A 144,179-nucleotide genomic window follows, 5' to 3' on the forward strand; every position below is an offset into this window, starting at 1 on the left:
AGCAGCGACGTGTTCGGCTGAAACTCGCCTGCTGCGCAGTAGTGGGATGTACCATGCGCTTTAATATAGCAATAACCTCTCTCAAAGCGGAAAGGCTGTGTCAAACTGTGCATTGATTTCTCGCCATCATACAAAGGTCCGTATGTATGTAAAGCAACGGAAGAGGATCCGTCAACATTGTCTTCAAATGAATATCTACATTTTAACCATACAAACCAGGGTCCAAGGTCCCAACACAAACACTACTTCGTACTGTTGAACTGTCCAAGTTTCTTTCCACTTTCAGGAATAAAATGTTTTCAATTGCACAAATCCTGATATATACGCGAAGAAAAGCAATTATACCCGTTCACTCGGTCAGCAGTAGTGGCTGTCACTGGTGCTACTCTACACAAAGAATTGCATCGATCGTTTCAGTTGAATGCAATATAAAAAGTAATCCTGTTAACAATCACTACATATATGAGTCTCGTCTTTCTGTGGCTAATCTGTTTCCACATGCTCCCAAGGCTCGCTATACGACCAGCCTACTCCATAGTATGTACCGTACTCCCACAAGCCGTCTTGCTGTGAACATCCCAGCCAGGATGTGGGAGTTTTCCCGCTGTGATGTAACAAACTATATTCGCGACCTTTTTCTATCACTGCAATAATAACTGTCAGATATTGCATCTGAGAGAAAACCCTATTTCACGATAGTGTTCCTGTCTCATCTCCTTCAGTGGAAGAACGGGTGTCCCAGTCATCTGAGGCGCCCTAATGTGTTGTGTCGGGCTGCGTCACTTAGGCATGCCAGAAACATATGATCGAGGGTTCAAATCCCATGTCCGATTATGTTTCTTGGTTTGTCAGCACCATACCCTTGCTTGTGGGGTTCCCCAAAGTGGTAGACATCTAAGACCTGCATCACTTCATGCTTTCCTCCCACATCAAGCTGACACGCCGTGATATAATGCAATACTGTGTTAAACTCACTCACTCGTCACTCAGTAGTCCCAGGTCGGTACAAGCCACAGTCATGTATAGAGTGTCGACGGCGAAATGAGCGGAAACAATACGTCTCTGAGGTTGTACGGCAACCACGCCATCTCAGTTGATTGTGCATCTAGGGAGGAGACTGGCGTATCTTATACTAGGTAGGCGATAATCTCACAGAACAAGCAGTAATATACTGCTGAAAGTCCGGAGACTCTTTTATAAGACTCCGATCTAAACGCCCGACCCGCTCATGGCTAGTGTCCGTTCATAGGCGGATCCAGAGGGGGTGGTGGTTGGGGGGTGGTGTCTAGGGGTTCTGGAACCCCCCTCCCCAATCCCCTTTTGAAAACCAAATGTAGTAGGTTGTAGGCAGGAATATGATCTGAGAGAGGATTTTACATATTTTGGCTGGATCCGCCCTTGCCGTTTATGCTTAATCTTTCTATTTGGAGAGCGCGCGAGTGTTGTACGCCGTTTTTGGGCAATATTTCATCACAGCCCAGGAACCCAAGTATGTGCTTTAAACAATCTTCTCATGTAGGGAATTGAACCCTAGACTAAGGCATGACGAGTCAACGCTTTAAGCACTGGGCTAGCCCGTGCTTCATTCAATCATGTGAGCAATTACATAATACTAAAACAGCATATGGGACATGAATTTGTGGTTACTATGAACCCGACACAGAGACGTCGGCGATAGATGGAATGATCCCATGAACATGACCCAATGACGTACATGGGAGATTGCTGTTTATAATATGGTCGGTGGGGTAGACTAATGGTTAAAGCCGTCGCGCCGTAGATCCGGGCTCGATTTCCCACATGTGCAAAGTTTGTGAAGCCCCTTTTCTGGTGCCCCCCGCCGTGATATTGCTGGAATATAGCCCAAACGGCGTAAAACCATACTCACTCACTCTCTGTTGACAGTATAACTCACCCCTTGGATGTTCACTCGACTGGACTCATCTTGTAGACCTCGGCCAGAATTGGCGGGAATCCATACTCGAACTAGCTTCTTGTGCGTGACATTCACATGACACAACACACCACGACATCTATCGTGAACCTAGAAATTAAAATGTATGCACAATTTTCATTATGCAGAGAATAACCTGTTTTACAGAAACATTCTATACGAACTACATGCGGCGGGATCTTGCATAACACGGTTGACGGTGAACTCGTGCAATATCACTACGCCACTGCTGCCTGAGATATCCTGTCGGAAGCGAAATAAGCCGAGCGCACCGGATATTATTTTCATTTTGACAGAAAGGTCCAGTGTCGCCATTGGGAGGAATGGGTGGACAACATGTCCTTGGAAATAAGAGATGTTAAATTGACAAACACGACAAACCGTTCGATGTGTAGAAGATAATGACACTTAATAATAAAACCTGGCCACACAATTCCCGAAGATGGCCTTCATCGTGGAAGGGATGCTTATTTTCTCTGGTACTTTTTTCTGTTATTCCTGAAAATTGCATATCTAAAGACGACGCCAGGCAATACAGTGTAGCTGCAAACTGCAGCTTATCGTATTTTTCATATGTCACCATGGCAGATATATTTATCAAAAGAAGAATATAGACGTTTTTCATCCAGCACTTGGGGCGCCTCATATATCGCTGTCGTTGTGTCTGTTTTTAACCGGGTTACTTCAATTGTACTTCTTGTTGTAAGTTTACATGGCGATACCTCGTAAATAATTAACCCTTTCGTCTCCTCGTCGCTTCATCTCAACATCCTAGTAAGCTAAGGCTTTGCTTAGTGGACGGCCACATTGTATCCGTGTTGTATTGTAGGCGCATGATACAACGGCGTTGATGGGAGCTGGAGACTTTGGTCAACATTCATGTGTTTAACATACCTAACTGCTGTACGCTGAACGTAAGTCAATACCCAAAGTCTGGTAACATAAACAGATTAAAGTAAAATGGCACACGTCTTCACCATGATCGTGCTAAAAAAAAATTACAAAATCTTTCTTCTGCAGGAGTCTCGAGGTGGTGAGATCCACATCTAAAGCGGTCCATGGTGCTTCCAGATATATTGCATGATAACATTGTGATGTGAAAGGCTTGCTGATACAAGGGTGATACTGACATCCAATACTTAGTCTCATGACAAATTTTTCGCTTAACTTTGGGATACTTTGAATATACGGCGCGGCCCTGATTGAAAGGCGGAACCTTTTCTTACGATAGTGCTACACATGCTTAGCTTATTAGATTGGATATGCGCGCATGCGTCTATGTGTGCATGCGTTCGTGCGTGTATGTGCATGCGTGTGTATGTGTTGAATGTGTGTGTGTGTGTGTGTGTGTGTGTGTGTGTGTGTGTGCGTGCGCGCGTGCGTGAGCTTGCGTGCGAATGAGTTGAATTTATGTATGCGTGCACCTGTGTGTGCACGCTTCCGGACGTGAGTGCATGTGCGTGTGTGTATGTGTGTGTGTGTGTGTGTGTGTGTGTGTGTGTGTGTGTGTGTGTGTGTGTGTGTGTGTGTGTGTGTGCTTTGAATGTGTGTGTGCTTTGAATGTGTGTGTGTGTGTGTGCGCGCGCGCGGGGGGGTGTGCGCGTGTGAGTTCCGACTTCATTGTGTACTAAGTGTACATCCACGCTTGTCAGTCTGTTGTTGTTATACAATATCAAAGTACACGTCGACAGCTGCAAGTGACGTTGAGGACACAGTTCATGGTGGCGTATTGCATGTCCAGGCCCCGCTCTACAAAGCCGTATCAATGCCAAGTGAAGTAGTTACGACCTGCCTAGTGAGCCGTACTGTGTAACGGGCCCAGGACTGGACCCATAATGTCGAGACAGACGGAGGAGGAGCATCACATTTGTCTTTCTCACAGGATGTGAGCGCTGTCCATGCTGAACCGGTAGCAACTACAATTTTCTCACTGAACCGTGAAAAAATGTAATTTCACCTGAACACATGAAGCGTGTTTAGGCAAGTGTTTAGTCCTTTAAATAATATTTTGAACTACATCTGACATATAACATACACCATGGATCGTCCGGACGAGATTAATGAAGGTATTTATATATAACACTCAATAATCAGTTTCTTATGTTTAATTTACTTTTCATATCATTTGGTGCGATAGCGACGAGTCGAAATTAAGGTGTTTTCAGCGTGAATACGACATTATTAATTCATACTCGCGTACTATGAAGTGCTAATTATAGCTGTATTAGGATATTATTTCATTTATATCAATGAAAAACTCTGTGATAAGTATATCCTGAGATAGTTAACCAAAACGATTGTGTTATGTCTTGTTTCTGTCTTTCAAATTGCCGAAAAGCAAAAAACCGAGGTCATTAGCCTTCTAGGAATGATTAGTGCCATTGTACATTGCTATTACTGATAGCAGTGAATGCCTTTAGATTTGTACGTCTTCAGACGTGATTCCCATATTAAACCATGTTTCCTTTTGGCGTAAGGAACTGGCGTAAATTAACACACATGACTAATTATTTGCCTCCATGTTCTGAAAAAAACGAACAACCCCACATTGGTGTTGAAGACGCATAAAAGAACCAGGTATGTGTGACCTATGAAATACCACATACCAGGGAAAAGCCAGTATGTTAACTGAGGAAGAAATCTGCCCAAACCATGCATCGGTACTACCAGTTTCTACTACTACTACTACTACTACTACTACTACTACTACTGGATTCCAAAGTTCCACAAACATTCGTACAAAGAGAGGTGGAGTCACGTTTGAGGTATAATCGAGCTTGCTCTTCCTGCAAAGAATGGATGGAGCGTCTCACGACTCTTGCTCAAACGTTTTTTCATCAAGTTTAAGACATGCGGAGGGCATTTCATAATTTGACGCATCACTAACAAAAATTATGTCTGATGCAATTCCCCATTTTTACTTGTACCATGTTCCCGTGTTTGTTTTCATGTTTGCCTTTGCATGTGTTTGTGACGGGTGTCAACGTTGGGGCAGGATACGCTCACCTTTCCGCGAACACCTGGTATCATCACTTTATGATAGTGATTCGAAATACATGCGTAAAATATTGTCGGCATTGCACAATGGATCCTGCTTTTATAAGAGATTTGATGGTGATGGACATGGGTATTCAACAAGAGAGTTAAAACCTTATTTCGCAACGCCACGTGAGTAAGTTTGCAGCTATTTGCGTCCAAAACAAGGTAGTTGAAATAACGTTCTAAAATGTCTTCAACAAGAAAAGTTTTAATCAATATCACTGCTGTGTAATCTGTTCAAATAAGTATGACATTCTTATACCAACTACCCAGACAATATTATTCCAACAACCTTGAGAGTACATTTGTTCATACAGCTGACTACCAGCAACTCTTACAGATTTTGGTTTGCTAAATATCTCGATATATATTCATCACACAAAGGTTACACATTGATACAAAAGCTAAAATAGCCTTATAAAGCTAAAAGTGACACGAAAGTAGGCTGGTATGAATTAATAATGCTTTCACGCGGCCAAGCACTTATTTTTCGATTCGTCGCTCTCGTGCCAAATGACATTATTTTTTTATTGAGTGTTGTATATAACGATTGTGGTCGTCCGCCCCTTGGTGCTTGATACATGCTAGATTTAGTTTAACAGTTTAATTGAAAGGGCGAAAAACTTGTCAAAATCATACTTCATGTGCTCGAGTGAAATCAGATTATTTACTGTCAAGCGAGGAAATGGTAGTAGCTACATATCGACTTCCGGTTTGGTACTATTGTGTATAGTCTATACCAGGTGTGTTACTAAATAAGTTTATACTCGTGTGTTACTCTACACAGTCTATACTCGTGTGTTACTCTACATGGTCTATACTCGCATGTTACTCTACATAGTCTATACTCGCGTGTTACTCTACATAGTATTTACCTGGGCCCCGTTCCACAAAGCGAACTTAGCGCAGAGGTAATCGTAACTCACATACTCTAACATAGGCTTCCGATCATCGTAGTGCTAAGATCGCTTTGTGAAACGGGGTCCAGGTGTGTTACTAAATAGTCTATACTCTTGTGTTACTCTACACAGTCTATACTCGTGTGTTACTCTACGTGGTCTATACTCGCGTGCTACTCTACATAGTCTATACTTGCGTGTGTTACACTACATTGTCTATAAACGCATGTTACACGACAGTCTATACTCGTGTGTTACTCTACATGGTCTATACTCGCGTGTTACTCTACATAGTCTATACCAGGTGTGTTACTAAATAGTCTATACTCGTGTTTTACTCTACAAGTCTATACTCGTGTTTTACTCTACATAGTCTATATTCACGTGTTACTCAACATAGTCTTTACTTGCGTGTGTTACTCTACATGGTCTATACTCGCATGTTACTCTACATAGTCTATACTCGCGTGTTACTCTACATAGTATTTACCTGGGCCCCGTTCCACAAAGCGAACTTAGCGCAGAGGTAATCGTAACTCACATACTCTACATAGTCTATACCAGGTGGGTTACTAAATAGTCTATACTCGTGTGTTACTCTACAAGTCTATACTCGTGTTTTACTCTACATAGTCTATATTCACGTGTTACTCTACATAGTCTATACTCGCGTGTGTTGCTTTACATAGTTTATACTCGCATGTTACTCTACATAATCTTTACACCCGTGCGTTACTCCACATAGTCTTTACGCTCGTGTGTTACTCCTCACCCGTGAAGAATAGGCCTTCAGCAACCTACGCTTGTCGTAAAAGGCGACTAACGGGATCGGGTGGTCAGGCTCGCTGACTTGGTTGGTGTATGTCGTCGTATTCAAATTGCGTGGATCGATGTTCATGATATCAATCACTGGATTGTCTATGTGCGCCATGTAGCTGGGATATTGCCGAGTGCGGCGTTTAACAACAAACAAAGCGTATCTATGCCCTCGCGTGTTTGTCAACATGGCCTATATACTCGCGTGTTACTCCACATGGTCTATACCCTTCGCGTGTTACACTACATAGTCAATTCCCTTCGTGTGTTACACTACATAGTCAATTCCCTCGTGTGACTACAATTGTCAAACAGTCATATTCATGTCTTTACTTTCTTTATTAGTTGGTTAGTTATGGCACATTGATGGAAGACAAGGGGAGATGGGCCTGTATAGCACACCAAGGGCGATAGTCCTCCGTCGACAAACGCAAACTAGAATACGTGACACAGTGACTGCCAGGTTGCTGTCAATGCATCTCGACTGGGCACTTACTGACACAGATAAATAGCTATGTGTGTCATATTGTACATGTAGCTGTAACACAACGTATCACACGACTTGAATTGTTTCCGTGTTGTGTCTCTGCCTGTCATAGCCGACCGTTTGCCTGGTTATACATGTACTTGTCCGAAAAAATAATTAATACATCGGTCTTAATTAATTTTCAAAAATGTAAAATAATGACCTACAATTTACTTTTGGTGCACAATATTTTCAGGAACAATGTAACACTAACTGTATCAGCAGAGTTCAGTGTTTTTCCGAAAAATATTTTCCACAACTTTATCCGATAAGTACATGAGTACTTGTCATCTTGTTGAGTCATGTTGTAAATATACCTTTAAGAATTGTATTGCGCGTGTAGCAGAGCTGGTGGCCACCTAGGGTGAGTATAAGCTTGTTGTTGATAACGCTGCCATTAATATTTCCGTTATCGGAAGCTTTTTATTTCTTCTGATGAATATATTCATCATGTATAACAAAAAAAACCACAAATATACATAAAATGTTACTGTTCTAGTGCGGTTGGCTTTAAATGCAATATTGTAGACTTGATCATTCCTGTAAATATAAGTATTCCGTGAATAAGATATGTATGTGAAACACCAGCACAGTCCACGGTACGTAGGCCGAGTCCCATTGTATTAATAATATAGTAATGTGAATCATTTATTTGCGATGAATCATCGACACATATGGAACATATTTCTTGTTTCATATTTACTCATACCACATCGATATTCTTTTCAGTAATTTCCATTTATCTATGATAATTGATTATATCGAATGGCATAAGGATTTATCTGGATCTAGATACGGGACTGCCTTTGTTAGAGCGTCACAGGGAGATCGTATTGCTGTCTTAGTCATAATGAGAGAACGACGAGAAGCCAAACAAAGACTCGCGAAATGTACTGCCAGTGATAGTTTTGAGGTACTTTTGACAACTATCAACATCTGACCGTGGCTTTCATTTCATCCAGTTCTAATTACATATTTCAGATAAGCACGTGGGTCAGAAAATGTTATTGACAGATGTTAATTTCAAAATGATGTTGTTCCTCAAACAATGCACTAGGTTTATTGACCGGGTGCGTGTAATGAAGCTACGCTCGGGCATTGTTAGCTCTAAAGTGATCAACTCCATTTTAGGGCATTGGACTAAATTGATTCATTTATGAAAATTAAGTAACTTTAAAAGTTTCGGGATCTCTCTTGGCGTGGAGCGTGGAGTGGTTGTTTCCCATTCATCTTGCGGGACAATGACAGCGAATTGCGAATGCTGGTTTCTGATTGGTCAGAGGCGTGTCAATTTCATCTGACTCATCAATAACAGAGCCACGTGCTCGCGCTCGGCAGAACAGCTCAGAGAGAGTGTATTCGCGACGGGCGAAGTTCTGCGCTACTACAGGGGTCGTGAGCGAAAGCTGGGATTTGAGCTATGCGCCGGATTAGGGTACCCGCATTCTGTCAACGCAGATCCATTGACCAATCCAGCTCGGACTAAACTTACAAGAGGCGATTAATACTCTGTTTGAGTTGTCGACAACACTATGCACCTGTCTCGCTGAAACGAAAAGCATTGTCCCGACACCCCTTTCTCAGGAGTAGACTCGCCTGCCCGACAGTTCGAGCGATTATACATCGCCGCATGTGGTACAATCCCATTTGAGTTTTTCGCCGATGCGAGGAATACTGTTTTAGCGAGCGTGGAACTATACGGCAGTATCGCACCGTTAACGGACTGGGCCGACGGCTAGGAACACAGATTCAAAGGGAAAAAAGTGGAATATTTCATTTTATCAGTTTGACGAGATTTCGGTCTGTGTTGAGCTTGGATGTGCTCCAGCAGTGGCCGATATGTAACCGACGCTGTGTCATTCCATGGAGCACCAAGGAAGCGACGTTTTAACCAAAATGTTGGAACTAAGCTGGAAGAGATTCCTGGCTTATTGAGAAGGCAATAAGCTCTACAGGAGCAATCAATAGTCCTCGCGGTTCCTACCATCGGATTAACATAGTCGTAGTAATTGGAAGTTTTAATATACCAGTGCCATTTCTGTGAAAATGTTGGAAGAACTAAGGCTGTTGTTTCACCTCTTCTTCGTCGTGGTCGTCACAGGTAAGTACTGCATGTCTAATGGGGACTGTCATGGGTACATGTGTAACGAGCTGGTGGTTGGACACACTTTATCCTGGTGTGGTCAGGTACACAACGCTCGTGGCTCAACATGCATATATGTATATAGACACAGCAGTTGCTAACTTGTGCATACTTACTTGTCGTTGTTGGGGATATCAGATTGTTGTCCGCATTGTGTGATGCAGTCATTCTGTGTTGCGTGAAATAAACAGCCGCTTTCTCTGAATGTTAGCACATGTTATTTAGCAACGTAGGAATTTCATATCAACCAAGTGGCTGTGACTTACTTGTGGAAGTCCTGTCGGTAGAAAAAAACAGCTGTCAGTACGTAATTCTAGTTGTGACGACTAGAGACCAGATGATAGTACCTGACATTGGCAGCACCCATTGTGTAACACCCACACCCCACACACCCGTTTGTTTCGTGTGTACCCTCTGTGTATTGTTGTAGTCAAGTAGGATATGTTTCATCGGACATTAGGGGTGGAGTGGATATGCGAATACCATCTGACATAACGGGTGGATTGGGTGCGTTTTGTTACACAGTGCATGAGGAACAAAGGGTGGATTCGGCATGTGGCCAGTGGTTGAAGTGGGATGTCGGGTATGTCGGGTGGATTAGGTTTGAAGTCGAGCTCTGTGGAGAACGGGTAGATTGGTTCTGTAGTTAGAACTTTGAAGGTAGATGGGTTATGTGGGGTAGCACTGTGCAGGACAGGTGGAATGCGGGTGTGTAGACGTAACCAGGGATTAAGCAGACCGAGAACTGCCATGTTCTCTAGACACAGAGGATCGGTGGTTTTTTTCTCTCAAATTATCAGCGAGGTTATTTTTTAGCCTTCATAATAATCCTCAGTATTAGTATCTTCAACTGTGAGAACATTGACTGTTGTAACATACACGCATGCGGATGTGCTCAAAACCAGACATGCCTGTGTATTCGTTGTATTAAAAAAACAATTCGCCCACTTTAAACATTTACAGTTTTTCTTCAGTATTTTATGGGCGGCTCCGTCCATGCCCACTAGTTTTTACAAGGTGGATAACTTCAGAAATGATTTTAGAATGAAAATTACGAGACAAAAAAAAAGTATAATTTAATTGTTAATTTTATTTTTAACCGGGAGTATCTGTTTATCATTCGCTCTTATGTAAAAAGATATTGGTTCTTGTCTGTAGGTCGCTACTAATCGTAAGTTCCCCGCGAACGCCGTGTACGGATTGTGTACGGATTGTGTACGGTGTGTATACGTCGTGTGTACGGCGTGTTACATCACGCTGGGGTTTCGGCATTATATACTCCCCACACTATACAGTAAATCTCGTAAGATGCGTGGCAGCTTATTGTCTGAATCTGGGGATGACAAATAAATTGATTTGACCCAAACTCACGACGGGAGAGATTACAGGACCCAGTACCAAGGCAATAAGCATCACTTGTGTTAGAAGACATATTGGTGTGATGGTTTCTATATAATATACATGAGGGGGTTGTATTGAACAACCGACAGAGAATGGAGTCCCAAATAGAAGCACAATTGTATTATTTACCCATCAATTGTGAAGCAATGCCCCATGCTTCAGAAGTCAGGGCATGAAATATACATTTATACACAATGTAGATTTCGGTAATTGACAGACTTATTACCAATCGATAACAGATAAAAGGTTTTCTACGCAGAGAAATTGTGACATTTGACAGTCCGTTAGACATTTCTAGCCGTCCGCAATACAACCTTTAAAACGAAAGATAAAAAGACAAGGATTGTGTTTATAATGTTTAATCTCTTCCTGGGTTTACGATATGTGAAGGTTGTCTGCCAACCATCTTATAAATTGTTAAATTCTCGAGGTGTTGATATCCAGATTCGGCGATCAAATATTTTGAGTAATCACGGGAGTAAGTGTCTATCTCTGAGTACTTTCTAACAATAGGCGGCGACAGATGACCCCCACCTCCCCCTTGCCCCAGCCCCCCTGTCTGTTTCCAGTAATCATACCTACCTATCCCAACCTCGTAGATTGGTCCCAAACTTAACACTGAGGCCGGTGCTATATATTACGCTTTTCCCCCTTAATCAAAGTTTGGTCACCTATGGTGATTCTATTAGACTGTCGCCGCTGTTTAATCAGATGTCTCGAGTTGGCAGGGAGCGTCCACCGTGTAGGGCTGGTGAGAAGTGTTAACCCCCGGTCAAAAACTTACTTAGCCAGCAGTCGGAATCTAACCGTACCATGTCATAACAATTACACGACTCTTCGTTGGATTATTCGACATATATATCTAAATTTTATTAGCAAATAGAGTTTCATGTCTTCGACAGCTCGAAATAACATTGGTTGATTAATGTTTGTATTACAGCGTAGACCAGTTTGTACTCTGGGATGTGGTTATTTGATGTGAGGGTCGGGCGACGGACACACCCCCCCCCCCCCCATTCGGTTGCCTTACGATCAAATACTTACTTGAAGAAATGGCCCCTATGTGAATGACTAATTAACGCTGCTCATTACTGGTGAAAATGTCGCGGGATCATTAGACGTGTGATTGATGTACTGTTTACGACATTCATTTGGACTTTATCTTTGTTAAGCTTTATTAGTTGTATTTTCATATGCGTTATTAAAACGTGGATATATACGATCGATAGATCTTCCAACTTTCAACGAGGTTCTTAAAGAGCAAACTTATGGATTACGTGTAAGGTAATTGGTGTTTGGGGATGATTTAGCCAGCACAATCGCCTGTTTTAAATCAAATTGATTAGTTTTTAATTAAGTTGGGGTCTGCTCTGTATTGATTGTAGCTAGAATGTCACTCAGTTTAGGGAATCTATTTGTACGCAGTAAAGAGCAAATACTAGACTAACACGATCACCAAGGCACGGTTTACGATAGAAAACACATATATCACGCAATATTTGAATCAACGCGAAATTTATTTGCCATAAAAATATTTTGAATCAGCAGTAAATTTAGTAATCTTTTAACTCCCTGGTTTATAGTATTAATACTTTAAGAAAAATAAGGTTATGTTATTATTGTATGGTTTCAACCAAAGTTTTTTTTGACCCGTGTGAATTTTGACAGGGTGACTCGACTGCTATCTGTTCCGAACTGCATGTAGGACGGCGGGTTTTCTTATGCACGACAGCTGTGTGAAGTTAACCCGAGATATAGTTACTGTTCCGGAAAATGTATGTGATAGTTTAAGGACGCAAGGTTATTAGCAGCGTGTAGTGAACATTCCCGCGCCACCACGCATCGCGGTATCCATGCTGAGAGTGCACAAGATCTTGGGTGTTGGAAAATCACTGACAGCGTTAGATTAACCAACGTAGCAGAACAGAACGTCATATTTTGTTATTTTCCGATCACAATCTGTTTCATTTGAATGTCAATGCAACTTTACAGAGCATGACGTGAAACGACATAGTCATATTATTATATATTTTGTTAATAGTACAAGTGTTATTATTATAGATTTTGTTAATGGTACAAGTCATATTATTATATATTTTGTTAAGAGTACAAGTCATATTATTATATATTTTGTTAATAGAACAAGTCATATTGTTATATATTTTGTTAATAGTACAAGTCATATCATTATATAGTTTGTGAATAGTACAAGTCATATTATTATATATTTTGTTAATAGTACAAGTCATATTGTTATATATTTTGTTAATAGTACATATGACACTTACATAGAGGGCCTGTATGTTTTTTTCTATTATCAATAATTGAGCGGAATATACTAAATTCTCACAGATCACTTTCATTATTGAACAAGCCACTTTAATATATTTGACTTATTTTCTTTACAGAACTTCGGTAAAAATTATTTCCTGTCCTACATGTTCAGATTTAATATTCCCATTTCGAGAAGTGTCGAATTTCATATCTGTAAGAACTGTTCCCATATAGTCTACCCGCCACTACTAACTCATGCGAAGGGCGACTATATGCGACAATCTGCTGATAGTGCTATCCCCTGCCGTCGAGGAATTTAGCCGTCTCACCTGCCATGCAGTGAAAGTTTATTGCCACAATCGTAGCATATGTTTGACATGTTTTATGTGAATAAACTTTTTCGGCAAATTCAATTTCGTTAAAAAGGAATTCAAACAGCTAGGCTGTTTACACCTGATTAATTGTATCTACACTCTACTCATCAGAGGCCTGATTAATTGTATCTACTATCTACTCACCAGACGCCAGATTAATTGCATCTACTGTCTACTCACCAGGCCAACGGCTGAAGGATTTTGGGGAGAGAGAAAGAAAGAAAGAGACAAATATTTTATTCAGATGTCTAGCGTGTATATATTTAAAAAAGTAACATCATAAAAACATATCACATTGTTATACGACCCCCGGTCAGTTAGGGCCTATTAGGCACCAGTTACCGTTAAACGGTAAATAATAATAAAGCAGTAATAATGCTAAAATAATACAAATACCCTATGTTTATAGCTTTGGGTAATGACAGAGCAAGGGGAAACAACTATGATCTGTTGTTTTGTCAACGCCTTCAACGTTCTGTAGCTGAGTGGGGAAACTGACTTGTTCGTTTATTTGCCGGTCGTTGGACGCCGCACGCAGTAATATTCCAGCTATACGACGGCGGTCTGTAAATAATCGAGTCTGGACCAGACAATCCAGTGATTTACATCATGAGCATCGATCCACAATTCGGATACGATGACATGTATCAACCAAGTCATCGAGCCTGACCACCCGATCCTGTTAGTCGCCGAATCTTTACGGGTCGGATACCGGATAGTGTCATTCTTGCCGTCATGTATACATGATATTGTTCTTGACCACCAAGCCGGATGATTGTTTCTACAAGTAACCATGGTAACGGAGCAACTGTAGATTATGATCAACTGTAGAATATACATTCATACATATATATTTCAAATAAAACTGTTTTCTATAAAAATCCCTCGCCCCCCGGCTGGCTACGGCACTGGTGTGTGTGTGTGTGTGTGTGTGTGTGTGTGTGTGTGTGACTACCCAATATGTATTATCAGACCAATATAGCCTTTGGTATTATCGTTAAATTTATGGTACGTGATAATGCCGTTGTGACGTTAAACCTTTGACTCAACACTGTGATGCTGAATATTTAAGTTGTGATATTGATCTATTGATGTTCCGTTACGTTGTACATGTGTATTGTCGTGACTTACCGTTGACTCTCTGACCTGTAACATAAAAGGATAACATAGTATAAAAATATACGTCGAACCTTCTACCGTCAACAAATGAAATCGAATATGAATTCGTTATGCTATTAACTACTTGTGGTAATGTTGATGTAAAGCGAACAGCTTGTAGCAGATAATTTCATGCATGGAGAACCACAGGTTTGTCGGAACGACCTTGGATGTAACAGCAGGACGCCCTTGCCATCACCCTCCCGATCGCCACCATTGACCGTTGCCTCCACCTCATCAATTAAATAGTAGAGAAAATACTAATTTAACGTTAACGCTATGCCTTTAACATTACCTCGCGTGGCCTCGCGCCTTCCCTTGCCCTGTTGTGTTACTGACCTGGCGATGTAAACCCTTTGTGTGGACACAGGCTTTAGATTCCACTAGAATATCACATTTGCCCTTACGTTGAGGTTTAATTGAGCTATTTCACCCATAAATCAGACACTTTGGGTTTTATTGATTTCTTGGCTGGGATTAAGTAGTTCAGTTTTGTATAAAAACTATTTCCGACTGTACCTCAAATCCGACTTTATGTGCTAAGTGACAACGCGCTTTAGGTTTATCACCACCCCACCCACAAAACATGGGCCACTGGCATAGTTTCTGTGTTGCATGCAGGCGAAATAGTGTTTTGAGAGAGCTGTGTTGAAATCTGTTTGGTAGCGGCATCTCGGGAAAGCACTCAAACATGTTTCCTTGCCTGCAAATGTGTGAAAGTTACGTATTTGGCTTATGTACATTGAATATAACTGCTTGAGAGCATAGGTAATCTTACTTACTCGGGGTTGGGATGGCGCACCCCTCGAGGTAGTAGAAGGGCTCGTCTCTCAACGTCAACATAACGTCTACACAAAACGTTACCTCTACGCGTGACGTCTACACGTTACGGCTACACGTGACTATGTGGTCTGTGTCTAGGACGTATATATTGGGGAGATGGTCTGTCTAGAACGTACATATTGGGGAGATGGTCTGTCTAGAACGTACATATTGGGTAGATGGTCTATATAGAACGTACATATTGGGTAGATGGTCTGTCTAGGAAATACATATTGGGTAGATGGTCTGTCTAGAACGTACATGATGGGAAGATGGTCTGTGTCTAGAACGTACATATTGGGTAGATGGTCTGTCTAGGAAATACATATTGGGTAGATGGTCTATAAAGAATGTACATATTGGGTAGATGGTCTGTCTAGGAAATACATATTGGGTAGATGGTCTGTCTAGAACGTACATGATGGGAAGATGGTCTGTGTCTAGAACGTACATATTGGGTAGATGGTCTGTCTAGGAAATACATATTGGGTAGATGGTCTATATAGAACGTACATATTGGGAAGATGGTCTGTGTCTAGAACGTACATATTGGGTAGATGGTCTGTCTAGGAAATACATATTGGGTAGATGGTCTATATAGAACGTACATATTGGGTAGATGGTCTGTCTAGGAAATACATATTGGGTAGATGGTCTGTCTAGGAAATACATATTGGGTAGATGGTCTGTCTAGGAAATACATATTGGGTAGATGGTCTGTCTAGAACGCACATATTGGGTAGATGGTCTGTCTAGAACGCACATATTGGGTAGATGGTCTGTCTAGAACGCACATATTGGGTAGATGGTCTGTCTAGGAAATACATATTGGGTAGATGGTCTGTCTAGAACGTACATATTGGGTAGATGGTCTGTCTAGAACGCACACATTGGGTAGATGGTCTGTCTAGAACGCACACATTGGGTAGATGGTCTGTCTAGAACGCACACATTGGGTAGATGGTCTGTCTAGAACGCACACATTGGGTAGATGGTCTGTCTAGAACGCACACATTGGGTAGATGGTCTGTCTAGAACGCACACATTGGGTAGATGGTCTGTCTAGAACGTACATATTGGGTAGATGGTCTGTCTAGAACGCACACATTGGGTAGATGGTCTGTCTAGAACGCACACATTGGGTAGATGGTCTGTCTAGAACGTACATATTGGGTAGATGGTCTGTCTAGAACGTACATATTGGGTAGATGGTCTGTCTAGAACGCACACATTGGGTAGATGGTCTGTCTAGAACGCACACATTGGGTAGATGGTCTGTCTAGAACGCACACATTGGGTAGATGGTCTGTCTAGAACGTACATATTGGGTAGATGGTCTGTCTAGAACGTACATATTGGGTAGATGGTCTGTCTAGAACGCACACATTGGGTAGATGGTCTGTCTAGAACGCACACATTGGGTAGATGGTCTGTCTAGAACGCACACATTGGGTAGATGGTCTGTCTAGAATGCACATGATGGGTAGGTGGTCTGTGTCCAGGAATTACATTTGGTTGGTGGTCATACGCACACGGATTCAGATGGGGTACCCTTAAAAGCGTATTTCACGTTAATGTGGATTTACAGATGGATCCTTTAAGCCCAAATTTGATGATTAAATGAAAAGGAATGTTAAGTTGCTTGTTCGTAACTATTACCATGAACCGCTAGTGAGCGTATCAACCATAGTGAATAGTCGCCTTCATCGCCTTATCGCTTATCTGTAAGTACGTTATGTTCTCACGACAAAGTCGCTTATGATGTAATCGCTTGGCATATTACGTATTCAAACTGATATTATCCTATTTACGTGTCCTTATTTACACGTTCACTTATCTGCGTACACAGTGACAGACATAAGAACGCCATGGGGTTTCCCGGTGAGAAATAATTAGTCCCTCTGCTGGTCGTAAGAAGCGAATTCCTGATACGGGTGGTGGTCAGCTGCGGTCATTTGGTTGATGGTGTCAACGCACCCCGACTGCGATTCTTTGACTTGATTATTTACAAGCCGCCGTCTAGACTAACACTATGAAAACATTTCTTTATAATGAATGTATTTTTCTTTACAAAACACCCTTTACTCTTCTGCTGAATATACATTATATATATTCAGCATACTTGGCGCAGGACCAGCCGCCGTCATATAGCTGGAATGTTGCTAAGAAACAACTCAAAATCACTCACTCAAAATGGCACACTCACACATTATAACACATTCAAGGTATTACTGGCTATTCGTTAATGACATGACACTTGATACGCATCGCAGGACGAGTGACAGTCACATGCGCGGCTTAGTAACTCTTGTTCACAACAGCAGTGAACATCTCTGTGCATATCAATGACGAAATACGAGACCCTAATGAATATCTAGTTTTGTTACGAAGCTGTTACATTGCTATGAATATTTCCATATTGTCTCTCTCTCTGAGTTTTGATAATTTGTTTAGAAGAATTCAAATGTCATTAAAACATTCTTACAATTGTTGGTATTTCTGTACGCATGGAGTATCAGCGTGAATCATTGAATTACATCGCATCATTGCAGTAAATATTAATATTGTATTATTATGGTATAATGTTACAATAATGAACTTGTCGAGTCCAGGCACGTGTTGTTTGTGCGTGAACGGGATAGACGATAAGCTCCGTTCAGCGACGAGGAAGATAAACTCCGTACATCGCGGAGGGTGCACGACTTTAGCGTTATCTGTGAGTCGGAAGCAAGAATCTGCCATCGCGGCTTCACACAGGCACGGACTATAGGTTGAATCCCCTTTAATATAGCACCCCTCCACTGGGGTACATGGAGATGTGAAGCTTGCTAAGTGTCAGCGGAGACTTATACGAAGCTAATCGTAATGGGTTGATAGTATACGTGAGTTACTGTTGCCATGGTGACGTTAAGTCTGACCTGACACTATGATGGGGCCGAGAAGGGGGATGGGGGATGTGAGTTTGATACGACCTGGTTGGTATGTAATTGTCACAGCGAAACCGATTAGAATGACCGTTGGGTCACAGATAGGTTTCATTCCAAATGACTGGTCTATCGGTCCTCCATCTTAATTCAACATTATATTAGTAATGGCGGATCAAAACTCGAGGCCCAGCATTATACTCTGTTTGGCCAGATTCATTACAGTTAATTTAGCAGCGTAAGTTTGTAAACAATTGGCTTATTTATTCATTAATTTATCTCTAAAGGTTTTGTACCTGGAAATACAGGTAAGAAATGGTTATTCGTCATCAACATCAAAAATATATTTACTTTTATAATTACAAAATCTTTACGCACTTTTCATTCTGTCTTAAGGACTTGTTTCAATACGTTTTGACTCTTCATTCTATTCACATGAAAACTTAAGTAAACAGTTCGATGTGTCTGGTTTGAACCAGTAACGTATTACATTTCTAGAAATGAACAACGGATGTCGACCAAGTTCACCATAAACTGCAGCAGTACAGGACCAATGGTTGACATTGAGAACATATTTACAATCTGGGTACACGTTCAAGTTCTAACACGTGAACCGCTCCGATGTTTCGCAACTATAGTGCATAGTGGGTGTAACAATAGAATGAAATAACTGGCAACACTGTCTAGTGTAAAATCACATTTCTGTATATTATGTAAGAGGTTGTTCATAGCTTTCAATGCCTTTCCCGCAAATGTGCTACCTTACATTTTCCAAAACAAGAAATTATTGTAGATTAGTAATTAAGTGCGTCAACTGTCTGCGACACCAGCGGCAGCGAACAGTGCTGCAGGACAAGGTAACCATTGCTAATCATGAAGAGAGACTGACAAGGACATGATTAGGCAAGGAGAAGACTGTAGCCCAGTCTGCGCACTGGAAATGAACAAGTCCCGTTCTGTGTTGCTCTTTATACCGCCACACCACGACAAGAAGGCCGACTGAGGCCTATCAAAGGGTATGCAGTCATCTGGCACGACTGTGGTGCAATACGCAGTCTTTTGTCCATTTCCCCACCGTAATTGGGCAGCCAAAAGGAAAGTCTGAATAATATTTTTGGACAGTTCATCGGTTTTTGTGGTGGCAATATCCTCGCATGTGTATTTCCTTCGTCATCCCGGCTACTTACAAAGACAGGGTATTAATATCTCGTGGCAGGTATTAACGGGATATGAGATTGATACACGAATTATTCACACATCGTCAGTCCTATTGACCAGACTCAACATCAATATCGTCAGTTTACGGTCAGATGTCAACAGGGACTTGACAAAGGCATTTATCGTCTCTTACAACACGAGAGAACATCCACTCTCGGAACTAGACTTGTACAAGTCTCAAAGCCAATAATTATTAGTTTAAATCACAATTTCTAGATTATGTAAATAATAAGAACAAGTTATCCCTATGAAAGACTGGAGTCCTAAGACTGCCCACGTATGTAGACTTGCCTATTAGGAGGATAGAATTATTACACATCTATAGACCTTTCCTCAGTACAGCCTTGGAGCAAGTCTAGTGGTAGGACTCCGCTGTCTGATAAGGGTACACATTATTCCTTGTTAGCCACTAGACCTTGAGCACGGACTGTTGGTTCCGACTAATATCTTACCATAACACCCAGCCGGCCTGAACAGACAGTTTCATCACCAATGTTCACTGTCACGTGATCTGAGGGAGAAGACTCCGGAAGAGAACAAATTGCTTGAAAGTTCTGACCAGATCCGACAACGATACACTGAACATCAGCGAAGGATGTAGGTTGGGGGGAATAGCGAGAGCTAAGGACTTGGATAACGGAACCATCGTCGAAATATTTTTAAAACGTGAAATAAAGTTACATTATACTTTAAATCGATTTATGAAGGAAGAAGCTCTTTGAGGTATTTCCAGCGATCCATGCAAATTATTTCACTCTTACGATCATAATTGTGAGGCATCATTTCTATAAGGACACTCGGTATTATTATTTAGAAAGAAAACTACCGTAAATAAAGACATAACGGCATTCTAGGTAGGTTGCAAGCACGCACTGAGGAGCAGTGTCAGAGACATGTAGCTGTTGGATGCTTGGCAATAAGTGCCAGGCGGGTCATGCCCCGGACATGCCGGCTAGATTAAGGTTCGATTCCATATATTGCAACTGATTCCCACAAACTGTGTTTGTGTGTCCCTCTCGTGATGTGGTTTCACAGCTGCTGTGTAGGGCTAAGGCAATATCCATCGACCATCAAATCCCCTCAATATGAAGGACACCCTTTCACACCAAGGCACAATTAGACACCCCCTTCTATCCCCGTCAATCGGAGGGACCCCTTTCATATCCTTCTGTCTCCGTCAATCGGAGGGACACCCTTTCACACCAAGCACAATTAGACACCCCCTTCTATCCCCGTCAATCGGAGGGACACCCTTTTACATCCTTCTGTCTCCGTCAATCGGAGGGACACCCTTTCACACCAAGGCACAATCAGACACCCCCTTCTATCCCCGTCAATCGGAGGGACACCCTTTCACATCCTTCTGTCTCCGTCAATCGGAGGGACACCTATTTACACCGAGGTACAATTAGACACCCCCTTAAATCCCCGTCAAGGGGGCACGGGTGGCCAAGTGGTCGCTGTGGAGAGTTGCGTCCCTTGGTCACACCATAAACCTATGATTGTGGGATCGAATCCCGGTTCGCCCTGATTATCTTTCTAGGTTTGTCAGCACCATACCCGTGCTCGTGGGTTTCACCGAAGTGGTAAACGTCTTAGACCTGCATCACTTCGGGCTTTCCTCCCACATTAAGCTGACACGCCGCGATATAACTGGAAAACTGTTAAAAGCGGCGTTAAATCCAACTCACTCACTCACTATCCTCGTCAATCGGAGGGACACTCCTTCACACCAAGGCACAATCAAACACCCCTTCTATCCCCGTCAATCGGACTGACACCCTTTCACACCCTTCTGGCCCCGTCAATCCGAGTGACACCCATTCACATCAAAGCACAACCAGACACCACCCCTAGGAACACACGTAGACGCACATCAACACCCCGGACACGCCCTACGTAACCCCGGGCGCCTATGCAATCAGCCCATTAATGGTCACCAGAAAGATAAAGTCCCTCTGACCTTAGCTTTTATTGTGAACCCTCTAGCCAATGCCTTCAGTGAGGTATTAACCGCCGACCTCAGTTTCATGTCTTATTCATCAGCTGGTTGTTGCAATTATCGGCAAGTGTTACAACGGCGGTGACGAGCTGAGAATTTCGTAGTTCACCATGTACTTCGATGTTCAGTGTCTAAACCAGTAACACACATCAGTATGCCGACATCTGTTCACCTATACATCCTATGCAAATGGCTTCTTTGTTAATTTCGTATAGAATGATGAGGCAATTACATACAATGAAGCAGACATCAAATAAGAAGTGTGATGCGATATGCACTTGTTGCTGTATGTTGTCCACACGCCTTCAGGCAATGCATTACTTATAGGTAAATTGTAGTAATTGGAAAGACTTGAAAAGGTTACGGAACACTTAGTGAGCTCCGTGGTCTAAAAGCCACTTCAGAATCCTTATTGTACTTGTACTTTTAGTTTTGGCGCAAGGCTGAATCCACTTGGCGTAGACAACGTACTCGCGAAGATGTTGACGCAGTCGAATATGTCGCGTCGATTTGTCTAAACGTTAGACTTTTATGTTAACGTTTTCAACAACGATGGGAGGACATTTTTTTTGGAAAGGAGTGGGTTGGTGAGTGCACAACTTTTTGGAAAGGAGTGAGTCGATTGGAGTACAGCTTTTTGGAAACGGGTGGGTCGGTGGGTGTACAGCTTCTTAGAAAGGAGTTGGTCGGTGGGTGTACAGCTTCTTGGAAAGGAGTTGGTCGGTGGGTGTACAGCTTCTTGGAAAGGAGTTGGTCGGTGGGTGCACAGCTTCTTGGAAAGGAGTTGGTCGGTGGGTGTACAGCTTCTTGGAAAGGAGTTGGTCGGTGGGTGCACAGCTTTTTGGAAAGGAGTTGGTCGGTGGGAGCACAGCTTTTTGGAAAGGGGTTGGTCGGCTGGTGCACAGCTATTGGGAAAGGAGTTGGTCGGTGGGTGTACAGCTTCTTCGAAAGGAGTTGGTCGGTGGGTGTACAGCTTTTGGGAAAGGTGTTGGTCGGTGGGTGCACAGCCTTTTGGAAAAGGGGAGGATGCACTCAAAAGAGAATAAAAATGCTACATAGTAATACTTGTTGTTCGTGTAATTGCCAGCATGTCACCAAATGATTATATGTTATTTATACTTTAACAGTGTCAGTTACAAGGAAATAGGGCGTGGCGTGTGCCAAAGCAGCCCACCCCAAGGTCAACGTGTTTCTGTAAAACGAGTGAATGAGTTGTATTTTAAGTCGCTATTAACAGTACTTCCGGTTGTATTTCGGCATAAGCTGATGTGTAGTGGCGTGCTGTCGGGGCGATGGGAGGTAGTGTGTTGTGGAGTGAAATGAGTGAATGTTGTTTTATGTCCAGTAAGCTGTACTCAAATAGCCTGAAAATAATCGGGCCACACAGACCAGTGGCAGGGGCCATGAACATCGATCCACCCTGTCGGGGTATGCTCCCATACAGTCATCCGGATCACATGTGACCACGTGGTCATCCCCGATCTGCTGTTGCGATGGGATGAAGGGTCTGGTGCGTTGCCCAGCACAGGGTTCCGCTGTGATGTCGGGTGGATTGTGGATTGTGATTTATTGTAGTGTTGTCGTATGTACAGCACAGATGGGTTGAGTCGTTTGCTAGGCATGGGCACGGAGGCCACATGCATATTTAGATTGTCACTGGCGGATCCCGAAACAAGACCACCCGGCGCAGACACAGAGTTACAGCTGTAACTTGTTAGAACCCCATTTACCTTCAGCAACCAGTCTGATGTCACAACTCCTACTATCGGGGAGACCTGTTGACATGTACTCTCATACAGCCCTTTGTATACCGTGACGCCGGCTTTTGTAGATCGAAACACCGTCTGATTTAAGGTTACCGCAGTTCAGAGGAGTAGTATTATTTTCAGGCAGCAGGTACACAGATAAGGCCAAATACCACCGTCTCAGCGTGCCCCACCTGCACTAACACAATGTTCATGATCAACACTGGGTAGGAGTCTATCATTTCCTCATGAAACGCCCTCGTGTAGACGTGTGATGGACGTACTCACACAGCGTTTAGTGACCTGCTGTTCATGCTGAAGGCAACGTGAAGTAAACACTACATTCTACTGGCAGTAGTGTGGCGTGTACCACTGCATTCTACTGGCAGTAGTGTGGCGTGTACCACTGCATTCTACTGGCAGTAGTGTGGCGTGTACCACTGCATTCTAGTGGCAGTAGTGTGGCGTGTACCACTGCATTCTACTGGCAGTAGTGTGGCGTGTACCACTGCATTCTACTGGCAGTAGTGTGGCGTGTACCACTGCATTCTAGTGGCAGTAGTGTGGCGTGTACCACTGCATTCTACTGGCAGTAGTGTGGCGTGTACCACTGCATTCTACTGGCAGTAGACTGGCGTGTACCACTGCATTCTACTGGCGGCAAAACGCGACGTGTACACTATATTTTACTGAAGGCAGCATGACGTGACACAATAATCTACTTACGTACCGTGACACACTCTTTGCGCCATGGACGAGTAGCACAGGTTGTCTCTGGGTCGGGAGGATCGGAGGCTGAAGTATAATTACATCCTTTGATAAATGACAAACATAATTGACGAATGTTCATTTTCCGTAAAAAAATCCAATTAAAGTAGAACTAAGTGATTGTGTTTTTTGTGATGTTTGCAGCGCTAGTCTTTGACCAGGAATAGAGAAACGAGGTTGGAGCTCGTGCTCATTAATTATTGAGATTAGTTTTCGTCATCGCTTAATGGGCTAATGTCACTTGTTGGGGACGTTGCCAGGCTGCTCCAGGTTGCTGCAGGGTTGATACTTGGCGAAGGAATATGTTACTAAGTTCTTCATAGATGATGATTTGGATGCTTATGATGATCACGATGAAACCACTTGTGGAGATATTGATGATGATACTCTTGATGGTGTTTGACACTTTGGTGAACCCATTAACCCTGTTCAGACAGACAATGATAATCAGGGAGAATCTGGAATCAACGGATCCTGCCACAACTAAGATACGCAACTCCTGGCACCAAATGTCACCGATTCATTCGTGCGATCGATGACGACGTTGATGATTATGATGACAATTTGACAATATTATGGTGATGAAAATATCAGATGAAGATGACACTTTGGAAACCAAATTACGATTGTGATGATGATGGTGTTTATGGCACATGCCACTTTAGTGATAATGCTGCTGTTACTGAACGATGATTACCTGAATATTTAATATAGGATGCTATTTGCGTTTATGATGACATTATCTAGAGAGATATCATTACAATTCTGACGCTGTTATTTTATGTAGAAGATCCGTAAACCTTAACACTGAAACAGCAGGTATGTGATTCCACGCACGGAAAGGTAAGAAACTGGTCCAGGTAATGGCGCCCTAATCCACTCTTCCCAAGCTTGGCTAAGACAAGATGAAGTCAAGTGAAAGTCATCCCAAAGTTCAAAGCCTAGTCCGTCCGTCCCAAAGGCATAAACGTAATCACATAAGACATCCATATTTACCAGTGAAATGTGTGCATGTTACACACGTGTGAAGATCGCAGCTCCAGTGTATTCATTATACGGGGCAATACCGTGTAATCATTCCATCAGGGTTCGATCCTGGAATTAACTGGTCGTTATCGCCTCTTTACGGTCGTTCAGACGGGTAAACAGATGCGTGTAATCGCCTCCATATTGTGAGAATACGCACAGATTATCTTAATAATGCTTTAATGAGTAGGGGGTCGTGGTCCGAGGACAGCAGGAGCGTTTGACTGTAGTTATTCACTTGTGTTCAATGTTATTTCTGTAGATCAAATACGCGATTACCATGATTCGTGACATTCCTGTAATTTTGTCTCGCCCTGCACGGAGCCGACGTGGCCCGTGGTGGCAGCAGCTGCGAGGCACAGTTCCTAACGACTCTATACCACCCGATATTACATGTGGTAAGCTACTTTGCCATTGTGTTGGAGCGAGACCGCGGACCAAGTTCAGACCATTGCACAACTGTAGTAGGTGTATATTGAGTGGAAGGTTTATGCTAATGCAAGGCGGAAAGAGTCTGTGGTACGATGACTGGAGGAATGAATGTTGCTGCGTTGCTGATGTTTAGAGTGACCTGCATTCGGACTGTATTCTCTGTTCCAAGGACGTCACAGATCTAATATAGCATGTATAGAATAATATGCGGAATTATCATATCATTGTTCATCTGCAAGTCAGAAGTTTCCCATAAGTCATCAAGCCTCTGGATGGTGTGGCAGCTATGAAGTGAATTATTTTCTTTCGAGGACGGTTTGTGATCACTAAAGACAGCCAAGCGATTGAATAGCAATAATGTAATCTAAAACTAACTCAACCATCTGAACATCTACTGCGAGCCTGCCAGACAATTACAGAAAAATAAACGTAAAATCTATGACAGCTCTAGAATGGCCTTATACGGCGAAACAAGAGACACAAAGCGGCAGCGTATAAAAAATTCCTATAGATTCTGAATAAAAATACCGAGACAACTTTATTCTCGATGTAGTTGTGTCGAACCAATGACGCTAAGTGCAGCTGTTAGTTTGCCGCCATGTATACCGGTGTAATATGACCATGCCTGATCGGAACATCAGTATACAAATGGGCCGAGAATGATAATGCGATAAAATACGTTAATGTAATCAATTTATACGTAAGCTTAAAACCTGGCAATGGATAGGTTAGTGATGATTGTTCAGATTGTCCAAATGCATTAGCAATTGAGATGGTAATGTTTAAAAAATTATTTTTGTTTTCACATAATTTGAATGTAGTTCGATGATATACCGCTGTGGAGAAAAACGAAAACTCAGAAATGTGAATATTGTGTTGGTGTAATCACTTATATTCCCAATATCAACTGCATTTGTTTCCATATCTATCATTTCAAACAATAAATATCCCTTCATAATCAACCGTTGACATTTTATGTATAATAATATCATTAAATATGTAATATTGATTGTTTTGTTTTGTATTCGTCTACAGGAATGTAAATTATGTATGTCTATACATATGTATATATGAATCATAATGTCTTGTCTTTTAAAATTGCATCTGTCCCGTAATGGAACGTTTCTGCAATAAATATTATCTTATCTTATCTTATCTTATCTACAATGCATACAATGCAGGTTAGCATTTACGCTCAGCTGTTCTTTCGATATTGCAAATATGAATAAACACTTTCAAAACAGCATGCTTCAAGATCTGTTGACAGATGGATATATCGTCTTGTCTTGTCACCAAGGACGGACTGCTGGGTAGGGGAGGAGGAGGGAGGAGGAGGGAGGGTACGGAAGAGGAGGCTCTGCGTCAGATCCAGCACGCATGGGTAATGGGCTGACATTTGTGTGGGGGTTCGTGTCGGCCAGGCGTCGACAAGCCGACCCCACTACATGCCGGGCGTTGTTAGGTTGACCGTGTCAAGTCTATTTGTAGGTGATGACAGCAGATTTAGCTGGCATTTAACAGTGTCGAGTTCAATAATGATTTATTCACAAACCATCTTGATGCAGGTCCTGGTGTATTTTGTAAATTCGGTTTGATGGCTGTGTTTGTGGGGAAGTGTAGATGTGGCACTTTAGGACACTTTGGAACTTGGCTGTGTTGACAGGCGTCGTCTTGGCCATCATTGCAACCGACACCAACGTCATTGCAGCCGCCACCAACGCCCACCACGAAACCCTTTAGGTGTGGGTGTGGTTTAGTGTGATGGCCAACACAGTGTGTGTGCACAACGAAGGAAATAGACTTGCATAAGTCTCTAAGACAATAATTATTAGTTTAAATCATAAGTTCTAGATTATGTAAAAGATAAGAACATGTTGTCCCTATAAAAGACTAGGTGTACTGTCAACATATCTAGTCTAGGAGCATAGAATTACTACACATCCATGTACTTTTCTTTGAGTACAACATTGGAGCAAGGCTAGTATGAAAATTTGTTTGTTTGTTTGTTGTTTAACGATGTATTGTGGCCTCTTTTTACGATAACCCGACAACCCCTCTTGGAGACCCAATAGCGGGACAGCGAGGTCTCCAGATTCAATGCTTGTCGCAAGAGTCGGCTAAAACGTGTACTGGAGGATTTTGACTTTGCGTATAAGGAACGCATAAGAAAAATCCCGACCACGAGGCTTTGAATATGATTGTCATGGTTGTCTCCACTACCCCCGACACTGTCCTTTGGTTAGCCGATCTGATACAGACATTGGTAGGGTACGTCATAGGGTAACTGTACTCATTCAAATGTCAAATACTGAAACTAACACTGTCAGGCTCATATAATGAATGACCTTAAGCTAACGGTATCGAGGATGCAGCATCTTCACGAAAGAATAACCCAAATCCGAAACAATAATATTTCTCATAATAGTGTATATGAAATTATCAATCGTAGAGTCATTTCATAAATATTTTGAGATGAAAAACACATTTTCATAATGTCAGTGTTACTATCGAAGGTATAAGCAATCAGACACCCGTGAAGCGCCTCTGTTAGTCCAATCTATGAGATCTACTTATATAGTAGATATCTATCTACAAGCTATACTAGAGTGCTAGAGCGATATTGTGGCATCTACAAGATGTAATTGATAGTTTTAACTCGATGTCTAACTATCAACTACTTTATTACCTAACAGTGCTAATGTCATATCTTAAGATGTAGCAGATCGTTTTAACTCGACAGCTGTCAACCATCGTACAATATTGCAGTGATAATTCCGAATCTGTTAGATGTAACAAATGGTTTATATTCAATATCTGGCTATTAACGATCCTATAGTATTACAGTGATGATGTCGAATCTAGCTATAAGATGAAACAGATAGTTTGAACTCGATATTTAGCTATTAACTATCCTATAGTATTACCGTGCTATCGTGGCATCCGAGGACAATCTGACGTTTGGGTACACTACCTTGCGCAATACGCCGACATTGATGGATGGACGTGTTACAGTCGACTATCAGATCAACGGAATGCGATCAGCTGTTTCAGACACTGGTCTATCTAGTTTGTAATTGCGTGTGTCGATTCAACGATAACGTATGCCGCAGTGACTGGCATCGAGCGGGACAGGTTAATGTCTCCCCATGACCTGTGTATATTACATAGATTTCCCCGCACTTCCTCGTCGCCAGGTCATGTGGAACAACATTGCACGCCACTGTTAGAATGTAGTACTTTTGTCTGCAAATCGTTTGGACTTAATCCCATTCAGACATTAGCGATTTCTTTTATGTGCTTTTGTTTTTGATTACATTTCGACATGTTTTTCCTTTTAGAGTAGGTGGAATTCACATTCCAAAATAAAGCATCTATTTTGGTATATTGAACGCAAGCTTATAACGAACAAATCACCAACCGCTGCTGTATGTACGGAAACATTACCCTGCATGGCGTGACCGGGACTATTTCCTACCCCAACCCGACACGCTCATCTCCCTCCCAGGCTTTGTCACGAGGTACACAAATTAATTTTCAATTTTTTATTTGCTGCGAAGTGTAAAAGATTTTCCTGACGCCTTTAGCAGCGTTGTACAGACACACACTTAACTTGCGGCCCGGCCGAAGTGCGTTTTTATTGACAACTTTCAAAATCCAGTTACCATTTGACAGATTCCGGCGTCAGAATATTATTAATAGGTCTTTTACAAGATAAATGGTTATTAATCCTCGATGGACTAAACCACAAGGCTAGCTATTGGCTTCAAGTCTACTCGCGCAGTCTTTGTCTCAATGGGTTATTTATATGATTAAATGATATAAACTAACTCTAATTGTCCCTTGTTTATACTGGCTAGTACACTCTGGTGCATTTGTGATTAAGTTGTCACTGCGGGAAGAATTGATTGGTAGACTATGAGGTGTCAAGTGTAACGGATAGGTGTCTGTTTCACTGTATCTCACTAAGAGTACAGATATTTCAAATTTGAAACTGGATTCATCATAAATACCTCACTCACATCTAACTGATTTTCAATTGTACAATCCAATGGGGCTTATCAAGAGATTCTCAGTAGCCGATATTCGTTCCCAGGGCTGGTGTTATAATGGCTTTCCATTGCATTGAATGCAATTTTAAAATGCCTCTGAATTTAGACCAATCAATAGTCCCAATCAAAAATCCCAATTTTGGACACAGTAATTCTATTTGATTCCACCGGTCACTTTACTTTGCGATCCTAGATCAATCCGTGCCTAATTATTTGAAATCCATGATACAATAGGTTAACTCTTAATATCCTAGCACCTCGCGTCTAATAGGTGATCAGGCTCACTGACTTGGTTGATGCATGTCATTTGATCCCAATTGCGTGAATCGATGCTCATGATGTCAATCACTGTATTGTTTGGTCCAGACTCGATTATTTGCAGACCGCAATGATATAGCTGGAATATTGCTGAGTGCTCCGAGAAAGGCGCCAGTCGGGTCACCTTTTCCTCCGAAGACCCTGGCAGTCGTTGAATTAGGTTGGTGTGAACAGGTAGGGTTCAACCCCGTACCGTTTGGGTTCTACCTACCCAGCTAACAATTTCACGTTGTGACAACGTCGTGACAACGTTGTGTTTACGTTGTGGCAACGTTGCGGATGTTACGTCCATATAACGTTATTCTGTGGACTCCCATTTATGTTGTCACAACGTCATGGCCTAACGTTGTGTTACGTCATCACAACGTTGTGATGACGTTGTATTTTACGTTGTGGGAACGTTGTGATAACGTTGTGTTTACGTTGTGGTAACGTTGCGGATGTGACGTCCATATAACGTTATTCTGTGGACTCCCATTTATGTTGTCACAACGTCATGGCCTAACGTTGTGTTACGTCATATTCACGTCGTCACAACGTTGTGATGACGTTGTATTTTACGTTGTGGAAACGTTGTATTTTTACGTTGTGGTTATGTTGTATTTTACGTTGTGGCAATGTTATAATAATGCGTCCCTACAACGTTATTCTGTGTACTATCATAGACGTTGTCACAAGGACATGAAATAACTTTGTGTTACAAGGATGAAATACGGTTGTGACCATTCCACAATAAAATGTTGTAAAAACAACCCCAAAACTTGTTCCGGAAATGTTTTAAAATATGCTTTAGTCACGTGAATGTGTACGATTCGAAATACCTTTTACCAATATTTTAAAACCAGGGCGTCGAATAGCCCGGTTAACAGTGAGTTAGATCGTGTTTTGCTAACAATGTTCAAAATGTAAAAACACCACTGAGCTGTTACCTAGATACATGATTTGACTATAACAAAGTCAGACACCATTACCCTTTAGGCTTGTACTGAAAGAAACAAATAAAAGAATGGCAGACATTGTAAGGGGTTGACCATGTGATATTTTCTGGGGAGGGTCGGGTCCTGGAATATTATCGAAAAAATACATTGTGACCGAAAATTCTTGACAAAAATAATTACGGTTCAGACTGGTGAAAAAAATGACATAGATCTAGATGCAAGGTGCTTATCTTCAGGCTCATAGAGTTAAAGAAAATCATATATCTGCTTTTGTAGCTGTGACCGAAAACATATGTAATCTCCACAGAAAAGTTCCAGGTCCCCACCTCCTTGAATATTAAATGGTCGGTCGCTAATCAAGTCCATATAGTATACTTCAACTTTCAGTCATGCGAAGTCACCATTCAACAAAGAACTCCAAGACACATTTGCGTTGACATTTTATTATTTTTAGATTATAGAAAATTTATACACTATTCGAAATTATTGAATGCCAGAATCTTCTTTCTTTGGTGTTCACTTCCACTTCCCTGAAATACAAACAGCTTAATAAATCTCGAGCAGGTATATGAAATATTTCATATGACGAGAAACATTCATTTGGAGATAAGGTTTTATCAATATTCAAACAATAATGTATAATTCAAGTGACTGATTGAAACAAATTTTAACTTTCATTCAGAGACATCAAGAATCAGGTTGAATACAAAACGTGGTACGAGCATAGATTTATATAAATAGATCTACCTTCTTAGCATTCATTTCAAGCAAAAATACACACCAATTAACATGGATATAGACAATGGAATGTAACTGTAAACAATTGTACTTACGTTAACATAATTCACAGCCCAGGGTTTAATTGGTGTGTTCCTCAATGATTCAACATTCTTGATTTTATCTCCTGGAATGGTCGTGTAACATTTTCCCCCTTGCTGCAACGACAACATATTCAAAAAGTCAAAACTAAAACTATAGTCAATAAGCATAGATTTAGATCTGTAGTCTAAACAAAAAGATAACATACATTGTATAATTGCCTAAAATTTAGGAAAACTGTAAATCTAAAGTCTTCATGTATAAGGTCCGATCGGAAATAAACTCAGACTACAGATATAAGTAACAAAATTATGAGTACCATCATAAAAAAAACCCACCTAATGTAATTTGGTTTTACATATACACCGGTCTGACAAACCGGTCAGGCAAACCAGTGATTATTATAGTGAGCCACGTCTCACAACCTCTGTCAGAGTACAATGACACACAATCATGTTAGTACAAACATGGTTTGTTGGGGACCTTTTCCAAACGGGAACAGATATATTAGACTGGCATTGTAGCTAATTACGACTCACATCTTCATCGCAGCGCTGTTTATATAGATCTAGCTGCAGTACGATTTCGTAGCGAGCACTGGAACTTACTCGTTCAGTTTTCGATCACCATTTTATTCTCTCTCATTGCCAAAAAGATCCAGAGAACCAAGTATCATATACTTACACTACGTTTATTAACATAATACAGTTCAATATCGTTAAATATAATTCTGTAGTATGGTAGCCTACCTGGCAACATACGGAGATCGAAAACCGAACGAATATGGTTGCTATCAATTCCATTGTATTTTTCATTGGTGCACATTGACTAGATCGACACCTATTTCACCTTAATAATCAACAAACGATGACCAAATCACTGACAATGTATGGTGATATTTAACTTTTGACTATCGACTAGCTTATCATCACCAGCGAGAACAATACCGCAAACACCCCGTTATTGCGCGCGACGAGACTCGTTTTACTATTGCTCGTTTTCATTAGAAGGGAGTCGGACATAGATCTAGTTATCGGAACATGATGAATTGATTCTTTTTTTTGGAAAAATTAAAAATACACATGATAATGGCCTTGCTCAAATAAACTTTATAGACAGCACCAACAACCATATGATCCACATTTAGGCTACTTCAGTCAGTGCTGATTGGGCCTTTTCGGGAACAACAAGTATGTTTCTGTCTCTTCCCGAAAATACAATTTTTCATAACATCATTGAGCCCTTTAGACTAGGGCTATAACTAGCAGCCTACAGAGAGTCGATCTGAAAATACTTCCATTGTTTTGATTTCCTCTCTTCGCTGTATAAGAGAAATCTACTCAACCTTTCACCATGGCCTGAATGAGCCACATTGTTTCACAAAAATCAAAGTCAGAATTTTAGTACATGTAAACTTACAGATTTCAGAAATAACACGGAAGAAATGGCGATAACTGTCAGTGGTCAGTAGGCGATGCATACGTTAGGCCTATTTACAGACCTTATACGCTTACGATCGAAACCCGAACATAATATGACGACCACAAAACGCCGCCAGACTGAATTCTGGTCAAACATATACTGCTTGCCCTTGGTAATTACCCTTGGTATCCATAAAATAATACTATGGAAAAAAGTCATGGGCTTCCTTCACCTCTATATACATCACGTTCTGTGTATCAAATATTACTATCAACACTGACGCTCAGCTCAGTGAAAGTGACCGGCAAACTGCATTCTAAACCCCGCCACTTCTGAATAATACGATACATTTAAATCATTTGACTATCTGCATGATCTGCATGTACAGAAACATATCAACAAGCGGAGACTGCTTTTGAAAAATAACTTACCTTATCCGAATTCACAGATCATCTGTCCAGTTCCCGTTGCTGCACAATCACTTGGTTGTAATATATCCAGATTGTGCTTGAACTAAGATGGCTGGTGACAACAAATCTTCCGCGACAATGTGACGTCATTTTGACGTCACTTCACGAGGCAACAGGCTAAACTTTTCAGCAGTCGCTCTCACGCCGCAACAAATGCGCGCCAATGTGTTTTTAACTGTAATTTTGCTTGTGACAACATTTAGTAGACAGATAACAGCGTTCATAGATAAATATGTTTTAAAAAAATAAAACTACGAGATGGTAGATCTACAAGTGGTTTCCTAAACATCATTTACAAAAAAGAGTTGTAATGTCCAAAGCATAACGTTATCACAACGTTAATTTGCAACGTTGTTGTTACGTTGTGGAATAACGTTACAATGTAACGTAATACTAACGTTGTAATAGAGATACGCAATAACGTTCTGAAAAATTTAGTATTAAGAGATGAAAATTCAAATGCCGAATAAACAGAAAGGTAATGCATTTCTGCCTTGGTATTCTGACAAATTCATGTTGATTTTTGATAAAGCAGTTCTATTCCTTTATGACTATCAAGAAGCAAACTTTATAACGTTTCACCGACGTTTCAGAAACGTAGTTACAAAACGTTGTGCGATGTCCGATGCACAACGTTTTCACAACGTGAACGTGCAACGTTGTTATAACGTTGTGAAATAACGTTGCACGTTGACGTTATAATAACGTTGTGACAACGTTATTTCACGACGTTACCAATCCACAACCTTTCCACAACGTTGTGACAACGTCGTGTGTTAGCTGGGTACCTACCTACCTACCTACCCACCCACCCACCCTCCTACCTACCTACTTACATGTGAGTGATTTAAAGAGCGCTTCAAGCGGAGGTAATTTCGCCATCGGTATCGCCTCTATAGACTGCCATTAAGTCGTACCCCATGTTGGTGAAGTGGGTGAATGTCCGGAGGGATTAACAGGCACTCGGATGCTTGTTGAGCCCTTCATCTTGGCATTCGTGGTCACTCGTGAACCTTCGATGTCCAGAACGCTGGTCAAGGATTAGTGTACCAAAATGACTTGCTGCATTTGTCACCGAGACTTTGGATGGCAGCGCCTCAGTCTTGGAGGAATTGTCTTGGAAGACAGCCTGGCAGATTCTTTCACATTGTGTTGACATCACCAGCTCCACGTCTACCGAACATCTAGAAACACCACACATCAATGAACACAACGTATCAATGTAATTTCCATTTACAGCTTCTGTGAAATTATCACTTGACGGACCGCGGCATATCTATAAAGAGAAGCGATTGGATGTCAATGTCAAGAGTTTCTTTACAGGAAAATAAGTTTTGTTGCCGCAGGGAATGTGTGTGCATGTGATGCTGCCTCTTGTCCTGACAGTTGATGTTGAATTTGTCGTACGATTCTCTTAGAGTGATGGCGGAATGTTTCTGTAAACGGGGTTCTCCTTATATAGTAAATAAAATATTCCTTTGGTGTTGGTATTTAGAGTATAAACCTTTATATATGCTTTTGTAGTTTTTAGTAACTTGGTATAGGGGTAGGTTGCTATTAAGTGATAATAAGTGCCGTGGTCATCTAGCCTGGTATTGGCTGTGTGACACTTGGAAACGTGGTATGTGTTAATGGGCTCATGGGTAACATGCTGTTTGGCTATGTGATGTTAGGGAACTCAGTAAATGGTATCGTGGTTTTGGTAACATGGTATGATGATGAGGTGGTGTTTTGAACCGCTGAATGAGGGTAAAGTGGTGTTTTGTACCGCTGTATGATGGTAAGGTGGTGTTTTGTACCGCTGTATGAGGGTAAAGTGGTGTTTTGTACCGCTTTATGAGGGTAAAGTGGTGTTTTGTACCGCTGTATGAGGGTAAAGTGGTGTTTTGTATCGCTGTATGAGGGTAAAGTGGTGTTTTGTACCGCTGTATGAGGGTAAAGTGGTGATTTGTACCGCCGTATGAGGGTAAAGTGGTGTTTTGTACCGCTGTATGAGGGTAAAGTGGTGTTTTGTACCGCTGTATGAGGGTAAAGTGGTGGTTTGTACTGCTGAATGAGGGTAAAGTGGTGATTTGTACCGCCGTATGAGGGTAAAGTGGTGTTTTGTACCGCTGTATGAGGGTAAAGTGGTGGTTTGTACTGCTGTATGAGGGTAAAGTGGTGTTTTGTACCGCTGAATGAGGGTAAAGTGGTGTTTTGTACCGCTGAATGAGGGTAAAGTGGTGTTTTGTACCGCTGAATAAAGATAACGTAATGTCTGGTAACGTGATGTTAGGGAAAGTGGTATCTACTACCGTGGTATTTGGGTTTTACTTAGACTGTTATGTAGTGCTGTAGTGATGTTAGGTAACCGTCGTGATTGTGCTGACATCAGCGACTGCAGGCGGACGAGTAATGAATGGATGGTGATTATGTCGTTGTGCAGGAATGATAATGTTTAGATAACAAGACACAACTTATGACACACCCGCTATTTACATAAGGGCAGGAGACAATATAACAGACAAATATTCAAATATTCCTTAGTTTGAAATCCTTCAACTGAATTGGAATTCCCTTCAAGGTATTTGTGTAAAGTTCAAAACCGTCTTTCGGGTTCTACCAAACACGGCTGTACGTATATCTGCAAACTGTTTACCACCGTGAGCATGGTGAGTCATGTGATATATGAAACACAGAGGGCCCAAGTTCACAAATCCACATTAATATTAAGACTTTATAACTCATGTCAAGACGGATAAAAAAGTTTTTAACGGAGCCCCGCAGAGGATATGAAAGATAATCACCAGTAGTTCAAGAATGTGATGAAGGACAATCACCAGTAATTCATGAATGTGATGAAGGACAATCGATCACCAGTAATTCTTGAATGTGCTGAAGGACAATCACCAGTAATTCATGAATGTGCTGAAGGACAATCACCAGTAATTCATGAATGTGCTGAAGGACAATCACCAGTAATTCATGAATGTGATGAAGGACAATCACCAGTAACACATGAATGTGATGAAGGACAATCACCAGTAATTCATGAATGTGCTGAAGGACAATCACCAGTAATTCATGAATGTGATGAAGGACAATCACCAGTAATTCATGAATGTGCTGAAGGACAATCACCAGTAATTCATGAATGTGCTGAAGGACAATCACCAGTAGTTCAAGAATGCGATGAAGGACAATCACCAGTAATTCATGAATGTGATGAAGGACAATCACCAGTTATTCATGAATGTGCTGAAGGGCAATCACCAGTAGTTCAAGAATGCGATGAAGGACAATCACCAGTAGTTCAAGAATGCGATGAAGGACAATCGATCACCAGTAATTCATGAATGTGATGAAGGACAATCACCAGTAGTTCAAGAATGTGATGAAGGACAATCATCGGTACTCCAGGACTGTTGTGTAACCTGACGCTAACACCTGTACTCATGACAAACCAAACCTGCACTGACATTCCTGGTATGAAGCCTTGCATGGAATTTAGAATGCTTTAGAAACCGGCTTGGCGCCTTCGATCGCGTTTTGATAATACAGTAACTGAAGGACTTCCCGAAGGATAAAAGTTGTACATTCACAAAGCAGCCCCGCAGGACTGCAAATTGGACATTCATGAAAGGGAAAAACGAATCGGCCTAACGCGTTTCTTCTGCTATGTATCATCTTCAGAATTAGAATTGTTAAAGAATGTATGAGAGGCGGAAACGGCGTTTCATACCCGCCGTGTTTCTTGTCGAAACATTGATATTCTTCTGGTAGCATAATTAAGCAGGTATGCCCGTCATCAATCTGTTTTCAGTGTATGGACCGACTGAATTCATATTTATTAGGCCATGTGGGATATGGCCGCTGAATGCAATGGCATCCTGCTTGTCGGATCGCATATACATGCGGATCTTGACAGGAGTTCTCTTTAGTGATGGAAATCATGCAGAGATGCGTACAAGGTATATCATTATCATACTTTTATGTGACTTGGGCCTCTTTGGAATTCTATAATTAGCACAAGACGCAAGCAGTATCTCAGATGAACTGGAGATAAAATAAGTGCACTACATTTGTAGCCTTAGTCGGCGGAGAGCGATAACAACCTAAGGGGGTATATGCTCTCCTGTTATACCTTCGGAGTATTTTTGGTGTATCAGGCCAGATCATTCACCATTATCAACTGGGACATACATGTAAGAGGAGTCATCATCACTCTGATACTCACTTCAAGATAAGTGAGGTGTTGAAAACCCTACGAAGAACGCGGGGCAAGGATTCACCCGACAGCATTGTTGACGTAATCCATGTTGGCATTATTTAATAATTTGTTTTACGGCGCTGCAAACACTTTTTCTCGACTGCAGCTAATCATAAAGGGGCTGACATTAAACAGCATTTATTACACTTACGTGAGGATTCGAGATTAATGTTGGGAGACCTTTCAGATAGTGGAAGGCGAACGGCTGAAAGGCTGAATATGAACATTTCTCGTTTTGCATGCTGTGGACTTTTTTAAAGATGGAAATATGTTTCGAATGTAAAAAAATGATACTTGGATCAATTGTAACGCTCTTTGCGTACAAACTATTTACATGAATGCTTATACCAAAAGATTTATGTAATAATTTATCTATATATACTACAGTGTGTATTGTTCACAAAAGGGCAACATGCTTATTGGAATCTTCGTCGATGGATAATGAAGAAGTGGAAATAATGCTATTCAAATACTTCAAATGGATTCTGTTGCGGTGGATAATCAAGACTCGTTATTCTGTTGCATTGACGTTATATTATTGTTATATCTCTCCTAATCCCTATCCTTATCTTCATGTCCACATGCAAGTATATGTCAAGGGTCTTTGAAGTTTTCAATACTTCTAAGCTTTATTGAACATACTACATAAATAATCCGAGTAAGCATATACTCCGAAATGTGTTCCTCATAATAAAGAAGTTGACATCCATAAATTCTCTTTCTTATGAATAGTGTTATGTATAATTTCTCGTGCTTTCTAGCGTGCTTTCTCGCGTGCTTTCTAGGGCTTGACGTCAAACTGTACTTCAACATTTTGTGCACGTTCAAATTTTGATAAATTTATGGGACCAAGGTCCTACCTGGTTTTTTCCTGAAAAAATACACCTGGTGCAAGTTATATCAAGTTCCTTAAACCGATCTCTGTCTTTTGTCACTTATCCTACTGTGATCTTGCTAACTAACCACAGGGTTAGACATAACCGAGTTCACAAAAATCGTATGTACTAGTGCTAATATCACTCTCGCGCAGCAGGTTATTGTTTCCGACATTCGGACGGCATTGTTGACGTCATTCGAATTTAATCGTGACGTAAGGTCGGAATGACGTCATATAAGAAACGACGTCATAGCGGAAAATTGACGTCATTTGATGAATTGTGTTTTTCTTGGACAGCGGTGGTGATCAGTGCATTTTTCTTAAGGGGAGCTCAACAGGATTAGGAAAAAAGTGGTAATAAAGACATTACTACAATCACAGATGTGTCATACTAATTTTAAAACGTTTATGATTTTAAGGAATTCATGTATTATCCTCGCTCTCGTTCAAGAAATACAAGAATTCTGACACTAGTTTCGTAAAATGAGTATGACACACATGCTCGTATAATAATCTCTATTTATCATATGGCTTGTCATCGATTATAAACTTACCATCTTGCTACTTAAATCGGATGTGGAGAGAATTTCACACGAGTTTAATGTCTATCAACACGAGTCGAAAATAGAAGTCGAAGAAATGTTATATACACTAGATTTCATTTTGGGTTCTTCTAGGAATGTATTTTAAGTAACCTTGTTGACGAACATGATTATTTATAGAAGACATTTTTCTTCATTACAATTAACCAACAGTGATTATATTGCTTGTCACGTTATAGTGATTATATTGCTTGTCACGTTACCTCAACTGTGAACGACGTAAAGGTTAAACGCAGTTTTTAATTCTAGCATATGACAAATTATTTATTTGTGCATAGAGTAGCTTTTTCATAGTAGTACGACAGTGTCCACATACGGCCGACCAATCAGTGAAGCAACTGAAAAAAGTTTCTAAGAATGTAAGGACGTTCTTTCAATTACCACGGTTATATTAGTATTGCAGTCTAGACATGCACCAAATCAGTCAAACAAAAGAAAAAAACTGCTATGTTAGAAACGTGTTCAATTACCTTGTTAATATTAGTTTAACTTTATAGACATGCAGCGTATCACTGAACGAAAATAAAATAGTTTCTCAATACTAGTATAACATTGTAGACATGCAGCGTATCATTGAAAACAAATAAACTAGTTTCACAATACTAGTTTAACATTGTAGACATGCAGCGTATCATTGAAAACAAATAAATTAGTTTCACAAATACTAGTTTAACATTGTAGACATGCAGCGTATCATTGAAAACAAATATGATAGTTTCACAATATTAGTTTAACAATGTAGACATGCAGCGTATCAATGTAAACAAATATAATAGTTTCACAATGTTAGGTTAACATTGTAGACATGCAGCGTATCATTGAAAACAAATAAACTAGTTTCACAATATTAGTTTAACATTGTAGACATGCAGCGTATCATTGAAAACAAATAAACTAGTTTCACAATATTAGTTTAACATTGTAGACATGCAGCGTATCACTGAACGAAAATAAAATAGTTTCTCAATACTAGTGTAACATTGTAGACATGCAACGTATCATTGAAAACAAATAAACTAGTTTCACAATACTAGTTTAACATTGTAGACATGCAGCGTATCATTGAAAACAAATAAATTAGTTTCACAAATACTAGTTTAACATTGTAGACATGCAGCGTATCATTGAAAACAAATATAATAGTTTCACAATATTAGTTTAACATTGTAGACATGCAGCGTATCATTGTAAACAAATATAATAGTTTCACAATGTAAGGTTAACATTGCGGACATGCAGCGTATCATTGAAAACAAATAAACTAGTTTCACAATATTAGTTTAACATTGTAGACATGCAGCGTATCATTGAAAACAAATATAATAGTTTCACAATACTAGTTTAACATTGTAGACATGCAGCGTATCATTGAAAACAAATATAATAGTTTCACAATACTAGTTTAACATTGTAGATATGCAGCGTATCATTGAAAACAAATAAACTAGTTTCACAAAATTAGTTTAACATTGTAGATATGGAGCGTATCATTGAAAATAAATAAACTAGTTTTACAATATTAGTTTAACATTGTAACAAATGTTATATTTGGGATAACACTTTCTCAGTAAAGTACAGATTCTCGTACTTTTATTGGTTTGAGTCCCGTCCGGGATTCGAACCCACACTTGCCAGAGTGAGGCACCTAATCTCCAGCACTCAAAGTCAGCGATATAAAACACTCAGCCACCGAGGCTTCTACAAAAATGAAAGTCCGACCGACAACTGGTAGTCTAGATCACGTTTTTCTTTGAGTACCCCCCTGACAAGTGTAAATTGAAAGTGTTATCCCAAATATAACATTTGTTACATTTGAACACTTTCTAAATGGCATTGTGTATTTATAACATTGTAGACATGCTGCGTATCATTGAAAACAAATAAAATAGTTTCTCAATATGAGTATAACATTATGGAAATGCGGCGTATCACTGAAAACAAAAAAAATAGTTTCAGAATATTAGTATAACATTGTAGACATGCAGCGTATCAGAGAAAATGACTGAATATTACAAGCGTGCCTTGTCAATCCGTGGGTCACACGAAGTGGCGCAACTGTGTCGTAAGTGGGTCTATTTCTCACAAGGGCAAAGGGGCGCCGTTTAGGATTTGGGTGGGCATTTAGTTGACCACAAAGGTCACCTGCTTGTCTGTTTCAGGCAGTTAGACTGCAATAGGTAGTCTGTACTGTAATGTGAGATGACGGAGCTGTCTAGTCCTAGCCGGATAGAAGCAATTTGCTGACGTCATCATCTCCACGACCCTAGCACCTTATCGCACAGTACCGGCCGGGCCCAGGCGATCTGTCTGAACTTCGTGAAGGCCGAACACCATCTTCCAAACGGCAAAGCATACTAAACACGCAAGAGTGTTCTTTGAGGAAATGTAGTCATTTTATGTGTCTGGTCTTTTGGCAACGAATATTTCTGTTCGCGACCGATGCTTAAGTAGCGCAGTATCCGTACAATGACCATTAGGTCCGTCATAGTTTTTGTCATAAAAGTAGGTTTGAACCGCGATGTACTTGGGCTGGAAATGAATTATGCGACAATACCTTTTTCATAATCATACGAAATCTGTGCTAAAATCAAAGTCTATAGTACGATTCTGCCTATATCATGACAATGAATTATTATCAAATAGTAATGATTCTTTTTGTTCACGAAAAGATGAGTTATCTTGCCCAACCGGTCATAAACACATGCTCAGAAAAGTCAGTTGTTTACCGGAAAAACTCGGGAACATATGGTACAAGTGAAAATAGTGAATTGCATCTTCAATCACTTTGGTCAGTTTTGTAACCACGGTTAAGTAAGAGGAAGGGAGATAGCTTCATTTCATGTCAGATGTTGGGGAAACTCTCGAGATAGGTAGGAATGTTCAGACAGGTTACTCTCAAACACTAGCACGTTATTACCAACCAAGGATAAATCTGGCATTGGAACCCACGACCAACGGATGTTGTAAGGTAGATGTCAACGCTATTGCCCTTCACTGATTGAAGGTACATGGAACGTAGACAACACACATGATATTTAATGGTTTCATGTTTCCTCATCTCAACTACAAGGTTCATTGATGACAAAATGTGATCTTTTCTGACCGCAGACTCTCTTTATGTACTCGTATATAGGAAATCTATATCTCCTCTGACAGCGCTACAAAGATTCATTGTGTACATTTACTGGGTCTTATATCACAGCTCCCAGCTTCAGATGGGGCGCTGGAACCATTATCTAGAGGTCCCATCTTATCAACCATCGTGCCCTTTAGTAAGAAATCAATGTTTTAACAGGCTTTGCTATATCTAATGTGCCAGGGATTTCTCCTATAATGAGTGATGTTATGCAAGCACTTGAGTAATGCTGACACTCCTATCGCCTCACCTGTTGCCGCTTGTCTTGTGTATCTGCTAGTCCGCTAATTTTATAACGCAAGGTTGACGGTTGGGCGTATCTTGAAATATAGCCTGATTTTTTACACGATGAATATGATAATATTCCGTCACTATGTACTTTTCGCTAAATATCAACAGACTGTTCTTCTATCGGGTGAAATACACACACGGGAAATGACAGATACGTCCAAATATATATAGCAGAGCTAAAGATAGGGAAATGATGTTGAACCAAGCTTATCTGAAGTGGGGGAAACGGGCGGGAGGTGTGGGTAGTGATATTAGGTGGGGTATAGTCTCAATTGCCACCTTTCACTGAGCAATACCAGCTAGCTGTGGGTTCGCATCAATAGTTTTAACTGATTCCATGGTCTGTCAGTTCGACAGGTGATCGCTGGTTTCACCAAACTGGTACACGTATGAAACTATGCCCCGTTTGGCTTTCCTCCCATATTATGCCGACACGTCGTGATTAAACCCGAAATTCTGTTCCAAGGGGCGTTAACTCCAACACTCCATTCCCCTCTTTAGGAACCAATCACACACGTGAACATCTAGTGTCTGTAATCACTCGGCCAACAAGGTCGATGGTACGTTCACTCAAGTTCAGCTTCAAGTTCAGACACTTTACTTCTTGATGACCTCTGGAGTGCACCATTAATGATGAAATAGTCAGCATCAGATAGCATACTCCAGATTCACTTAAGGATTAAGAGGTGGCATGTCACCTTCAATGAAGTTCAATTTGTCTTGTGAGCGTGGACACCAAACAATATCCATCTTACAATCGATATTGTTGTACCAGCAGGGCGACAAGGTTTGGTCCGATAGCGTGATAACCAGCATGTCAGATAAAATTGTAAAGATAACGTGAGTGTGAATTATTTTTTCCCGAGTTGCTATTAATTCTGATTCATTCCAGATTGTCCGTCAAACCACTGCTGTTACATGGCCCGTCCTGGAGTGTTTGATAAAGTCAAAGCATGTATAAGTTAATGTCAGTCTGAAATGAAACTGGCTTGCCTGGATTACTTAAGACGATGGAACACACATGCAAACAGTTATTGACAGCAGTTCATACTACCCCTAATGAAATGAACATTCTTCTACTTGGGTATCTTTCATTGTTGACTTTTCCATTTTCATCTTATTATGGACCGTTGCATATGTATTCAAGTTGCACCGATGAACCATGGCAACAGAAGCTTTTACCGCAATACTCAAGGGACCTGAACACTTGACCTTGTATCTGGCATCTTAACTAATTCGATTATAATTGTATTCGTAAACAGTAGCGATATCGTGTAGGCAGCTCGGTTGTATGTAAATGCCGTGTGTGTGTTCTCTGTAGCGGCAGTTATTCTAGACATCAGACTGACGGCGGTAACTCAAGACGCTAGCAATCCTCAACGGCCCCAAGATTCACAACAGTGTTTAAATGAACATGATGTCTGATCAAAAGTCAAGTTTTATGTTTTTGAATGTTGATTAAATGTGACACGTTACAAGCGCAAGAACGAATCCAGTTCTTAGGAGATAAGACTTGCACAAGTGTCTAAGGCAATAATTGTTAGTTTACATCATAATTTGAGGATTATGTAACTTATACCAAGTTGTCCCTACAAGAGACTGGGTGTACTGTCCATCTATCTAGACTTGCCTATAAGGAGGATAGAATTACTACACATACATAGACTTTTCTTTCAGTACAGCCTTGCAGCAAGGCTATCTCAGATGGTCTCGACGTTGAAACACCTCCTAGTACTTAATACCTAAATAGTCTGCCGCTCCTAGGCATCAATCTAATACCAGGGACATGGTAGAAAACACGTGTCGAACCCATTGTAAACACAGTACATTGTAGACAGACACGGCCCCACAACAATATCTAAACTCTTATGTTGTTGTCGGCCTTTGTTGAAACAGTAACGGGATAGTTTGTCTTCATATTAATTAAACAGCCGAGCCTGAGCGATGTAATGTATGTGAGCGTGTGTACAGTGTAAGGTTCTCATGATGTCTGTACCCCGTCATCGATCTTCACGTCGAACATTCCTTCATCCGTTTCATTGGAACACAACACCCATATCGCCAGCTGTTTTCACATTTAGTGCTGATTTACTTAAATCCTTTATTCTGTTAATGATATCAGTATTTATTGAATGTTACCAGTAATGTTTTATTGAGAAGATTAATTCTTTAATGAATTAATATCAGTAAATGTTTGATGTTATCGTGAAATAAATTAATTATATGATAAAAATAATGATGGTATCTTGAAATGAAGTAATGATAATAGTTATTATTACTATACTTAAAATGAATAATGATATCGTTATACCAATTTCTGATATCATTTGTCCATATCGTTAATTGAAATATTAATTTCAATAACATATATTCTGATATCTGTACTTACCTACTTGCATCAAAACGAAAGATTTATTGATATCTGTTTTTGAAATTTTGATCGATGAATTATGGATATTACAAAAAATGGTTAGTCAGTAACGCCATAACCATTTACAATATCACTAATTGAATTCGTGATATGATTAAATCTATTATTGATATCATGAAAACAATTGATGACATCAGTAATCAAATAATGATGTCAGTAGTTATGTTTATGATATCAATAGTGATTAGTTTAATGATATAAGCACTGAGATAACTGACATCATGAATACTCGTCATGGTATCATTAAAAGAATTACTGTTATCATGGAAAAGATTACTGATTACGATTTGAACACATACTCGATTATGTGTTACTCGGTTGTTACATTTCATACGTGATCCAAGTGCTCGATATCACCTGCGCAGTTTTCGTAGTCATGCAAACACCTAGTCGCGTTGGTCTGTAGATCATATAAACCGGAGAAATCTAAGTTGGTTATAGAGTTTATTGTACTAATTATGTGATAATGTACTTGTTTGGGTTTGAGTTTGGGTCGTTTTTAGTGTTCGCGGAATGCAGGTACCCTTGTTGACGTAATATAGCTGTCATGGTATCACAGCCAATTGTTCATTCGTGTTGCACACATGCACGCGCACACAGAGACACACGCACACGAAGACACCGACACGCACATGCAAACAGACATACCCATTCACACAACACATACACACACGCACACATACATGTATCTAATTTGCTGAGCTGTTCTGGACCAAGTATTTCTTCTAATTTTGTTTCTTTAATATGCCACAACAAGAGAACCGTATTTGAGAAAAACTAGATAGATAGATTGCTCGGCCAAAATAAAGAAATAAATCTGATTCAGCGTCAAACCTAAGTTTCAAATCTAGACGACTTAGATTCCTTTATCGACCAGACAGCGCAAAAAATGAAATTATTTTTCTAAATGGACGCAGCGTATAGGCTATATGACAATTGGTCCACGGCCCAGGGGAGGGACTCCCGCCTACTTAGGTAGCTCCTGCCCCGGGGGAAGGTCGGTCGTCTTCCGCGGGGCTGGGGGAGAGCGGTGGTATAATTGTGTTACCTCCCTGCTTACAGGTATAGATACCAGGGCTTTGAAGTGGAAATAGCAGTGCCAAGACACTTTCATGATGCTATTATTTTCCGTAATGAATTTATGCTAGACTGCTTTCTGAGAGTTATTTAATTAACAGTTGGATAGGAAAGGTCTGTCTGGCTTAGTTATGGGAAATCATACAATATTGATTATTATGAAACTTAGAAGAGTTAGGCGTAGTCGTCATTCTAACTAGACAGGGGAACACGGCGCTTCTGGTTATCCGCGGCACCACACAGCTGCGCTCCAGACCAGTCATCGGTGTCATGTCCGGTCTGAAACTATTTTTTTTCATTTAACTAAATACATTTAAAATGGGATGGATGCATTGAGAATGAAAAGTACGATTTGCACGTGCACTGTATGTCATTACAGAAACGCTGCGTGGACTGTAAAGCTTGGTGTTGATGGAGCTGATCTTTCTAAGCCCAACGGCCGACATATCAGTTGAGCCTGGTGTTGATAGAACTGATCTGTTTGACCAAACCTCTGAAATTACCGCGTAGCCCGATATTGATAGAGCTGATCTGTTTGACCAAACCTCTGAAATTACCGCGTAGCCCGATATTGATAGAGCTGATCTGTCTGAACAAACCTCTGAGATGACGTATACTCTATAGTCCGATATTAATAGAGCTGATCTGTCTGAACAAACCTCTGAGATGACGTATACTCTATAGTCCGATATTGATAGAACTGATCTGTGCGACCAAACCTCTGAAATTACCGCGTAGCCCGATATTGATAGAGCTGATCTGTCTGAACAAACCTCTGAGATGACGTGTATTCTATAGTCCGACATTGATATAGCTGATCTGTCTGAACAAACCTCTGAGATGACGTATACTCTATAGTCCGATATTGATAGAACTGATCTGTCTGAACAAACCTCTGAGATGACGTATATTCTATAGTTCGACATTGATATAGCTGATCTGTCTGAATAAATCTCTGAGATGACGTATATTCTATAGTCCGATATTGATAGAGCTGATCTGTCTGAACAAACCTCTGAGATGACGTATACTCTATAGTCCGATATTGATAGAGCTGATCTGTCTGAACAAACCTCTGAGATGACGTATATTCTATAGTCCGACATTGATATAGCTGATCTGTCTGAACAAACCTCTGAGATGACGTATACTCTACTCTATATATGATGTCCTATGCAAATCCATATTTTGACTCGTACCATATGTTTCCGTGCTTATTTACCACATGAAAAATCGACTTGCCTTTGCATGTATTTGTGACGGGTGCCACCGGTGGGCAGGATACGATCACCTTTTTGCAAAGATCTGGTGTCATGACTGTTGGAAACTGATTCCATTTACACATGCTTATGATATAGTCGGAATCGTACACTGGAGGTTTCCTATGATTATGGAAAGGGTTCTGTCGCTTATAGTTGATGAGTATGTGTGATAGCAGTCGACGAGGCTCTTCCTTTGATATTGATTCCCATACAACGACCGACTCTTTGCGTCCTGAATTCTGTTTTCATCTCCATCCATCGTGAAATTGATTTGTGCTTCGTCCTATCATCCATCTTTTAGTTTACCTTCGAGACTATAAGTTAAGTGCAACAAAAGCATCCTTAATCTAGATCGAGTCCTCTGCTGAATCGCCATGTGTGGGTTCACAGAAGGCCAATGTCACTTTGAAGTGGCTATATTCTACCTAATCAGATGTATTGTATTTACGTATGATTGGTTTTGCTAAGAAACATCATTTTCTCAGAGTGAATCGTGTTACTATAGAAACCGTAATATGTTCAGGACGGTGCATATTTCCGATACCGATTCTATTACATTAGTGGACGTCCTATTATGTATGATCAGACATGCTATAAGGTAGGCACTATTAGATCTGACCGTTGTGATGCACGAGAAACTACCACAATGACAGACAATGACTGGTACACAATATGGTGGGTCTCTTATTGCTAAAATGGGAAACTTCTCATTGCCAAATCAGTTACGTTTGCATTTTTCCGGGGAAGCTAACGAGCGCGTATACCGAGCGCCGTTTATTCACCAAAACGAGGCGTACATTGTTGTGCAATTTTCAGCGTCCATGGGTTTTTCTACACGTTTGTCCAACTAGCTATACAGCGGGACGTGAAGCAAGGGAATTTAGTAGTGCTTCTAGGTCATTTCAGGATTTGCAGTTTTGGGGTATCACTCGATGGCTTTTTTAAGTGTATAGGATATTATCATCAGGCAAAGACTAAACACCAATTTAATGGTAGCAATTCCTACTGACTTTACAATGGCATTTTCTTTGAAGAACGAATAATTACTTTGTTATGGCTTTGTTTATCACCAGACAAATAATGACCATGTTCACGTCGTCCCTTGTGTCATAAGTTCCTGTGTGACAAAATGTATGTATGACACGTAGTGCGTTAGTGCTGATGGACGAGCTGTGGTTCTGTTCGGGACCACCGGTTACCGAGTAGTCGTAAATGACGCCGTCAAATGACTTTATCTTGGCAGTGTAGCTGTAACCAACACAGATATTTATCATTTTCCTCAAGTTCGAAACAGCACCGGGCAATCAGTGAGTCGGGAATCAGAGAGGGTCTTGTCCTCCGTATGGGTCAGTGTTGGAATCACTGTCGGAATCAGTGAAGGTCATGGGTCAGTGTTTAGCTGTGTTCTGTCGGAATCAGTGACGGTCATGGGTCAGTGTTCAGCTGTGTTCTGTCGGAATCAGTGACGGTCATGGGTCAGTGTTCAGCTGTGTTCTGTCGGAATCAGTGACGGTCATTGGTCAGTGTTCAGCTGTGTTCTGTCGGAATCAGTGACGGTCATGGGTCAGTGTTCAGCTGTGTTCTGTCGGAATCAGTGACGGTCATGGGTCAGTGTTCAGCTGTGTTCTGTCGGAATCAGTGACGGTCATGGGTCAGTGTTCAGCTGTGTTCTGTCGGAATCAGTGAAGGTCATGGGTCAGTGTTCAGCTGTGTTCTGTCGGAATCAGTGAAGGTCATTGGTCAGTGTTCAGCTGTGTTCTGTCGGAATCACTGACGGCCATGGGTCAGTGTTCAGCTGTGTTCTGTCGGAATCAGTGACGGTCATTGGCCAGTGTTCAGCTGTGTTCTGTCGGAATCAGTGACGGTCATTGGTCAGTGTTCAGCTGTGTATTGACACCCTCATGGGCCACCACAGATAAGGGCCCCATTTACCAGCTGTGGTTGGCGATTAATCTCCTCCACCACTATGTGAGGCATCATTAGATAGCCGCGCTCCTTCTGTGACCAGTGCCGGACATTCACAGCTGTCTATGACATCGACATCAACCATTATCCCACGATAGCTACTGAGTAGAGACATCGTCAGTCATGATCTTACTGTAGCTTTTATGAAGATTCATAAACTGAACCATAAACTTACTGTGGGACTTGAGTAGAGACCTACATCAATAGGGGGACGCCAAGCCTCTCGGGATATTTGTATCTCCGTAACAAGAAAACGGTCGCGAGTCAAACACACGGAGGCAAGGCTTGTGTTAAGGATCGCTGTCATAGCACTGCCGCCGTATGTACATCACTGCCATACTCTGTCATATAATGAGATGCTCTTTGTCTTCCTCGTCCTATACAAAAACAAGTCAAACTGTCATGTTTGCCTGGAGATGCACTTAATGAGGTATTTGCCGATTTGTAATCTTAGTAAATTAAAATGTGAGGGCCCTACCATTTGATTAATAGGATATAACAAAATTGTTCCAAATCATCCTGGAAAAAATGTCTCAGGTATTACGTAAAAAAATTGATGACTTGAATCCCCTATTCGCCCCGATCATGGTTCTTGGCTTCGTTCACCAAACTCCCCTCAAATGCTCTCTCTACACTTCTGTTAATTATCTCATAGCCAATATCTCCAATGCCGAAATTATCACTGCTTTTATATACCTACTGAATCCGTCCCGTGGAGATCCGGGGTAGAAGAGGTCTTCAGCAACCCATGTATGTCGTGAAGATCCGGGGTAGAAGAGGTCTTCAGCAACCCATGTATGTCGTGAAGATCCGGGGTAGAAGAGGTCTTCAGCAACCCATGTATGTCGTGAAGATCCGGGGTAGAAGAGGTCTTCAGCAACCCATGTTTGTCGTACAAGGCGACTACGCTTGTTGTAAGAGGCGACTGACGGGATTGGGTGGTCAGATTTGGTTGATCCACTTGGCATGTCTTCGTATCTCAATTGCGTGGATCGATGCTCATAATGTCAATCACCGGATTGTCTGGTCCAGACTCGATTATTTACAGACCGCCGTCATATAGGTGGAATGTTGTGCAACAAACAAATTAAACCTACTGAATCCATTCCCTGATTGTTCAGCCCTTATAGCTGGTTCAAATCACAGCATGTTTGAAGTGCTGCAGCAAGATGCCCTCACTGTGTAGGTTCGACCAGGGTGCTGCTTACTGTCCACGCTGACGTTTTGTGTTATCATCATCATCATTACCATCAATACGAATTTATAAGAAATGAATTTTATATTGTGTTGGTTTACTGGAGTATGAACGCTTCGAACCGTGCAAGTTAAAATCTTATGTAAAACACGATTTTAACTTGCACGATTCAAAACGTTCATGCTCCAGTTAATCAACACAATATGAAATTAATTTCTTTTAAATTCGGATTTTTAAGTTTAAGCTAGGAATGCAAATTTTACTTTGACGCACATTTTAGGCGAATTACGTCCCCGGTTACATTGGACAGCAGTGACCCAAGGTCTGGTATATTCTACTCGCGCAAAACAAAGTAGTTCCAATTCTATAAATGAAATAAAACACAACTCATTGTTAATCAACTGTTAATTTTATTAATTTTACATTATCAAATATGTACAAGAATGTTGACGTTTGACATCACAGCGGTAATCGACTTAAACAAAATGGCGTGTCCACTGACATCAGTTTGCGGGATTTTACGAATGATATTGTGCCATTGCTACACAGTGTAAAAATCTAAATTTTGCTTTGTTTACATTTCAAACAAGTGCAGTTTTCCGCGCACAGCGTTCGTTTTCACATCTAATTTAATTTCGCTTGAGTTTATCTGGACAGTTTGCATTGATGACAAAAGCCATATTTCATTAATTCTATCGCGACGTTTCAGAATGATCATTGGTGATTTGATAAAAAAACACCCTTGATCACTAATATGCTATTTTTGAAATTCAATTCTCCGAGTAAATATCAGATGTTTTGATTTCAAAACATACAGTAAAAAACGCCGTGAATGATGATTTAGTAATGTGTCAAAAATGGCAAGATTTACGACGTTCCTAATTTCAGAGGTCATTTTCAGTAATTTTTCTTTGCTTAAAACGACAGTGGATATCGCAGAATAGTGAATCTCCCACAGAATCGTTGAGCGTGTGACAGATCCACTAAGTGTTTTGAATTTGTACTCAACTTCAAAGTGAGGGTTGAAGAGGAGGGACAGAGGGTTGTCCTGTGGCATCGAGGGGATTGCGAATACATGTATGTAATCAAGTGTTTTAATGAAACCTTTTGTAAAAAAAATATTTTTTTTCTATTGTCATATCTTTCCGATCCTCAACTTCGTGGTAAGGAGGGGAGACAACAGAGAAGTGGTCAACTCGGGGATTCATCCGTGTTAGAAATAGGTCTTCAGCAGTCCATGCTTGCCGTAAAGACGACTATGCTTGTCGTAAGAGGCGGCTAAAGAGAACAGGTGGTTGGGCTCGCTGACTTGGTTGATGCATGTCCTCGTATCCCAATTGTGTAGATCGATGTTCATGATGTCAATCACTGGATTGTCTGGTCCAAGCTCGATTATTTACAGACTGCGTCATATAGCTGGAATATTGCGGAGTGCGGCGTTAAACAACAAGCAAACAACAACGTAATGCAAAATGTGTCTAATATGTTTTTGTAGCCGACCGCTAGTGGGTGTATGTGTACAATAACATTTATCTTATCTTCGGACTTTAACCTCGCTATAACCGAAACACGTTGCGTTGAACCCAACTCACTCCCTGACAGCGTGCGGCGTGTGATGTCGCTGTAGGTGATGAGGATGCTCAACGTCTTTATTGGCCCCTTGTTGTCTCGGGAGGAGTCAGGTGGCCAGGGAGTGTATGAGATTGTCATATCACAGTCGGTAGTTTGGTTCGCGGCTGGAGAGATATGGAAATGTAATTATTGCTTGTTTACTTTAGACTCCCAGTGATTAAACTGCGCCAGTCGGGTGAGTCGGAGAGAGTGGGGGGCTCTTGCCAAGTACACAACCAAGTGCTAATTAGTTTCAAAATAGCTGCACTGTAGTAGAAAACCACACCAAACTTGTGCTTCTTTCTTACATAATTAAAGCCGGGATTTGGAAAAGTCATTATTCTTATATTTCGTGAATGTATATCGACATATCCACAGCGAATCCCTGCAGGAATATTGCTTGTTTTTAGCACAGCGGAATGTATACGTATGTAAATTTACCGTCTGAGACAAGCATATGGAAACCTAGTATTAATAACACGCTAGTCAATGTTATTCAATGCACGACTTCTGAATAATGTTTTGTTGAAGAGCATGTTTCCTGTATCTAAATGCAACATCACGGAGGTCGAGTTAGCATCTGTTCCTGAAACCACCCCCCAGTGTTCCTGCATCAAATTCCTACTGGAATTATGGAGCAGCATCCGTGCTAGCTGCTTCTGCAACTATTGGACTGGTGGGAATTGCAACATATTGTATGGAAACATCCTTAGGCATAAATCCCAACCTCCTAGTCATAAGTGAAAATTAGCAGCTGACTGAATGAGGACATTTATAGAAGCTACCCACACGCAGTCGCATTTGATGTGGACACAAATCAGCACTGATTGGATAAAAGTCACAGCAGTTTGACATGATCTGTTTTATTAATTCTGTAGAGAGTATTCCCCCCTCCTCTGCCACACACGTAGTTACATAACAAGCCACATCACAGCAAAGGGCATGAACATAAATCTCACAAAAACAAATAAAGTCATCACACAAGTAATGATTTAATCTAAACTAATGTTTACTTTTGCCATTAGGAGACTTATAGTCTTAACAACACCGGGCCCTTAGGAAACTGGGAAACAATCTGATTTTGCAGTTGGGGATTGAAGATTGCCAAAATGATGCAAGTTATCGCCTTAAGCAAAGTCTTTAGCAATGCTTAGTGGTTTAGATAAAAAGAAGCAGAGGCTTTTTCTGTGACATTCAGCCTGTGGTTTTCTGTTTCTAGGCTAAAAATCAATAGAATGTTGTTATAGGCCAGGTTTTTGCACCAATTGTGGCCATTACTTGCTAGGTAATTGTTTTAGTTGTTGACTTATGGCGATAGGGTTATGAACATTGCCTCGTCGTATGAGTATTGAGACGCATGTTTAAATTCATTTGCTCCTGAATAGTGAGTGAATTCGTGTTTCTTGTAAGATTGGGTATTGAACCAGTGTGTGTTCCCACCAGGACATCCAGTATTCCTCGGCGTCAGTAGATCTTCCGTGGAAGGCTGAGTGAGTGGCACGGGTTCACATGCGGGCTTCACACACGTTGTGTTGGCCTCCACGTCTTCTTGGCCTGTGTGGCTCGACAAGGCTTCCTAGTCAGACCGAATTACTCCTGTGTCCGCTTACCCTACTTCTTCCTCTATATTTTCTAGTGTAGGTGCTGAGGACCTCTGACCTACCCTAGACAGTCGGTATATTCACTACTCTATGTGCCCACAGTCGGTAGACCCGTGAAGATCCGGGTTAGTATAGTCCTTCAACAACCCATCACGGCAAGTAGGAGGCGACTATGCTTGTAAGAGGCGACTGACGGGGTCGGGTGGTCAGGCTCTCTGACTTTGTTTAATGCCTGTCATCATATCCCAAATGCGTGGACCGATGTTCATGATGTCAGTTACTGTATTGTTTGGTCCAGACTCGATAATTTACGGACCGTCGTCATATAGCTGGAATAATGCTGAGGTCGGCTTAAACAACAAACAAACAAATAAACAAGTCGGTATGATGTCGGTGCTGAGAACATGGATCAACAAAATGTGAAGTCGTTTAAGACGCCGCTGTTGGCTGTGCAGAGTTGCTTCCCTTGTACGCGACAGAAGTTGCATCTCGAGGGCTGGAATCCCAGTGTACGATCCCCAGATATGGACATTTTGTTCCAATACTCAGCAATGCTACAAGTACCATCGTGACCTGCGCATGACCTGGCTTGGACAGCGACCTGTGTAAAGGACTTGACCACAGTGACACGCAGTATGCCACACCCAACTACAAATATGACCACGCTGTTGCACTTGTACCCCTCGGTACGACAATCAAGATGTTCTAGGGGATCTATTCTACCTGGAGTCTTACTGTGGGTGAGTGGATAACTGAATTAGTCTGGTTCTATGCTCCTTGTAGCGATATTCCAGTAATATCACAGCTTGGGGACACCAGATATGGACACTGTACCCATGTGAGGAATCGAACCCGGATTTTCTGCGTAAGTGAACGCTCGAACCTCTACGCTACATCGCACCCTGACACAATAATTGGCGTAGAGTTGTAAAATCGATTACATTCCAAGATAACATTCTATCAATACCCTGACCACGTTGCATTCACAAGGTGTGCGTGTGCCAGATCTGGCATTGACAGATAGTCCTTCATCTAGAATGGTTGCAGGAAGGCGGAAACAAAGGAGAGGGAAAAGAATTATATACTGTAGAGAGCGAATTCTATATCAGCAGCATTGACCACCCGTTAACAAACATTGGCGATTGTTGTCCGTCGACTGATGGGCCTTGGAAAACAGCGGCTCAATTACTGTAAATATCTCTGATATATTAGACGTGTCAATTATGATCCATTTCAATCTAATGTCCATAACACCAATTAAAGCCGCAAGGCAAATGTCCGGAACTGAACCCAACACGTACAATAGGGGACATTTACTTTGCCAGACAGCGGAACCGATTTGATCACGTGATCTGCCGCAAGTGAACTCGTTAATTGTCGTAATTAGTTCGGATTCGAGATATTTACGGTAGATCTGCTGTCAGCTTGCAGAACGATTGCCGATATTTCAAGTGAGAACGATTGGTTTCAGTCGTTGTGTTCCTGTCCTTGAGATGTCAACACGGCACAAAGGCATCTGCTGCCAACAGACGCGGTTAGCCGGTTTCCCTGTCGGTCATATATCCGCACTTCAGCGCCACCTGTGGCATAATCACAACCACAAACATAACAGTCGTAATGACAATAGCATGTGTATACGGATCCACTTATCATTTCTAGCAGATGGAAATCTCAAGAACAGGCAAGAAATCTGTAGTGCTAATATTAGAAGGATGTATTTTAACGCGGTATTTTGTCACTTGAGCGAACGTAAAACGGGCGTGATGTATCTTTATTGGAATGATATGCAGGCTTGTGCTACTTTATTAGGCTTCAAAGCGAAGGAGCTGTGCAGGAATGTGCTATCTCTCAGTTACATAGTCCGGATAGATATAAAGAGTACAGGAATGTGCTATCTCTCAGTTACATAGTCCGGATAGATATAAAGAGTACAGGAATGTGCTATCTCTCAGTTACATAGTCCGGATAGATATAAAGAGTACAGGAATGAGCTATCTCTCAGTTACATAGTCCGGATAGATATAAAGAGTACAGGAATGTGCTATCTCTCAGTTACATAGTCCGGATAGATATAAAGAGTACAGGAATGAGCTATCGTGTGGGCTAGGTTATGTGGGCAATGGTATGATACTAGAATGTGCTCTCATTTGGGTTAAGTAGTGTGGGCCATGGTATGATACTAGAATGTGCTCTCATTTGGGTTAAGTAGTGTGGGCCATGGTATGATACTAGAATGTGCTCTCATTTGGGTCAAGTAGTGTGGACCATGTCATTCTAGAATGTGCAATCTTTAGGGCGACGTAGTGTGGCTTCTTGGAAATGATATTTGCTATATTTTGGGCAAAGTATGATCTCAATTGTGGCTGCTCAATCGGGACTATGGTAGGTGTCAGCTGTTTAGAAATGTGTTATCTCTCGGCTACGTGATCAGAACCTTGATAGGGATGAAGCACTACAAGACAACTCCACGCTGACTTGCAACTGGTCACCTTCCGCAAGAGTCTACCAGACGTTGCACCACGATCACCCTGCGGAGGTTACCGCAACTGCTCAATCTTGCATTCATAGCAAACCTCCATGGCTGTCGCCTCCCCCTGTGCCTCTACCTGCCATTGCTGGCTCGCCTATTATCCCACTGTTAGTCAGTCACGTGACTATTTATTCTACATCACGCCAACTGCTAAATTTTAATGAGATTTCACCGAACTAATTAGTGGACGATGCGTGTGAGGAGTTCGTAATCAGGGTTTATGTGAAGGCGTGAAGGTTTAGGAGTTACTTGTACAGAACATTTCGATCTGAGAAAACGAATTAATTGTTGTAATAAAACTGCTGTTGTTTATCTTAGAAATGTTTTATCTTGGGTGTAAGGTGGGAACCACGTCTGCACTTGGTGTGCAGGTCAGGAACACGATAGTGCGTGTGGGGAATGCTAGAGCATCTGTGACGGAGCTCTGATCCACTGTGACGATGGATTTCGGTTGTTTGATGAAAAGGTACCCGTCTTAGATGCATTAAGTATATGCGTGTAAAATGATATACGAAATGGCAGATATATGCTTGAGAACCATAGGCACCATTCTTTTTTTTCCATCGCGAACTTTCTTGGATCTTATGGAAATAACTACGAATAGCAATGATGTCATTTTGATAAATGTCTGAGATACCACAGATGCCCACGTTTAGGGCGTTATCAGATCACTGTATGTTCTAGGTAGTGTTTTGAGTCGGATGATGCAGTTGAAAGGCTGGTCAAAGAAATGTCATTAGATCGTTGAATCTGGTTCTGTATTTCAGTATGTGACCTTGGAAACGAAAACAAATGTTTTTCGTCTGACAAATAAGAATACGTTTTTAAAAAACTGACTATGATAAAGATAAATATATAGCTCATGGTGCCTTACTTGTTTCCAGGTACTTAGTATGGACTAAGTTGGACTCCTGCTACTGGTACTAACACACCACGTACGCTTGCTTGACGTGTTTTACAGATTGTGGGTTTTGCACAACACGTTTCCTATGTGTTCCAAGTACTCAGAAAGTTTATAATATCCGTCAAAATACACTGTAAACATGGTTACTACCGTGAGGATGTAGAGGAGACAGTCAAGATGATGCAGAGAAGATGTGCTGTAGACGATATGAAACATTAACAGTCGCCATGTGATGCTACAATCATATAAAGCGCATTGTAATCTGCAGATACACAATTATTCTGGTCCACCGCAAAGAATGTTTCTTATCCACTCCCATAGAATATCCACAAAAGAAGGATCCTTTGATGCTTCTGGCTGCCACAAGGCAATTTGGCTGTAAACGGAAAGCCGCAAAAACGACAACCAAGGAAATGGTTTGGTTGTAACTGTTTCCAGCAACAAAACGAGCCTGTCAATTTCTGACAGAAGTCGGTAATATGTTTTTTGTCTGGTAGTGAAACATTTGCTTCTTATTGGAATGGAATCTATGTCTGCATATCATTGTCTAAGGACATATTGGACGTTCACGGTTGTCTTGTGTTTCGGAGAACGGTGGAAGGGGCTGATATATTACTGATTGAGGGGGCTCTGATGTATCAGGGGAATGTCCTGGGTATCAATGTGCACGGGTAGAGATGGTCTTCATGCATCCACCTTCACAGTAATACTGCTGCAAATTTAACGGAGACATGATGTATTGTAATAGTGATTCAGAGTGACAAGCTTGTTGCAGCAAACGTGGGGAAACGTCATCGACATGGCTAGTCAGCAAGTAACATACTGGAATTGCTTCATAAAAGATGCAAGTGACTGGATTAGCGGATAAGGAAATGAATTCAGCTATGTAATTGATGTGGGTTTTTGTTCCATGTACGGGTCTTACAAAGGGCATGTTGGGTTCAGTGGTAACATCTAATAAGAGCAATTGAAGTTTGAGAGAAAAATCTGTCGAAGTAAAATGTCACTTGAATAGAACTTCATGTATTGAAGCCATATTAGGAATTCCTAAGTTTAGTGGAGGAACTCTTGCTTTGTTAATTCATTACAGTAATGTGAACTTTACGTACAAAAGTACGCTTGATGTCTTCCCTGTGGTGTGAGGACATGCTTGACAAGGCAGGGATGTCTCGTTGTCTGTGGACTTGCTTGACGAGGGATGTCTCGTTGTCTGTGGACTTGCTTGACGAGGGATGTCTCGTTGTCTGTGGACTTGCTTGACGAGGGATGTATTGTTGTCTATGGACTTGCTTGACAAGGGATGTATTGTTGTTTGTGGACTTGCTTGACGAGGGATGTCTCGTTGTCTGTGGACTTGCTTGACAAGGGATGTATTGTTGTCTGTGGACTTGCTTGACGAGGGATGTCTCGTTGTCTGTGGACTTATTTCACCAGCAGTGTCTTGTGGTGTGTGGATCTGTTTAACTGTCGGTGTCTTGTGTGTGCACCAGTATAACCAGTGGTATCTTGTGTGTGGACTAGTTTAACCAATGGTATCTTGTGTGTGGACTTGTTTCACCAGCAGTGTCTTGTGTGTGGACTTGTTTGACCAGCAGTGTCTTGTGTGTGGACTTGTTTCACCAGCGGTGTCTTGTTGTCTTGTTGCGGTAGGATGATGACGGTGGGCTGAGACAGGTTACCATGCATGTAGTGTGGAAATGGTAAACAGAAATACCTGCCAGAAGGAAGTTCAAAGAAACTACAACTTAAACTTTTTTTGGTCTAGTCTAAAGTGTTAATGATTTCCTCCCATTACTTGTGGTAGGACTGACAAGCGAGGGTAGTGTTCTCTTTTGCAATTTTGACTAATTGAACAAGATTAGCCCGTGTGGCCCGTGGTTTTAAACAGAAATAGACCCATGTTTGCCTCTTGGAACAGGTTCCGAGTCTTTCACCTGTGGATTGATAGGCCCTGTTACTGCTTTTTCCGACCCATACACAAAAACTCTGACAGAAATCGCGTAAAATGTTTTCATGGGAATCTGACTCGAAGAGATCTTGTTTGGAAATTGTACTTTCAGTCAGAATTCCGATTTGGTGAGTTTCAACATCGCTGTCGACAGCTTCAGCAGCTCCGACATGCTTTACGCTCCTGGCTTGTAGGAAGGGTTACACCCCGGGAACCGCTGTCTTCGCTTCGCCCTAAAAAACTTCGCGTATTTTTTGGACCACTGAAATGTAGGTTTGAAAGGGCGCCCATGTCTGTTGTCTGGGGGAAACCTATAAAGAATTTGTGTTTAGAAAGGCTTATTCACATTTCTTTTTCCTTGACTTTTTCTTTGTGTTCAGTGCCTCAGATAGAACATGTGATTAGTGCATTTGAGCAGGCAAGTTCTTCAAATGGTATTCTAGGCAAATCCGACTCGTTAACTTTTTGTTGATACTGAGATAGAATGCGAGCTGTCGCCGCCTGAAAGCTGTGTCTAAATGGAGTCGTATTTCACGACTTTTGAATCGGATTGTGCGTTAAATTTGTTCAGCTTAGGTACAATTTCTTGCCAATCGACCTCGTGTGCCGTGTTAAGTTCAGAACTGGCTGATGCGCATGTTGCTCTGGAACTCGCTTAAGTAAACATGTTTCCAACTGAATTATTTATCGGAATATTTAAGCTGTATCCCACATGTGAATGTACGTTTGGAAATTACATACTTGTTTCACGGTACATATTTCAAATAATTTTTTATCATCGAGTTTGTGCAATGCAAATCAGTGGCTAAATGAAGCAGCAGCGATTAACGGGGTACGTGGACACACCATAACACGTTATGATCTTCCAGTCCTCATTAAGCGTCTCTCGGGAACCGTCCATTTGCTGCGAGGGTGGGGTGGTTGTTGATTTTCCCTCTTTTGTTTCCAAAAAGAATAACTAAGGGCTCATTCCCCACAACCCAACTCCTACCTCCAGAATATAAACTGGTGTCCAGATAGCAGGCAGGCCCACCATTAGTTGCACTGGTGGTCCACTAGTCCAGCCACGGCGTGTCCAGCTGATCTTTGATGGCGCAGTGCCATTACCACAAACGGTAGTAAGACAGTGGCCACTCGTGGCAAACCTCTACGTCATATACCTGGGGGGAGAGACCCGGGGTAGAATATGTCCCCACCACCCCATGGCTGGTCGTAATTGGATAAAGATTTGGGGTCGTATCCCTTACGTCATGTAGTCTTATTCTGCCGAGGGCACCCGATGGGAAGCAATTCTAAAACTAAACAGGAACATAGTGAGAAATACATGCATTGCAACAAAGTCATCATCCGTATTTGGTCGACAGTGGCAGTACTGCGAGACTGAGACGTATACACTATACAGCACACGCTGTCCCGTGGAGGTGTTACAGAAGATTGATTATATGGAAACAAAATCCAGTCATTGTAGTGTGAAAACAGCTGTTGTGTACATTTAGTTTGGGCTAATTGCTAACATATATCATTGACCGTTCATTAAAGAATCCGGAGTCCTATTCCCAGTGGTCATTCGTAGTGGTCGGCCTGTTGTGGTTAATGTATGAATGCTGGCGAACAGTTGATATCGACAACTGACGTTGCTAAACACACGATAGCTTGCTTTGAATACATGTTAAAAACTAACCACATAATAGATACAGATTGTGTTTGAGGTAGTTACACAGAACATCAAAGCTTGTACTATGTCTATCGGATCGTTTCTTGTGAAAGCAACCAGTTAATTCAACATTGTGGTTTCCCTAACAGCAATGAAAGGGTTGAAAGAGTCTTATTGTTCAATTAAAAATCACTTTAGATACTGTTGAAGCCGACAGATTCATCCTTCTGTGTTGGGATAAAGCCGCGACGTCATGGATACAGCATTGTATTGGCGTTTGATCACGTTGTAGTTAAACAGTTTCACGTTGCGTGTTTTGTCAAATCAGAACCTATGCCATACACAGAACGAATGAGACCCAAGCCATACACAGAGAAAAGGAGAACTATGCCAGACACAGGACAAATGAGAACCTATGCCATACACAGAACAAATGAGGCCCAAGCCATACACAGAACACATGGGACCCAAGCCATACACAGAGAAAAAGAGAACCATGCCAGACACAGGACAAATGAGAACCTATGCCATACACAGAACAAATGAGGCCCAAGCCATACACAGGACAAATGAAAACCCATGCTATACACCGGTCAAATGAGGCCCAAGCCATACACAGGATAAATGAGAACCTTTGCCATACACAGGGTAAATGAGAACCTTTGCCTTACACAGGACAAATGAGAACATTTGCCATACACAGGACAAATGAGAACCTATGCCATACACAGGACAAATGAGAACCTATGCCATACACAGGACAAATGAGAACCTATGCCATACACAGGACAAATGAGAACCTTTGCCATACACAGGACAAATGAGAACCTATGCCATACACAGGGGAAAGGAGAACTTATGCCATACAGCAAGTACTTATTTCGTTACAGGCTAACTGTTGCGATGTATTCACGCGCTGTGACGTCAGCCAGTAGTATGTGAATCATGTTGACATTTGGAGATATGTAATAACACAGTTGTTTGCAGTCTGAATGCCAGTAGTACTAGGGTCGGTCCAAGAGGTAATCATCCTAAACTTACATTCTCCCGAAATGGCCAGTAAATACCACAAGCGGAAAGCCATGTCAAGTAAGCATGATGTGCCCTCGTCTCCTTTAGGTTTCCGTACACCGTCTCCAGCTTCCTTCTTGCACCCCTGTGGATTTATGGAGATGAAGACGAAGATCTCAGAATGTTTCTCAAGCTATTTCCGTTCGTTTCAGATCATATGTTCAACTGACTTTGACATTTGTTATACGAAATTATCATCTCGTGGAAATGAACTGCTGAGCGAGAGACATTACGATCTGACCTATCGCGTGGGGCGTGCTAAAGTGCACGAGCTTAAAAACTCATATCTGCACGTGCCACTAATTTTCCAATCCCATTCAACCAGATGAAAAGGTGGCACTTTGATTGAACCCCTTTAGTTACTCTAGAGAGATCTTGCCTGGGAAACATCACGTATTACCCGTTTTAAGCGGAGGAGAATACAAAAAGTCTACACGTTATTACTCTGAGGTTGAACGTGCCTTTCTGGCGTATAAAGAACCTTTGTCTCTGGTGAGGAGTGTTCGGCAGATAGTTTGTTACCGATGTGGTGTTCTTCATTGACATACACTATGGACGCCACATGACGCCCAAGTATCAACTGGTTACCAAAGTGATGTTCTTCATTGACATAAACTATAGACGTCACATGATGCACGGCCCAAATATCACCTGGTTACTTAAGTACCATTCTTCATTGACATAAACTATGGACGTGACAATACCCTATACTCTGCGACAATACATCACAACTACTGCATCTGTACAAGCCTACGGCATAGTCAGTGTAAACATATGTGTTAACAGTGCTTAGGTCAACTCAACGGAGATAATAGGCGACTGCGTGGTGATACAATCTGACTGGTCCTTACCCAGATCACAGCCGTAATGGACGAGGGAGGCAGGGACATTAATAGAGGCAAGAGAGGTTCGACATTATAAGTGGTCAACGTACTACTCTCTCAGATAAAGAGGAGATGGTTGTTCAGTGCGTAAGTCATTTGTGTCAAGGGTGTCTCCAGATGTTATTATCTCTGAATTAATGTTGTAGGGGTTATACAGTAAATATTGAAGATATTGGACATTGGAATGTGAACCACGTTGAAATTTTGTTGCAAAAAGGAACAGAATGTACCTCTCTCACGAACAATGTCATCCACAATAACAAAATATTTATGAATCGCTCAGAAAGGCCCATGATTGTATGATGAATCTATGCAGATTGATTGTAAATAATACAATGGGTAGGAAGGAAGTGTTTGATGACCAGACTTTCCGCAGCTGCGTAAGTCAGTGTATTGTTTCGAGCCAACGGTTGACCACTGTCCATTCTCCGTCCAACCTCTGGCTTAGCATGACTTATGCGTGGTTAAACAAGCTGTCTCAAGCCGGACGCTGCCACGGTCTCCTCACGGATGTGAGTTAGTCCATACATTATAAGATTGATGCAGTCAATAGCTGTCACTTCAGCCCACTCTACGCTGAGATACACAAACATTTACATAGGGTCAGATCAGTCTCATCGGGCGAGGAGCCACGCCAAGAAAGAGCCGCAATGTTTACTGTTTTCGTGTACTCAGTACAGTCGTATATAACCTGATTTACTGTTCAATGCCTCGCTCCCCTTCTGCTGTGATATTGAGGTTACAATATATGTTATAACGCATTTAGTTGAATGCATCAAAACATAATTAATATAGCGAACATTGTATGACGATGAAGATGCTGTTATTCCTAGCATCGCATACCGTGCTGTACCTGCCGTTATCAGTCATCTTGTATTCAACAAATGATTATCTTTTTTAAGAGTGTTGTAAATGTATGTTCTAATGATGTTTTAATCAATGGAGCTATTCTTCTGGATACTATTGTGTAGTAACCAAGGTTCCAGAATAGAGCGCATTGCCGAGGAATGGTTGAGTAAGGTGAAAAACCCATAAGTACACGTTTAATAGCCCGAATAATTCATTAACCGATGTGGAATCTGTAAGATCTACTTGAACCGTTTCTGTTTCAGATTTGATGTTTATCACCGCCCGATAATCCTTTGAATTTTGCTGAAGGGCATTTTGTCAGCGTTTCTTTCATGTGAAGTATTTAATATGTCGTTGTTTTCTGTTTCAATAGAATAAAACAACGACTCGTCTTTGAAACTGTATTGCAAAAACTGATTAATTTGCTTGTTCTGGGCAGCTACTGTTGCCCGTGGATACGGCCATCTAGTGTGGTGGCAGTGCTCGGTCTGTGCAGTTCTTAGACGACAGGTAAAACATAAAGGCCTTGTCTCATTACCTTGAGACGTCATGTTGTTTTGGGGCGATGTCTGTCGTCTGGACATATTTTTAATGGCAATCCTAGCTTATGATGTATTGTCAATCGAAATCCAGGAGGTGGATGTACGTTTTCTGCCCAATATTAAGGTTGTCTAGTAAGGGAACCCCTTGGTGTCTTCTCTCGGAGGGATAATTGCATCAATGGGCGTCATGACGTGTGTGAGTACCGCGATGACCATGGAGTGTTAGTACATGTAACAAGGGTAGCTGTGCTCAATGCGTGATATTTCAACTTGAATGTCTCTTAATCAGCAGATCAAAGTCTTCATAGAGAGCATCGAATTTTGACTTGGAATAGTTATGCCAAAGATATGAGCTAATACATACGGTGTGTATGGTATTTAAAAAAATACTTTCACTTTGTGTGAGTTCAGTGGCGACTGCCAAACTGTATGTATGAACGGTTTGATATGCATATAGACAAATGACAAAGAGGAATGTATGTATGAACATCGGAGCTGGGAAGTTTTATATCCCTATGTTGTTCATGTAGTGTGCGTTGGCAACGAGATGGCAACATGTTCTACAAATCCATATTGGTTTGGTTACATCTAATAGGTTTAAGTGACATCATCATTGGATGAGAAATATCTGTTGGGATCATCCTTCAGGCCCTTGACAGCCACAGGGCGTTGTACTGCAAGTGCAGGATGTCAAAATGGCCGACACGTTGAACATGAGGAGTAAGGGGGACCCGTGGCAGTAGCTTGTCATCACTGATCAACTGGGCAGATCATTCAAAGATGATGAAAACGATGTGCCGAATAAATACCGAATAAATTCATAGATTTTTGTAATGTGCTGCCGATCGTGGCACGGTTCGAGTCGAAAGTTTGGGATGTGATGAATATGGTATATTCGGTATGGCTGGTATATGCGGTGTGTATATCTCTGTTGGGTGTGATAGTACATTTCTTGTATTATATACCCGGTGAGTATGGTATATTTGGCATGTATGGTATATGCCATGATTATGGTATATGTGGTATTCTAACTAGTAACAGAAGAGCAGACTCCTCATTTAAAAACCGGTTAAATATGCTTGACCATGACGCATGTCTCAAATGTTGAAATATTGGAAACATATTTGGACATGCTCATTTCATCATTCATCAAACAAATCAGTGGTTCTTGTGTGTTTGAGATTGAGGAGAACACCTATTTGTCCATCCTAGTCTAGACCCTCAATCTCACCTGTTCGTTTACACGCATGCCTTAAATCCCATGTCAGCATCCCTCTGTTCCTCGATTCAGTACGTCGTAGAATGTATTATCTGACTCGCTCCAACGAAGGTTACCACCAGGACGGGGCATGGATACATGCGTCAATTATTAATTTCCTGTACCAATATGCCACTGGCCTTTGTGTACAACATGTTTGAGTAAAGGCTAGTTTATAGTTTTAAAATTGTATTTCTTAGTTCATGTGAGCGTCTGCCCGGGGAGTTGAAGGTCGATCCACAAGACGTCAAGAGATGGCGCTTGTTACTCTGTCTAGCGCTCGGTGGCTCAAACAAAGACTGGTCGTCTCGGAGTCTTTGTGTATACTGTGTCTGAGCAGAGTATCCATGTTAAACTGCGGCAAGGTATCTCAGTGGACTTGCACTGAAAACTCCGGACTAAGACAACAGCAACGAACAACCTATATAAGTACATACTTGAACGCGGCGTTAAACCCCTTTAAACCCACCTCACGTTATTTCATGCGGATAATACAAAATTAATATTTCTCTACATTAGAGATATTTTTTTAATATGGCGATAATGAAAACATGACAAATTCATGGATGCTGGGTGTGGACAGTACAGCATCACTGTCGAGGGTGTAGAGTCGTCAGTGTGTTGCTTCTACAGTCTTCTGGCTCTGGCTGTCCTTGTGAGCTACGCAATAAGACCGAACGTTTATAATGGTTGCAAACTTGTGCAACTTAGGGTTGCCCCGACGTACGCCCGCCTCAGTTGTCGAATATGGACGTTGTCCAGTTATAACCTCTTCACTTTATGAGAGTGAAATCTGATAGATTGTTAAAAGTTTACTTATTTGATAGCAATTGAAAGTTCATTTTATACTTTATCATATTCCGTGCGTGGTGGGTGTCAATAGGGTGCTCTTTATTCATTATTTATGTAATTCCCGCACGTCGAGTGGGTGAACTATGAGTTAGTCCAGTGTAAGAAACATGTGTTGAACCAGAGATTTTAAACAGCAGACAAACACGGCTAATTTCGGGTTTTCCCTGACAGTTTCAATGACAGACGCGCGTTGCCTGTTTTCACTTTACCAAATAAATTATGCAAATATTTGCCCACTTTTCGTAATTGAAAAACTACAGACACCGGAGAAGTCATTTTGTCTGACGTTGTGGCTCTTATTCCTCGGGAACTGTGCATATACTGCTTTACATTCGCAACTGGATCTCAAACATTGATGTGAAATTGCTTCACTCTGGATTTATGATTTAATATTGGGGTATGAGGCTTAATAGTTGCACCGGATGTAACGCTAAATCCTTTGATAAGTAACGTGTTTTCGAGATTAATTCTAGTCCCATTCTTTCGTTTACTGCAAGGAAGAGGGGAATGTCTAGTGCTAGGTAGTCTCGTATTGTGGTACTGATCAGGTCTATGATTCATATAACCCATCCACATTCGTATTCTCTTATTTATTTTGTGTTTAGAAGAAAGAGTTTTAACGTGGGAAGTTCATGTCGACTTTGCAGAGACTAGATATACAATCTAGCCACAATAATAGACAGATAGATACAGAGAAAGATAGATAGATAATGATGGGCATTTCCAAGCTACTCAAATGGTCCAGATCGACAGTGAAGGTGAAATATAATTACACGTTTGTGACATTTCTATACATCATTACCCTTATTAATAAGACATTATAAGTCTTTACCGGGTGTAATAATATGTTTTAATATTCATAATGGAGCCTTGAATGAAAGCCATGCACTATCTTTAAGGATATTTCATTATATCTTTAAACATTTACGTTCTCCAGGAAGTCCATTTCACAAATTATTGGGTATTGGGCACAAATTCGCAGTCTGCTTTGGACACGAATTATATATTGACATGAAGGTATGAGGTAAGACTTGGCCATATTCGTTACTAATGTCTCCATACACGGAATGGGCATTAAAAAAAATACTACTTGACCAATACTGGGGCATATTCAGTGAGATAAATAGGAGTTGTACCTCCCAACTCCGCCCCCAACCTGCGGGGGTGTCCTTGACCGCCACCCCGCCCCGGAACTCTCTTGACTGCGCTGTCTTACAGTCAGACATGTTATAACTGTTTGAACTTGATTGTGCTTGAATCTAATAACTGGAACCAAAGTGACAATAGAGGTGTCTGGCGCTGAGACAATGTTGTGTCAGGTTAATTCCCTCGAGTGGAAGATGGCATTGCTTGTAGCAAGTTATTGCACCTCCCAACACACAGCCCGCCGGCATGGCGCATTCAACATATGAGGTCAGGCAGGCAGTGACGTCATATCCCCTTCTTGCGTACATGTATATGTTTACAGCAAGTTGGAATATATTTTTTGGAATGTTTTTCAGCATTTTCTGTCGTAATTATACATGTTTCGGCTCATGTCATGGAGGTCGGCTTATTGATAGTGTTCCCGCTGATTTTGCACGTGAAGCTATTTGGGGATCTAAATATTTTTCTTGTAACGAGTTCGCGCAGTGCTTTTTGATGCATGCTACTCCACGAAGGCTACAGGCCAAGCATTCTGCCACGCAATATTTAACGCTGAAGCTAGGGAGATGAGACGTCCGCGCTCACGTCATTACTACTTGTTGTTTTTGTCGTGTAAAAGTCATGCAACAGGTCACAAGAGCAGGGCTTAGTTACGTGTGGAGTTACACTAACATCGTTAGGCAGTGTAGAGGAGCTGCGCGGGGAACACAATCACGGCATCAGGGAGTCCGTTCTGTGTTGCTATGCATCTCCCTTGCCGTGAGCAAGGAGACAATAGGTGCACGTCATGACGACGTGTACACCACAAACAGCATACCAATATTCATCTCTTTCTTAACTTGCTCCACAGAGCCATCGATGTTTCCAGATTACTTTTACGCCTCACATGCATCCATTTCCAATATTTGGTTTGTTCAGCTTAACATTTTGTTTGATGGTCTCTGGAATATCGTTGGGTGCGGCTAAACATCAAATAGATTAAATTCGTCGAGACGTTTAACAACCAGTGTATTCCAATTCGTCGAGACGGCTTCTGAACATGAGGCTGTTTTTTTAAAATTGCCATTTCTTATTTGTGTAACATGAATGTGGAGTCTTTAAATCCTCGGTTATCTGATCTCTTGTCTATACCAGTGATCTGTGCGTACCGAAGTGTTCCAGCAGACGGTCTGCGGGTTCAGAGAGCTCCACCAGTTCTATATGAGCTATGTTGTTTACACTTACTTGGTACCTTGTAGCTCATCTGTATGCATCAAACAGTGCCTTTAATGTCAACGATTGGCAAACAAAAATGTAGCTCGTTGTTTTTAATCGAAATAACTTGAGGATGTACACATCAGGCATGTTTTCAGACGATTCCAATGATTTCATTCTAGGATCGATTTTGTTGTGAACGATTGTCTTTTTGGAGGTGAATGCAGGATATGTCAATATTGAATCTCATGCACTCTTCCTACTCGGAGTATAGATCCATCCACGTATACATATGTTTGAAGAAATATTCAGGATACATGTGGAAGTAGGCGAACCTATATTTAGTGAGGTGGTGGGTGAGATGAATATTTCAGCTTGATAAAGAATGAAGGCTCACAGTAACGCATGCGCAGTCAGACCCCTTGGATACCAGTTGGACCACGGTGCCTGGGATGCTTGACTCGAAATTAGTGTCTACTTTTAGGGATCCCGTTCAATTGCGTTCACAGATCCAATGGGTTCCTTTCTGTTCGAAACTTATCGCCAGGGTCCAATGAAAGTGCGCCATCAGTTCCGACCACGGTAGATTGTATCGATAACGCCATGAGTAGCGATTACTCTCCTAGAAGTTCAACGTCCTTCAACTTGTCCGTTACTCTCCAATTTGTAAAATCTCGCCAATATGTTCGATGAACATCAAGTCCACTTTTCGCCAAAAGGTCCATTACTCGCAAACAAGTTCAATACCTTTCAACAAATTAGTTACTCTCCAGTATGTCTAGTCTTTCACGCGAGGTTCGATAAACATCAAGTACATTCATTTTTCGCCAATAAGTTCATTAACCGTCAACAAGTCCATTATTCCCTAACAAGTCCATTACTCGCCAACAAGTCCATTACTCGTCAACAAGATCAATAACCGTCAACAAGTTCGATAACCGTCAACAAGTCCATTACTCGTCAACAAGATCAATAACCGTCAACAAGTTCGATAACCGTCAACAAGTCCATTTTTCGCCAACAAATTCAATACCGTTCAACAAGTTCGTTACTCTCCAATATGTATAGCCTTGCCAACACGTTCAATAATCAATAAGTCCATTATTAATTACTCTGTTCACTACTCGGTAACTAGCCGTCTATAAGATCAATAACCGTCAACAAGACCATTTGTCGCCAACAAGTGCAATACCCTTCAACAAATCCATTATTAGCCAACAAGATCAATAACCTTCAACAAGTCCATTATTCGCCAACATGTCCATTACTCGTCAACAAGTCAATTACCCGTCAACAAGATCAATAACCTTCAACAGGTCCATTATTCGCCAACAAGTCCATTACTCGCCAACAAGTCCATTACTCGTCAACAAGATCAATAACCTTTAAACAGGTCCATTATTCGCCAACAAGTCAATTACTCATCAACAAGATCGATAACCTTCAACAAGTCCATTATTCGACAACAAGTCCATTACTCGCCAAGTTCAATACCCTTCAACAAGTTCGTCAAGAACATTGTAAGGTCATGGTCAAAGTTATGGACACATGCGATTAGCATGGGTAAAACATAAATAAGTCTTTAATAAGGAAACAAAATTCTACTCATCTAAACATGCATAATCGACTGTACAGACAGCAGACTGGTGTGGTGTTTTCTGTAAAAATGCTAAATATTTACTATTTCTAAGCAAACAACACATCAACACGCACACACCACCACGCTGCTCTCGTTAATTTGCCAAGCTTAATTGGCAACTTACAACAGCTCCACGTATATTTTCCATCGCCATTTAATGATGTGTGTAAGGCAGATACGTATGTGAATCTGCACTATTTCAAAATGTCGCCTCAAGAGTTCTTCCCTTACTGTAAATCAATACATGATGTATATACTTTCTAGATATAATGCCAAGCTCGCGACCTGTTCCACGCAAGGGCTTTGACATTCGCAAATCATGATTTAACTTGTAATGCAGTGGAAATAAGTAATTATGATGTGTTGGTGATTATAGAAATATAAGCAATCGATTGAGGAATGATCAGAAAATTATCCCCTTTTCCCTTTTGAAGTGAGTCAGCCATGATACTGCGAGGTCTGTGTTGAAGGCAGATCCCCGTGGTGTGAAGCACGTCCGAGGCATATCGCCACTGATCAAAGTAGGGTTATGCATTACCTACAATAAATGAGCTTGGAGATCTGCTTTCAACTACGGAAAAATGGGTCGTCCATTTAAAAACGATTGCTTGTTGCTTAACGTCTACAGCTGGGTCCTGTGGGATGGTTGTTACAGAGATGGGCAAGTTTATTTCCTTATCGGCAAACTTCTCAGTTTTAATGTACAGCGTCTGAAAAGGGTTATTAGCGAACTTAAAACTTACCGTCTCAACATAAGCATTCATATCCAGCGCTTTGAACAATTCTTTGCTTCTTTTAAAAGAAATGTCAAGACGTTCTACATCGCCATGTTTTCCCTGTGCAGCGTGGACACAACAGACTAACAGTCCTAAAACGTTGCAGCGTGGACGATGGAATGACATCTTACTAACGTCTCACCAACGTTGACCACGGAATAATGTCCCACTATCTTCACGGGACGTGGACAACAGAATATCGTCTCAGTAACGTTGCTGCAACGTGAAACACGGAGTAAAATCCCAATGACGTTACAGCACCGTGGACAACGGAATAACGCCCCACCAACGTTACAGCAATTTGGACAATAGAATAACGTCCGCTAACGTTGATGCAACATGGACAACGGAATAAGATCCCACTAACGTTGCTGCAACGTGGACTAACGTTACAACACCGTGGACAACGGAATAACGTCCCACTAACGTTACAGCAACGTGGACAATTGAATAACGTCCACTGACGTTGCTGAAACTAGGAAAACGGAATATCGTCCCACTAACGTTACAGCACCGTGTACAACAGAATAACGTCCCACTAACGTTGCTGCAACGTGGACAACGTAATAACGCCCCTGTAACGATGTTGTTTGTTTATTGAGTAACGCCGCGCTCAGCAATATTACAGGGGTCTGTAAATAATCGAGTCTGGACCATATAATCCAGTAACTAGCATCAATAGTACCGTTTTAAGCAACAGGGATTACGTGCATCCACCAAGTCAGCGAGCCTGACCACCCTAACCCGTTAGACGCCTCTTTAGGACAAGCATGGGTTGCTGAAAACTGTTTTAATCCGGATGTTCACGCTGCTGTCAGTGTGGACGCCGAGTTTGGCGACGTTATTACTGTATACGTCGACGTGTTGACACCAACTCAGGCAGTAGAAAAAACACATGAAAGTTGCACTTCCTAATCACGCGTTTCATCTTTTAGCCATGTTCATCCATTGGGAATTGTAATATCCACGTTAACAAATGACTGTGACTCTGCAGTTGATGGGCTGACCAGCAGAGGTCGGTATCTCGTGAGACATCAAACGCCTTGGACCCATTGTTTGTACCACCGCTGGTCGTCCATGTTCCGTAATAACATATACAAGTCGACAGTGCAACATTGAAACTTTCAACAAATTCAACACTGTGTCACACAGCAGCGTTCGAAATCAACAGTGTAACAACAGAGTATTAGTCAATGACCTACATCAGAGCATCACATCGTGACGTGTTTCATGGCATCACACCGTGACGTACATCTGGGCACAACATGACGTACATCAGAGCATTACACCATGCCGTACATCAGAGCACGGCAGCATGACGTACATCAGAACATGACAACATGACGTACATCAGAGCGTCACACCATGACGTACATCAGAACATGACATGACGTACATCACAGCATCACACCGTGACGTACATCACAGCATCACACCGTGACGTACATCAAAGCGTCAGACCATGACGTATATCTGAGCATGACAACATGGCGTACATCAGAGCATCACACCAAGACGTATATCAGAGCATGACAACATGACCTACATGAGATCATGACACCGTGACGTACATCAGAGCGTCACAACATTACATACATTACAGCATAATATTATTATTAAGTACAACATACCATTACGTTGTGATAAGCACCAGAGACACACTCGGTTCCAACAACTCAACTGGGAGGTGATGAGAGCGATCCCTCGAGCAGTGTTTATTATCGCATGTTTTAGCAGCCCGAGACGAGAGATAATTATTAATAAGAATTTGAAAGCACATTATTGTCTTGAATGTTAACTTTTCGCTAAAGGCAAATATTTAATACCCCTTTAACTTAGGTTTCTGGCGCTCTGTGGTGGGTGCTGGCAGTTAGAACAACAAACAAACGAGAAGTCGATCGCCCATTTCTTCAACAGCCGTCGACTGGGCGACATGGAAGGAAATATTTTGGCTTTACAATGTTGAGACAGTAAGCTTGAGGCGTTCTGTCTTCCATCTCGGAATGCTGAGATGATGTATGGTTATTTAATGAGAACACTCAGCTCTTTCGAGATTCTCCACCTAGAGGTACAGAAATCAATCTATTATTATACAGAGTAAACACAGAAATAGCCTGACGTAACGCGCAGTGGCGATGGCTCACAGAACGGAAGGAACATGGCCGCTGTCATCAGCGCGTGGCTTCAATGTGCGATGTGTGACACGAGTCAGGACCGTGGAGGTATCTTGATATGATTAGATTGCCATTAACCAAGTGATATTATGGAGTCTAATATCACCTTTCAACGAATCTCAAGTTGTGTGGCTTCGACTACCGAGCAAGCCAAATTGCGCCTTGCTGGCGGTGGTCCCGAAAATCCGCCTTCCGGTGTTTTCGTTGCTCACTTCCGACTTGTGCCTGGAGTCAATATTTTTTCCCTTAAGTCAGCGTCTATAGCTACAGCTCAGTGCGGTAATTAGTACGAGGCCCCAAATTCTAAGCGTTTATGATTAACCTAGATCCTTGGGGAAATCCTCTCATATGGAGAAATACTTTCCAAAGAAATTTTCAGGATTTTATATAAGACTACCTCGATCCCATCTTCACGCCTGAAGGCGTCCCCGTCAAGTCGTGGTATGCTATGGAGCTACAAGGACGTCTGTGACGAAAGCGGGAGAGGCAATCGATTCCAACCAAACTTGCAACTTGTGCATTTGGAATGGTGTTATCTATATGTTGACTTCACTGATATATAACTTGACTACACTGATATATGACTTGACTTTACTGATATATGACTTGACCTCACTGATATATGACTTGACTACACTGATATATGACTTGACCTCACTGATATATGGCTTGACCTCACTGATATATGACTTGACTACACTGATATATGACTTGACTTTACTGATATATGACTTGACCTCACTGATATATGACTTGACCTCACTGATATATGACTTGACTACACTGATATAAGATTTGACCTCACTGATATATGACTTGACCTCACTGATATATGACTTGACTACACTGATATAAGATTTGACCTCACTGATATATGACTTGACCTCACTGATATATGACTTGACTACACTGATATATGACTTGACCTCACTGATATATGACTTGAATTCACTGATATATGACTTGACCTCACTGATGTATGAGTTGACTACACTGATATATGACTTGACCTCACTGATATATGGCTTGACCTCACTGATATATGACTTGAATTCACTGATATATGACTTGACTACACTGATACATGACTTGACCTCGCTGATATATGACTTGAATTCACTGATATGTGATGTAGTCTTCACTGTTTGTCTTTACCGAAATATTGCTGGTGTTTGTGTTCATTGACATAGGATTGTAGTCTTCACTGCTCTAGGCAATGTTATCAAACGTTTTAGTAGTTCATGACTCACTGAATCGGTCTACGTGAATCTATTGCCACACCCCAACCACCAGAATGGCTTTGCTCACCTGACAAAATATTTACCATCCTTATGTCGGGTATTAACTGAAGCATGTTCTGACTGAACTTCTGCAGCTTCACCCATCATCCAAGCTCGGCAACTCAACCCTTAAACGAATCTCGTCCTGTCTCCATCCCTCGTACACTCACGCTCTCACTCTATCTCGTCCTGCCTCGCTCACGCACTCACTCACGCTATCTCGTCCTGCCTCCTTCCCTCTTACACTCACGCTCTCACTCTATCTCGTCCTCACCCACTCACTCTATCTCGCCCTGCCTCCATCCCTCACTCCCTCACTCCCTTACCCACTCTATCTCGCCCTGCCTCCATCCCTCTCTTAAACTCACCCACTCACTCTATCTCACCCTGCCTCCATCCCTCTCTTCCACTTACTCACTCACCCACTCTTTCTCGTCCTGCCTCCATACATCTCATCCATTTATTCCTCCTCGTCCTGCCTCAGTTCCTATCATCCGCTCACTGATATTGTTGAAATATTGCTAAAGGTATTGTTAAACACGCTGATGTGAAATGAATGTAACCTACTCTTCTTGACGTGATGAACATGACATTGTCTCTCTTCCAGCGTATGACCGACCCTACGTCCAGACGCAGACCTGGGAGGTGAAGTCCCCGGTGTTCGCCCCCACCCCCGACAACTACACCTACGAAGCGGGGAAGCTGGCGCGGCTCAAGTGTGAAGTACAGAACTTGGGCAAGAAAAGGGTAAGTGCACTGTAACAGAGCGGATTGGCCGGTATTTAACATGCATGCAAGGTGCTCGCCACCTGCGGCACAAACATGTGTAGTATGTGTCTAGTAAGCAGCAGAGTAATCTGGTTGCACAACGTTAACATGTTATGCATTCATACAGATTAATGGCGGTTTAACGTTGTATGGTTTCACTATTATGGATTATGGGTCACTTTGGAAGGGTACCTCAGGGTACATCCTTGAAGTAGAGAATCTCTGGTTTAGGACATCCGTGGAGTAGGGATTCTCTGGAGTAGGACATCCATGGAGTAGGGATTCTCTGGTGTAGGACATCCGTGGAGTAGGGATTCTCTGGAGTAGGACATCCGTGGAGTAGGGATTCTCTGGAGTAGGACATCCGTGGAGTAGGGATTCTCTGGTATAGGACATCCGTGGAGTAGGGATTCTCTGGTATAGGACATCCGTGGAGTAGGGATTCTCTGGTGTAGGACATCCGTGGAGTAGGGATTCTCTGGTATAGGACATCCGTGGAGTAGGGATTCTCTGGTGTAGGACATCCGTGGAGTAGGGATTCTCTGGAGTATGACATCCTTGGAGTAGGGATTCTCTGGTATAGGACATCCGTGGAGTAGGGATTCTCTGGTATAGGACATCCGTGGAGTAGGGATTCTCTGGTGTAGGACATCCGTGGAGTAGGGATTCTCTGGTGTAGGACATCCGTGGAGTAGGGATTCTCTGGAGTAGCACATCCGTGGAGTAGGGATTCTCTGATGTAGGACATCCTTGGAGTAGGGATTCTCTGATGTATGACATCTGTTGAGTAGGGATTCTCTGATATAGGGCATCCTGAGAGTAGGGATTCTCTGATGTATGACATCCGTTGAGTAGGGATTCTCTGGTGTAGGACATCCTCGGAGTAGGGATTCTCTGGTGTAGGACATCCTTGGAGTAGGGATTCTCTGGTGTGGGACATCGTTGGAGTAGGGATTCTCTGGTGTAGGACATCCTTGGAGTAGGGATTCTCTGGTGTAGGACATCCTTGGAGTAGGGATTCTCTGGTGTAGGACATCCTTGGAGTAGGGATTCTCTGGTATAGGACATCCGTGGAGTAGGGATTCTCTGGAGTAGGACATCCGTGGAGTAGGGATTCTCTGGTGTAGGACATCCTTGGAGTAGGGATACTCTGATGTATGACATCCTTGGAGTGGGTATTCTCTGGAGTAGGACATCCGTTGAGTAGGGATTCTCTGAAGTAAGACATCCTTGGAGTAGGGATTCTTTGGTGTAGGACATCCTTGAAGTAGGGATTCTTTGATGTATGACATCCTTGGAGTAGGGATTCTCTGGAGTAGGACATCCGTGGAGTAGGGATTCTCTGAAGTAGGACATCCTTGGAGTAGGGATTCTTTGGTGTAGGACATCCTTGGAGTAGGGATTCTTTGATGTATGACATCCTTGGAGTAGGGATTCTCTGGAGTAGGACATCCGTGGAGTAGGGATTCTCTGAAGTAGGACATCCTTGGAGTAGGGATACTCTGGTGTAGGACATCCGTGGAGTAGAGAGTCTCTGGTATAGGACATCCTTGGAGTAGAAATTTTCTAGAGTGTATTTCGGGTTTAGGATACTTGTTTATCAATAATAGATTTCGAGAGTATGGTATCTAGTGAATCTCTCGGGAGGGGAGTGTCTCGGGAGGAAGGTGTCTCGGGAGAAGGATGTCTCGGGAGGAAGGTGTCTCGGGAGAAGGGTGTCTCGGGAGTAAGGTGTCCAACACCTGCTTTTGTCAGGAATACGTGTACGGGCGATAACCAGGGTTGTACCATGCACCTCTAGTATCTGATTCTCCAGCTACATAACAGCGTTACATGCACCAAGCGAAACAGAGCAGGATAACATCGACGTTTCTGGCCAAGGAATGTCTCACCGTGCTCCCCAGTAACATATCGGACGAAATCTACAACTAAAATCTTTGTAGCAGTCAGCTGTATCGCTGCTTTATGACACAGGTATGTGCATCGGGTCTGGACATCAGACAGTGAGTGGATGTGATGAAGCATCTCCACAGTTGGCGTGCAGTGTGCCACACTACATCGTCTTTGCCCTAACCCAGACGTGGCTCCACCGATCACCACTTTGCTTGCTCCATACACGAGGCCCTGTGGGGTTTCGGATTACAATTGGTCCCAAAAACCTATGCTGGTTGGAAAGACGACTTAATGCATCTGGTGGTCAGGTTGTGTGACTTGGTTGATAGAGTGTCATCGTATCCCGGCAGCCTGGATCCCAGCTTGTAACCTCAATGTTGCTGCTGAGTCCTTCTCGTTCTGCCTCCGTCGCGTTCATCAACTCACAGACTTGATAATTTGGTCCTGTGTTGATTATGTACATTCAGCAGCCATAGTCCTAGATTATTGTTGAAAGTAGCATTGAACAGTGAACGAACAAACAAACCATAAGATAAGATCAGATGATCTTATTTATTGCAAACAGAGATAGCGTTGTAGACAGACACACAATCGCTAAACGTAAACATACATGTAATATTTAAAACACAATTACAAAAGAAACAAGATGAAAAAATAAAAAGTGGATGTTAGATAAATAAATTGCAAACTTGGTGACAGATATTATTAATTGCGATGACATAATTTTTTTCTAAAACTAAAATAAACAATGATGTTCCTTAAAGGGGAAGTGTACACGCAAAAATCACTTTCTTTCTTTTTCTAAACAAAACGCAATTTTAGAATTAGTTAGTATCTGTGTTTGAAAATATACGCTCATTTTTTTTCACAGTGAAAGTAGGAAGCTCACAATAGTGTTAAAATGATATGTCGTTATGAGGCCTTCGTTTTACGAGCGAAATAGGCCTGAGTTATCCCCCTTAGATTATGACGTAATTGGTGCCAATTCAACTGGGTCCCTGTCTATTCTCAACGCAAAAGATATCAAGGACCAGTTTGCGGTAAAACAACATGGTCTACGACACACTCCGGCGTAGTGGTGACTCAGCATAACACAATTCTGGCTGGCATCTGAGACGCTAGAATCACAAAACTGTACCTACACCACGTGAAGCGGCTCTAACAAAGCATGATGACGTCATAATGTTTATCAATTGGCACCAATGACGTCATATTGCAAGGGGCATAAGCCATGGTGTTTTTGTTATGGAAATAGAACACTTGGTAAATGTGAAAAATATAAATCGTTTTAATGCAAAAAATATGTTAATTAAATATGATGTTTTTATATTTTTGTCTATGACACTTCTATGTTAACACTTTTAATGTGGAAAAAGTACAAGAAAAATTGGTTCATTTCCGTGTGAACTTGCCCTTTAAGTTGTAATAGACTAGTCTTTGGTTTGTACTTTGTAATATATAGTGTTTTTCATCTTCGATAAGTTAGAACAAAGTCTTTGAGTTAAAGTACTGGAACAATAGTCAACAAACGCAAGAAATCGCCAGGAGATATTGGACCTATTTCATCGAGCACCCCCATGGATATTCCTCATAGGAGAATCACGCATTAGCAATGTTCCAAAGTGCATGTGTGTGGACGAGGAGCTAGGATGAAGAACAAACACATTAGCATCCCCTGTGGACTGCCTGTCGCCAAGCCTATACAGCGACAGTGAAAACACGGACAAGGCTACTAATTCTCATAATGGACGAAACTGCTCATTACATGAGGAATGATATACCCCATTGGCATAGTTCGACTCAATTAAGGCTGCAGTACCATCTTAATTTGTGTTACTAGGTTACCTAGAGACGCCCCCCACGGGCTAAACACCCAGATACCCACAGGCGCGGGGATAATGTTCAGTTTGAGATCCGATTAATCGTCGCTCAGTCACAGCTGTTTTCCCGGAGTTTTTCGTTGGTTTGATTAGCTGAATCTTTCTCTTAGGCTAAATATTGATCCATTTAATTCAAACTGTATTCAGCTTTACATCTGTCTTGAATAGAACGTGTTGAATCATCCAACTAATGATTTAGGTCAGGGTTTTAACGCTGAGCTCGTTTTGTCTCGTTACGTTTATTTTTTCGTGTGTAAAAAGATATTAAGCAGTTGCTGAAAACTTGATAGCAAATTTCAGGAAAGTATCGCCACAGAATACGGCTCCATTTACTCTAACGATCTCTACAATTGCAATTTGTAATGAGTTCGTAATCGTGAGTGAGCGTTTTCTGAATCATTCAAAACATGTTGAAATGTGAGATCGGAATTCTTCAAAGGCATATGTATGACGAGAACATATCAATGCCACAGTCGGACGTGTAAGTACAGGGCTAATGAGGCCGATATGATCTTAAGTCTGTCAACACACACCCGTGCTCGTGGATTTCACCGAAGCTATAGACGCTGATTTGTGTGGTATCGGGCTTCCCTCGTTCATTAGGGCCGGGGTAGAACTGGTCGTCAGCATCCCACAGCGACCCATGCTTGTCCTAAGTGCCGACTATCAGGGCAGGCAAACTTGGTTGATGCATGTCATCGTATCCCAATTACGTAGCCAGCTCGTTATGTCAGTCACTGGAGCGTCTGGTCTGGACCGCCTGGACTATTGCTGAGTGCGGCGTGAAACTACGAACAAACATAAGGCTGACGTGTCCATATATATATGTATTCACGACCTTTGCCACTTATGAATGAATGGGTGAGCAGGTATGGTCTTCACAAAAAACAACAATAACAACAACAATACTACTACTACTTATACTACTACTAATAATAGGCCTTTTATATTGCGCATATTGCCACACCACTCAGGGGCATGCTCACAGCGCTATGATTACCAAGGTCACTGGATCAGTGTACACTGAAAAGCCATTCACAGCTCCCTGGGGAGTATACAACCCAAGCTGCCTAATGGCGCTAGGTGGTTAACTATCATCCTACCGGGATGTCATCCCATCCTACCGGGTACCCATTCACTGCTAGGTGAACAGAGGCACATTTCGAACAAAGTCACTTGCCCAAGGAGACGCCGCATGTGTTACATGTGCTTCAGGGTTGGGCTGGACCGAAGCCCTAGAAACTCTCAGGAGCCAAGGTGCCGAACACGGTCACCCATACAAGGACTCTCCGCGACCGACGTTTCGTAACTTCACCCGATGTGTGACCTGTACGCTGTGCACAGGACCACGTGCCTCATGAGCACCAAGAGCAGGCTTCACCCACTGTGTCCATGTGGTGTCGATAATGTGTCGTGGAACCGTTATACTGGCGCTGCTAACCCAGCTATTTGCACGAGTAGGAAAGCTTTACGCCTCTTTGATCAGTATTCAACACCAAGAATAGTCTTCACCAACTGCATCCATGTAGGGTATTGAGGCTGGGTCGACGGCGTGACGAGCAAACACTATAATGGCCCTGCCACCAAGCGTCCACTTACGCCTAGGTACATAACTTGATCGTTCCCTGGGGTGTAAGCTCACTGTTGACATCTAACACGGTGATAAGCCCTGGTCACCCTTCTCTGGCCGCCGCAATCACAGACGCCAGTTTTCTTTCTGTTTTGAATGAAAAGTTAAACATGCGTCTGAGACATCGTCTAAGATATAATTGGATTTATCTCTGACATCTATAAAGCCAGGGAAGAGGAAAGAACCAATATCATTGAGACGGGGGCTACCTCGTTAAAGTCTCTTTCTGTTACAGAGGTTGCGATTAGCACTGACAAAATGTCTGTAATCAGACGTGGGACTTTAGTTCAAAGGTATCGAGACGTCTAGCAAAGGGCGATATCAACGTCTTAATTTTGTTTAAACTGACCGCGTCCAGGGTAAAACCTATCGGTGACAGGGCAAACCAAATTGACCCCCTCCAACCAACCAGATTAAAACAACCTGATGACTGGAGCGAACGGCGCATCACGGCTTGGGTGATTCCTCGGAGAGAGAGGGGTGTGTGTGTCTCGGGACCTCCGTAATTAGGAAATAAAGTTCCAATCAGGACAAATGAAGACATTCTGCCTAAGATGTCCGCCTGTGGCATCTACACATCTGAGATCGTAATCCCATCTATCAAGAAGGATGCAAATCGATTGACATTTAATTTTATTTAGCGCCACGTTAGAGTGGAAAGCTGAAAAGATCAAAAAGCTTTTTAAGTGGGTCACATGACTACTGAAGACATCCAAAGTATGAACACCCTCCCATGATGTCTTCTGATTTGCAATTCTCGTATATTAAAAATCAATCTCCCTTGACCCTGATTCGATTTGTTGTAAAAGTTTTAATATCTAATAAATGCCGGGCCCTCAGAAGTACGAGGATGATGGCTTCAGAGTGGGACTCACGAGTCAGGTCTGATCGACCCTCTGAAGCTGTGGTGGCGGAACTGAATAGTTTATTGTTGACCCCCGTACGTCGGTGCTGTGTGCTTGTCACTGCCACCGTGACTACAGAACGTCATCTAGGTGTAATATACCTGACTACAGCTCACCGTGATAGGTGTAATATAGCTGACTACAGAACGCCGAGATATGTGTAATATAGTTGACTACAGAACGCCGAGATACGTGTAATATTGATGACTACAGAACGACGAGATATGTGTAATATAGCTGACTACAGAACGACGTGATATGTGTAATATTGATGACTACAGAACGCCGTGATATGTGTAATATAGCTGACTACAGAACGCCGAGATATGTGTAATATAGCTGACTACAGAACGCCGTGATATGTGTAATATAGCTGACTACAGAACGCCGTGATATGTGTAATATAGCTGACTACAGAACGCCGTGATATGTGTAATATAGCTGACTACAGAACGCCGAGATATGTGTAACATAGCTGACTACAGCTCACCGTGATAGGTGTAATATAGCTGACTACAGAACGCCGATATATGTGTAATATTGATGACTACAGAACGCCGTGATATGTGTAATATTGATGACTACAGAACGCTGTGATATGTGTAATATAGCTGACTACAGAACGCCGTGATATAGGTATAATATTGCTGATATCAAATCGCCATACAAATTGTATTACTGACAACATCTCGTCATATAGGTGATAGTGTTGACTACAGCTCGTCATAGAGGTAATAGTGTTGACTACAACTCGTCATATAGGTGATAGTGTTGGCTACAACTCGTCATAGAGGTAATAGTGTTGACTACAGCTCGTCATAGAGGTGATAGTGTTGGCTACAACTCGTCATAGAGGTAATAGTGTTGACTACAGCTCGTCATAGAGGTAATAGTGTTGGCTACAACTCGTCATAGAGGTAATAGTGTTGACTACAGCTCGTCATAGAGGTAATAGTGTTGACTACAGCTCGTCATAGAGGTAATAGTGTTGACTACAGCTCGTCATAGAGGTAATAGTGTTGACTACAGCTCGTCATAGAGGTAATAGTGTTGACTACAGCTCGTCATATAGGTAATTGTGTTTGCTACAGCTCGTCATAGAGGTAATAGTGTTGCAGCAGCTCGTGATATGTGATAGTGTTGACTAAAGACTAAAATTACCTGGTATATAGGCCATAAGTCCCGTGAAGATTCCGAGTAAGAATTGATCTTTAGCAACCCATGCTTGTAAGAGGCCACTAACGGGATCGGGTAGTCAGGCTCGCTGACTTGGTTGATGCTTGTCATCGTATCCCAATTGCGTGAACCGATGCACATGATTGTCTGGTTCAGATTCGATTATTTACAGACCGCCGTCATGTAGCTGCAATATTGCTCAGTGCGACGTTAAACAACAAACAAACAAACTTTGCTTCCTGTCTTGTGAAACAACATTCACTGACTACATGAATATCAATTATTCATTACGATAAATACGTCAACCATATATTATACTTGATCATCCAAAACTGGCCTCGACAGGACATATCGCTTTGTAGATATCGCTGCAATGAAACAACATCACAATGCTTTGCAGACCACTGTGACATCATTGATACCATGACGTCACAATCAAATGACATCACTAATGGTTCTGCTACTGAAGCTGTTAGCAGTACGCTTTACGCTTAAGACACTGCTAATTACTGTCTACAAATTGAAAACGTTGGAAGAATGTTTTTGGATGATAAATAAAATCTCACCCGAGTGTCTTTTGATGTCAAATAGATTAACAGTCGTTGATCTATTTGATATCAAAAGACCCGAGGGGTTAGATTCTCTATATGTATGACTACTGTGTCTATTATTGAATAGACCCGTGAAGATCCGGGGTAGAACAGGTCTTCAGCAACCCATACTTGCCGTATATGACATGCTTTTAATAAGAGGTGAGGTGAGGTGAAATGGGGTTTAACGTCGCGTCCAAGATTATTGCACTTATATAGCGATGCCATTAGATGTTAGAGGCGACTAACGGGATCGGGTGGACAGGCACGCTGACTTGGTTGATGCATGTCATCGTATCCCAATTGCGTGGATCGATGCTCATGATGTCAATCACTGGATTGTCTGGTCCAGACTCGATTATTTACAGACCGCCGTCATATAGCTTGAATATTGCGGCGTTAAACGACAAACAAACAAACAATTATCGAATAAGGTGGCATACTCGTGACGTCAGATGTAACCTGTCCAGGAGAAGCAAGTCGGAATACATTATGGCCTTATGTGCCGAGTCATCATCGGTCGGGATGGGCAGAGTGACTTACAAACTCTTTGGCTATTTGGCTTTAGTTTGAATTCTATTTCAGTGAACGACCACAATGTATTGGTGATATATTTATGTTCTCTTGGGAATGGACCGACCAGCATGTATTGGTAATATATTTATGTCCTCTTTGGTTTTGGGTCGACCGTTCATGAAGTCTCACAATGGATTAACATGGTCATGTGGTGAGGGAGGTTAGTTCCGCTGTAAGCTTTATGGCATACAAAGCAATCCCTTTCACCCAGAATACTTTGCCACAGCGTGACAGTCCCAACAAACAGGAAACCTCGGTACTAAAATAGTTCGATCAATTACAGAAACATAAGTCTTTAGTCTGTACAAAGCCATGCACCTAGTCAGCATCAGGCTGACCTATGTCTACTGCCTCCTCACGCCCTTCGTATTGCGCAACCACTATTGTACTGGGTCCCTCATTGATTTGCTTCTCTGCAGACCGAACCACACATACACGTGTTTATCTCCGTTAACTGAATAACCAGTGTTTGGTCACTCCTTGTCTTTCATGTGACAGCCGTAGTCATCAAAGTTGCAACCTGATTGACACTTCTGGCGTGTACGTACGCCGTTAATCCTGCCCCGGCCGGTACAGAAGGTGTGTGTTCTTGTCTTGCCTTCTTTATCACTAGAAACCATCTTGTACAGATACCGTTGTTTGGGTACTCCGCTCCGCGGGCCGTTGTTGCACACAAACCTTTAACACCTACTTGAGATATTCCTTGAATGTGGAGAGGATGGGTGGTGTTAATGAACGTGGCTCACGAAAGCAGTCAACTGTAGATAAAACGAATTCGGATATATGGAATTATTTGACATGAGGAAATCAATGATGATTCCCGACGCGGAAATGAACGTCAATATGGGTGTGAATGGCCACATTACTATCTGATTGTGAGGTTCCTTGGGTGCTGTACTTAAGTGTAATGCAAGTGTCATCGAAGACATAAAAGTTACACCTTATCAAATATGGCTCACTATGCCCACATCTAACCAGACTGGAATATATAATGCCCGCCGTCATATAGCTAGAATATTAATGTTGAGTGCTGCGCTAAACAACAGACAAACAAACAAACAAACCAAAGGAGTTCGAGACGATATATTTTTTCCCGCACATTATTTGTGCTGCGCTTAACAACAAACAAACAAACAACCAGAGTTCGAGACGAGATATATTTTCTTCGCACATTATCTTTGCTGCGCTTAACAAACAAACAAACAAACAAATAATCTAACAATCAAACGAGACGAGATATATTCTTCTCGCACAGTTTTTGTGCCACGCTTAATAAACAAGCAAGCAAACAAACAAACATACAAACGGAGTTCGAGACGAGATATTTTTTCCCGCACATTTTTGTTGTTGCGCTTAACAACAAACAAACAAACAAACAAACAAACAAACAAACGGAGTTCGAGACGAGATATATTTTTCCCGCACATTATTTTTAGGACGTTCTCAATTGTTTTGGTGTAAAACCCGAGAAAAAATGATTATTTGATATTTTTATTTTATGTTTTTCAAAACTGCCTTACGACAAAAGAAAGTGTTACATTGAACAAACAACATGAAAGACACCAATGATCCAAGTACAACAGTGAGATCAAACTTCTACTTCTTGGATACAGTAGTTGCAGGCATTCCCAACACAAACAGTTCAGACACATCAAACATTCTTGTATTAGAGTCACTAATCACGGTTTGTTCTGTTTCCCATCCGCGGACGTCGTCGTGTCAGATGTTGATGCCAAGAAGGCCGATGTAGCTGTCGTCCCCGTCCAACTCAGGCCTTGTCATTGACAGTGAGGTCGGCATGTGGGGCATAATGTGTTTCCCACTGGAAATGTTCAAAACAGACATTACCATCAAGGAAGATTTTTCTCCTTATATGGGCATTTGAAACATCACTTTTAAATGGAATCCGAGGGAATATAGGAACCACCAGTGTTTTGCCAACCCCAGAACCGATTACCATTTTCACGTCTCATCGGACACGTTATTGAACTGCGAATACCTAAACATTTTAAGGAGAGAATGCAATTAATCTTCCTCGGTGGTCGGCTAACAGACTGATTTTCGTGTAGGGACGAGTGAGATCGATTAGCTTAATGACATCTTTAGCTCATTAGGGCGAAGCTGTGACAGAAGAGGTCTGATGTTAAGACATCTTTGTGTTTAGTGGCATGAACTGGGATTTCCTACTTTGTGAGTTATCCCCCTTTGATGAATAGCCGCCATTTCGTATTCTACCTTATTTGTTTTGATTAGTGAACGTCACTTTGAAGGTGATGGGTACTCCCTTCATGAGATTGCATATCAAAAGCAATGCACAATCTATCTTGCTGATCTAGGACGAAGTTCATCCCATCTAAAGCCACCGGTTCATTTATGAATGATGAATGGGACAATGATATCTATATAATTCCCCGTATAGAGTTTAAGGACATTGCCAGCACACGTTTTGTTCACGCTCACACAAATCATTTTTTAAGTGATGAGTTGAGTAAGAAAGCTGAAACTATATCTATATCTATCAATATTTTTGATGACATTTCTTGAAATCTAATCTTGTCAAGCAGTATGGGTTAAAGGGATATTTATGAAAACTAAATGTTTATAAGTGAGAACATGAAACTGTGTTCGTTTTTCTGCTGTTGAAGAGGCTGATGTATTGGAGAGGAAACTGACTGATGAGTTTCCGATCCGGTGATCTCCGTTGTTTATAGGTAACATGATCGATGCAACACTGTGCATCACCTGCTACCACCGACATAGACCTTGATTACCGTTACTCGAGCAAAGACATTCGTGTTTGGACCAAGGCTAATGGATCCTGGCCTGGTCGGGAACCTTGTGGATCTGGAGATATGGTATTGGTGAACTGACAGTATTTATCTGTGTCAGAACGACGCCCCAAAGACTACAGTTCGTACTGGCACAGACCTGCACAAGCTCCTGCACAAGCTACACTCATATGTCAGTACGATCGCAGTAACAGAGGCAGGTATTTCATGTAGTGTCTTCTGTCGAGTGAGATCACTGCTGATAAGGAAACTTTGTAACACATCAATACTTTCCTGGAATATATTCTTCATCATGATGTAGAACTTGACTATTTCTAATTTGAGCTTTCGTGCAACATTTTAAGAAAATAATAAGAAGTAGTTCCGGTGACATGGTGGCGGTCGGGATCATTCCCTAATTAAGGGACGAATGCAACTAATTACGGAAACCCGAGGAAGTCCGGCAATTTGTGCCTGGTCACGTGCGAACATGGTGGTCGCCCTCCCACACCTGGTGGAGCACGGCCAGTATGTGGCAACTGCATCAGCCTCGCTCTTTGACAGGGTGAAACAGGGAAATTACAGTGTCATCCATGACCTTCTTGGCCTATTAGTCTAAAAGTGCTGGGGATTGTTAGGAGAGATTATATTTATAACACAACGAAGCAGCTCCATGTGATAGGCTTAAGGTGAGATGAAATATCTCAGCGCAACAGAGACCATTCCATCTGCGGAAACGTTCTAATGGAAAACTGGTGTGCGTCATGTTCAGCACCAATTACGCTTGTTATCTCAGATATATATACATGGAATAAGGGACCCCGTCTAATGAAGGATCTTATCACGCCGGAGTGCCTTTTGTTTTATACAAACAACATAGAGGATAGAATCAATCTGACACGTCTGTACATTCAAATTAAGCAATTGGATATGGTTCAAATTGTCATGAATAGCGAGGGTTGTGTGTCGTACACAGACACTTGACAGGATCTTTTCTTATCGATGTTTTGAATGATGTGTGGTGCCCGGTGAAGTCAGTATCAACATATTAATGATTCATGCATTATAGAAAGGAGACGAAAACGAATGAAATGTTGGAAACGTATAGGTTTTACGACAAACAATTTGCTCACTGGTCATGTGGGATGTTGTGAAAAATAATGTTTTATAGGTCTAAAACTTGTTTTTTTTCCAACAAAAAGCCATCCAAAAATATAACATGGTTAGTCCCTAAACGAGTGATTCCTTAGAAGTTGATTTATTCATACCTTACTCATGCAAACAGTGACCACTCCCATTCTACAATGGGAGCTCCATGGCCACGTGTATACAACCCTCCTGTGAGATCCTCTGAGGACCACAAGCAACTCCTTAAGAGACACCCTGAGGACCACAAGCACTTCCTGTATGGATCCTCTGAGGACCACAAACACTTCCTGTATGGATCCTCTGAGGACCACAAGCACTTCCAGTAGAGATCATCTGAGGTCCAAAAGCACTTCCTGTAGAGATCATCTGAGGTCCACAAGCACTTCCTGTAGAGATCATCTGAGATCCACAAGCACTTCCTGTAGAGATCCTCTGAGGTCCACAAGCACTTCTTGTAGAGATCCTCTGAGGTCCTCAAACACCTCTTATCCCTGGCCACTTCGTAGTGATAGAAGTTTTTTTTCTAGTTTCTAAACAAAATGATTTACCAGCTGTTTCAGTGCTGCGTTATCCTGCTGTCTCATATAGTACTAAAGTAGACGAGTAAATCTGTGCACTCGCCGTACTTTGTCCTGATTGAAACATCCCAAGGTCTCATTCAATAACCCTGCCTATTTCTAAGTAATGGATGTTTCAGATGATTACAATACATTTTGGCGAATTTGCTTAATCTTTCTTTAAGCATAATGCTATTGTAATAAATGACAATGTTGTTTTTCTGTAGAATTGAGTTAAGAGTGAAATATTTTTGTCAGAAGCCTGACATATAGGATCTGCCATTTTCGAGCATAAATTAGGTGTATAAATCTTGATTGTTGGCCTCCCAGCCACGGTGGTATGTCACATTCTATTCAGTATCACAACTGTTTTTCACGTCGGTGTGATTTGTTACAAGATAATGTGCGGGGACCACAAGAATACATTTGACTTTTGATTTTACAGAGTATTAATGAGAATGTCGTGAAGTGAATTCTATTCTATTCCATTCTCCGGCTGTTAAGGGACGAAGCATCGGAGTGTGCGCAGTGACACATGGTTGATACAAGCATTGCAAGAATATCCAACCTCAACAAAAGTAAATCTTATTATTTGATTATTCAGTGTGGTAAAGGTATTTGTCTAACCTTCGAAAACAACGGTAAGACAATGAATATTGACGCGAAATTGAGCTACCTTCCTTTAAAAAAATTGGAACGACCTTTCGAGAAATGAACAGATGTTGAGACCAGGAGGTGATGTCTAACTTCCAATCTTTCAGATCTCGAGGCTCTATGGACTATCTTATTCAGTATAAATCTGGTTGCCGACATAACTATTCGGCGAATGGAATTTGAACGGTCTTGCAAAATGTGATCAGAAACACATGTACCTGAATATATGGAGTTGTATGCTACCTGTTCAAATTACAGTAGATGTCAAGATGATGGATCCATATTTGCCATCTGCCTCTTCTACTTGTTTGGTTTGTGTATATGAGTGACAGCAGGACATATCCAGACCGATAAGTAGTATTTTCTGTCAGGTTTGGGTAATGAATGCAGAGCGATCTGTCGAGGCTGTCATTGTTTGCAGCAGCGTGAGCGGTGTTCAGATTGAAGATGTGCATGTCTTTGCGCAATGATTCATTTCGCTCGGCTGTATGGAGTAATCGCAGGAGCATCCTTATGTTGTTGGACGTGAATCCAGTTCTCTGCACGATAACCTTTGAACTTCTTAATTTTTCAGCCGTGTCATACATCAACGTTTAGTTCTTGATACGTTTTAATGTCCTTCACCTACGGTCTCGCTGACCCTGACCTTGAACACAAGACCACGCACGTCCGAAGGGTGTACAGATTTTTCTTTTTAAGAAAGCTGAGAATTTCTTGTTGTTTTCATTCGACGTTAAGGGGATTTGGGTGAACTAGGGTTTCACGTCGCATCCAAGATTATTGCACTTATGAAGCGACGTGTGTGTGTGTGTGTGTGTGTGTGTGTGTGCATGCGTGTGCGTGTGTGGCTGGCTGTAGAGGTCCGCACTAATGCCGATTTTATAGAGCTAGCCCACTGAGATACCACGCCGCAGTTTTTCATGAATACCCCACTCAGACATAGTGTACTGACTCCAAGTCGACCAGTCCTTGTTTTAGCCCCTTAATGCCGAGCGCCAGACAGGGTAACAACAAGTACCATCTTTCAACGTCTTTTGGTATGACGTGGTCGGGGATCGAACTCCGGACCTTCCGCTCCCCGGGCGGACGCTCTTCCACCAGACCAGGGAGGCAGTCCATTCAACGTTTGAGCAAGCGAGCTCACAGTACATGCAGGCGCCATAATTAGCTGTGTCAGATAGTGGCGGCGTCAGCACCATGCCCTTGCCACTGGGTTCTCTAAGCAATAAACGCCTTGGACCTTGGTGACTTCGGACATTCCTCCACCATCAACCAGAAGCGCCGCGATGTTACTGAAATACTGTTCTTATCGAACTCACTCACTCAAGACAGGCCATTGATAACGATGGATCACACAGTGAGACACTGAGGGACACAATACACATGCACTGATCCAGGCGTTAGCGGTTGATTTGTTATATGGATTCTGGTGTCGTGTGATACATTTGGAAAAAAAGGACTCGTTAACTTTCAGCTTCTTCTGCGAAAAGCCCACAGGATGAAACTGAAACTGGGAAGATGCCTATCACCTTATATTGATTTGATGTGTTCATGGAATTAAGGTGAAAAAGTAGTTTGTTTTGTTGACATGAGTTTCAAATTGTGAGAAATAATCGCTTCTTGGAAGAATAAAAATCTTGGATGTGTAGCAATGCCACGAGACCCAGGTGTGTTCATGGCATGAATTAAACATAAAACTTGGAAAGCAAATATAATATTGTTTGAAAGTTTGCAAATGTGTTCTTTGGGAAAACCTCTGTGGACAGATGGTTGGGGTTTGGTGAATATTGGACGGGGAAAATGCTCACTGACTTCATTACCGTAACGATTTCTTATTTAATTAATTTAACTTTAATACCTTTGGCGTGTATAGACGTATGGGCGTAAAAAGAGATGTGCATTGTGCAAATAAATTATCAGTGTCCATAACGACTTTTCTGATCGTATGTTGACAGTCAGATCGGCATTTAATGTCGATGTTACAGTTTAACTGGGATCCTATTTCTTGTGTTGCCTGAATGTTTTGTTAATGACATTGGCAAGGGGTAGTTTGACCTATATGGTGTTAATGTCTTACAATGTCTTACAATGTGTTGTGGGTATTCCTGTTTCACGCCTCACTCAGCAATATTCCAGCTATATGACGGCGGTCCGTAAATAATCGAGTCAGGACAAAACAATCCAGTGATTGATATCATAAGCATTGGTCTACGAAATTGGAATACGATGACATGCATCAACCAAGTCAGCGATTCCTTACCACCCGAACCCGTTAGACGCCTCTTACGACAAGCATACTCGCCTGTTACGGCAAGCATGGGTTGCTGAAGATCTTTTCTACCCCGAGCTTCAGGGGTCCTGCAGAGCATGATATCTCTTACATGAATACAACGGGTGGTAGCGAGGTGTGTATGATATAAGTGTCAGGCGACGTCAAGCGTAGCGATAAGAATCACGTGAACTTGTCTTCGATATGTCCGATATAGAAAAGGAGACCAGACGTTACCACAGTGTTATGCAGAACGTTCTAAGGTGACTATCAACCGTTTTCTTTAAAACGTGCGTTACCCATCAACCCCACGTTGTGTTTAAAACTTCTTTTGTCCTCAATGTAGTTATAATCACACGAATCAGTTCCTGCGGGGAATGCCAGATAACGCGCGTTTCATTCGACCTTTTTTTGGTTTTACGTACTACTTTCTGTTTATATCCACGCGCATGGCTTTGTTTGACGTTTATGTTGCTTTTATGTGCACACATAAGTGTCATCATGCGTTTATGGTATCTGAAGGGTGCATCTCGCGATAATGTCATCGGTTGTTGGTTGCATTTACCAATGAATAGGCACGTAATACACTCGCTGCAAAGATATCAGAGATGCATTTGATGATAATGGTGTCCCAGCTAGACATTATCTCACCCCCCTGGACTGCCAACGGTCCTGTATTGTCGAGACACTAACGCTGATATACTACACTGGCGCTGTACGTCATGCAATTTATGTCACGGTAGCACGACAATATATCGCACTGGCTACTCGACGAAGGCTATTCCCAAATGTCAGGATACCACTATTTAGGAAGACAAAAATTAATTCAGCCTCGTTATCTATGAGGCGAATATAATGTCGATAAACAGGAAATGGACGTAAAAACGACGGCAGATTTTTATCAAGGAAATTGATGAGACCGAGTGTAGTTAACTGCATAATCGGAATACCGCGCGAGTGTCGTAATGTGCTAGCGTTATTTCCAGGCAAAGGTCACGCTAGAACGTCACATGCATGTACATGGGACAAGTACCCTACGTTAGGTCAGTAGTACTGTGCACATATGTGATGCCAACTTCCTCAGGAATAACATGCATCTCATTTTCGAAATCATACGGCGTGAAGTGCCTGTTGTCCAATGGAGCATTTTCAAGGTCTATGTTTGGGATATTTGAGGGTTTTATTAACTTTTGGGATTGAATTTCAAGAACTTTACATGCATGCACCTATATTTAGGTAAAGGAAGAAAGGCTTTCTACATGAAGGTATTTTAGTATTTGTCCATCACTCATTTCATGTATTGGAGGATCGTTGACTCCACCTTTGCCCAACATTGAAGATCCTGCTGTTCCGCCTGTCTACTCGTGGTAACAAGCAGCGACATTAGCCAACAAATTTCATTATCGTCGTGTGATTTAATTTCATAAGCGCTGGTCCCAATCCGAAGGACATTGAAGGTTTTACCTTAAAAGAAAGCTGAAATGAGATAGGGAGCGAGGTTTGGGAGAGCCTTTCTTCCGGTTGCCCGATTTCATGCAGCAGTGCTAGGGTTTTATGGGGCGTCATTGACATGCCGACAGTACATTTGCATATGAAAGGATTGGAGGGACACATAGGAACTCTTATTACATGCTTATTTCTTTGTTCTTGTAGTTTGTATGCCGATCATCCACATACTTAGCACCGGCTTTCCTCGGGGAATGGTCGACAATTCCTCCTTCGTGATGTAACTGTTGAAAAGGTCGCAGATTGTGGCGAAAAATCGAATTTGTTCATCGGGGGGTTACTAACGTAAGAAAATTTACACCACGCCGTATTGATTGCTTCGAGGGTGAAATGTCGCCCGCTAACGTGTACCTCTCCTCTCTTGCTGTTTCAAATTGAGCAGACTAATTTTGAATTGCCATGTTGCGTTCTGGTCTTAGCCCTTGCTGCCGACGTCATAATTATTTTCCGTTGCTGTACACCCTTGTGAGAGGATAACTTGTCATTATCTTTCCCCTCGACTGATCACTGGGCGCTCGACTGTCGATCCTACAGGGAAGGAGATCATTTTCATTAGCTCTGGCACTATTCTGATAGGAAAATATGTCATAAAGTCAACTAGGTAAAAGGACGCAGCTTTGATTATAGATGGCGTGCGATGTATTCAATTTTATGTCAATAACAGTGTAGATGATGTTTCAGTTGAGGAGTCTAACATGCTTTATCGTATTAATAAAGTGATGCAGTTTGGGTTCTAAAGCGGATTTCCCACTCAAGAAGGCTTAGAGAACTTTTGAAGTTGCAAGGTGTAAAATTGGCTTGCCATTGCTTTAGAAGAAGAGGAATGCCCTGTGGTTAAACTAATCTTAACACTCGTTGCTGCGGGTACTGACTTTGTTAAGAGTTATTTTGCCATTTTAGTGCACTGTAACCGCACGCAACATATCCATGCGATTTCCAGATAGAAATGAGGTACCAGGTGTGAGACAATTAAATGTAGACCCAGATACATTGGCGATAAGATGTTGGCAGAGCGTTTCCCGATACACTAGAATCCCCGTCAGCGCCTCATCACCGGCAGCTCCCCATGACGTCAAGCCGCGGTGTATGAAATTAATTTAGTTAATGCTATACAATGCCAAACTAGTGGAACTAAAAAAAACACTCCCATAAGGTGCTTCAGCTTATTTCTTTGTAATAAGGAATCATTTGATTTGTCTGCTTGTGTTCCGTAGGGAAGTGAAACTTAATTGTGAAGACTGAAAGCAATCAATATGCACTGCCAGATAATCATTCGGATCCATCGTCATCAGCCGAGAGACACCCCAAAATATTTAGCGCTTTGGATGTGCGGTTTGCGTGAGGAGTTATTTACTAAGCTTTGAGACTTTGAAAGAAGAAATAGTGTAGTGTGTGTTGGTGTGGTGTGATGTGGATTGGTGGTGTGGTGTAGTGTGTTGGTGTGGTGTGATGTGGATTGGTGATGCAGTGTAGTGTTGTGTAGTGTGTGTTGGTGTTGTGTGATGTGGATTTGTGGTGCAGTGTAGTGTATGTTCGTGTGGTGTGGTGTGATATGGATTGGTGGTGTGGTGTAGTGTGTGGTAGTGTGATGTGGTATGGTGTGAGGTAGTGTGATGTGGAATAGTGGGTGGTGGTGTGGTGTGGTATGCATCACACATGCTCACATGCTCTAATATACAAGCAAGTAACAAACAAGTAAAGTTTGGTTTTCAATATTGTAGTACATGTATGGAATCAAGTCACAAAAACGCAAATGCTACAGAAAAGCATGCATTCCATGCAAAAATTGACTTTTATGCAAGCCCCATGCATTTCATTACCCAAGAATGGGTATAAAAACATGTGCGTTAACGGAATTCCATATGCATTGTTTAGCATCGTGCTGACAACAACCACTCAGAAAAAAATGTCCGAAAATGGGCGTCTGCGAGCCATTGGTATTCTTGAAGCAGGATCGAGTCAACGTGATGATGCAAGACAAATTAACGTCCACAGAAACACCATTTGGTGTTTATGGCAACATTGGCAACAGACGAATGTAGTCAGAGATCATCCTCGGAGTGGCAGGCCACGCGTAACCAATAATCGACAAGACAACTGGATTCGAACAGCACACCTACAGTGACTGCAAGAAGCATCCCTGGCCTTCGACGAATATCTTCACAAACCGTACGTCGTCGCCTCAGATGTGCAGGGATTGTCGCCAGAAGACCCTCCAGACGTCCCATTTTGACAGGAAACCACCGTGAAGCATGTCTACAGTGGTGCAGACAGCGTCTACGCTGGACGGCCACGCAGTGGGGACAAGTTCTATTCACTGACGAGTCACGTTTTCACCTCAGCCACAGCGATGGACGGATTCGAGGGTACCGACGTTGAGGTGAACGTTACGTCAATCATTGTGTCATGGAAGAAGATCGGTTCGGGGGCGGCAGCGTTATGGTATGGGATGGGCTTACAGCAAGACAGAGGACCCGTTTGATAGTGGTAGACGGAAATCTCAATGGACAGCGCGACCGCGACGAGATCATCAGCCCTGTTGTTCTACTGTTTTTGCGTCGTCATGGCCCAGGCAGTACCTTTCAACATGACAACGCCCGGCCTCACATTGCTCGACTTGTTCAGGATTCCCTTCAACAAAACAATGCGATTGTCATCCCCCGGCCGGCTCGCTCCCCTGATCTGTCACCAATCGAGCACATGTGGGATGAGATGAATCGGCACCTTCGACGTCAACCATATGTTCCACAGACACTCCAGGAACTTCGAAACATGCTCCAGCATATATGGACAGATATCCCCCAGGACCTTGTGCGACGCCTGGTCCATTCCATGAGACGAAGATGTGTTGCTTGCATCACAACCAGAGGTGGACACACAAGCTATTGATTTGTAAAATGAAACACGCATTTTCTGAAGTCGGTATGGCAAGTTAAACCATTTGAACACTTCCAGAAGTCTTTTATTTGTTGCAAAGGGAAATTGTTTCAGATTTGGTAAAAAACATAACTTTGCATTAAATCTTATTCAATGTCGCAGGAACTTTTGTTGTTCAGTATACGTTTACCACTTTGAGGAAACAAATGGACACGGCGGTTATGGTGCGGTCAGACCGGGCACATTTAGGGTTTGAATCCAGTACCATGGTATTAGCAAGTCTTCTCAGCGACGTGCAGCGTTTTTTAGCACTTGTCCCCATAAATACAGCAACGTTTTTTTCCAATATACCATAAACACAACATAGCACAACAGCGACAGGCCTTGGGGAAACAAAAGAATAGACTTTATACGATTCAGTTTGATCGCTCACGAAACAAGAGTTAGTGATGACACCAGGTGTACTCGTTCGATACAATGTGCAAGTCCCAGTGATGACACCAGGTGTACTCGTTCGATACAATGTGCAAGTCCCAGTGATGACACCAGGTGTACTCGTTCGATACAATGTGCAAGTCCCAGTGATGACACCAGGTGTACTCGTTCGAAACAATGTGCAAGTCCCAGTGATGACACCAGGTGTACTCGTTCGATACAATGTGCAAGTCCTAGTGGTGACACCAGGTGTACTCGTTCGAAACAATGTGCAAGTCCCAGTGATGACACCAGGTGTACTCGTTCGATACAATGTGCAAGTCCCAGTGATGACACCAGGTGTACTCGTTCGATACAATGTGCAAGTCCCAGTGATGACACCAGGTGTACTCGTTCGATACAATGTGCAAGTCCCAGTGATGACACCAGGTGTACTCGTTCGATACAATGTGCAAGTCCCAGTGATGACACCAGGTGTACTCGTTCGATACAATGTGCAAATCCTAGTGATTACACCAGGTGTACTCGTTCGACACAATGTGCAAGTCCTAGTGATGACACCAGGTGTACTCGTTCGATACAATGTGCAAGTCCTAGTGATGACATCAGGTGTACTCGTTCGATACAATGTGCAAGTCCCAGTGATGACACCAGGTGTACTCGTTCGATACAATGTGCAAGTCCCAGTGATGACACCAGGTGTACTCGTTCGATACAATGTGCAAGTCCCAGTGATGACACCAGGTGTACTCGTTCGAAACAATGTGCAAGTCCTAGTGATGACATCAGGTGTACTCGTTCGATAAAATGTGCAAGTCCCAGTGATGACACCAGGTGTACTCGTTCGATACAATGTGCAAGTCCCAGTTATGACACCAGGTGTACTCGTTCGAAACAATGTGCAAGGTCTAGTGATGACACCAGGTGTTCACCAAGGGGGAACCCATTATCCCATTTCTGCATTATCGTAGTGGCATAGTATATACTATCTGTTTATGACCATTGAATCGATTAAATGAAGCCGCGTCATTAGCCGGTTAAATGAAATAACGCTGTTTCAACCTGTCGTTGACCCTACGTGAATGTTGCAGTGTTGCATCAAATCGATCTTCAAAGAAGCAAATCAAATATTGAAAATCGAAGGCCTCACAACCTTTATTACCGCGTCCTATCGATAGTCAAGTCGTATCTCTACACCGCTCTCGGACAATTGATATATCGATACAACAAATAGTTTCCTCCATTATGTCGAACCGATGTTTCTTTTGTACTCTCAAATGTGGATCTGAACAATTACATTGTCCACAGAGTCTCAGGACCACCAGCTCTACCACATCCATTACTTTTACTCATTTATATTTGGTTATACCTCAAGCAAATGATTTTTGCCAGGATTTTCCATCCTCCCGATGCAAAGGGAGTTAACTGACTGCAAAAGTCATGATTCCACCCTTGCCGAACTAGGCGGAAATTTCTTAGTTCGATCGTAGCGCCACAAGTGGCTATAACGAGTTATGTCCCTTCTATGTCCCTCCTATTGACCAATCAGATTCGACCTCTGATATTTCTTGCATTTGCTTCAAACAATATGGCGGCGCCCAGTCAAGACGATCTGATCGATAATCAAGATCTATGTTGTAATGAATTAAAAACATGAAAAGGTTTGGAAAATATCTGTTGACCCTAAGTTAACGGTACACATGCGTTTCAAATCATGCAATCGACTGAAAACTGCACGGCTGTTTACGAACCTGATGCTGATTTCGTTATGCGTTAGTCCAGCCATGATATATCTCCATTATTACAGTCTAGTTCGGCAAGGGTTGACACTGGACTGTACCTCGGGAAGATGGTCTTTTCAGTAGCAAATTTAAAAACAAATGGTTCCCTAAATTTTCAAAATGTTGGTCAAGTAACTGGAAGTGGATTTCTCTCGTTTACAGGTGGGATGGCGTCGAGCGTCTGCACCCAATCCTCTCACAATCGGCACCATGACGTTTGTGGAAGACGACCGGATCAGCGTTGAACACCCGCCCTCCACCGGGCAGTGGAACCTCATGATCAAGCGGGTGGAGATCGAGGATGCTGGGGTATACGAGTGTCAGGTTGCTTCAACGGCGCGCCACCTCCGTAAACACGTCCTGCTGGTTGTCAAAGGTAGGACTTGGTGTGTGTGTAGTTTACAGCTTTGTGATTATATTTTTGTATTTGCAATGTGACTTTGGGTTACTGTTTCAAATACACTAACGTGATGTAAATGTTGGACCAGATGTACAGTTTCACCTTTTGTTTTTAGTTATTTAGCATGATTGATTTATGCGCCAGAGCTAATAATACCCGACTGGGATGTTCTTTAGTTTCTGTCACATTCATCACATTCATCCATTGGATAAAATCACCGGAAGTAGCATCTGACTCTTGTGACTGAATCACTGATTGGATGGACGGAAACTGAACCTATGTAGTCGTGGCATCACCGATATATGAATCAGTGTAACAGTTTTATTGTCACGCGGAAAGATTCATAACCGTTCATGTCTTCTACAAGCATTATGTTCAGTTCTAAGTTTATTTCTACGAAATCCTGACAACGTGTCCTCCAGATGCAGGTGAATGTTCCTGACTGCATGCTAGCTGGTACAGAGCAGCACTGATGGCATGTTTTGTATTCACATCAACATTTTACCAAAGCTCTAATAACGCTGGAAAATGTTTGTATTTTCAGAACCAAAAATACGGGAGAATGAGCATAGTGAGTATATGAAATCTATTCGTCTCTACTCTAATCTTGGAAATTCTTGGAAGATATCGAACTTCAAGAAGTCCTAGTCAATGGGATATAACCCGATATAAATCCTGTCACTTCATCCACCACCTCATTGTTACTAACGGCTTGTAAATGTGAATGGGGTAGCTTTGGTTTGCCCATGAAACTATGTTTGGTTTGGATTAGGAGTGCACTGCTTCCAGCCTTATTGATGTACGTTCCCACCTTGCATCATGGCGTAATACTGATGCAGTGTAACGGCGGTTTGATGGAATTACCCGAGTCCCATGTATTGCGCTGGTCAAGTTGGTAAACCTGTTTCTGATATTACCTTGTAATGATAGATGTGAAGTGGTGTATGCTTGCCATAGAGGAATTGCGTATTGTGGGATGTTGGTAAACCGTTATGTGATGTACAGATGCCCTTTGTTTTTATGTCTGTGGTTTGGGGTTTGACATTTACTCTTTAAATATTTAAAACGTTCCCAATATAGACATTAACATGAAGGTGGGCCTCTTAAGGAAGGTATTGGTGTGACTGTAACATATGTTATTCATCGGCGAAATAGTAGTTGGGTGTAGGTGTGATAAAATATAGTTACATTTTCAAAATGTAGACGACAATGATATTTATTGCCAAATGTTCGCGAACGACCGGTTCCGTGGTGAGCAGATTTTAGGTGGTGTGATGGTAAATACTCAAAGTATGAAGTAGAATTGATATCACTTGTTGAAATAAATGGTTAAAGCAGTGGATCAATCTGTGTAAAGTTACTGTGATATCACTCATTGTCTGGGGAAGATTGTACAGATTCAGTGTGAAGAATTCTTCTGGTACAAGTTTACGTGGTAAGTTGTTGGTTAGGTAAGCATGACAGTTTTCACGCCAGTTGTAGAGACAGTAGACCCAACATGGGGCTGTGAAGGGGAGAGGTGTGTGTGTGTGTGTGTGTGTGTGTGTGTGTGTGTGTGTGCGCGCGCAGTTGTGGTAATATCGTAACACCGCACTGTCCACAGTTCTTAGTATGCGGTCATCTACATCATGATAATGAGACGGATATGACGTCATAGTCTAGCTGGAGTGATAAATAAATACCATATGTCTCATGGTCTTAACGTTTTTTCAGTGCCTCGTGTCTCGGGTACGGGAATTAAAGATGATCTTTATGGTAAACCAATTTTGTTCTGCATTTTGAATCGTTTTGTGAATAGCTCGAGTTGCTCTTTTTATTTTTATCTGTACATTTCGCCTTCTTCGTCCAACCACTGATGTGTCCTACAACCAGACACACACGAGGAGCGACAGTCGTATACCCAGGTTCAAATGGCAGATTCTTGTCAGGTTCTTATGACGTAGTGTGACGTGTGTATTTATTCAAACATGCCTTACAACCCCGTGGTTCCGTGAAAGAGAAATGTAATGACTACTCCAGTATATTGCGAGCATCTTCCCGAAGCAAGAGTGTTAACTAACAATAAAAGTCCACTTTCCACCCTTGCCAAACAAGGCTGGTATTATGGAGTTACATCTTGGCTGAACTAACGAGTCTATTCAAAGTCCAATCAAAATCGCGCAACGAAATGGAAATCCGGTTCGTAAACCGTCGTGCAGATTTCAGTCGATTGCAGGTTTTACAAAGCATGTGCACCGCCTACTCGTTGTCAACAGATATTTTCCAAATCTTTTCATGTGTTTAATCAAGGTGCTCGCGTGATTTGATGCATTTTGCGGTTTAAGACCCGTTTTATCACAATTTAGATCTTGATTATCGGTGAGATCGCCTTGACATGGCGCCGCCATTTTGTTTGAAGCCAATGCAAGTGAAACGAGAGATGGAATCTGATTGGTCCATAGGAGAAGCATAGAAGGGACATAACTCGTAATAGCCACTGGTGGCGATACGATCGAGCCCAGGAATTCCACCCTAGTTCGGTAACACTATGAATTCTACTCCAAAGTAATGTAGCTCTCGTTTCGAGCGATCAGCTGATACACAGAACACCGTTGATATCGCCTTGATCATGGTCACATCGCGCACAGTGTCCACAATACTTTGACACTACATGATCCATTAAACTGAAACATATATGAGCGACTCGTCCTATATTTCTTCCATCTGTTTTTACCCACTCTCGGCACCACTGAGACTCTCTAAGTACATAGCTGCACGCACATAGCGTATTGTCTTGTGTTTTTACTGTTGATAGATACAAGCCAGATTCGTATACACTTCGCATTCCCTACACGACTAATACTCTTGGCTTTTTATGTAACGTACACTTTTGTAACTGTATGACTTTGCAATGTTGGTCCAGTTAGTGCTTCGTGGTTTTTTAAAAACGCTGGGTCGCATGCGCTGATTTGAGTGTCTGTATGACATTGTGGTGTGAATATTCTTAACTGCGGCAAAAATTCCAACCAAAATGTGTTGCCAAATGCTCACTCTCACCACTTTGCACTGGAGCTGTAATTTTACGTCGAGTGTAACATTTCCCTCTCGTGTAACACTTATCTTCCAAACCCCTGTCGGAATGCTGCCTGTCTTTACGTTGTGGTACGGCATCAGCCACGGCAGACGGTGGCCTGGTTAGCGACACCCTCCCCATCACGACATTTGGAAAAAGTGATAATTACTTCAGAGCTTTCCATTGAAAGAAACTGCTCCACGGGTTCTTTACTTGACAAAAACATAACAAGCGACCTTTGGGGGTGATGATGAATATGTTGTCTTGGCTTCTCTGTATGTATATGTGTGACTAGTTACCTTGGTTCTGTTCATAATTCGCTGTATGATTCACGTTTCACATACCACCATGTGCATGTTCGCAATGAAAGGGAAAAAACCCACATGGCACACGGAAATACAAGTAAGTAGAATTGTTGCATCCGACACCATAATGGTCGAGCTGATCCTGACCGTGACTGCGGAAAATATTCGCAATATTTATTTTGATAAAAAAACAGCCCCGATTATAAAAAAGCACACCCAGCTAGTTGTATTCCCACATATGAAATCAGCACTAGAAAAAATAACAGAGAAAAATTTATAGTGTAATGACAGATTTCATATGTTATTTACTTGTCCACGACGAGCTGGGATTGTATATAGCTGAATTCCAAATCGAATCTTGCCTACGTTTTTCAGTGTTACTTCATACCAGACGGTGTCAAGACGCGACATTGGCACTCCGGCCTTCTCATGGTGTGATTGGAACCAGCCATTTTGATTGAAATTGTTGTGACTGTTTGGATACATTAAAACATTTATTTTAATCATTCAATGACACCATTTATCTCTCATAATGTACAGTGTTCCCGTCTCCTCAAGACGTTTGTGTTTGATAGAAATGAAACCTTGGTTTTTATCCCCTCACCAGAAAAAAAATACACAAAAAACAACCCCGTAATTAAATTCGTTAAGGTATCTGATGGGGATGCAAATTAGAATACAAACTGGTCATTAGGATTGGAAAGACGTTCAAGAGGATCGGGGATGAGGAACAAGAACAGGTTGCATTAGGAACGTAGTTAATATATTAATTGGTCTGGCTAGTTGGTCTGGAAATATGGTGCCATCATGTCTGGAGCGTCATCAGGACCCTGTTATCTCTGTGGAATCAACGGGTGGCGAAGTGTTCAGAACTGGTTAATGAAAACAGGGAAGAAAAAGCTAAAGCAAGATTTAAGTTCAGATGGAATGTGTAGATGTGCTTGATCTGAGGTGTCTGATGCTACGAGTGGGGTCTACGGAGAGACTCATGGACAAATCCTCCCAGGCAGTTCGTACAGAAGATCTTCCTTCGTCTTTCAGTATCACACTTGTAACTTCCATCAGTGTTGTAAGCGTCTGCGGCATCCGGAGGTTGATTCGCCATGACGTCACCCCCAGTATTTTACACAAAACAAATTTGCCATAATTGACTTTTGACGTGTAGTTTTAATGACCCGTCCCTTTAGGCATATGTAGTCTCAACAGCTTCCCCTTCTGTGCTAGATGTGTATTTGAACGACACATCGTATGTATAGATGTGCCTCACCGCGAACTAGGTCAGCCGTGCGTATTGCCATAAAGCCATTTATATCGCTAGGAGACGCTTTAACGCCATGTGTATCGCTAGGAAACGCTGTGACGCCATGTGTATCGCAAGGAGACGCTATAATGCGATGTGTATCGCAAGGAGACGCTATAATGCCATGTGTATCGCTAGGAAACGCTATAATGTCATGTGTATCACCAGGAGACGCTATGACGCCCTCTGTTTCGCTTGAAGACGCTATAACGACCTCTGTATCGCTAGAAGACGCTATAACACCTGTGTATCGCCAGGAGACGCTTTACCGCCATGTGTATCGCCAGGAAACGCTTTAATGTCATGTGTATCACCAGGAGACGCTATAACGCCAGGTGTATCGCTTAAAAACGCTATAACGCCTGTATATCGCCAGGAGACGCTATTACGCCATGTGTATCGCCAGGAGACGCTATACCGCCATGTGTATCGCCAGGAAACGCTATAATGTCATGTGTATCACCAGGAGACGCTATAACGCCAGGTGTATCGCTTAAAAACGCTATAACGCCTGTATATCGCCAGGAGACGCTATAACGCCCTCTGTTTCGCTAGAAGACGCTACAACGATCTCTGTATCGCTAGAAGACGCTATAGCACCTGTGTATCGCCAGGAGACGCTATAACGCCATGTGTATCGCCAGGAAACGCTATAACGCCATGTGTACCACTAGGAGACGCTATAACGCCATGTGTACCACTAGGAAACGCTATAACGCCATGTGTACCACTAGGAGACGCTATAACGCCATGTGTACCACTAGGAAACGCTATAACGCCATGTGTACCACTAGGAGACGCTATAACGTCATGTGTATCGCCAGGAGACACTATAACGTGATATGTATCTCCAGGACACGCTATAACGCCATGTGTACCACTAGGAGACGCTATAACGCCTGTATATCGCAAGGAGACGCTATAACGGCCTCTCGCTAGAAGACACTATAACGCCATGTGTGTCGCTAGGAAACGCTATAACGCCATGTGTATCGCAAGGAGACGCTATAATGCGATGTGTATCGCAAGGAGACGCTATAATGCCATGTGTATGTCTAGGAAACGCTATAATGCCATGTGTATCAACAGGAGACGCTATAACGTCATGTGTATCGCTTAATAGATCGCCAGGAGACGCTATAACGATCTCTGTATCGTCAGGAAACGCTATAACGCCATGTGTATCTCCAGGACACGCTATAACGCCTTGTATATCGCCAGGAAACAGAAAAACGCCGTATGTATCGCAATATGGTGGTTTGCCTCCATGTGTACAACCAGGAGACGCTATAACGCCTGTGTATCGCCAGGACACGCTATAACACCATGTGTATCGCCAGGAGACGCTATAACGCCATGTGTTTCGCCAGGACACGCTATAACGCCATGCGTATCACCAGGAGACGCTATAACGCCTGTGTATCGCCAAGACACGCTATAACGCCATCTATTTCGCCAAGACACGTTATAACGCCAGTGTGTCGCCAGGACACGCTATAACGCCATATGTATCACCAGGAGACGCTATAACGCCTGTGTATCGCCAAGACACGCTATAACGCCATGTATTTCGCCAGGACACGTTATAACGCCAGTGTGTCGCCAGGACACGCTATAACGCCATATGTATCACCAGGAGACGCTATAACGCCTGTGTATCGCCAAGACTCGCTATAACGCCATGTATTTCGCCAAGACACGTTATAACGCCAGTGTGTCGCCAGGACACGCTATAACGCCATATGTATCACCAGAAGACGCTATAACGCCATATGTATCACCAGAAGACGCTATAACGCCATATGTATCACCAGAAGACGCTATAACGCCATATGTATCACCAGAAGACGCTATACATGGCAGGTGGTGTGTGGACTACGGTCCTTTCTGTGGACATACGCAGTGCCTGCGTGATAAGTGGGCCCAGTCTGAGTACGCTGGAACTGCTCTAGTGATAAACGCCTTGATGTTCTAAAGGCTGATCAGCTGTTATCCTTTGTACCACAATTAGTTTGGAAGTCCATCTATCACACAACCTGCTCAGTTGTTCTTTGTATAAAAAAACAAGGCAACCAGAGGGATTAAGCCCCGTCGGAGACTATTAGAGGGCTATTTCCTGCGTCAAATCGAGTCACTTACTGGTAATTAATTTACCTGTGGAACAGACACGACCATTAGTTACGATATTTAACGCTGGTTTATTATTGGAGAAAGACCCACTATCGGGTAGTTAATTTCGCAGACCGTCTACTCTGATACGGGACTATGTATTAATATAATGCTTGGTTGTGGCAACGTCTAAGCTGTACCTCTCCATCATGTCCATCCGTCACAGCATCCCTGAAGCTGCAGCAGCTGTAGATCAGAGGATACACTTCCCTCTTCCTGAATATATTGTATGTTAGTCCGTGGCAGTCAACTGAGAAGTAGGCCCCTTGGAAGTGGGCCTCCTTCGCCCGCTGGTGCGATAATGTGCTCTTTTTTTTTAGAGTAACCAAATTTGGTTTATTGATTGCTATTCATAAGACACATGTGCATTTGTAGCAGGATGCTTTGGTTTCCGGACGATAAACACAATCAAGAACAGGTTTCAATTCAATTTGTAGACAGCTAATATTCAAACACAACTCAGTTTGACAATAGTCCACATGGCTTTTCGTGTCTGCGACTTGTTTAAACTTTTCAACTTCTAACTACATATCATGCAGTGCAATTCTAGATATGTTCAATGTTCTGTGCCTATTTATCTGGTATTTTGCTGCAAGGCTGCACTTTTAGTACGACACAGTGCTTAGGTCCAATTCTCGGACATTTGACCTTTTCCTCAATGTTGTAGCTTAATTTTGCACCTAGATTTTTGATATGAAGATAAGATTATAGTTGGTAAACTGAGCTAGATTTATCTCAAAGACCAGGTAAAGGGTCACGCGATCAGCTGTGTTACGAGATGACATGATGAATATTATTAATTCATGTAATCAGGTAACTGTAACATTAATATAGTATACCATTATACATGTATGCTTACTGTCAGTTACCATAGAATATTTGGAAACATTTCATTCGACAGCTTCATGTCAAATTATGTGGATGCCATTATATATGACAGGAACCAGTTTTCCCGAAATGAGAGAGCCATATCTATGTAGTTACCAACAGCACTCGACCCATGACGATCCGGGGTAGAACAGGTCTTCAGCAACCCATGCTTGGCGTAAAAGGCGACTATGCTTGTCGTCAGAGGCGACTAACGGGGTCGGGTGGTCAGGCTCGCTGACTTGGTTGATGCATGTCATCGTATCTCAATTGCGTGGATCGATGCTCATGATGGCAATCACTGGATTGTCTGGTCCAGACACGATTATTTACAGACCGCCGTCATATAGCTGTAATATTGCGGCGTTAAACAACAAATAAACAAACAAAAACAAACACAAACTAACAGTATTCCCCATCTCCGAGAACCATTTCTATGTGGTAACCGACAAGATTCTCCATCTGCGAGAACCATCTTTATGTAGTTACCAACAGTATTCCCCATCTGCAAGAACCATATCTATGTTGTAACCGACAGTAATCCCACAATTCACTATAATCACCATAGCGATATTTAATATAACCTTCTCATGCAATCTCACTCCTATATCTTGACGATCGATTTGCCACCACCATGACGTTTCATGTCCTCGCAATTTTTTTTTTTATCTTTGACTCTCTCGGTTATTCGAAAACATATATCCCAAATTCAGTTGACTGTAAGATTTGCCAGCTGCTGACATCCTTTGCCGTTCATCGCGTGACTGTTCGTGACATCCTGATAGGCATGCCGTGCAGACAAACTACATCAATAGCGGTGTTGTATCAGCTATCATAACCAGTGAACGTACACGGGACCACAAAAGTAGTGACTTTATTGAGTCTATTTGCCCACATGTTTGTGGGTAGGTAAACAAGTGCATGCATGCTTCAGCTTAAAGTGGCAGTTTGTTGACTGAGAGCAACGTGTCCAGTGCATGATGTTTGATCATTTTCAGTTTTTATCTGTGTTATAATGACTTCCTGTACCATATATAACATGAGTTCTTGATATCATGACAGACTCATTATTTGCTCTAGATGTAAGACTGCGTGTCAAACATTTATTTGATTCAATTAATGCGGAGGAGTCAATTTGCTCTACTTGATGAAGGAGTAAGCATATATTCCTCGTAATAAAGAAGTTGACATCCATAAATATCTTCCTTATGTGTATCACTTCTAAATGCCTTTCAAAGACTTGCTCTCCCTGTTTCTTTCATGGTGTTACAGTTGGACGTCTTGTTTGTCGTTGAGTGTCATAGTTAACGAGAAAGAGTTTATTTGATATTGTGATAATTATGTCCCTCTTACTGTTGTTTTTGTATTAAATGTGAAAGTAAAATTGCAGATATCCAGATAACTGGCGAGGAGTTTGTGGAACAGGGGAAAAAGATCTATCTCATTTGCAATGCCACGGGGAAGGAACACTCCCCCGATGACCTGGACTGGTTCAAGAACGGAAACAAGCTGACCACCGAGTTTGCCCGGAAGATCTACATACGGAAATTTGTTTCTTTGACAACGAAAACTATTGTTAGCATCCTGGAAATAAAGAATGCTAAACTGAGTGACGCTGGGATGTATGTGTGTCGGACGTCGGATTTGCAGATCACGAGCAGAAGAATCAACGTATTGAAAAGTAAGTGTGAGAACGTCTGTGGCAGAGTGTTCACCATCACATACACGTATTCTGACACTTCACTGACGGCACTTTCCTGTGTGGCTTTAAGACGTTTGAAACTGCTATTTGAAGACACATTCATAAATCCCATCGCAAATGTCTTCACTTTCTGAAACATAGAAGCATAAAATGGATAAAGTATTAAAGTGTAAAATTGTATTTTGTTAGACGTGTTGATTTAACGGAAGACAAGAACCTGCAGTAAATTTGTACAATGTGTAGAAAGTTAATCGCAGCAACAGCTATGTACCCCTCAGGAAAGTACCTTATAATTTTCTCTACATGTTGGGTGCGCTTTGCGTTTGCGAATTGCTTGTAGTCCAGTGGTCAAATACTACCTTTACGAATAATGCGAGCCATAACTTTTCGGTTGGCCTCTCGTTTTCTCCATATACTTAATGATGGCTGAGGACATGTCGACAGGAGTAGATGCACTTGTGTTTAACTTTCCCCAGCAACCACGGAACACCCCGTCGAATATTTGATACCTGGACTATTGCAATGTTTATTTGAAGTTCTTTGAAAAAACCCATCGAATCCTATACACGATAGAATCTGTGTGTGTGTGTCTGTCTCGCTGTCTCTCCCTCTCTCTGTTTGTGTGTCGCTTTCTCTCTGTATCTCTCTCTCTCAATTATCACAACCCCAACTTATATCTATAACCGTTCATTCTGCAATTATCCTAATTGTGTTTACATCCTCCCCGCAATATGACACAGAAGAATTTGTGGTCCAGCTGTTTGAATCACCAGCTCGTCCCCCCCCCCCCCCCCCCCCCTGGTTGTCCCCCTTCATCACTGTTTGAGATATAGTCATCACCATGGACATACGTGTCCGGTTATATACGACCATTGGTTTATCAGGATCATGCCAAAGCGTGTAGATGAACACCGATGCAACAGACATATCCCCTACCGTTAGAAGACACGGAAACACTATGACTGTTACAGTTAGAAGACACTGAAACACTATGACTGTTACAGTTAGAAGACACGGAAACACTATGACTGTTACAGTTAGAAGACACTGAAACACTATGACTGTTACAGTTAGAAGACACGGAAACACTATGACTGTTACAGTTAGAAGACACTGAAACACTATGACTGTTACAGTTAGAAGACACGGAAACACTATGACTGTTACAGGTACTCGCGAATAGATGTGGGCAAACATTGATGCAAACATACACGGATGTCACATCTAGCATCAAAGGACGTGGCACAGCATATTGAACGTTAAAATCAGCAACTTGTCAAAAGGAAATTTGTATTTGTTTTAAGAAATGCATGCAAACAAATGTCCTGTTCATTAATTCAAAGTAGGATGTGTATTAGCCATGTTACCTATTCAATTTGCATATATCATCACGGCTGAGAATGGTAATCTTCCAAAAGCCTGTATCTGAGGATTGTGCATTCCCCCGTGAGTTTCTGATATTGTCCAGCAGCGCTGGTTGCTTGATTTTATTAAGTGATGTTTTCTTTTTGTCTTTCAGCCAATAAAGAAAACGTGAAAAGAGGTTAGAGTTATTATCTTTACTTTTTACTGATTTTACTTCTGCCTTGCTTCGAGTTTGCAAGTCTTGTCTGTTAAGGTGTTGTGATGAAGCATACATATGCTGTTTAAATTCGTCACGTAAAGTAACGATCACAAAACCGAGGTGAATAATGTTTACAGATTTTGTGAATTGACTGTTTATGATTAACTCGTAATGTAAACAAAAGCGGTAACAGTGTGACGTTATGCTCTACTCATACGCATGCGCAGTCTAATGCTTGAGTCGTTGTTACATACGTACATATAACTACCTCCTTTCTTCTGTTCCAGGTACTCCCAAAGACCATTCAGATTCTAATTCGGGGAGGACATTGTTTGGCAGCTGTTCTACGAGCTTAGTGTTAACATTAATATCATTATTGACAATTAGATACAGACTTGAAGTGATGGTGTTGAGATGATTTGGGAGACTGCAGTGTTGAAAGTAAGCTGTGCGGCTTCTGCATCTATCATCATGGCACATGTACATACATTCCGTTCGTTTCCGATCCTTGCAAGGTGCATATCTCTCTCTTTGTGGGAAACATAAGTCATTGCATTTCGACTATTAGATCCCCATTTGCCGGGAAAAGTATGGATCCAAAATTACGGAAAATTTATCAAGTATCATCATTAAGAGACTGTGTCGAAAGGCACAGAGGCAATGTGACAAGGTTTCGTTTGTGGTTGTGATGGTGATGGGCGTATGCGGAGTGGACACCATACTGCGGCAGGACTTCCTGTAAAGCAAAGGCCGAAACAGTGAAACGACGCATACGGATACGCACATACGTCGTTTCTGTTGCAGGACTTACGTGCAATGGATACTGTGCAACCTGGAGAATTGTCCAAATTCAAAACGAAAGACATGTTTGTACATAATGTATTACTCGAGGTGGGAAATCCGCCAGTAATACAAGAAGGTGATATGCGGGTGAGATGTAGTCATTGTTCGTTGATTGTAATTATATATTTCTACACAGTGAGGATTATGACAGTGTTGTAAGTTACAGCTGCTATTCTCAACAGAGGAAGCAGAATGACAATGTATCACCTGCGTTAGACAGGTGTGATGATATGCCTATTATGTCTGGTCCGCAGAACCGTTCGTGACAATGTCACACCTGTGTTAGACAGGTGTAATCACGCCCATAAGGACGGGTGACCTCTTCCCTTTCGGTGATAAGGCAGCGTGAGTAAGAGGAGCATATATCAGATGGTGTTGCACGACGATGGATGAAGAACATCCGGGCACGACAAGACTACTTCCGGTGTTAGAGTCTTCTGTGACCAAGGGTCACCACGACTAGACAGCCGGCACGTTACTGGTGGGGCTGGTGGCACGTTTCAGTTGAAAAATGCAACTCAGATGTGAATTTGTGTTTCAGTTCACCAACTGACCCTGACGAGTGGAAATATGTCTTTTGGGTTGCAGACTGGCCGCTGACGTTATTTTTGTGAATGTTTTCGAGACTGATTGACGAGGTGGCATCCAACTCGTAGCCAATATTGAGGGTATTATGTACATATATAATCTCCTTGTCTGTTTACGACTAATCTAGTGACATGAAGGATGCGTAAATAGGGGAGACCGTGGTTTCCCCGGGGGAGGGGGAGCACGTCTCTAACGTGACGCTACCATCTGAGTTAATACCGTCACGTTTTTGTAATGTAGAAGAAATGTGTTATTTCGTCTTAATCAAAAGCCTTTTAGACTTACAGTCAAATTGCAAAATATTCAAAAATTAACAAATACCCACGTAAATGACAACATTCTCCCGAATGTTTGTAACACGGGGTTAGGAAGCTGCTCCGCACGAGGGCAACACGTGTGGGGCATGGCAGGTCCGGTACCGCTGTTTGGACAATTAGAAGAATATATTTCATACCTCATATGTGTATCTTTTTACTTCGTGGAAATGCGTGTAGTCATAGCAACCGACACATTTTGAAGTGTATGCCTCGGATGTTATTTATATATGTATATATATATAGTTGATGATCTTTTGCACATATTATCATTTTATAACCATACGTTTTGCCTCGTCTCCCGGCGTGGTTCTGATAACCTAGAAAACCCGCACCGTCCGCCAACCGTCGGTTTTGTCTCAAATGAAGTTGTTACACTGTAGAACGTTTTGATTGCTGTTCTCAAACTTTAATATAAAGTCATTTGAAGTAAAGGTTCATGCTTTAAGTCGGTTGAGCTCAGCGGTTTGTGTGGGGAGGGCATTGGGATGGAGTATATGCCTTAAAGCGACGAAACGACTATTGTCGGTTACCTTACAGTTGTAGAGGTATTGATGAGCGTCCGGTGTAGCCCGATCATTCAAAGTAATGGTTGAACTCAACGTGATGGCGTCACTTCCACTCAGTTGCTGCCATCCCCGTTAGGTGTAGTACATTCCTAGCTGCATTCTACACTGGCAAAAACCAAAGATATATGGGATGAATAGTTTACCAGAGCAGGGTCCCGTTCCACAAGGCGATCGTAGCGCAACGACAGTCGTAAGTCTATGTTAAAGTATGGGAGTTACGATAACTTTAGCGCTACGTGCTCTGTGGAACGGATGCCAGAGCTTCTTTCTGCGATTAGCGGTGTCTGCTGCCATTTAAAATTTAGTTTTATTTTGATGTTGATGTTTGGACGTTAAAGAACTCGTGGCCAGTACTGGTCTACTCGTAAGGCCCAAAATTTCTTAAAGCATGCAGCGAGGTGAACCTGTCACTCAGGCCTGTCTCTGAAACGGGAGTAAAAGGTCCAGCGCGATTGGGGAAGCGATCGCGTAGAGACGGTCAGTGAGATTTGAAAGCAACTTTAGCGTTTAGATCCCTGACCGCCTGGTCATGTGTTTCTGATATCGTTGTGATATAGATAAGCCAACACGTTTCCCGGGTGACTTCTTGTCCTTAAGCAATAAACTCCTGATATACTGTGTACCACACAGACAACACTGTAGGCAATACATGCCACCTAATACATAATCTAGTCAGTTTCTGCATGAACCTCTCTGATCTCTTCCTGACATGTATGCTGTGATGATAAACTAGCCTTATATTTAAGAACGGGTGAGACAATGTAATCTATATATATATATGTTGGGAGACAGTTGTGTCTGGTAATACATCTGTACTACATGGTGTTCATGACAAGACACCGGGTGTTTCAATGTATATGTGTAAGACACCGGGTGATTCAATGTGTATGTGCAAGACACCGGGTGTTTCAAATGTGTATGTGCAAGACACCGGATGTTTCAATGTGTATGTGCAAGACACCAGGTGTTTCAATGTGTATGTGCAAGACACCAGGTGTTTCAATGTACATGTGTAAGACACCGGTTGTTCTAATGTGTATGTGGCATCCCGATATTATAAGTCCACATGATATACAAAGTTCTTTTTACCGACCTTCTAAAATGTTTTGATATAAATTTGTTTAGATGTTGATTTGCTGAGCGTTTGCTAATTTTCTATTTCAGTCCTATTCATTCAATGCGTGCCCTGGCATACAACAATGGATATGTAATCGAGATCAGCTGTCAAAATAAAATCATTTACAAATTCAGCCCTACTTTGTCAGTGATGAGAACAAAAGTAATGTATTTCATGGGGCCTACTTGGGGCGGTAGCGTTGATAACGGTGTTGCTGGGTGAAGATGACGTCGTTAGCAGCTGCATGCGTAATATGAAAAATACCACATCTACCTGTTCGTTAGAATAATTAACTTTTAAGCGCCATCCAACAACAATTTATCTTAATCGCATACCACAACTTGAAATAACCACCTCGTGTATCATAGGCCTGTCATTTCTCGGATCATTGTGTTTCAAGAATCTGTATGTTTTTTATTTCTAAATTGTTATGTTTACACAGTTTTATATTTATTTTCACATTTGTTTTAAAGGTGAAAAAGAATATTTAAATATGGACGTTCCGTAGTTCGTAGCTGTTTTGAAATAATGTACATAGATGATCACAAATAGCATAGTCAACTTTTCATGTAGTCATACACTAGCGTTGTTTGCAACTTTGAGGAGCTCTATCCGTTTTGTTTACGGTACATTTCGTTAATTCGCACTGACTTGTTAGAATATGATCGTTTTTCAGTTGAGACAATGCTGCGTTGATTCCTAGTGGTAAGATTTGTGTCACCTATGTCCGACTATCACGTTGCCATATGTTGAAAACTACAAATCATCGTGTAAATATCCTCAATCATTCTTCACTCACAAAAGAGATTACCAATAAAGTTTTTTGAATGAACCGCTGTTTTGTTTTGATGTCCAGATGGCAGAATCAAACATAGTGTCACATGTGACACGATTTCTTGTGTTTGAACTTCGACTGATGTCACCCGCTGACCACACTAACTCGCTACTACTTCCTCCCTACTCTCACACACTCACTCATGGTCAAGAACTTGTGGTCTCCGCTATATGCCAACACGCAATCACTCACTATTATTCCCAATGCGTCCTGTCCGCTATAATCCCACACTCAATCACTCACTGTGATGCCCAATGCGTCATGTCCGGTATACGCCCACAATCACTCACTCATCAGGATTCCCAATGCGTCATGCCCGGTATATGCCCACAATCAATCACTCATCAAGATTCCCAATGCTTCATGTCCGGTATATGCCCACAATCAATCACTCATCAGGATTCCCAATGCGTCATGTCCGGTATATGCCCACAATCAATCACTCATCGGGAGGGGCGGTCGGGTAGCCTAGTGGTTAAAGCGTTCGCTCGTCACGCCGAAGACCCGGGTTCGATTCCCGACATGGGTACAATGTGTGAAGCCCATTTCTGGTGTCCCCCGCCGTGATATTGCTGGAATATTGCTAAAAGCGGCGTAAAACCATATTTACTCACTCACTCACTCATCAGGACTCCCAATGCGTCATGTCGGGTATATGCCCGCACGCAATCACTCGCTATGATTCCCAATGCTTCATGTCCGGTATATGCCTACAATCAATCACTCATCAGGATTCCCAATGCGTCATGTCCGGTATATGCCCACAATCAATCACTCATCAGGATTCCCAATGCGTCATGCCCGGTATATGCCCACAATCAATCACTCATCAGGATTCCCAATGCTTCATGTCCGGTATATGCCCACAATCAATCACTCATCAGGATTCCCAATGCGTCCCGTTCCGGTATATGCCCACAATCAATCACTCATCAGGATTCCCAATGCGTCCCGTTTCGGTATATGCCCACAATCAATCACTCATCAGAATTCCCAATGCGTCATGTCGGGTATATGCCCGCACGCAATCACTCGGTATGATTCCCAATGCGTCATGAACTCTATATGCCCACGCACAATCACTCGCTATGATTCCAAATGCGTCATGAACTCTATATGCCCGCACGCAATCACTCGCTATGATTCCCAATGCGTCATGTGAAATATATGCCGCACGCAATCACTCGCTATGATTCCCAATGCGTCATGTGAAATATATGCCCGCACGCAATCACTCGCTATGATTCGCAATGCATCATGTGAAATATATGCCCGAACGCAATCACTCGCTATGATTCGCAATGCGTCATGAACTCTATATGCCCGCACGCAATCACTCGCTATGATTCGCAATGCGTCATGAACTCTATATGCCCGCACGCAATCACTCGCTATGATTCTCAATGCGTCATGAACTCTATATGGCCACGCACAAACACTCGCTATGATTCTCAGTGTTTCATGAATTCTATATGCCCGTACGCAATCACTCGCTATGATTCCCAATGCGTCATGAATTCTATATGCCCGCACGCAATCACTCGCTATGATTCCCAATGCGTCATGAACTCTATATGCCCGCACGCAATCACTCGCTATGATTCCCAGTGCGTCATGAACTCTATATGCCCGCACGCAATCACTCGCTATGATTCCCAGTGCGTCATGAACTCTATATGCCCACGCACAATCACTCGTCATGATTCCAAATGCGTCTTGTCCGGTATAAACCTATCGAATAAAAAAGGAGGGTACGACCACGACATCCACTGGTTAGAATCACTGAAGCAAGTTAGACCTTTTTCCTGCAGACTCTTGCAAGAGTGGACACGTTTAACTGTAGGACGCAACGATGTGTGAGTAAAGAGCTTATAAGATATACTTGTTTTAGATATTCTATGGTTGCAAACCTCAAATCAATTTCTGAGTTGACTGAGAAGTTAATGTTAGAAGTAAATACAGAATATTGGTAAGAGTACGAGATCGACCCTCAAGGTGACAGAAGCTGGTGACGTGTTCATGCGTGAAGTAACTGACGGCGAGAGACTACTGAACGTACCGCCGACGGGAACCTTGAGCAACTGTACGATTCTACATGGGGATGATACATTCTACACATCTCTTCATCTCTTTGATCCGAGTTCTATCATCCATAACGATGTACGAGGTCAAGTCTTTCCTCTCGTCTACTGCCTACAACCGAACAGAATGGAAGAGACAAACGTCAGTGTGTTTGAATATTCCAATCAGCAACTCAAAGCCCAGAATCTGACCTCAACCCTGCTGTGTTTCACTTGACCTTGCAGCCCGTTATGCAGTCCGTAAAGTGTTCTTAAACACCCCACACTGGATAGCGTTTTCCTCCTCTCCTTGGCTCAGACATCCTAACAGCCAATCGAGGTGGTACGAGTGTGTGTGTGTATGTGTGTGTGTGTGTGTGTGTGTGTGTGTGTGTGTGTGTGTGTGTGTGTTGGGGGGCGGGGGGGGGGGGGGGGGTCTGTGAAGATTTATCATGCAGTTGAACGGACCCTACACAGCCCCTCCCTGAAGATACAGATACGTCAACATCGATGCCAGAATCCGTACCATGTAGCCGTTAGATACATCGAGTAAATGAACTGACCTGCGTTCTGCTGAGCATCCAATCGGTCGCCTATGATGCCCAGCACACGTGCATGTTGCTGGGGAGCTAATCTAACCTGTAATCCCCCAGGGTCCCTTAAAAGTGTTAATGTGTTTAGCAATAATAGAAAAGGGATGAGGAGATTTTGTGTAGGTTATAAAGTTTACTGGTTGAGAGCTTCTTCTGAAATATTTAATTGATGAAAGTAATTCGAAACCAGTATGCTATTTGAGCCCTTGAACCTGTCACTGAGAACATGATGCCATCCTTTTATACAGATTTGATAGTGATTCATAAACACATGCTCTGGTATAGTCGGAATCGTACAATCGACTCTGCTTTTGGAAGAAATTTCTTATTATTATGGAAAGTGTTTATTTATTGAAAATGAAAGTGATAATAATAATAATAATAATAATAATAATAATAATAATAATCTGATAAGAAATGTCATCTAATTTTCGCTAATGACCTGCAACTTAGATCTAATTCCACCGACAAATCCAGGAATTTGTCTGTAATGTTTGCACTAACAACACCAATAACGTAAAGACTGATGCTGTAATTTTGGGGTCTAGTAATGCAAATTGGTCATGGGTGCAAATCGAAGTGGTCAGTAACATGATGTGAAAGCGACAGACAGATATCGTTATTTGGAAATTGTCTTCAATCAAAAGTCTAGATATAAAAGTCCATATATTCTCTGTAACCTCTTTTTAGATAGGGACTGGGGGCATGCCACGTGCTTTATTATATTTTATTCCTATTTGCATCATACCCATGGCGCGAAAACGTTAATTTGTGGCAAGACGTGGCATAACGTGATTTCTATCTCTCACAAACATTACCTGAACAGTTTTCCTGGAATGTGCGCATTAATATATATTACGTCAGAGGGAAGTGAGTGTCAGTCGGACAGTTACCGTAGCCAATGTAGTTCCAACTGAAACCTGTTTCTTATACAGTTACGTACGTACATATATGCAATACAACAATTGCCTACACAAATTGTATTTACTTGCCTTACGCGGAAATCCATTGGTCTGTTCGACAGTGTAACTGCCCTTTATCAAAGGGAAGCTACTCTAACCCTAGTCCATGAGACGACACGTTTGTTGACAGTCGGCCTGTCCAGTCATAACGTTACGAAGTGCAGTCAGATATATACACAGCGACAAAACAAAACACGGTAACAATTCGGACATAGTTCGGCCAAATACAACTGTTTTATTTTGTGGAAAAGGTTCAAAGCCGCAGTGGTCTACAAGAACAGAGACTGATCCCGCTTGGCTAGTGCCCTCGCAAAATTGTATCTCCAAAGTTGCCCCAAATTGTAAAATGCTTTAGCTACGTCACAGTCAGACACTGATGTTCAGTATGTTAGACCATTCTTTTAATAATGACAGCAATTATCACAATATTTTCTCCAGATTCCCGATGGTTAATTCTGACTCGATCGTCGAATGACAAGGGCGACGCCATGTTTGTGTATAAACAGTGAAAGTAGTCCCTACTTGACCCTTGATATTTGCATCTCTATCTGCATATGATCCCAACGGATATCGTTTTTATCCTTTGGCTTTATCCTGCCGAGAAACCCTACCTTTATATGATAAACTCTTTACCGTTAGTATAATATGAAACTCAGCGCCGGAGAACATGATGGCGCGTTTACGGATTTCGTTCAAGTGAATATGAGACGTCTCGATTATCTGCGGAAACAGATTCCATTGAGCGTAAGGCAAAATAATAGTGAAAATCCTTGAAGACACCAGGTAAACTATCGAGTCTTAAACACACAATCAAGTAATGGACCAGAAATACAGTTACAAGATAGAGCATTTACTGATTGACTGATTACGATATTTTAATTTTGAATTATGCCTGCTGTACAGAGATTCTGCAGCTTATAAGTAAACTCAAGGACACCAACATTTACATCGACCCAGGTCAGGTAAGTTACACGCAAGAGGGTAACCAGCCTCGACCATGCGCCAAAACAAACGCCATTGTGTGTAAGGCAAAATAGCGGTGAACATTACTGGTATATGATCACAGAAAACACAAAGACGACACCGGGCGTTAACGAAGAGGGACGAGCAAAATAAATGCATGCAATGAATAAATCTGTTTTAAATGTATGGTTAAGAACGTCTGTAAATGGTTTCCTGTAATGACATTTTCTGAAAAAAAAGACGCACAGCTGTTACATATTTTTCACACCTCATGTTGTTAAGTTTATGTGTAATGCTGAATGTTAGGGCTGATGGAAGAAGCGTGAGCGTTCTTTGGTGGTAAGGGGGTTGCCATGATCTTCATTGGCCCATACGAGGAAACGTGCGCATCATCATCATCATCATCATCATCATCATCATCATCATCATCATCATCATTCACATTTGTCCATACGAGGAAACATGCGTAACCATCCTAACATGACAAGGTAGACACACTTTATGGATAAGAACTTCCTTGAGACTGTATAGGCGACGTTTCTGTATAGATCCTTATACCTTTGTCAAGCAAGACTCCATAAATTGTGTCTTCTTTGTCATCCGTCAACTTCTAAGTAATGCCTATCAAACAGTTCATCTTAACATCTCAATTCATCCACGTCAGACTCTTTGGGGAGAACTGGAAACTCATCATCATCATTCACCGCCAACACAATTTAGAAAGTTAAACTCTTATAAAGCTCTCCCCACACAGCTAGCAAATTAATTATTAATATCATGAACACGCGGTATTATTGTTGACAATTTGATATTAATGAATAACCATTCTTGAATACGTTGCTTTTTCCTTTTGATGAAGACTATTATTATATTGCCGCTTCACATGTTTGAGTCAACACAAAAAGGCGTGAATATCAGATAAGTTGGGTTGGATATTGAGTTCCGGAGAAGTACATTACTTTTCCGGAGAGAAGCCATGAGTTACCGCTGGCTATCCCTTCAGTTCTAATTCCACCCTGATGGGACCTCCGCTACCATATTAACGTCAGCTTGATCAAGTTACGCCTTATATGAGTATTACGAAACTCAATTAGCAAAAAAGAGTAATGCAACGGATCGAAAAATTAATTTGTGATTTTAGAAAAGTCTTTAACTGTTCGCATCGAGCATATGAGAAATCCATCTCCTTGGCGCCAACTTTACATCAAGGGATTTGAGCAACGTTCCTCCCTCCGCACCGTTTTAATGAGACGAGTAGTAACCACAGTGTGTTTTATTGATATGTCTGAATTACAGCCCGGATAAGTAGCTCCGTAATATCGCTGAGAGACGCCCAGTGTAGCCAAGCGATTTACGGAGCATTTATCAAAAGCGTAGACTCCGTGAAAAGGAGATTGGAGCAATTTGTGATCATTTAAACAGTTGGACATGCACACATATAACACTAGCGTTAGTGTGGGGGCATCCATGTGTGACCAAACGAACTGTGGGGACACCAGAAATGGGGTTTGCACTTTCTAGCCGTGTTGGGAATCGAACCCGGACATTTCGCGTGTTGAGCGATTGCCTTTCCCACTAGGCTACCCCAGCGTCACATTAGTGCATGGATGACCACAAGGGTGGATTATCCGTCCTGGTGGAATACATGTTGATTCAGCATTGATGTATGGTTTACAGAAAGTGTAGGCTTCTAGAATCGTCTATCTGAAAACATATTACTCGTGATAAGTTTCATTCTTGTAAGAGCATGGACATAGATGTTTGTCTGTTGACGGCTTTGCCAGGATTCATGCAAGTTGGGCATTACAAACCCATCTTATAAACCAAAACACACTGTTAGGGGGCGCACTCTTGAAGTATTTATAATTCGGATTAATTCCATCTGGTAGCAGCGCACCAACCAGACGCGGTTTGTTATACGATGTCTAACTCCTAAGGTTATTAGCAAATCGGATCGTGTGATGGCGTTAGATTTGTTATATTTCTCGGAATCCTTTGAAACCAAGGAAACAATTAGAACTGATTTATTCTTCTGTGAAATGTTTCTCTCTGCAATATTCCAGCACAGACTCAACGGTGCAACGGCTTAGCTCATTGTGTTCACGAATCCTTGCAGACTGGACCCCGAATCTTCAAGGGAACATGTGGTACAAGTCAAAATGGGGAATTGCATCGGGCATCATGTTTGTCACTGATGCGTAAAAAAAAAAAGTCCCCCACATGTTTACCACAAAACTTTTTGAAAGCTTTACTGAGGCCTTAAATGATGAACCTTGATCAAACCAAACAACTTCTGAGCAAGAGTCGTTCGTATACGCTCTTTGAAATCTTGGTAGAAAGAGCATGCTCGATTGTATCTTAAAAGTTGTGAAATGTAAACACCACATGTATCATTAAACCACCAGCTGATACATATATGTATCATTCAACCACTAGCTGATACACATAGGTATCATTCAACCACCAGCTGATGCAGATGGGCATCATTCAACAACCAGCTGATACATATAGGTATCATTCAACTACCAACTGATACATATATGTATCATTCAACCACTAGCTGATACATATAGGTATCATTCAACCACCAGCTGATGCAGATATGTATCATTCAACCACCAGCTGATGCAGATAGGCATCATTCAACCACTAGCTGATACAAACAGGTACCATTCAACCACCAGCTGATGCAGATAGGTATCATTCAACAACTAGCTGATACATATAGGTATCATTCAACCACAAGCTGATTCAAAAAGGTACCATTCAAACACCAGCTGATGCAGATAGGTATCATGCAACCACCAGCTGATACACGCTGATCTCATTCAACCACAAGCTGATGAATATAGGTCGCCTTCCACAACATGCAGTACTGCAAGCAGGTACCTTCTATAAACACGTCTGTATACGTTTAGGTCAAATATTATTATCAAAGTAACGTCTAGGTGGCTTAAAAACAACAAACGTTTAAAAAGGCAAAGAGCTGCAATAAAAGTTGAAAACGAATTCTACTCCTACCATGAACAAAAACGGTTTATTAAAGTCAGACGAAATCTAATATTGAGCACAGGACCCTTGTTATCTACCAAGAGTAGTTTCATATAGTTTGTATATCATATAGAAAATGTCTGAAATATTTCAAAACTCAATTGTCTGGAAAATGTGGCACAATTCTGTCAGGAAAATTAGTATACTATCAAAGGAATAATTGAACTTTCTAACCAAACAGAGCGGGGACCCATGGTATGATGCGAATGCTTATATTAAAAAGAGAATTGAATAAATGAGATTGTGAGACTCGCTGTCTGAGCTCTGATACCGCGATCGCTCCTGCTGTTAACAGGTAGCTGGACATTCCTCTTAAAGGTCCACTGTACTGGGCCGACATTGGCGAGATCCCCAAGATGATTGTAACGCATTCACTCAACCACTTCGTCCGTTCATGACAACCTGCCTCTTTTCTCAAGTGGGCGTGCAATGGGTAAGATTCATACCCGTCGTTCTTCACATTCTTCTGAACCCCCTTCCATTACACCGACAGAATTCCAGATACTCTGAGAATGACGGGGCTGTGAAGTCTGCACGCTTCTCAAACGCATGGTTAAACTCTCTGGATTTCTCAAGTAAAGCAATACCCTTCATTTCCTATTGCATGTTGGGAAGCCAGTCACACCAGGGACCCCCCGAAGTGGCACCATATGACTGTGATAGACGCAAGTACTTGGCACTGCCCGTTATATTTATACGCCGTGGAGTCACGGACACCTGTTGAGGAATTCCCCTTCAATAGTTGTTACTATGGACGCACGGTTGAGATTCAGCCACAACAGTGATGACTCATTTGAGATAGATTGAACACATTTTATTACATTGCGTTAAAGTAATTTGTCTGTTGCATTTTTTGGTTTTGTTAATTGAAACAGAGAAAAATAATAGTTACGAGTACTAGGTAGCATGCGGGACCGTCTATTTGATATTGGAGAGGGGGGTTGTGGATGGGGGTGGGTGAAGGGGTGTGTGTGTGGGTGTGTAGATGTGGGGATTTTGTCTGGAGATAAGATATTTCTTCAGCTACAGCAGCAAAACCAGATATTTGTAAAATTAAAACTATGAACATAAATAATTTGTGTTAGTTTGTGTCACTTTTGTTGCAGACATTTCTTTCAACAGTCTGAAGGATAAATACTTTTTTCAAGCATTTTCCTGGACAAGTTATACCACGAGGTTAAAAAAACAAATCCACATTTGTATTCTTACCTGTCACTCTGCTGAATACAAATCAAGTGCTATACCGCAAAACTGAACCATTTGTTTCAAAGACTTTTATTGCGTCACGGTTCCACCATCGGAGCCCGAGGCTTTGTGGGAAAAACATAGAAACAGTAGATAAATCTACACGAAGCCAACGGTGCGGTAAAACCATGTAATATGCATGCATAATAGATGTGGGGATTTTTTCTGGAGATAAGATATTTCTTCAGCTACCGCAGGAAAACCAGATATTTGTAAAATTAAAACTATGAACATAAATAATTTGTGTTAGTTTGTGTCACTTTTGTTGCAGACATTTCTTTCAACAGTCTGAAGGATAAATACTTTTTTCAAGCATTTTCCTTGACAAGTTATTTTTCGATAAGTTTAAATGGACAAAATTGGCTCCCCACTGTCATCAAATATCTCCAACTGTAAGGATAACTCCAGTTTAGTTACTGTTTTCTAGTTCAAAACATTTGTTATTCTCATGAAAGGATTTGGCGGGCACAAGTTATCACAACTTAGAACGCCCTATCACCTAGATTTACATGTATGCTTATTTACACTTAATACATCACATGACAGCAGGGAAAGAAGAAATGATAGAAACGTATGTGCATGAACATTGCTCACTCAAATCCTTTTGTATCCTTTATATATGTATGTACATTTATAAAAATGTTGTCGTTCACATGATGAGGTAAAGCTGTAGTGCCAACCAGCATTAACATGGCAAATATTCACAATAGTTAGTTGGTTGGTTTGTTGTTTAATGCCGCAATCAGCAATATTCCAGCTATATGACGGCGGTCTGTAAATAATCGAGTCTGGACCAGACAATCCAGTGACTTATATCATATTAGCATCGATCCACGCAATTGGGATCGATGACATGCATCAACCAAGTCAGCGAGCCTGACCACCCGATCCCGTTAGACGCCTTTTACGACAAGCATAGTCACCTTTTACGGCAAGCATGGGTTGCTGAAGACCTATTCTACCCCGGAATCTTCACGGGTCGTATTCACAATAAACAATAGTGACTGGGGCTTTAACTCATTGAAAATCCTCCCTACGCACCAAATTTGGCACCGTCAGATTTCCCCCTCTCAAAAGGTTGAATCGTCAAAGAGCTGTCTGGCAAGGTTTATTTAAAAGATGATGAAGTCATTTCTGCGGTGGAGGATCTTTTATACCACCAAGAGGGAGCCTTCTATGGAATTATATTTCTTTTTCAAAATGAATCCGAATCATTATTATCATGATTTAAATTAGGTTTATAAAATGTAAACGTTGATATTGTTGATATGAAACACGCGATGGAAGACTTATACTCCTTATAATAATCAATCTGAATCATTATAATAATGATAAAAAATTAAATGATTTTCGCGGTCATTCCATGTCCGAAATCTGTGAAAAACGTCACTACTTATTGTGAAAAACGTCACTAAATATGCACATATAATCAGGAATTAAAACAAAAGCCGAACGAATGTCTTAATCTTGTACAAAATGTAAAATGGTTAGGAGTGTGGCTTTACTGCCATTCTAAAGAAAAAATCCTTTATGACGTCACAATTCGAAAAACTAGATGTCGTACTGGGATGTTGCAGTCGATGGTCATACGAACAGAAGGTTTGCCTTTCACTCAATTACATTCCCCCAAACATAAGAAGTCGATATTTCGTCGGAATGCTGGAATGCAACTATTTAATAATAAACGAAATGTGCTTTTCAGTTGATAAAAGTTTTAAAAAGAATCACTAGGGGCTAAATTTGAACATTTAAACATCGGAAAAGCAATGTCTCAAGAGATGTGGCTTGATCTCACACAAGTGATATCTCCTGTGGGAGTGAGAAATGAATGCTAAATAAGATTGTTAGGCCGCAACTGTTGCAATTGAATGAAGGAGGTGCAGTGACATGTACATGTCTTTCTATGCAGCATAACAATTTCAAAATGGTTTTGTGAATCAAGTTCAGTCCAGGAGATAACTTTTTTCTGTAATTCATGATTCACATAAATGAATCAGATAACAGATAAAGCAAACACTGCTCTGCCGGTTTAAATGTATGGGCGTTTCGTGTGGTTGAGGCCTGGTTCGTAGTGTGTTGGTTGGGTGAGCAGCTCTGTGATCCTGGGGCGTAGGGAAGGGTGGCGACGGGTGCGGGTACGGCTATGTGCGGATGTTACACAATGATTAGTGATAGTAGGATGCGGTACATGTTATTGAATTGAATCATAAACAAATGCTGACTGCGAACATCGCAGTATTACCCCATTCAACAAATGAGTCATTTAGATAAATCTAGGTATAAACAGTTACCCCCTCCCCTAAAAGCTTGACATCAAACACCAACAACCAAAAACAAAAAGAACCAAAAACAAAACAAAACAAACAAACAAACAAAACAGATAAGTGTGCTTCATCCTTGTATTGTCATCTTCCTGGTTGCATTCGACCGCTGCAAACACGTCATTACCACCTTATAATTACAAAATGAATTTGTTTCACACATTTAGGCAATTCTGATGGGTGGAGTGCTCTCGAAAAATTGCATTTATATTTGTGCATACATAGAAGTATAACAGTTAACATTGATAAATTATCGCTTTGTCACACGTGAAATACCTACACACCAAAGCAGCTCCAACTCCCTTGTTTCTTCAAACGTCAGTTGTCCCGACACCAGACGTCGATTGCCCGCCGCCATATATCCAAATCCAAACTGTAACACCTTTAGGCCTACATGTCCCTAGCAGTCCCTTGCAGGCTTCTCAATCACTTTCTGATTCTCATGACATATTGATCAGTTCAAATTTTAATAACTGTCTGTTCTTAATTTACATGAACAATGTTTGACATTACGACGTTAGCTGCTGCTGCAATGCTTGCTGTCAATGCCATACATTAATATAGTCCTTTCTGAAAACAAATATTTTTGAAGTTTTAATCGCTCAAGTGCAACATCGGAGAAAGCAAAACATTTCATCTTGCAAAAACACGTGTTTGTTAATTGTATGACGTAGCGATAAAGTTGTATTTATGTATTCTTGCGCGTGTTATGAAGTGCAGCGAAATGATAAAACAACAAACCTGATAGATTAAGTATATCAGATAAGAGTCGATTTTGTAATTATAAGAATTGCTTTAAATGTTTTGTGCATGTATCGAAGTATGATATATTTTGCATCATTGTGTTATATATGTTTATTGTCAGCACAGACGAGGTTTCATGTGTTTTGATATTAGCATAAACGAAATGTTATGAGCATACATACGATATGTTCCGTGTGGTTGAAAGACATCTAGACACAGAGAGGAACTGCCTCTTGCGTTTTATGTCACCGTCCAGGTGTTATACATGTTCAATGTGAGCAAAGACGAGATGATGTGTGTTTGATGTCGGACTACAGACATTGAAGTAATTTAATATACAAGGGCAGTGAAGTTCGTTCTAATACCTCTATCTGATGCACATTTAAGTCGGTACGTAATGGAAGTGTTCTTTACGTCTCGACAGTTTATAGGCCAGGTTGTGAAGTTCCAGTGTGACTAGCGACATCGTCAACCGTACAGCGCTATAATCCCAGACATTTGTTTGAGCAATCCGCTTACTTGCTGCACTTTCGGGATCCTTAAAGGCGAAAGAAGAAAGCATAGTTCGGTCGTAAGACAAATTGCCACGGATTGGTGGTAGTATACTTGCTCTAACCAGCAAAAACGAACTCGTTAATAAAAACATGTAAAAGAATAATCGAACTGAGATGAGCTTCCCAAGGGATTTGGGAAAAAGCGCACTCAAGCTGGTATCTATGGCTGTGCCGTTTGCAATGTCAGCACATCTTTCGTGAAATTTCTCTGTAGCACGTGGATGCAAAGAAAGGAGTGAAGCGTGTTGAAAGACGGTGGTAAAGAAGTATACATGTTGTGTGGAGCTCCACTGTGGGGAAACAGGGCAAGGAATGTCCGCCCAGTGTGTGTTGTCATAAACATGCATGATATGTGGATAACGTGGTTCCACAACACCTTCACATTGAGATTCATTAGTCAGCTCTGTATTATTACACATGCCAACAGCCTGGGGAATACTACATTCTTTTGTTACAGATTAGTTGTATGCTTGGAAGAGTATCTAATTATGTATTTTAGTAGACATTCTCTTTCAACACAAAGAGCTATTTATTATTATATTTGGCACTGGTAGTTCCTCCTCCTGTTTTGTGACTACACGTGAAGGGATACAGTTCCACGACAAGAATACAGAAATCTGCTCAAGAATAATATTACGATTTGAGAGATTTTCGAAAATACCGTTTTTGACTATCATCTATCTTATCACTCAAAGGGTAAGCCGACCCTTTTGCTATGGAACTAAACATTTTATTGGCAAGGGATCGCCTAATTTCAATTCTGATAAAAAATCCTCTGAAACAATAGGGTTATACAGATTTCTGAAAAAAAATTCATTAAAGAGGGGAGCAATGTTATTCTGTTCCACCTTTCAGCCACGAATTGTTTCGTTTTCAGAAAAATACGATTCCAGGTCCAAACTCACGCGGTCGTTGAGATGAAAGACGTTGTTGTACAGACTTTTTGTCGCACTCTGACCCACTTCAACTCTCATGTGCAGCGGATTTATGGAACTACATGGCCCCATAAGCATAACACGCTCTCCGGCCTAGATACATCATGTTGATGGCGCTAGTCCTTGTAGTTATCAACATGTATTATTGCTGTTGGAGTCGGACGTGCAGGACATAACTGAAATTGACAACAGATACCCTCTTTGCTTTTATGATCCGTCGATGCTTTTATAACCTAAATGTCATCGCTTAATGTGAATCGGACTGCACGAAGCAAGCACGCTGCAATATAATAGGTAATGATCCTCTTAGTGATTCAAAGTGACTGGCGAATGTTTGAGATTGCTCGGCATGTTCATGAACATGCCTCCTTCGTATGTTTGAAGAGTTTCAGAAGCTTTCATCTTTACCAAATTCTTCAAAAAGAATATCTTATAGAAATTATAAAAACGTGTTTAAAATTTGGACGTAATCTACCCATTTTAGCAAAGCATAGTTGAAGAAAGCTCCTGCACTACCGTACTGCCATTAATCGCCTCCATGTTGAGGTTTGAGTGAGTTTGTGAGTTGGGTTTTATGAACTGTTCTGCTATATTCCAGCAATATCAGGGCTAGGGACACTTGAATTGTTGATGTTGGAAGATGGGCTGGTATTTCACAGAATGATAGAAGGGCATTTTGTGCAGTAATTCTTCAGAAGGTAAACCTAACGTTGTTAAGTATTTTCAAAATGAAAAGCTTGGTGTATTTAGAAAACGTAGCAAGTTTTGAAAACGAATTTTGACAACCTAAAAGTCCTCTATATAAACTCTGTCCACATATTAGTTACACATCTATATGCCTGTATGTGGTACGTATTTGCCCTGTCACTAAATTGAAAATGTAATTTGTATCTACAAATGCCGCTGTTAACGGATGTAAACACAATATTGAACTTATCAAGGGCATACCCTTTACAAATAGTGTACACGGTATATTCGCATTGGGAAAAAATAACTTTGGCTTATACTGGATGGTCGATGAGCTGAAGAAAACAAACGATACCTTGTCTGGTGGAAGTTTCGTGAAGAACACGCCTCCCGTTGCACTCCTTGTTTGATGCCTCAGTTCCCCCTTCAACACAGGCGGATGGCGGACAATACCGGTAGGAATTTTAACCGGGAAAATGACTGAAGGCGAAAACGGAGAAGGAGAGTAAAAAAGTCATGTGATATGACAAGGTTGTCAACAAAACAAATACATTCAGATACAGTAAAACCCGGTTTCTCCAGTGGCTTCCATTTCCTATATCCGGATTATCAAAATACGTAGTGGCATCAAAAGTGGAAGAAAGTTGCCTGGTTGACACTGGCCCCGGATTAACGAGGGAGGTATAGAGTAATTACCCTATTTGAGTAGGCATGCCCACCAGTTGTACTGGTCACTAGTCACTTGTCACTAGATCGCGACAGATGTTGTTAGAGGCGAATAGTTTACCTTCTCTTGCCCTCATTACACGATGTGTCGGTTAGGTGTTACATGTATCACTAACGGGTTGTGCGGGCTTTTACGAGGTGAACATTCTGACACACCAGGGGACCGAATGGTGTGCACGAACAACTCTTGAAATTCCCTATCAATCGACCAATCAATTTACACTTGGGGCCTCGACTAGCCTCAAATATATGTTGGAAGACCTTTTAGAATATGGATTTCCCTACCTCACTCTTAATACTCAGGAAAAGCATTTCGAGTTAAAGCCTCTTTATAACAGTGCTCATGATTACGTTCGGTAAGATATATGCAGGGGCTCGATGGTGCTGTGCTACAGTTGGCTGGCGAGTATTTGGATTGCTCGTTGATTTAAAGATCACAGGTGAGAGAAGAAATCCTGTGCTAATATTGTGACAAGAGAGATGGTAATGATGATGTATGATGGCGAAAGGGTCCTGGAGATTTATTAAATGGATACACTTGAAAATCGAGGTTGACGAGGATTCGAACTCTGAACTTTGGTGTGACGAGCAAATGCTGTCACTACTCAACCACCGCCATCCCCTACCTAAATCAGAATTGATTATCCCTGTTAACCATACTGACCACCTAATTAGGACGACGATAATAAGCATCCGATCTATATATAGCTGCATCAGAACTTCATCTATATATTCCTGGCAGACGTTCATAGACAATGTATTTTATTTCGTTTAATCATGTTACACGATTCTATACTCGTAAATCATGCATATTTTTATCTCAGTTAAGATTAGGGTTTTGTTTTCTAAAAGGCATCTATCTTAGTGTTTAACATCACACATTAGATGTTCGGACCTGGGTGTTAAAAATAGATGAACAAAACCGTAACCCACAGTTGACAGGCGATTTCAGAGGAAGTCGCTTGTGAATAATGCAGTGATATATGACTTGATGATATGTATATATTCAAAGTTTGTTTGTAAATATGTCAACTTATTTTTTATTAAAACTACAAAGTCGTAGAGGAAATGTTTTTCTTCATTTCAAACATTTTCCAGAGCGAAGAGATTCGTGTTTAGATGTTTATTTCGTTTTGCTGATGCTACTTCATCTTTTTCATTGCCTCGAAGAGGATCCTTAGACATACACTAAGGCATGATGCGGTAAAGACATGATGTGTTTGCTGGGGCTGACAAGCTGGCCCAAGTGGTATCTGTTAGTCTGAACACATTTTACCAATTAAACATCAAAAGTGTTTTGCTGTACAGATTCTATTATCAAAACAGTGTTTTTTTGACTGTCAACATATGATGAAGAAAAAGAAGGAATGGTAATTTGGTAACGAAATATGGGCTTCTTAAACTAACACTGACTATACATGATATCTGAATATATGGCACCCTGTCTTTGTGTAAAGTGTGACATATATTCTTTGCTGAATAATAGTCGCTTCAAGAATACCACTAATATTAGGACTCGAATCCACAGTATAAATACACTTTTTCTGAAACTCAAGTAACTCAAGGAAAAATCTACTCACACACTAAAACAACGTTATCAGCATTGTTAAAGACGGAATAACAGGGAACATCCATTGCTAGAAAGTGTCTTCTAATTTGATAGGTGCGACATAGATCTTTGTATTGCTTCAATTTGGCGTATTCAACGGGTTTATTGATTTTCAGTCTGAATAGGCATGTTGATATACACACCTTCAGCAATCACCAGTCCACAAATCGAAAATCAATCGATATGCTTGGGTGTTCACTGCATGCACCTTAACTGTGAAATCGATGCAATTATTTGACTTTTGTAGAGTCAGAAGTCTTTGATTTTCTCTTATGTGTCTCATTAAACGATTTTTTTCACCTTATTGAAATGTAATGTTTACAGAAATACCAACACGGTATCAGTTTCAGCGTATTGACAGGAGGCTGCGGATGATTAGCTGGAGGGACGGGTCAATTCTATGACGTCATCTGGTGACATCTTCCCTGGCACTAGACAGACGCATAAGTAGGTCAAATACTAACTGATTGTTTGACGATGTCGATAATAGTTAAAGACGTTCATTTGTAGCGTCAGTTACATTATGTCACGCTTCATTAATTAGATTTGGAAATATTGACATTGTCTTCGAAGGTTCCTGCAACAACTTCCATATCCTCTGGTCGATGTCCAATGAATCACTTGATAAGTGTTCCCGACAACGCGGCATTACGTCAATAAATCTGTCAGTAGTAGCACCACGAGGTTAAAAATACAAATCCATATTTGTATTCTTACCTGTCACTCTGCTGAATACAAATCAAGTGCTATACCGCAAAACTGAACCATTTGTTTCAAAGACTTTTATTGCGTCACGGTTCCACCATCGGAGCCCGAGGCTTTGTGGGAAAAACATAGAAACAGTATATAAATCTACACGAAGCTAACGGTGCGGTAACACCATGTAATATGCATGCATAATAGATGTGGGGATTTTTTCTGGAGATAAGATATTTCTTCAGCTACCGCAGGAAAACCAGATATTTGTAAAATTAAAACTATGAACATAAATAATTTGTGTTAGTTTGTGTCACTTTTGTTGCAGACATTTCTTTCAACAGTCTGAAGGATAAATACTTTTTTCAAGCATTTCCTTGACAAGTTATTTTTCGATAAGTTTAAATGGACAAAATTGGCTCCCCACTGTCATCAAATATCTCCAACTGTAAGGATAACTCCAGTTTAGTTACTGTTTTCTAGTTCAAAACATTTGTTATTCTCATGAAAGGATTTGGCGGGCACAAGTTATCACAACTTAGAACGCCCTATCACCTAGATTTACATGTATGCTTATTTACACTTAATACATCACATGACAGCAGGGAAAGAAGAAATGATAGAAACGTATGTGCTTGAACATTGCTCACTCAAATCCTTTTGTATCCTTTATATATGTATGTACATTTATAAAAATGTTGTCGTTCACATGATGAGGTAAAGCTGTAGTGCCAACCAGCATTAACATGGCAAATATTTACAATGAACAATAGTGAGTGCATCAGTTCCATTCTACCTAATTAAGAATATCAGGGCTAAATGTCGTTTAAACCTTCCCTAAAGATGTTTTGTTCCACCAAGACAATGCACCTGTACACAAGTTTGTTGTCGCCATGTCTGAAAAACACGACTGGGGCTTTAACGCATTGAAAATCAGATTTCCCCCTCTAAAAAGGTTGAATGGTTAAAGAGCTATCTGGTAAGGTTTATTAAAAAGATGATGAAGTCATTTCTGCGGTGGAGGATCTTTTATACCACCAAGAGGGAGCCTTCTATGGATTTATATTCCTTTTCCGAAATGAATCCGAATCATTATTGTCATGTTTTAAATTAAAATTGTGATTTTTCTAGGTTTAGAAAAGGTAAACGTTGATATTGTTGATGAGCACACGATGGAAGACTTATACTCCTTATAATAATCAATCTGAATCATTATAATAATGATAAAAAATTAAATGATGTTCGCGGTCATTCCATGCCCGAAATCTGTGAAAAGCGTCACTACTTAATGTGAAAAACGTCACTACATATGCACATATAATCAGGAATTAAAACAAAAGCCGAACGAATGTCTTAATCTTGTACAAAATGTAAAATGGTTAGGAGTGTGGCTTTACTGCCATTCTAAAGAAAAAATCTTTTATGACGTCACAATTCGAAAAACTAGATGTCGTACTGGGATGTTGCAGTCGATGGTCATACGAACAGAAGGTTTGCCTTTCACTCAATTACATTCCCCCAAACATAAGAAGTCGATATTTCGTCGGAATGCTGGAATGGAACTGTTTAATAATAAACGAGATGTGCTTTTCAGTTGATAAAAATTTAAAAAAGAATCACTAGGGGCTAAATTTGAACATTTAAACATCGGAAAAGCAATGTCTCAAGAGATGTAGCTTGATCTCACACAAGCGATATCTCCTGTGGGAGTTAGAAATGAACGCTAAATAAGATTGTTAGGCCGCAACTGTTGCAATTGAATGAAGGAGGTGCAGTGACATGTACATGTTTTTCTATGCAGCATAACAATTTCAAAATGGTTTTATGAATCAATTTGAGCTCCAGGAGATAACTTTGTTTTGTAATTCATGATTCACATAAATGAATCAGATATTAGATAAAGCAAACACTGCTCTGCCGGTTTAAATGTATGGGCGTTTCGTGTGGTTGAGGCCTGGTTCGTAGTGTGTTGGTTGGGTGAGCCGCTGTGTGATCCTGGGGCGTAGGGAAGGGTGGCGACGGGTCAGGGTACGGCTATGTGCGGATGTTACACAATGATCAGTGATAGTAAGATGCCATACATGTTATGGAATTGAATCATAGACAAATGCTGACAGCGAACACCGCAGTATTACCCCATTCAACAAATGAGTCATTTAGATAAACCTAGGTATAAACAGTTACCCCCTCCCCTAAAAGCTTGACAACAAACACCAACAACCAAAACCAAAAAGAACCAAAAACAAAACAAAACAAACAAACAAACAATACAGATTAGTGTGCTTCATCCTTGTATTGTCATCTTCCTGGTTGCATTCGACCGCTGCAAACACGTCATTACCACCTTATAATTACAAAATGAATTGTTTACACACATTTAGGCAATTCTGATGGGTGGAGTGCTCTCGAAAAATTGCATTTATATTTTTTAAAAATACACAAAACCTTTATACCTCATTAATGCACGTTTTCCCGGAAGTGACAGAACAACATTCCAAATGACGTCGACCTTGTTTACATCTATACATAGCTTGATGTCGGGAGTTCTCTTCCGGAATGTCGATCGATTTTTCAAGCAACTCGTAAACGATCCATTCCATATAATGATTGTTTTTTTATTTTTTTATGCATGCATAGAAGTATAACAGTTAACATTGATAAAATTATCTCTTTGTCACACGTGAAATACCTACTCACCAAAGCAGCTCCAACTCCCTTGTTTCTTCAAACGTCAGTTGTCCCGACACCAGACGTTGATTGCCCGCCGCCACATTTTCAAATCCAAACTGTAACACTTTTAGGCCTACATATCCCTAGCATCCCCTCTCCAATAGTATACTAAAGTTGCAGGCATCTCAATCACTTTCTGATTCCTGTGGCATATTGATTAGTTCAAATTTTAATAACTGTCTGTTCTCAACTTACATTAACCATGTTTGACATTACGACGTTAGCTGCTGCTGCAATGCTTGCTGTCAATGCCATACATTAATATAGTCCTTTCTGAAAACAAATATTTTTGAAGTTTTAATCGCTCAGGTACAACATCAGAGAAAGCAAAACATTTCATCTTGCAAAAACACGTGTTTGTTAATTGTATGACGTAGCGATAAAGTTGTATTTATGTATTCTTACGCGTACTACGAAGTGCAGCGAAATGATAAAATTTATCAGCAAACCTGATAGATTAAGTATATCAGATAAGAGTTGATTTTGTAATTATAAGATTGGCTTTATATGTTTTGTGCATGCATCGAAGTATGACAGTCATATATTTTGCATCATTGTATTATTAGCACAGACAAAGTGTTATATATGTCTATTGTCAGCACAGACGAGGTTTCATGTGTTTTGATATTAGCATAAACGAAATGTTATGAGCATACATACGATATGTTCCGTGTGGTTGAAAGACATCTAGACACAGAGAGGAACTGCCTCTTGCGTTTTATGTCACCGTCTAGGTGTTATACATGTTCAATGTGAGCAAAGACGAGATGATGTGTGTTTGATGTGAACATCCACGACGTGTTTTGTGTGGTTGATGTCGGACTACAGACATTGAAGTAATTTAATATACAAGGGCAGTGAAGTTCGTTCTAATACCTCTATTTGATGCACATTTAAGTCGGTACGTAATGGAAGCGTTCTTTACGTCTCGACAGTTTATAGGCCAGGTTGTGCAGTTCTAGTGTGACTAGCGACTTCGTCAACCGTACTGTGCTATAATCCCAGACATTTGTTTGAGCAATCCGTTTACTTGCTGCACTTTCGGGATCCTTAAAGGCGAAAGAGGAAAGCATAGTTGGACCGAAAGACAAATTACCACGGATTGGTAGTACTATACTTGCTCTAACCAGCAAAAACGAACTCGTTAATAAAAACATGTAAGAGAATCATCGAACTGAGATGAGCTTACCAAGGGATTTGGGAAAAAGCGCACTCAAGCTGGTATCTATGGCTGTGTCGGTTGCAATGTCAGCACATATTTCGTGAGATTTCTCTGTAGCACGTGGATGCAAAGAAAGGAGAGAAGCGTGTTGAAAGATGGTGGGGAAGAAGTATACATGTTGTGTGGAGCTCCACTGTGGGGAAACAGGGCAAGGAATATCCGCCCAGCGTCCGTTGTCATAAACATGCATGATATGTGGATAACGTGGTTCCACAACACCTTCACATTTAGGTTCATTAGTCAGCTCTGTATCATATGCTAACAGCCTTGGGAATTCTACATTCTTTTGTTACAGATTAGTTGTATGCTTGGAAGAGTATCTAATTATGTATTTTAGAAGACATTCTTTTTCAACACAAAGAGCTATTTATTATTATATTTGGCACTGGTAGTTCCTCCTTCTGTTTTGTGACTACATGTGAAGGCACTACGTGAGAGTGACGTACGTTGAATATGAGCGCGGTTCACGGAAAACCGAGCTGGCAGCATTCTACCATTAACTCTGAAACACGCCATCATACCACTACACGGCATACAGTTCCACGACAAGACTACTGAAATATGCTCAAGAATAATATTACCACTTGAGAGAGTTCCGAAAATAACGTTTTTGACTATCTTCTATCTTATCACACAAAAGGGTAAACCGACCCTTTTGCTATGGAACTAAACATTTTATTGGCAAGGGATCTCCTGATTTCAATTCTGATAAAAAATCCCCTGAAATATTAGGGTTATACAGATTTCTGACAATTTTTTTTTCATTAAAGAGGGGAGCAATGTTATTCTGTTCCACCTTTCAGCCACGAATTGTTTCGTTTTCAGAAAAATACGATTCCAGGTCCAAACTCACGCGGTCGTTGAGATGAAAGACGTTGTTGTACAGACTTTCTTGTCGTATTGTGACCCACTTCAACTCTCATGTGCAGCGGATTAATGGAACTACATGGCCCCATAAGCATAACACGCTCCCCTGTCTAGATACATCATGTTGATGGCGCTGGTCCTTGTAGTTATCAACATGTATTATTGCTGTTGGAGTCGGACGTGCAGAACATAACTGAAATTGACAACACATACCCTCTTTGCTTTTATGATCCGTGGATGCTTTTATAACCTAAATGTCATCGCTTAATGTGAATCGGACTGCACGGAGCAAGCGCGCTGCAATATAATAGGTAATGATCCTCTGAGTGATTCAAAGTGAATGGCGAATGTTTGAGATTGCTCGGCATGTTCATGAACATTCCTCCTTCGTATGTTTGAAGAGTTTCAGAAGCTTTTATTATTACCAAATTCTTCAAAAAGAATATCTTATAGAAATTATAAAAACGTGTTTGAAATTTGGACGTAATCTACCCATTTTAGCAAAGCATAGTTGAAGAAAGCTCCTGCACTACCGCACTGCAATTAATCGCCTCCATGTTGAGGTTTGAGTGAGTGTGTGAGTTGGGTTTTATGAACTGTTCTGCTATATTCCAGCAATATCAGGGCTAGGGACACTTGAATTGTTGATGTTGGAAGATGGGCTGGTATTTCACAGAATGATAGAAGGGCATTTTGTGCAGTAATTCTTCAGAAGGTAAACCCAACGTTGTTAAGTATTTTCAAAATGAAAAGCTTGGTGTATTTAGAAAACGTAGCAAGTTTTGAAAACGAATTTTGACAACCTAAATGTCCTCTATATAAACTCTGTCCACATATTAGTTACACATCTATATGCCTGTATGTGGTACGTATTTGCCCTGTCACTGAACTGAAAATGTAATTTGCATCTTTAAATGCCGCTGTTAACGGATGTAAACAAAATATTAAACTTATCAAGGGCATACCCTTTACAAATAGTGTACACGGTATATTCGCATTGGGAAAAAATAACTTTGGCTTATACTGGATGGTCGATGAGCTGAAGAAAACAAATGATACCTTGTCTGGTGGAAGTTTCGTGAAGAACACGCCTCCCGTTGCACTCCTTGTTTGATGCCTCAGTTCCCCCTTCAACACAGGCGGATGGCGGACAATACCGGTAGGAATTTTAACCGGGAAAATGACTGAAGGCGAAAACGGAGAAGGAGAGTAAAAAATGTCATGTGATATGACAAGGTTGTCAACAAAACAAATACATTCAGATACAGTGAAATCCGGCTTCTCCAGTAGCTTTCATTTCCTATATCCGGATTATCAAAATACGTAGTGGCATCAAAAGTGGAAGAAAGTTGTCTGGTTGACACTGGCTCTGGATTAACGAGGGAGGTATAGAGTAATTACCCTATTTGAGTAGGCATGCCAACCAGTTGTACTGGTCACTAGTCATTTGTCACTAGATCGCCAAACCATGTCTTTGTGTAAAGTGGAATATATATTCTTCGCTGAATAATAGTCGCTTCAAGAATCCAGGGGTGAATACCACTAATATTATGATTCGTATCAACAGTATATGTATTAAATACACTTTTTTCTGAAACTCAAGTAACTCAAGGAAAAATCAACTCACACACTACAACAACGTTATCAGCATTGTGAAAGACGGAATAACAGGGAACAACCATTGCTGGAAAGTGTCTCCTAATTTGATGGGGGCGACATAGATCTTTGTTTTGCTTCAATTTGGCGTATTCAAGAGGTTGATTGTTTTTCAGCATGTGATATACACACCTTCAGCAATCACCAGTTCACAGATCGATAATCAATCGATATGCTTGGGTGTTCACTGCATGCACCTTAACTGTGGGATCGATGCAATTATATGACTTTTGTAGAGTCAGAAGTCTTTGATTTTCTCTTATGTGTCTCATTAAACGATTTTTTTCACCTTATTGAAATGTAATGTTTACAGAAATACCAACACGGTATCAGTTTCAGCGTATTGACAGGAGGCTGCAGATGATTATCTGGAGGGACGGGTCAATTCCATGACGTCAACTGCTAACATCTTCCCTGGCACTAGACAGACACATAAGTAGGTCAAATACTAACTGATTGTTTGACGATGTCGATAATAGTTAAAGACGTTCATTTGTAGCGTCAATTACATTATGTCACGCCTCATTAATTGCATTTGGAAATATTGACATTGTCTTTGAAGGTTCCTGCAGCAACTTCATTATTCTCTAATCGATGTCCAATGAATCACTTGATAAGCGTTCCCGAAAAGCAGAACCGTCATACCAGCAATCAATACCATATTGTGGAATGTTAATAAACAGGTTTGGGGCATGTTTGGAGACCTGCAACACGACCTACGGCTTCTATATCCTTTACTTCGAAGGATTCATCTTAATGGTTCGAATCCAAGATTCTTGGTTTGTCATCGCCATGCCTGTGCTCGTTAATTTCACCAGCTTGATAAGCGTGACACTTTGGAATTCCCTCGCCTCATTGATCTCTAACCTACTGCCAACATGGCTTCCTTCCTGGCTCCCTCACATCTCCTCCGACCCGTGAAGACCCGGGTTAGAGTAGGTCTTCAGCAACCCATTCTTGCGCTAAAAGGCGATTATGCTTGTCGTAAGAGGCGACTAACGGGATCGTGTGATGGCTCGCTAACTTTGTTGATGCATGTCATCGTATTCCAATTGTATGGATCAATGATCATGATATGATCACTGGATTGTCTGGTTCAGATTTGATTATTTACAGATAGCCGTATGTAGCTGGAATATTGCTGAGAGCGGCGTTAACAACAAACAAACAAACACATCTGTTCTTGCGCTGGTAGCTGTCGTCACAACTGTGGAACCGAAGAACGCTGGCCCAAGGAAATGAAAGATGAAATCTTCTCTCTGCTAAAGTAAGAGTCACCGTTGGTTCTGCACCTCAAATGACAGTCTTGTTCTCCGTTTAATTAATTACACTACTTGTTATGGGAATACTAACTTATTTTAACATTTATTTTATTCAACCAATATAAGGCTGCATTTGTTGCTGTTCCGCCTCTTTCGATTATAATTCGTTCAAGTTCCGTTCATATATATATCAAGCTTTTCATAATCTAGACTTACACCTTACACATTGGTAAATATATAGTGATTCTTTTTGTTGTTTTGTTTCGTTCGATCTTTCGCGACTGAACCATTTTCCTTGCTGTGATTACTCGACAATATGCTATGGTTACATGACCATGCTGTGATTACATGGCCATGCTATAATTACATGATCATGCTATAATTACATGACCATGCTGTGATTATGATGCTATGATTACATGACGATGCTATAAATACATGACCATGCTATAATTACATGACCATGCTGTGATTATGTTGCTATGATTACATGACGATGCAAAAATACATGACCATGCTATAATTACATGACCATGCTGTGATTATGTTGCTATGATTACATGACGATGCTATAATTACATGACCATGCTGTGATTACATGGCCATGCTATAATTACATGACCATGCTATAATTACATGACCATGCTGTGATTATGTTGCTATGATTACATGACGATGCTATAATTACAGGACCATGCTATGATTACATGGCCATGCTATAATTACATGATCATGCTATAAATACATGACCATGCTGTGATTATGTTGCTATGATTACAAAACTATGATATGATAACATAACCATGATATGAATACATGACAATGTAATAATTACATGACCATGCAATAATTAAATACCTATGATATGGTTACATGATCATGTCATGATTAAATCACCATGCTATGGATACAATAACATGATATGATTAAATTACCATGCTGTGGTTACATGTATTCCTGCACATGTTATGATGTGCAGGGAAATGATCAAATTTGTCAACAAACCTGGTAAATTGAATAAATTAGCGTCGCTTTTGTCATGATAACAATTGCTACGCGATTTTATACAATTTGTGACTGTTATCTGTGGGCTGGCAATTAGGTTCTTCACTTTGGCAGTGTGGGTTCGAATACCGGATAGGACTCAACCCAAAATAAGAGAATCTGTTTGTTATTTGTGTTCAATGTGAACATAGACTAGGTGTCAGATGTGTTCAATGTTTACATAGACGAGGTTCTATATGTGTGCAATGTGAGCAAAGACGAGGTGACATATTTGTTTAAAATGAGGATATATGAGGTACCATATGATTTGATATGAGCATAAACAAAGTGTTAATTGTTTGATATGAGCAAAGACAATGTGTTATGAGCATATGAGTATATGTTCCGTGTGGTTGAAAGACATCCAGACATAGAGACGAACTGTCACTTGCGTTTTATGTCACCGTCTAGGTGTTATACATGTTCAATGTGAGCAAAGACGAGATGATGTGTGCTTGATGTGAACATCCACGACGAGTTATGTGTGGTTGATGTCGGACGACATCCATTGAAGTTATTTTCATATACAAGAGCAGTGAAGTTCGTTGTATGTGATGAACATTTAAGTCGGTACGTAATGGAAGTGTTCTTTACGTCTCGACAGTTTATGGGCCAGGTTGTGAAGCTCCAGTGTGACTAGCGACATCGTCAACCGTACTGTGCTATAAACCCAGATGTTTGTTTGAGCAATCTGCTTACTTGCTGCACTTTCGGGATCCTTAAAGGCGAAAGAAGAAAGCGTTGTTCGGTCGTAAGACAAATTGCCACGGATTGGAAGTACTATACTTGCTCTAACCAACTAAACCTAACTCGGTAATAAAAACACATAAGAGAATAATCGAACTGAGATGAGTTTCTCAAGGGAGTTGGGAAAAAGCGCACTCAAGCTGGTATCTATGGCTGTGTCGGTTGCAATGTCAGAATATCTTTCTCTGTAGCACGTGGATGCAAAGAAAGGAGAGAAGCGTGTTGAAAGATGGTGGTAAAGAAGTATACATGTTGTGTGGAGCTCCACTGTGGGGAAACAGGGCAAGGAATGTCCGCCCAGTGTGTGTTGTCATAAACATGCATGATATGTGGATAACGTAGTTCCACAACACCTTCACATTTAGATTCATTAGTCAGCTCTGTATTATAACACATGCTAACAGCCTGGGGAATTCTACATTCGATTGTTACAGATTAGTTGTATGCTTGGAAGAGTATCTAATTGTGTATTTTAGTAGACATTTTATGTTAACACAATGAGGTATACTAATTATATTTGGCACTGGTAGTGCCTCCTCCTGTTTTGTTACTACGTGTGAAGGCACTACGTGAGTGTGACGTACGTTATATATGAGTACGGTTCACGGAAAACTGAGCTGGCAGCATTCTACCATTTACTCTCAAACACGCCATCCTACCGCTCCACGGCAGAAATATGCCCAAGAATAATATTACCACTTGAGAGAGTAGCGAAAATAACGTTTTTGACTATCGTCTATCTTATCACACATCCCTTTTGCTATGGAAGCATTTGATTGGCCAGGAATCTCCTGATTTCATTTCTGATAAAAGATCCTCTGGAACATGAGGGTTATACAGTTTTCTGACAATTCGTTTTTCATTTTCATTAAAGAGGGGAGCAATGTTATTCTGTTCCACTTTTCAGCCACGAATTGTTTCGTTTTCAGAAAAATAGGATTCCAGGTCCAAAATCGAGCAGTCTTTGAGATGACTTTCTTGTCGCACTCTGACCCACTTCAACTCTCATTCGCAGCAGATAAATGGAACTACATGGCCCCATAAGAATAACGCACTCTCCGGTCTAGATACATCATGTTGATAGCGCTAGCCCTTGTAGTTATCAACATGTATTATTACTGGTAGAGTCGGACGTGCAGAACATAACTGAAATTGAGAACATATACCCTCTTTGCTTTTATGATCCGTCGATGCTTTTATAACCTAAATGTCATCGCTTAATGTGAATCGGACTGCACGGAGCAAGCGCGCTGCAATATAATAGGTAATGATCCTCTTAGTGATTCGAAGTGAATGGTGAATGTTTGAGATTGCTCGGCATGTTCATGAACAATGCCTCCTTCTTGTGGTTGAAGAGTTTCAGAAGCTTTCATCTTCACCAAATTCTTCTGAAGGAATATCTTATAGAAACAATAAAATAACATGTTTAAAATTTTAATTTAAAGTTATCTACTCATTTGAGCAAAGAGAAGTTGAACAATGCTCCTGCCATACCGTACTGCTATATATAGCTAGCCATCGTCTCCGTGTTGAGATTGGAGAGCGTGAGTGGTTTGGGTTTACTTACTTTTTGGCACTTTAACATTGTTCCAGCAATAACACGGCTGGGAACACCAGAATTGTTGAGGTTGGAAGATGGGCTGGCTTTTCACATAATGATACCAAGTTTTGGCAATAATTCTTTGGAAGATTATACCGTGCTGTTTTAGAATATCCGCACTTTAGAACTCATCAGAAATTGTATGTACAAAGTAAAGACGTAAAGTTTTTCCAGTTATTTCAAAATGAAAAGCTGAGTGTATTTCCAAACGGAGCAAGTGCTGCAAACGATAACCTATAAGTCCTCTATGTAAACTATGTCCACTTATCATATACAAATTTATATGCCTGTATGTGGTACAAATTTGCCCTGTCGCCAAATTGAAAATGTAATTTACATCTTCAGATGCCGATGTTCATGTATGTAATTAAAGTGCTGTACTGACAAACCGTTCTTATCCCGGCCTCTCAAGAAGTATGCTGGAATCATGGAGACACGTCTCTTTACATGCATTTAGAATGGTTGGTTATGTACCCCAGAGGAAAAGGTTCATTGTTTTATCTGACTTGACAAAGTATTAAACTTATCAAGAGCATGCCGTTTATAAATAGTGAAAAAGTCATGTGATATGAAGAAGTTGCGAACAAAACAAATACATTCAAATATAGAAAAGGCTGGTAAATCCAGATGCTACCATTTTCTATATCTTGATGATCAGAGTACATACTAGAAGTTGCAAAAGTGGAAGATGGTTGTCTGGTTGACCCGGGCTCTGGATTAACGAGCTGGGGGTATTGAGTAATTACCCATTTGAATAGATGTCCCTAACAGTTATACTTTGGAATTTAGTCACTAGATCGCCATAGACGTCGTTGGAGGCGAACAGTTGACCTTCTCTGGCCCTACATGATGTGTGGGTCAGGTGTTACATGTGTCACTAACGGGCTGTGTGCACTTTTACGAACTGAACATTCTTAGACACCCTGTGCACGAACAGCTCTTGAAATTCCCCATCATCGACAAATGAATTTACATTGGTTTTGACTGAGATATCACCAGTAGTCGATTCGCCTCAAATATATGTTGGAAGACCTTTAGGAAAAAGGATTTCCCTATCTCTTTCTCAATACTCAGCATTGATGATCCGTGTTGGCCATACTGGCCGCCTAATCGGGACTACGATAAGCATCCGATCTAGTTGCTTGAGAACTTCATGTAGTTTAGTTATTCCTGGCTAATGTTCAAAGACAATCTATTTTATTTGGTTTAATCATGTTACACGATTCTATACTCGTCCATCATGTAGATATTTATCTCAGTTAAGATTAGTTTTGGTTTTCTAACAGGCATCTTAGTGTTTAACATTACGCATTAGATGTTCCGACCTAGGTGTTAAAAATAGATGAGCAATACCATAACCCACAGTTGACAGGCGATTTCAGAGGAAGCTGCTTGAGAATTAATGCAATGATATATGACTGGATGATATGTAGATATTGAGCTTTTGTTTGTAAATATGTCAACTTATTTTGACTAAACAACAAAGTCGTTGAAGATTTGTTTCTTCATTTAAAACATTTTTTTAGTGCGAAGTGATTCGTGTTTAGATGTCTATTTCGTTTCGTTGATGCTACTCCATCTTTTTCATTTCCTCGAAGAGGATCCTTTGATATAAACTAAGGCATGATGCGGTAAAGTCATGGTGAGATTTCTTGAGCTGACAAGCTGGCCCATGATGTATCTGTTAGTCTAAACACATTTTACCAATTAAACATCAAAAGTGTTTTGCTGTACAAATGCCTTCTATTATCAAAACAGTGCTATATTGACTGTCAACACATGATGGACAATAAAGAAGAAATGGTAATTTGGTAACGAAACATGGGCTTCTTACCCTAACACTGACTATACACGATATCTGAATATATGGCACCCTGTCTTTGTGTAAAGTGGGGTATATTCTTCTGAATAATACTTGATCATAACTCCAGTGGTCAATGTCGCTAATGTTATGACTAGGATCCACAGTATATACATTAAATACACCTTTTCTAAAACTCAAGTAAGGCAAGGAATATTCTACTCGCACACTACGACAACGTTATCAACATTGCTAAGGACGGAATAACACGGAACATCCGTTGCTGAAAAGTGTCTTCTAATTTGATGGGGGCGACATAGATCTTGGTATTGCTTCAATTTGGCGTATTCAACGGGCTGATTGATTTTGCTCTTTTTAGTCTGAATTAGCATGTTGATATACACACCTTCAGCAATCACCAGTCCACAAATCGATAACCAATCGATATGCTTGGGTGTTCACTGCATGCAGCTTAACTGAGAAATCGATGCAATTATTTGATTTTTGTAGAGTCAGAAATCTTTGATTTT

The 144,179-nt window shown here is 41.4% G+C and overlaps 1 protein-coding gene and 1 long non-coding RNA gene across 3 annotated transcripts; one reads left to right on the forward strand and one right to left on the reverse strand.

Moving 5' to 3' along the window:
- The first annotated feature begins 8,580 nt into the window (after nucleotides 1-8,580).
- On the forward strand, nucleotides 8,581-113,571 carry LOC124134162 (polymeric immunoglobulin receptor-like). Of its 2 annotated transcripts, XM_046498842.2 has the most exons (8): nucleotides 8,581-9,335; nucleotides 75,143-75,282; nucleotides 98,112-98,325; nucleotides 98,894-98,920; nucleotides 100,063-100,104; nucleotides 107,433-107,723; nucleotides 109,264-109,287; nucleotides 109,596-113,571. In XM_046498842.2, exons 1-8 carry the CDS (start codon nucleotides 9,281-9,283, stop codon nucleotides 109,724-109,726), a joined length of 924 nt encoding a protein of 307 aa, XP_046354798.1. In that variant the 5' UTR covers nucleotides 8,581-9,280; the 3' UTR covers nucleotides 109,727-113,571. The 2 variants fall into 2 exon arrangements, with proteins under 2 accessions (XP_046354798.1, XP_046354799.1); XM_046498843.2 differs by lacking the exon at nucleotides 100,063-100,104.
- Nucleotides 31,254-33,997, reverse strand: LOC125384440. The gene is made up of 3 exons (XR_007223256.1): nucleotides 33,499-33,997; nucleotides 31,660-31,761; nucleotides 31,254-31,356 (listed from the first exon to the last, which is right to left on the reverse strand). It is a non-coding gene; the product is annotated as an uncharacterized LOC125384440 (long non-coding RNA).
- Nucleotides 113,572-144,179: the final 30,608 nt, after the last annotated feature.

The sequence above is a fragment of the Haliotis rufescens genome, unplaced genomic scaffold, assembly GCF_023055435.1.
Source record: "Haliotis rufescens isolate VD_foot unplaced genomic scaffold, xgHalRufe1.0.p SCAF_1, whole genome shotgun sequence".
Taxonomy (NCBI): domain Eukaryota; kingdom Metazoa; phylum Mollusca; class Gastropoda; order Lepetellida; family Haliotidae; genus Haliotis; species Haliotis rufescens.

What these genes read in the sequence shown, in the direction of transcription:
- LOC124134162 (XM_046498842.2), top strand. Translation starts at nt 9,281, where the DNA reads ATGTTGGAAGAACTAAGGCTGTTGTTTCACCTCTTCTTCGTCGTGGTC. An exon ending in CTTCGTCGTGGTCGTCACAG is followed by an intron (nt 9,336 to 75,142) that starts GTAAGTACTGCA and finishes TCTCTCTTCCAG; the next exon opens with CGTATGACCGACCCTACGTC. An exon ending in AGAACTTGGGCAAGAAAAGG is followed by an intron (nt 75,283 to 98,111) that starts GTAAGTGCACTG and finishes TCTCGTTTACAG; the next exon opens with GTGGGATGGCGTCGAGCGTC.